The sequence below is a fragment of the Hypanus sabinus genome, chromosome 2, assembly GCF_030144855.1.
Source record: "Hypanus sabinus isolate sHypSab1 chromosome 2, sHypSab1.hap1, whole genome shotgun sequence".
In the NCBI taxonomy this organism is placed as follows: domain Eukaryota; kingdom Metazoa; phylum Chordata; class Chondrichthyes; order Myliobatiformes; family Dasyatidae; genus Hypanus; species Hypanus sabinus.
The window spans coordinates 50,508,774-50,652,952 of NC_082707.1; the positions used below are offsets into that span (position 1 = coordinate 50,508,774).

The window sequence follows — 144,179 nt, forward strand, 5'->3', positions numbered from 1 at the left end:
CCTTGAGGAAAAGATTTGTCAGGCAAGATTTCCCTTTACAGAAACCATGCTGACTGACTTATGTCATCATTGGTCTCCAAGTACCCCAAATACTTGTCCTTAATAATGGACTTAAACACTTTCCCAACCTCTGAGGTTAGGCTAACTGGCCTATATAATTTTTTTCTTTTGCCTTGTTCCCTTCTTAAAGAGTGGAGTGACATTTGCAAACTTCCAGTCCTCCAGGACTATACCAGAATCAAGTGATTCTTGAAAGATCATGACCAATGCATCCACCATCTCTTCAGCAACCTCTCTCAGTACACTAAGATGTAGTTCATCTGGTCCAGGTGACTTATCCACCTTAAGACCTTTGAGTTTTCCTTTGTAATAGCAATGGCCCTCACTCCTGCTCCCTGACACTCACAGACCTCTGACACACTGTTAGTGTCTTCCACAGTAAAGCTGGATGCAAAGAACCCATTAAGTTCATCTGCCATTTCCTTGTCCCCATTACTCCCTCACCAGCATTGTTTTCTAGTGGTCCAATATCAACTCTCACCTCCTTTTCCCTCTGACTGAAAAAACTTTTGGTATCCTGCTTTATATTATTGGCTACTCTGCTGTCATATTTCATCTTTTACCTTCTTACAGCTTTTTTAGTTGCCTTTTGTTGGATTTTAAAAACTTCTCAATCATCCAACTTCCCACTCACTTTTGCTATCTTACATGCCCTTTCCTTGGCTTATCTGCAATCCTTAACTTCCTTTGTCAGCCATGGTTGCCTACCCCTGCCATTTAAGAACTTCTTCTTTTGTGTGATATTCTATTCTGCACTTAGTGAACTATTCCCAGAAACTTCAGCCACCTCTGCTCTAGCATCATCCCCACCAGTGTCCCCCTCCAATCCACCTGGCTAAGCTCCTCTTTCATGCCTCTGTAATTCCTCTTACTCCAGAGGGTAGTGAATCTTGGAATTTGTGACCACAGGTACTGTGCAGGCCAAGTTATCAGGTATATTTAAGGCAGAGGTTGATAGCTTTGTGATTAATCAGGATGTCAAAAGTTACAGAGAGAAGGAAGAAGAATGGAGTTGAGAGGGATAATAAATCAGCCATGATGGAATGGCAGACTCATGGCCAAGTGTCCTAATTCTGTACCTATGGTCTTTTGTAGCCATGGCATTACCCAAAGCAATAATAATGAGTAACTTCACAAAATGGTATATAAGTAGTTCCATTTAAAATGATCACAAACTGCTCTTTGCTAATTTATTCTTAGAAGCTGGACTTCTTAATTACATTAAAGCTATATTAATATGATACTGTTTTCTTTTCAGTGATCTGAATCTCAGAGTCCATGTTTTCTTATTAGTGTGATTTTATTAACAAAAGTGACCCATTGATTGCTTTCTGGCAAGTGAATAAGTAAAGCTGATCAAAACATCAACACTGGAATGCCTAACCACATTTTCCTTGAGCTCTAAGCAATCCTTCAAAAGGCCTGTCAGAGTTGCATGGAGCAACTCCAGATGCTGGTGAGATAACAATGTGCAACAGTAACATCCCAGGGAAACGGCTCATCTGAAAGCTGGCTGGATTCTATGCAAAGGTCACACGTTGAATTGGCACCACTCTTGCTACACTGAATTTGTTCACCCTGGAGAATTAAGCAACCAAACTTAGTAGCAATTACTGTATAAACAGCATGTAACTTGTTAACAAAAATACTTGAGATGATATCATGAATTTGTGTTTCAAAGTTCAAGCAGTTTTCCACATGGGTGATAAAAAAGTGAATAAATATGAGTCGGAGAGCATATTAAGTGGGTGCAGTGCACCAGCAGTAGCTTTGAGTAATTAAGTTTAAGGAATACTTTGGATAACCCACCCAAGATTTATGAGCAGAAACTAGACACAGCTTTAAGCTCTGCAAATTTCTTTCTATGACTGTGACATGGTTAAACTAACCATTTATAGAGAACTTAAAGGGTCTTTTTAGGGACTCTTAGATAGGTACATGAAGCTTAGAAAAATAGAGGGATATGCAGTAGGGAAATTCTAGGCAGATTCTAGAGTAGGTTACATGGTTAGCACAACATTGTGGGCTGAAGGGCCTGTGAAGTGCTGTAAATTTTCTGTTTCTGTTTCTGTGTTTCTAACTGAAGGTAAGACAGATGCATTCAGAATTTATCAAGGAATGGTATTAACAAAGTAATATTAAAATCCACTGTTGAAACAGGCAACATCCAGTGCATGCTTCACAATCTGTGGCAGCTTCATAATAAATAATCATCCTCTGTCAGCAGTTTATCTCCTAGCTCATATACATGCTGATATTTCTGTCAAGAGTTGCTGTTCATTTGATGTAAGAATTTCTTTAAACTACCATTCAAGCCATTAAGAAGCAACCAAGCAGAGGGAAACCACTGTAAATATAGCAACAGAGAAGCCAGAAGTTACAATATCTCTTTGCTATCAACATGGCCTGAAGACAGAGGTTGCTCGACTTTCTCTTGAAGCTCTTGTTTAGTCACCCTGTAAAATGCTGCTGAAGATTACCAACATTCAGTTGATGGTAATTATAAGGGAATAACATGTTGGAATATTTTAACTGTGACTTTGTTACTGTGGCTGCAGTGAAAATAAGAATCCAACTTTATTTTACTTGAATTCTAGAAAAGTTGGGCATCTGAAAGGATACTTTATAAAATACCAGGTAGAGGAAGCAATAGAAACATAAAACAAGTTGCTACTGAACTGTGTCAAATAGACTGGCGGATAGGGCTCTTCGTGAAAATATGCATCCAAAATGGACACTACTGTGAAATCTCTCATGAAGTTAAGGAAGAGTGGAATGAATGAATAAATGATCACTGGTTATTGAGAAATTCTTTTATTAATTGACAGAATATGGAAGACCACCATCTATGGTACATCCCTAATTGTCCCTGACTGAGAAAGCAATTATGAATAGGCCTCATTGATAGAACTGGGTAAGAATGACAGATTTCCTTCCCTGATTCCAAAGGCAATCAAATGGGTTCATAATTATTTACAGAGTTATAGAAAAATGCAGCACTGAAACCATTTAGACGGTCAAACCAAACCATTTAGACGGTCTAGTCCCATTGACCTGCACCAGACCACAGCCCTCCATATCCCTACCATCCATGTACCTTTCCAAACTTCCCTTAAAACATTAAAATTGAGCTCACATTCAACACTTGCTGTGGAAACTTGTTCCACACTCATGACTCTCTAAGTGAAGAAGTTGCTCCTTATGTTCCCCCTTAAACTTTTCACCTTTCACCCTTAACCCATGACCTCCAGCTGTAGTCCCACCCAACTTCAGTGGAAAAAGCCTGCTTGCATTTATCCTATCTATACCCCTCATAATTCTGTATACCTCTATCAAATCTCCCCTCAGACTTCTACGTTCCAGGAATAAAGCCCTAACCTATTCAATCTTTAGTTATAATTGAGGTCCTCCAGTCCTGGCAAAAGCAAATTAGGCAATTCAGACATTGTTTCAATGACATTAAAAATCTACCTAGACTCTTGATAGTCATATATGCCTCTGTTTGAAGGCCAAATTTAAAATGTTGCCAATTTTGAGGCTAGATTTCAATCAATTCTCTTCCTGAGAAAGCTGAGGCATTAACAAAATTGCCAGGAGTGCATCAGCTTGATTTTTGGTGATGCTTTCCTGGCGGCATAATGTAGCTATGAAATGGATGATCCTTCTTAGTGTTGATGTTCATTCATACATCCACTGCAATTCATTGCAACTTGCACTGAATCATAAAGAGGAGCAGAAAATCAGGCCCTTCAGCCCAGCGTGCCTATGCTGACCATCTACACCCATATTTACACTAGTCCTACACTTGTTTTATTTTCTCCACATACACATCAGCTCATTTCCTCAGAGTCAAGGGACATCAATTTAGAACAGAGAGAAAGAAGGAAGTTCTTCAGCCAGAGGATGGTGAATCTGTGGAATTCATTACCACAGATGGCTGTGGAGGCCAAGTCATTGAATATATTTAAAGCAGAGGTTGACAGGTTCTTGATCAGTTAAAGTGTCAAATGTTGTGGGGAGAAGACAGGAGAATGGAGTTGGAAGGGATGATAAATAAGCCATGATGGAATGGCACTGCCGACTTTATGGACTGAGTGGCCGAATTCTGTTCCTAACTCTTCCCACTTTCCGCCAATTATCTACACTCTGGGGGAAATTGACAGTGACCAAGTAACTTACAGGCTATATGTTGTTAGAATATGGGAGGAAATTGAGCACCCAGAGGAAAATCAACTGGTCAGAGGGAGAGCTTGCAAACTCCACACTGAGAGTAGGGAGATTAGGGATTGAACACAAGTTATGGGAGCTGTGAGGCAGCAACTCTACTTGTTGCTTTACTGTGCCACCTGCATCGAAGTCACTTCAATCATGAACATCAGTATTATATTCAGGTGAGGAAATGTTCCTGATGCAAAGTTTGACAGTAGACCTCTCATGAACCAGCATCCTTTACAGGTCCGTAGGAAGATGCAGACACATGAACAGAAAGCAATAGTTGTCCAGCTTCAAGTTAATGCCTCTGAACTAAATTAACCATAGGATATGATGCACATATTAGGTTGGAGGTGCTCTCCAATTGATATCATGCTGGATCAAAGCTCGTATGTCCACTTTCCATTGTGTTCCACATTAAACTCCAAGGCTTCTATGTCCTATACTTCCTTGTCAGTGCAAATGCTGAATCTTAACTAAGCATTTAATGATCTGTTTAAAATTCAACTCTGTAACAAGGATTTAATAAAGATCAATACTGAAGTGAAAAAGAAAACCAGTTTCTATTAAAATGCCCTAAGCAATGACGCTGAAATATGTACCATGGTATTAAACCATAAAAATTTATGGACTACTGCTGCCCCTAAATTTCCATGAGCACAGGAATATTAACTGTCTTCACCTCACCCAATGTTTGCAGAGCCAGAACTTTAAAATTCAACATTGAACATTCCAGAGTATTAAATTCAGTTTCCTGTCAGCAAGAATGAAAAGAAACAAATGAAATTCATTTTCTCATTAAGGCACAGACCAGAGCTTGCCATAACACTTAACTACTTTGGGTAACTTCAGGCAAAACTTAACTGCAAACACCTATTCCAATTGAAAGCATCCTGCATGCTTTAGCTGAATGGGAGGCTGATGTCTGAACTGAGCAGACCTTACTATCACCTCTCAGTAAAAACTACCTTTTGGAAAATTAGCAATGTGCACCTATAGTTGGTGGAAAACTGAAATAATAAGTTTGTGCCCTGAGACAGTCGTATCGAAAAAATATGGTCTAAGAAGTACAATGAACATAGTAACTGACTTCTTGATTGAAAGAGAAATTTAAAGAAACACAGATTTGAATCAAAATGTCAAAATTCTTGGCATAAGCATAATAGCTTCAGTATGCAAGCTTTAATTCAAACTGTTTTCATTAAGTGACGGGAAATCGTTAATAGATAAAGCATTGGAATCCATTGCACTGAGTAACTGACAGAGCAAACCTGCAAGGTACCTGTAGGAAAGGAGTTTAGAGGTCACAAATTTTAGTTCATGTGTTGGGAATATTTCAAGTTGAAGAATTAGTTTTTCTTCCAATTAAAGGCTTAAACAAAAGACCATCTAATTTTATTGGATATTTCCATCTTGTTTGGGGGTGAGGGGGGTGGGTGTTGGTTGTATAACCCACTGTAGGAACACCCCTCGTCCATCTAGAGAACCTGCAGAGGTTTGTAGACTCAGCAGGCTCCATCATGGGCACAATCCTCCCACCAACAAGGACATCTTTCAAAAGGCGATGCCTTGTAAAGCAGGTACCTTTATAAAAACCCTCACCATTCACATACCCTATTCTTATTACTCCCATCAGTGAGGTGGTACAGGAGCCTGAAGACACACACACTCAACTTTTTAGGAGCAGTTTCTTCCCGTCATCAAATTTCTAAATGGTGCACAAACTCGTGAAAACTACTTCATTATTCCTTTTTTGCATGATTTATTGCTATTTTACTGCAACATAGTATTTTTCTAATCTCCTGCATTGTACTGCTGCCACAAAACATTTCATATGTCAATGATAATGAAACTGATTTTGACCAATCATTGATCAGGCAGGAGTTTAAAGGAAAGAATCTACAAAATGGTCTTAGCTGCTCCACAATTCACAATAAAGGCCAATAAAAATAAGATCTCTGAAGCTAAATGTGAATTAAGTTGCTGGAAGAAATCAGCAGGGAGGGTAAAATGGAAAAACGTCTTCTGTATTGCTTGGGTAGTTTATTACGCAGAGGTGTAAATGGTCAATTTTCCAATTTCAGTTAACCCACAAACTCACCTAGTTTTTCTTTGCCCTTGGTTCACCCCCTCTCCCCCCCCCCCAATTCAATTGCTCTCCATATCCTCCCTACATTGTTCCACCTATCACCTACCAGCCTCTTTGTAGCCCCCCCCCCCCCACCTTACCTATTGTCCCTTCCACCACCACCACATACTGGTAATCTTTCCTTATTCTCTTTCAGCCCTACTATGGGATCGAAACCCAATGTAGACTACCTTTTGCCTCCACAGATGCCAGTTGACCTGTTGACTTCTTCCAGTATTCTGTTTTTGTTATATCGGATTTCTGCAGCTAATAAAGCCTAATTAAATCAGTGATTTAGGCATGCTGCAATTACGGCTTATCTGAGGGCAAGTCATCCACGCAGAAGATTTGTTATGAAGTCATCTGTCTTGGATATGTATTCCTGTTATTCTGTTTCTTGCCATAAGGTTAGGATATTGTGAAAGATATCTACTTCTCACAGATATCCTCAATTTAGCATTGTTGTCAATCAGATGCCATTATTAAACTAACAAGTGTGGGTAATTAGTTGTCCTGTATCTACTGAAGCATATGAAATTTAAATTTTCTTAAGAACTTTATTTTTTGCTATGAAAGAAACTTGCTTGTCATTTTACAGTATTAAATTACTCTATTAGGCCAGCATGGCGTGTTTTGTTGTTTGTATTTAAAATGATTGCTATTGCTAAGAAACACTCTTTAAAAACAAACGCTACTCTGAATTGAGGATGTTTTCAACAAATTGCTGTAAATAATCACCCTTATAAAACATTATTGGTTGCCAACTATGAATACTGGCAATGACAGCGATACATTAAACAAAAGAAGCAAGCACAAAGTAATACCATAAACTTCTTAAATAATTTAATTGCAAAAGTGTTTTTTAAAAATATTTCTACAAATGCAAGAATGCATCATTTTTCACCATTAAATACATCTCAATATTTTAAAAAGTTTGCAAAATACTATACAGGTATGTTTCCAAAGTGACTGGAAGACAGCCATTAGATCTTTCTACAAAAGATTAGCCACCGTAAGGCTATTAGATAAACAGTAATGATTACTCAGGAAGAAATGGTGGGCAATGGTTATTAAATCTCGCACCAAATTCACAGCAACGATAACTGAATGTTTTACCTTGATCACAGATGTCCCATAGACACCGTGAACTACTACAAATAACCTATCGCAACAATTTATTTTTACAACATTGTGTTATTTTACAGTACAAATTGGGATTAAGGGTCTACTTTTATGATTTAGAATTGCAGAACATTCAATTTTAACTTGCATTCCGCACATTTTTGCCTCGTCTATATACAATAAAGGCATATCCCATCTAGAGTGGCAAAATATACAGTCTGTATTTACTGTTTGAAGCCCACGCATTAACAAGGAAAATATCTGATAGTATGTACAAATGTACAGTCTCCTCTGCCACATTTTCTAAGTAAGAGAAGTTCTGTAGAAGAACTAAGGATGACTTACTGCAATATTAACTAAATTAAAAATGCTTATTGCCTTTCCATATTTTTGTTTCACTATTACAGACTTCACTCATTCGTTTACAAAGATTTTATCTGATTTTGAAAAAATAAAGTTTCCCGTCTTTTGGCAATGACAACAAAATTTAACAGCACTTGATTAAACAGATGGCCATGAAGTTTTACAGTCACGTGTAGCCTCTCACATTTCCTGACAGCTCTTACGGTTAAAGGTTCTAAATCATTTTGGCTGCTTAGTGTCTGCTTGCACAGTTCGAAAAGATCTGTTCCACTCTTCTCTCACAGGTGACGACTTCATAAATTCAGATGGAAGTCAAGGAAATCCCAATAATACACTCCAGAAGAAAACCTCTATCCTACATTACAGCAGTTCTGAATCAATCACGTTCGCTTCATTGCTGAGGTTCTTGTTATCCATCTTCGCCCAGGCATTTTTGACTGACCTTTGTAAGAACTGTTTCTTGGCACCGTATATCCTTCACTTGTTACTGCACGGGTAGACCCAATACATCCAGCAATCTGTTTACTTAGAGTAACCATAAATTATAAGAACACCTGGGAAAACCAAGTGAAATCTTATATGCATAATAGCTGGGCATGAGTACTTTCATTTCCTCTCAAGGTATAATTATCTTGATGCCAGTATTCAATGTTCAAGTGCCACACAAGTTGTGAAGGAAGGAAATTTTGGACCAAAAGGTGCAAGCACACCTTGAAGGCATTCATAGCTATTCCAATCTGGCTTTATTGCAAATTGAGAATTGGGGATTAGCTCAAGATTCAGCTATAAGGTTGCCACGCTATGTACAGCAATTTCTTTATTATTTTCTCACAGGTGGTACTTTGAAGGATGAGCTGAACATCAAATCTGTGATCCACTTAAATAAGACATCTTCAATATGAAGATTTAATAGGTACTAGCTTCTTGGCAGAACCTGCGTCCCTTGGCAATGTGCAACAGTCTTTGATAATGCCACAAGTTTGATGCAATAGGAGTAAAATTCCATGAAACAAACCAACTGCCCAAAAAAAAACTATTTTCAGACTGCATTCCTTTTTGGAGCCCTTTCAGACATTTTTCAATTCATGCTACAATTATCCTTGAACTGAGGGTTGACTTGAAACAATAGTTTTAGGTGCTCCACACAGGAATAACTGGAAACCAGGCACTGCACGCAATTATTCTATTTGACTTCAAACTTAATCATTTCCAGAGTTCCTTGCTGTCAGACCTGCACTGGAAGCGTCTGGTTCATCTGTAATCTCATGTCCTGAATGCTGCCGAGAATCTTCTTCTGGTGCCCGGCCAATGTGACTCCTATCCTCAGCAAGTCCCTGCAATAGAATGCCCATTAGTTACGTTTTCTTTGGCAAGATATTTTGGCTCCGATTCAGTAAAAGAAACAAAGATAGTTTAATAATTCAATGCTGATGTCCTCAAAATGTTTTACTTTTTGCCTCCAAAGCCATTCGCAAAATTTATGTGGAATGTAATAGCAACATTTCACAAATGTCCTTCATGCATGAAATTACTGACTTCAGTTTACTAAACTACATTTGTTTTGTGCCACGTAGCTCTATTATCCAAAATTACTCTCTTTGAACATAAATTGGTGACTCTTGCATTATTTGTTTAATGAAAAAAATACGGCTAAGATTGCACTATGAAGCCTTTAAATAAATTGGATTCAACTGATTTAACATCTCTTAAGAATTCTGAAAGCTATGTTTATTTTGGAAAAGGCTCTGAGCTACCCTCTCACTATTTCTCAATACCAATTGCCCTTTTATTGACATTGTGTGTTTAATTCCTACTCTACAGAGTTAATTTTGAATTGTGGGTGAGGTGTGTGTATAGAAAAATACTGATCATTATTTAGCACCTTAAAACTCAAGTATAAAGCCAGAGGCTTCATATGCTAGGGTCAGTCTACGTTTTAGGAAAAAGGCATCTCCTGACTGAAATAGCTTCTCCACTTGTACTGATTTTGGCTCAGCCTCAGTTCATAACAAAATTTATGAACTGGCTGGTGAAAGTGAGGAGGGTAATACTTACTCTGCTGTCATCTGAGCAACCAAGTCGAAAGAGGTGAACCCAGCATTAATAAAATTCTCCTTGTACCGACCCATTTTAATTGCATCTAGCCAGTCTCCCACTGTGGTGAATGTGGTGTAGTCAGGAACAGTACGATCCAAAAGAGGCTGAGAAGGGCTGTGGAGAAGATAAGACAAAATCAGTCCACATCTTAAGCCCTGCATACATCAGTATCCAGAGTGAGTCTGGAACAAGTCACTTCCGGTACTGAAGATGATAAGGATCATTTCAACTATGTACTTAAAGCAGTTCAGTTCTGATCCTTGATAGCTGACTGTGCATATCTGTACTGCTTTAAGATGTGATGCTGATGAAAGGGTGACAGCAACTGCCTCTGATGCTTCCTGTCTGCCTTCCGCAATTCAAAGTAACTATGAAGTAAATGTGTTAAATTAGGGTCCTCACTCTGAATCAGTGAACACAATACAGAAAGATTATTTATGTTGCTCATCTGTGTCAACTATCATGCCTGCCTATACTTCTCCCACTTCTAGTCCTACTCACTCAAATAACCGTTCAGATTTCTCTTACAAATTGTTACTGTTCCTGCCTCCACCACCTCCTCTGGCAACTCACTCCAGATACCAATTACTCCAAATATGCCTCTCAGATCTCTCATTCTGACATTCCTATCACAGGAAATCAATACCGTGTATCCCTCTCATAATTGTTATGTCATCCCTCAACATGCTTTGTTCTGGGGAAAATGGACCGAGCCCCTTAGTGTGGAAAAAGGATCTGTGGCTCATCTAATCCATGCTGAACAAGCTGCCTACCTGAGCTAAACCCATCTGTCACAGCTTTCTCAACCTCTCCTATCCATGTACCTTCCTAAATATTTTTCAAACATCTGATAATTCAAGCCCTCTACTCTTCGTGAATCTCTTCTGAACTTCTCCAGCTTAATTACATCCTTCCTAGTGTGGTCAAAATATCCGTACACAATACTCCAAGTCCGGCTTAACTAGCATTTTGTAAAACGGTAAAATGACATCCTAAATCCTCTCCTCAATGTCTCGGCAAATGGCAGTAGGCATGCTATGCAGCTTACGCTACCCTCGTTACATATATTCACATTTTCAGGGATTTATCTACAGTACCTCAAGGCCCCTCAGTGCAACAGTATTCCCCAGAGCCCTGCTTATTTGCTGTGCACTTCTTGCTCCAGTTTAACTTACTAAAATGCATCAATTTGCACTTTACGGAGTTAAATTCCATCAGCCCACTTTCCAAATTGATCTATATCCTATTACAGCTTTATACAACCTTCTGCACTGCCCACATCATCATCAATTTTAGTCTCCTCTTAAAACTTACTAATCATGCTATGTATTCTTACATCCAAATCACTAATAAATATGACAAACAACCTGGGGCACACCAGTGATCACAGACCTTAATCTGAAAAACAACCCTCCACTTACACTCTCTGTCTTCTATCACCAAACCAATTTTGTATCCAATTTGCTAACTCACACTGGTTGTAAATTTCCAGACCAGCTGACCATGAGGGACCTTGTCTAAGCCCTTAAGTCCATGAAGCCAACTCTCAAGATTTTGAAAACAAAGCTGCCACTATTTTATCTGTCAATATCTCACAGGATCATCTGTGTCTGATTGAGAAAACCCCCCACCTCGCATTTCTCCAAATATAGATATGTAGAGTCGGTCCATACTTAAACTCTCCACAATAAATATAGCATCTCCAACTCAGGAAAAAATCTTCCATCATCTCCAAGGCAAAAAAAATTCCTCTCCTAGAAACAGAGAGCAAGACAACATGTCGAACCTCACATGTGGTCTCACCAGTACCCACACCTATAACAAGATCTCCAACTTTTCTCCAAGTCCCCTTTCTCCAAGGCCAACATCCCATTTAATTTCACGTGTTTGCCATACCTACGTGTTTAATCGTGTACCAGGATTCCCAAACCTTCATTAAACTCACATCTATTAGCATCTTCTTATTCTTCTTAGCTATGTGAATGATCTCAAATCTCCTCACATTTCACATTGTCATTATCACATCCAGCACTTAACCTTTCCATGTTCCTTTTGGATTCTTTGCATCCTCCTCACACCTCACTTTTCCAGAAATATTTGTGACTAAATCAATGGAGGAAGAAAATGAGTATTTTATTTTTGTTCAAGACTGAAAGTAACTTCAGTCCTGACCGTTTGGCAAGTGGAATTTTCCAGCTATATATTTATGCTATAACATGTACATAGGGAGCAGAGTTTTTGCCTTAGCTGTGTGTGTACTCTTGTGCATAATTTTGGAACTGAGCCTGGGCTGGATTGACAATGTTACTCAATTCTATATAAATACTGGTTGCTGACATCTTGAACTCCTTAAAAGTATCTTCAAAGAGAATGATTGTTCGGTTTCATAACAGGAGAATTCAGTTTAATATTTTTATATTCTTTGACTGATTATCTTTAGATGGAACCAAAGTGATTTTATTGGGATTACTTTATGTAAACCAATAAAATAATGGATGCTGTCCTGCATTAACACCATTAGGGTATAAATTTCAGTAGCTGAAAAGAAAACATTAAAAATGTAGCTATAGCACTCATGCCTCTGGACATGAAACTGAACTGGACTATAATGCTGATATTTATGATAAATACTGAAAAGCTGTAATTAAATAATTAAAGTTTTCCAGTTGAATCATGTGAGAACAATTGGTGATGAGGACATCAGGAAAGAATTTAATCCATAATTTCTTTGAACGTTATATCGAGATTAGTTTACTTTGGACACATAAAATGTTTTATGAGTGAAAGCTGCCAGAATATTCCAACCAAGGCATCCTTAGGAAAGATTCAAAGATACCATAATGACAAACAGACCACACAAGAAAACGATGAGAACTCTTGATGAAAAAAATCATGTCATGATTAGAAACTTTGCTCAATAAATCAACCTGCCATATAAGACAATATTGAAATTGTTCTGTTAATTAACAATGCTACTCATTATACACATGCACTAAAAGGCAAAAAAAAACCCTTTGGATATTTGGGAATGCAGGCCATATCACTACCAGATGAACACTTAGAGCCAGGAAAAGGATATGGAACAAATCAAAGATGGAGCAGATGTACTGTTACTTAAAAATATATATGGAATTTGCATCTCTGCACCTCCTTGCAGGGACTAAAAGCATTTTCTCATGAGCAATGTCTGTTCTGCCTTTGTCAATGGAGGCCCTGTCTCTTCCAGACCACCAATAACCCTCCTAAATTGCCATTTCATTTCTCCCTGTTAACTTTTTACATTGTGGGACGTATTGCCTCTCCAACATGTTCCAAATCACTACATAGCATAGAAGAAAACTGACATGGTCAGTTAGGGCACATATTTCATTAAGTTCCACCTCCAGCAATATTTGCATCAAGATTAGATTTGTGGGAATCTAGTTTATGTCTTTTCTCCTTATGCATGATGGTAGACAGAAAATAGCAGATACCTTTGATCTTCCAGCAAACAAGTACTAAACAGAAATTTTAAAAAATCATCGGTTCCATCCTATCTACCAACGTTTCCATTATTTCTAACAACACTGCAGTTTCATTGGCTTTTTCCAATTCTGTTCTCCAGCTCTGCTACCCATCCCCCTTCACACCATTCCCCACTCCTGTCCACTGCAGAGGTAGTTAGTTTTCAAGTGTGAACATAATATGATCCAGCAGGCAATTCAAAGATGGAGAATCACACAATTCTCATATATCTGTGAACAGCAGTGCAGACTTTTCAGCATGGTGAAAACATTATGAATGCAAGCCACTCTTTGTACTTCTGTACTTCAAAAACAACTGACTCAGTCCTCATTGAGGACTGATGTTTAGACCTGAGGACCCCTTGGAATTGAGACGCACCAGTTTTGGTTACATAGGAAAAATAGCTTGTACTGACTCATATCCCAATAGCACTAAGCAAATCTTCTCGTGGAGAAGGGTCAGCTTGAAATGTCAGCTGTTTTTTTTTCCTTTCCATAGATGTTCATCTGCTGAGTTCCTCCAGCACTTTGGAAGTATTTCTCTGTGGTCAGACATAGTGCTTGAGAAGCAAGCTGTAGAAAAAGATCTGACAAGTGTTAAGATTGTGGGTGACAGGGACAGGATACTTGGGCTTAGCTGTGATGGTGAACAAGGCTTGAGGGGAATCATACTTTAGTGTCTGAGTTGTCAGTAGTTCCTTCAATGTGGAACTCATGGTTGTCCCACACCAAACCCACAAAGAAACTGGCTAACTATCCTTGCAGACAGGACATTAAAGTGGTGTTAGGTCCTTACTTACTCATGTAAAGGTCTTGATATCAATTATTAGTGTAAAAGGGGGTTTCTTCTTTTTTCTTTGTTACTGTGTATGTAATCAAAAGGGCTTCTTTGTTTTGTTAAAAGCAGGAATGCTTCTTTGTTGCGAGAGAGTGCTGGAAGCTTGTTTGGGTTAAAATTTACTGATAACGAGAATTGTATTCCTTTGTAAACCAAATGGGGATTAATGTTCTTTCTTCTGAGTCTGTAAGCTTTTGTTGACGGGCTTTTGGGCAGATCGGTGCGAGGGGGTTGAGAGAGAGGATGCAATGCTGTAAGCTGGGCGAGGAACGGACCCCAAGCGGGGGTCTGAGGTCGGGAGGTACTCCGAGGAGAGGGGATGAAGCTAGATGTGCTTGGTTGACCACTCGGAGGGTCCTGAGCTGTGAGTTGAAGAGTTCGGAGGGGATCGAATGGTGGCTAGAAGACTTCAGTAATTGAGCTCCAACGGTTGTGCACGAAGTGGTTTGGACTTTGATAAGTTTGGCGCCTTTTCTTTATTTTTTTCTCTTCATATATATTGTATCGTTATTAATCACTTAGTTATAGTAACCTTTATAAATTGTACTCATTTAATCGCTTATGGTGTACTGTCTGTTTTTGGGGAGGCGGGGATATCACACAGCATCCACACCAGCTGATTACCCAGTTTGGCAGGGCCGAAGGCTGCTCCCCCTAGACGAGAACGAGCTGAGCGAGCCTGAGGTGACCCAGGGGGTTACATTAGTTAAGTTACTTAAACCTTGCACACTAATTAAAAGAATTAAAACTCACCAACAGTGAGAGTTGGAACATGCCAAACTCTTATCTACTAGGAAGAGCACAGGAATGGATGTAATGTTCCTATTTTCTGCCCAGATATCACATAGTCAATGTACACTTCTCAGAAAAGACTTATGCACATTTTCTACCCATCCATATTGAGACCTCAGTAATCTCAGGCACACAGAAAGAACATTACATGGCTGCACATGTCACCTCCCAGACAAACACCATTGGCTCCAACTTTGCTTTCACTAGCTGTGTCATCTACTTTCCTCCAATTTCAACTTCTTAAACCTAAATAACTTGTGCATTAACTTTTACCAAGATGTACATTTAAAAAAAACTTGCAATTATAATGAATGAAAGCAATATGTAGACAAAAGTAAAATAATTAATTACGCCAGGAAGAATGGAGAGGTTTTATAAAGTATGGGGTGCAGGAAAACAGAGAATTGTACACTAAATATTTCATGATGATGGAATAAACTGAATAGGCTACTAGAAAAAACATACAAAACCTTTAGTTTCCATAAGTAAAAGAAAAGAAGTATAAAAGCAAAAGACTTTCAAAAATTCCTGTTTAGGCACCCTACTGTGGTAAAAGTCCAGGCTTCAAGAAAATGGTAAAAGAACTTGAGGCCAAAAGAATTTCTCCATCAGTTGTTGTGGTTGGAAAGGGTGATGGGTACGGATGTAATAATAAAGAAATTGGATGACAAGCTGAAGAAAAAGTGCAATGGGTGAAGAAAAAGTGCAATGGGGAAAGAACAGTGAAGGAGACGAACAGGAAAAAAATCTATCCAAAGAGCAGATACTGGAATAATGGGCCAAAATAAACCTTCTGTGCAATTTGGTTGTTCTAATACGAGTAACAATCCTATATGGTGAGAAAGAGCATTCCTCTGTTGCAAAATGGAATACTACACAAACAAACCTCAACTTGTTTGTTTGCTTTTCATGAGAGTGCCAGAAGAGGAGAGGAATATAATGCAGCATATTCAGGAAAATCTTCAGGAAAAGATAATAACAAAAAATAAAAGTTTATTGTGTAAAACTGTTAGAAAATTGGCATAGGAAGGGATGATTGAATAACTGCTAGTTTTACTATTTGACAGATGAAGAATGATCTATAAAGGATGAACCTGAAGTTCACTTCAAGGAAAAAAATGCAGTTCAATAAAGCTTTCTGACAGTAGCAGATGAGCTTAAAGGTCAATTAATCGCAAGGACTGGATGGGATTGATTCTCAGATGCTCTGGTAGGCAAGTGAAGAGATTGCCAGGGTCTATATATATTCATCTCAAGAGGTCTAGAATATAAGAGCACGGGTGTGATGCTAAGGCTTTATAAGGCACTGGTGAGGCCTCACCTTGAATATTGTGAACAGTTTGGGCTCCTCATCTAAGGAAAGATGTGCAGGCATTGGAAAGGATGCAGAGGAGATGCACAAGGATGTTTCTGAGAGTGAAAGGGTATTCATACAAGTAACGTTTGATGGATCTGGGTCTGTACTCACTGGAATTCAGAAGGATGGTGGGGGGGGGAGGATCTCATTGAAACCTTTTGAATTTTGAAAGGCCTAGACAGAGTAGATGTGGAAAGGATGTTTCCCGTAGTGGGGGGAGTCTAGGACAAGAGGGCACATCCTAAGGACAGAGAGGCATCCATTTAAAACAGAGATGCGGAGAAATTTCTTCAGCCAAGAGGGTGGTGAATTTGTGGATTTTTATTACCACTGGCAGCTGTAGAGGCCAGGTCATTGGTTGTATTTAAGGCAGAGACTGATAGGTTCTTGATTGGACACAGCATCAAAGGTTATGGGAGAAGGCTGCGGAGTGGGTCTGTGGAGGGGTAAAAAGGATCAGCCATGATTGAATGGTGGAACAGACTCCATGGGGCAAATGGACTAATTCTGCATCTGTATCTTATTGTTTTAATCACATCTTCTGCCAGTAAATCAAAAACAAGCTGCTGAAGGAACTCAGTGGGTCAGGTAGCATCTCAGGGCCAAGAAATAAACAACGTTTCGAGTTGAGACCCTACATCAGAACAATGCATTTTGTGTCCAAGCTGAAGATTCTATAACAAAGATTGGCCCATTAATACTATTCATAGACAGACCAGACGTCAACTCTGTCTTCAAAGTTCCTCTTGTATAGTTGTTGAACTTACTTCTTCATTCTATGCATGGCAAAGTTATATTTTTTAAAAATCTCATTACTTCAATGATCATGACATTTATTACATCAGATCATTTTGCAGTTATCTGAGTTTTGACATGTAAAATAAGCAGATGGTTTCAGTTGAACGTTTCATCCCTAGTAGTAAAACTTGAAGAAGACTTAATCTAATAATGGTTTCAAATTATTTATTTAAACATTTATTAGTATGTACCAGTCAGACTTCCTGATGGTTCTTTGTTTATTCCCAGTAGCAATTTTTCAGGTGTGTGTTTCCACCAACCTAATCAGTGCACCTTGTTTGCAATCCTCTTTTTTACTTCAGTTGGGTTTCTTATCTGTCTTATCAACTGAGGGTCACTTGACCTTTTAACCTTTTGTTCAAAACAAAAAGGTCACATTATTATTGCTTCCTGTCTTTCACTCATCAGGAAGGAACTGGATGCATGGGCAGAAAGAAAAGCTCCAGTATCTCTCCGTTTACTGAAGAGAACTCATTGTTCCTTGTGGTCCTACAGGTTGGCTTGCATGATGGACATTTATACCAAAGCCCGTAAGATAACCAGGGTCGTGACCTCTACAGACTCCCTGCTTGAACAGCAGGCGCCAAAGATCAAGATACTGAAGTTCGTCACTTAACATGAAAGCACTTCTCTGTATGTTGGTGAATGAAATGCCTTTTGATTAAATTGTGTTCCTTTCAATGCCATCTCCAAAATGATTAAACAATGATTATTTTACCAAATATAGGTGATTAAAAGCTGTGAAATTTGTCAATATCCAAAGTTGCATGATCTCATCTTTGAAACACTATTTCTACCTTGCGATAAGACTTACCCTGGATTTGAAGCGGAGACAATTTTCAGGCTAGCTGCATTCCTGATGAGTTTATCCAGTGTGTTCACAATCTGGGTAAACTTTGGCCTGTTGTTGCGATCTTTCACCCAGCAGTCTAACATCAACTGATGAAGGGCAGTTGGACAGTCCATCGGAGGGGGCAAACGGTAGTCTTGTTCCACAGCGTTGATAACCTGTAAGGGAATGCACAATGTTAGCTGTCAGGGCTAGGCAAGGGAATGCACATGCACAAAATGTCACCCTCCTTGTATCAGTGAACACCAGCAGCTTGCCACTGGGTCAATTCTAATGCTGGGGATGAATTTAGTACAAGTGCCCATCTAGGTTCACCTGGGCACACAGTCACTCATTGAGATACTGTGAGGTAAAATATATACTCAGTGTGTAATTTAGGGCCAGTAAGCTTTACTTATGATTTCAATTGGATTTTGATTTCACTTTAGATTTAGATGCACATGGTAATCTGAATTTCTATTTAGATACCAACATTTATATTCATGCTAATACATAATGCACAAGGGGGGGGGTGGGGGTCGATTGGGACACCAATGTCCTTGAACAGAAAATCCTACAAAAAATTATGGATACGGCCCAGTCCATCATGGGTAAAACCTTCCATTCCAATGATCACATCTGGATGGAGTGCTGCTGCAGGAAAGCATTATGAGGGACCCCCACCACCCAGGTCATGCTCCCTTCTCGCTATCAGGAAGAAGGTACAGGAGACTCAGGACACAATACAAGGTTAAGGAAGAGTTATTACCGATCAACCATCAGGCTCTTGAACCAATGGGATACCTTCATTCAACTTCACTTGCCCCATCACTGAACCATTCCCACAACCTATGGACTCACTTTCAAGGATTCTTCAGCTCATGTTCTCAATATTTATTGCTTATTTATATATTCTTATTTTTATTAATATTTTCTCTTTTGTTTTTGCGTAGTTTGTCGTCTTTTGCACATTGGTTATTTGTCCACTCTGTTTGGGTGCTGTGTTTTATTGATTTTATTTTGGTTCTTGAATTTATTGAGTACGTCTGCATGAAAATGAACCTTGGGGTTGTATATGATGACATGCATGTACTTTGATAATAAACTTACTTTGAACTTTGAATCAAAACACAACAACTGCCCAAACCACTCCAAATCTGAGATAGCAGACTGTACTCAAAATAATTCGGTATCAATGCAGGAAAATGGAAACAATAATGAACTCAGCAAGTCAGGTAGCATCTATTGGAAGTAAAACAGAACAAATGAAGGGTCTCCAACCTGAAACATTATCTGTTTCTCTTAACTTGATGAATGTTTCCAGCATTTTCTGTTATACTTCCAATTTACAGCAACCACAATCTTGAAAAAAAATCCCTATAGTAACATTTGCTTAATATTATGAGTGAATGTGTCACAGAAAAAACGTTTGCCTGCTGTCAGTTCAAATACTTACGTCTTGGTTTGACATATCCCAGTAGGGTCTCTCCCCATATGACATTACTTCCCACATAACAATTCCATAACTCCACACATCACTGGCTGAAGTGAATTTGCGATAGGCTATTGCTTCAGGGGCTGTCCATCTGATAGGGATTTTTCCGCCCTGGTAAGAGTAAAGAGCTCTGTTTAGCCTACTTGCACTTGCAACATTCTCAATTCAAGCTCAAATCAACATTAAATACTGTAAATGGCACTCAAAGTGAGCAGCAAGCAATTTTCAGCAGAATCCTCCAACCAAGTGCCATGTTTCAGAAGATATCATGGTCTAAGTACAATTCCTTTCCCAAAGAAAAATTTTGACAGTTCTAAATCAATAGCTGCAAACAGGAGATTATCAGAGGATGTGTATTTTGGCTATCCCCATGATAAATATTCAATTCTCAGTCAGACTTTTAAACAGATCCCCAGCAAGCACAGCCAGGAAGTTATCTCGATATGTCTGCCATTTTTACCTAACAATGTATGAAATGTACCGTTCACTCCTGCTGTTGCAGCTCCTGAAACAGTTCACAAAAACACAGGGGCATTGCTACTCCTGTGTGTCCTGAAATATATTATCCTCAAAATCTTCCCAGGCTGTCCTCAGGTCTTCCCACCCTCTCTATTTAAATCGGCTCCATTCAGAGCAAGGCTGTATGTCGCCTGGCTGGCAAAAGTTGTGTTTAAAAAATCCATCTCATGCAGGGAAGGAATGGTTGCTATTGCTTCTCACTCCAATCAAAATGCACTTCTAATCGCATGGGCCAGAGAAAGAATGGCCCAAATTTCTCACCCACAGAAATACAAGAATCAACAGCGCACAGCAGCTTTATCAGGAGACTGGAATGCTTCTAACGTGTGCCAGAAATAAAAGAAAATAAAACAGCACTTGGGCTGAAAGTTAAAAGGACAGGATACAATAAATAGTTCTAACATTTGAATTTTCAGATTTTTTTAATGATTCACATCCACCCTAATTTACAACAGAACTATCTAATTTCACTGAAATTTCTCGAATGTTTTCATAAATTGAGAAGGAAATGCATGCAACTTAACCAGTCTGGCCCTCACCAGAGAGCTTGTGTAGGTTGGATCAGCTGTATCATCCTCCAGGAACCTTGACAAGCCAAAATCAGACACTTTACACACTAAGTTACTGTTGACGAGAATGTTCCGGGCTGCCAGATCTCGGTGCACGTAGTTCATTTCTGACAAATACTTCATCCCAGCTGCAATGCCTCTCAACATGCCAACCAGCTGGATTACTGTGAACTGTCCATCATTCATCTGCATGGCAAGCAAAACAACAACCGAGGTCAAACATTCAACAAATAAAACATATTACAGATTCTGTTTCCATGAAAGCAGCAAAAAAAAGAGCTCAAGTTTCTGGGGACATTCCTGAGGTAACCTTATGAAACAAAAAAAAATTGAAATCTTTGAAGCAGGTGACCATGCAGAGTACACCTGCAGAGTCTCACACAAAGAAAAGTGACAAGCATGATATATTAAACCCCAACAGGACATTCCACTTCAGTTTTGCTTATCTAGGAAATTCCATTATTATTATATACTGCTGTGTCATATTTTGTCTAAGCTTAGAAGGAAGTTGGTTAAAAAACACAGTTGGCCAAGCAGCATAAATGGAGAAACAGGGAAAAGGCCTTTCATTGCAGTTATTTTATGGGAGCCAATGTTCATCAGTGAGTTGTGTATTGTCATGTACTTGTGTTGATTAGGTGCCTTGGTCAGTTGTGTTGACCAAGCAGCATCTCTACTTTCTGCGAAGGCTGAGGAAAATCCATCTCCCACCTCCCATCCTCATCACATTCTACAGGGGTTGTATTGAGAGCATCCTGAGCAGCTGCATCACTGTCTGCCTGGTTCGGAAATTGCACCATCTCAGATCGCAAGACCCTGCAGCGGATAGTGAGGTCAGCTGAGAAGATCATCGGGGTCTCTCTTCCCACCATTACAGAGATTTACACTACAAGCTGCATCCGCAAAGGAAACAGCATTATGAAGGACCCCACGCACCCCTCATACAATCTCTTCTCCCTCCTGCCATCTTGGTAAAAGCAACAAAGCATTTGGGCTCTCACGACCAGACTATGTAACAGTTTCTTCCTCCAAGCCATCTGACTCCTCAATACCCAGAGTCTGGACTGACACCAACTTACTACCCTCTATTGTGCCTTTTGTCTTGTTTATTATTTATTGTAATGCCTGCACTGTTTTGTGCACTTTATGCAGTCCTGGGTAAGTCTGTAGTCTAGTGTAGTTTTTTTTCTGTGTTGTTTTTACGTAGTTCAGTGTAGTTTTTGTACTGTTTCATGTAGCACCAGGGTCCTGAAAAACATTGTCTCGTTTTTACTGTGTATGGTCGAAATGACAATAGAAGTGACAACTTGACTTTTGTGTTCAACCACTGCAAGGAAACAGAAAGCATGATCTACTTACCCTGAGGAAGGAGTCCAAGGCACCGTTCTCCATAAACTCAGTAACAATCATGACAGGGCGGCTTTTAGTCACCACTCCCTCCAAGTGGATGATATTTGGATGATCAAATTGTCCCATAATACTGGCTTCACTGAGGAAATCTCTTCTTTGTCTTTCAGTGTACCCAGCTTTAAGCGTCTTTATTGCTACAAAGATTTCTCTACGACCTGGAAGTTTAAGGCGTCCTCTACATACTTCTCCAAATTCACCTGCGTAGAGAAAGAGAAATTAAATTTCAAAATAAGCACTAAGAAAAAAATTGATTAATGTAAATATATTTTAGTATAAGAGAATGTCAATGCCTTTTAGTCTACCTGCTCCAATTACTTCTTCGATTTTAACACAGGATACGTCAATTTCCTTCGCAAATTCTCTAACAGCTTCATTTGGATCTTCATAGGTGAAAGGATCAATATACACCTTCATTCCTGGCGTGACTGTGTGTGTGAAGTGGTAATCATCATTAAAAGGACAGCAAGTTCATATGTTCTAGATTAATGATCAGCTCAGGTATGTTAATGTTCCAGAAAGCAGACTTAATTGTGTGTTGTTTGAAAGATATTAAACCTAAGTAAAGAAAGCTAATTTTGGTGGCACATTTGGCCCTTCGAACATTTGGGAATGATGGCCCCAGCAGTTATTTTCAGACTAGAACAAGTCCATGCTGGTTCAATTATTCTCCACTGCTGCCACCATTGTCTTGAAAAACGACTTGTATAAAATTGTTGTGGAATTTAAACCAATGCTCCTTCTACCAAACTATACCCTATATTCAGCACCTAGAGAGGGCAGAGTCATTAAGGTAAACACCCCAGAATGTAAAACATTGTCTATAGATTTACAACAGATGAGGCAAATTTATTGAAGTTAGTGCTGAATCTAATTTTGACTCATTCTAAAGCCTTTTGATTTAATCTGCACAGCACTGATTTAGACCAATTTCTATTCTAATGTACTTCTCATAGAAAGAAGGGACTTACTATGGCCAGTGCTATATTGCTGGAGCTTCTCTGTGTACTCGGACTCTGAGCCACCTCCACGCTTCCTTAATATGAAACAAGATAAAGGGTAAGCTTTATTGTCAAATATAAGATAAACATAATGAAAATTTATGTGCAAGATTTTTTTCTAAATAAATTAAAATATTAACATTACCTGATACAAACAAAAGCAACAACCAACACAGCTACAATAAAAACCAGGCCTGCGGTAGCAGAACCTACAATCAAGGGGAGTTGTTCCTGTATGCTTTTAACATTCTCACCTAAATGGGAAAAAATGGAAGGTTTTAGTTCAGAATCCAATGAATGGTTTCACAAACACAATAACCATAAAGGAAATGCAGAGCTTTAACGATTTATGTATTATTTTATTTCCACATTCTACAAAGGGATCATCCTTCTTAACACCCACCCATCATTCTGCACAAGAATGTATTATGTTAATAAAATCATTTGACTGATAGTACCACTGAACAATAACTATGTAAAAATTGAAGAGACTTTGATTATGCTTAATTATGTAAAAGCTGTAACACACAGTTAATAATGTTAATAATTCACAGCAAATAATTTCATTTCACATCTGGATATAATTCTGTTGAGTACTGTTGGCCAAGCTCCAAATAAAATGGACATACTTTCCGAGAGCGTCTGGAAATCTACAGTTTCACTGTACTTCCCATATCCAGCCACAGTCCTGGCTCGCACCTGAACTCCATAAAAAGCAGTTGGTTTTAACCCATCAATACGGATGGTATTTTTTTGACTTGTAATGGTTGATGCTGTTGACTCATCATGGTCCTGGAATGAAACAGATGTATTGAGGAATGTAAATGTCAGCTTGGAAACCTTAGAGATTTTCCATCTTGTAATACAATACTGACTTAATAAGGAAAAGCGGGTTTGTGATAAGAGTTCATTATAGTGAAAACAAAATGTTAGCTGCGTTATTGAACAGGAAATGCAAAATGTTTGGGTATTATTCTACACCTAACCTTTGAAAAATTGTTCATTTTCTTTTGGAGAAAAGTACAAAAATACATCACCTTCCAACAAATTTAAACAACTCTACAATCTGTTTTCACTCCACACCAGTTAACTGGACTGCACTCAATTCATTTGGAAGAATTACTGGCAAGACAATGCTTCAGCGGTCTGGGATTAGCAAAGCCAAAATGACATCATGCATCGCATAGCTCTTACAATCATCCATGGAGTAACTATACCTTTTCACGGTATTTCAGCTCGTAGTCCAGAATTATACCATTAGGTTTTTCAGGAGCAAGCCATGAGAGAGTCATACTGTCTGAAGTGGCACTCAACAAATGCACCATAAGAACAGGAGAAGGAGCTGCAAAGAAACATAAACATTGAATATTTGCAACCTTTCGTTTCTGAATCCACATCACCAAGCCTGAGGAAGATTACCGTTCAGAAATAAAAGATTTTTTAACGCCACTGTTTCTGGACTGGCTTTTTAAAATACATCTATCCGAAACAAATTCCACTGTACTGTTCTCTCGCTCTCTCCCCACAACATTCTTTCATCCTCTGTTTCAATTATGAGGCAAATTTTCCATTACGGACACTGGTTCAATCAAAGAAAAACATTCACAACTCTAGTAATTTTAAATTAGAAAAATGTTCCAACTGATCAGTTCAGTCTATTAACTATGGTTTTACATATGAAAATCATTCGACTTCTTTGTCAGAGGAATTAGTCTTTTGCTGTACATGTTTTTCATGAATTTAAAATCTCAAATAGGCCTCGTAAACACTGCGGCTTATCTGTTTCTGGCGCTTAAAAAAAGTGCAAATCTTGTCCATTGTTTAAGACCACAATTCTATGAAAAATTACATTGGTTCAATCAATCATAAGGAGACATTCATTTATGAATCCAGAGTAACTGCATATTTTCATGAGTGAATGATGAAAATAATGTGGTCATGAGGTAAATCCTATGGTTATTCCTCACATCTCATTACACTCAAGGCATATTCTATATATAACACAGGCATTTTGTTCACAACCTAAAATACATTTCTCTAATTATATTGAGTACCATAACAATGAAGGAATTAATCTTCATTTAAAAATTTGCAACAGAAGCACTTAAAATATTGACAAATTACTTTTCATTTCTAAATAGTGAATTGACTTGCTTTTAACTTATTAATCTGATACTGTAATCCACTTCAAGTGATTTAACCTCATGTTTTTATACGGGGTTTCGTGGATCTATGAGCACAGAGTAAACTCCATCATCCTATTTAAAGCCCGGCTATTTTAAAAGTTTTAACTCCAGAAAAAGAGACTTGAGAGATTTCTTCCATCTACAGCTCCTGCTGTCCAATTCCTCTAATCCAGTCACACAACAATAGAAGCTAATACCATCAATTAAACACCAATCAAAGGACAAATTACATACATACTGCCAAGTGCTGAGATTCCCCTAAAGGCCTAACCCAGAACACAGCCATCTCACAGGACATAATTACAGCCATGGCATCTAGTACCTGGATTGCCAGTATGAAATCCTGAATGACAAAACCTGACGGCGTCCCACCAGATGCTTCAGGCAACGACTTAGCAAGTCCCCTAACATCGTTTAATTGTGCCTGACTTATAATATTAAAAAGTGCCAAATGAATGAATATTCAGGCACTAATCACTGGACAATAAGCTACAATACAAAAGAGGGGCTTAACGGGAAAGTCAGAGAAATCCTAACCCTGAGGATGACCACCCTCAAATAAATCCCTTTTCTTAAGGGTGGAGAACTTTCAATAATTGGAGTCAGAGTTTAAGAATCTCTGGCATTGTTGCTCTTGCAATATATATCCTTCGTGTAGTGCCAGAGTCAACAAATATAGCATAACACAATATATATCTGTGTGTGTGTGTGTGTGTGTGTGTGTGTGTGTGTGTGTGTGTGTGTGTGTGTGTGTGTGTGTGTGTGTGTGTGTGTGTGTGTGTGTGTGAAAAACTTCAAACTAAAACTTTTGGATATTATAAACATCAATTTATTCACTATTAGTATGCCAGACAAGTATCAATGCTTTTTTCTCCTGAATCTGAATGTTTGTTTTGGAGAACATTCCAGCATATTTTCTTTTTTGTCATAACAATTTTATTTCTGGTCACATTGCAACAAATGATCCATAGTAATGGCACCCGAATCAAATTTAACTCCCCTTTCCTGTACCAGCTTTAGAGAATATAAGAGTGTGTTTCTAAAGTGGAGTGACAGCAGAATTTTGGATAGAGCAGTGGCAGGGTAGAAATCACTTTCAAATATTTATACTTGTAATTTTTTGATATTAACCAATATTAAAAGTGGTGTAGACAAGATCATTTCAGATATCCCCAGGTGCAAAATCTTGACTTGCAAGAAATCATTCATGTTTTCAGCATGGACTGCTTCTGAGAGAGACAAACACAAACCCACTGTCATATTCTTTTGAAATTAAAAAAAAATGGATAAGACACTTGAATGGGTTAGTAGTGGCTGAGCATTCAACACAGTCTTTCCAGTGCACTGCCCAAAAGATTTATTGAGCTGGATGGCTAGCTGGAAGTGATTTCCAACTCCAGCATATTAAGTTTAACACCAGCTCTTCAGCATATACAAATTGTTTTACAATTTGACTTTAGCCAGCATCAATTTGTGAAAGAAAATCAGATGTATTTTTTGCTACCTGATGACAAAGAAGGATCAAGAAATGATGTTGATTTCTCACAGAACAAAATTTAACTTTTTATGTTTTGTGAGAACTCAACGTCATCAAAATTCCATGATCCTTCTCTCCCACTATTTATTTTGGCAAAATATATCTCTGCTACCTCTCTCTTGATAAACATCTCTTATCTCATGGTTAACTGCGATGAAACTGACTTTAATTAAGTGAGCCAGCATTTCAGGCCATGATTTTAAGTCGCTTTTTTACAATTCCTAATAACATACCCATCCAGCACAATCTCCCCTGGTTAATCTTTCTAATCACTCTATTGTTTCCCCACTGCACTCTTCAGTGGCACATTAAAGTCCAGCCAGCTGTGCGACGCCCTGCCCTAACGATCGTTCCCTCGTGAACAAGGTACTGCAAAACATTAGTACAGGCTACAGTCTGGCTCTTGAATCATGATTCTTTCCTTAAGAAGCTGTTCAATTCGATATATTCTGCCCCTTTCTCATATCCAAACAGTGAATGGTTTTGTGGCAGCATGACAAAATCCTTTCTAAACTTAACCCTAATCTTTGGATCTTTTCCAAGTCCATTCTCTTTCATCACTGTGGACTCTCCTTTCAAACTCTTATCACTCCTACCTTCTCATGCCAGGGTGACATTTCTTATTGGCAGAATTTCCTTTCTAAACTGGAATGTTTTGTTAGCCATTTTCACAACACTTTTTAAATAAAGCACTTCCTTTCCTTCTCTCCCAGTGGCTTCTACATCAACACAAATGTCGTCTGACCCTCTTCTCTTCTGAACTTCTTTCTACATCTGCAGACATGCATTGTGTGTTCACTCGAAAGTGCAGAAATCATGAACTTTACACCTTTCAACTACTGCTGTGTGTCCATCAACAATTAGTTCAGTGTATAATGGACTGTACCTTGAACCTTGCAACAGACCACAAAGGCTGTATTCTATCAATTAATTATTTAATATTAGGAGAGATAAAGTCCAGGAATGTTTGTATATACATATCCTTAAATGTTAAATATGAAATGTCTCTCTACTTACCTGCTTGATTTGTAGTAATGTTAACAGCTGTAAATTGGGGAGGATAAGGACTCTTGCTGGAAACACCATTTACTGCTTGGATTTCAAACGTATAACGTGTGTGAGCCAAAAGATTGCTGATAAACACCCGCCGTTCTGTAAGACCCAGCTGCCGTGGAACAAACTCGACATTGTCGTCACATCTGGAGCAGATTTTGCCCTCGACACTGCATTTCTTGCAGATGATGTTATAGAGCTGGTCATCCCGGCCACCGGTATCCCGCGGCTCACTCCATTCCAAGCTCAGAGAGGTCTCATTCACACTTGAAATTACGTTACGTACAGCTGAAGGCACACCTGAATGAAAACCAAATGGAAGAGAAATTTTAACATACATTGAACACCCAATATGTATATTATTAGCTTGCATATGCTGAATTGAGATATATAAAAATCCTAGTGAAGTCTGCCTAGTTTCCACATTTCTCCTGTGACTGCATGAATATGGTTTCCACCACATCTAAATATACAAGTTTGGTACGTTAACTGGCGGTTGTAAATTTCCCCCAGTCAGTAGATGAGTGGCAGAATTGGGAGGAAATTGATGAAAATATAGAGCCAATAAAATTATATCAGTGTGAATTCGTTTATGCGCAGTATGGACAGTGAGCCGAGGCCAGTTTCCATGTTGTATGTCTCTGTCACTCTATTACTATCTCTTTGAGACACCTAGGCTATTGCACAGAGCATGTAGAAAACCCAAAGCATTTCTTATCTTTTCAAAATAGTCCATGAAGGTCACTGGAAAATGCAATTTTATCTTTAAAAAGGACAAGGTTATAAAATGAAATTAAGGTTTTTTTCAGAACGATGGCACCTGGGTTTGGACTCCGCTTTTACTGATAAGCAGGCATGAAACATCTGAAATTCTAATTTTCTAAAAGAAAAACACAGCAACTTTCAGATGCACTTTTAACAGCCAGTCTGTTGCCTGCTCTGTGCTGATAAAAGAAACAGAAGGCATCGGAGATAGTGATGATCCCTTAAATATCAGGTGGAAGTTGTAAAGTGCTTTTTTCTCTCACCTAATGCATTTGTGGGGAACTATTTGTAGAAAATCCTTTGCTGGGAAAGATAACATGTAGATTGAAGCAGAAAATAAATAAAACAATTGTCCTTCTATTTATTCAGCTCTTAAGGTCACTATCAAACAGTGATGGCACAAGGGGAGGCTACAAAACAGAAAACTAAACTGTAATCCAAACATGTTTTTTTGGGCTTTGTTTTCCCATCACCTTAGTTTATTCACTTTTATTTGATCTCAAGAGTAATGAAAACTTAACACAGATTAATATGAAAAATGTTTATAGCTGTTTAGCACTATTCATCCAAGGATGAATTTCTGGGCATTTGCATTTAAGTTTACCTTAGACATTTTCAAACACCACTCCAACCTTTGATCATAATACACACCCTTGGAGAGAGCAACTAAACTCAGAGCCTTATCTGCACTATTAACACATTCAGATCACATATTTGGTATTTGTTAAAAATTGATTGCAATATTCGAGCAGAGAAATAGCCAATGCACTGGTTAGTTACAATGTTGTTCTTCATTAATTGCATACTTTCACTGTTAAGAATCTTTCAGATACATTTTAATTATTTTAATACCACTCATTATGTGTGTTAACTATTTTTCAATTCTCTACACAATACTTTGATCTCTTGTTAATCCATCAATACACATAATTATCTGACGGAGTTTAATTTCTAAATCACCATTTTCAATTACACAGCTGATCTTTGATGGCATGTACTTCAACTATTTTATTTTAGATTACTGAATCTAGGTCTATATAAATGAGAAACACTAGTGAAAATTCGTCCAACTGATTTGAAGATCTGAACACTCAGAAAAGTTATATTTCATTACCTGATGATAGCAACAAACACTGGCAACCTTGCAATGTCTCCCCTGACCAGAAACTATGTTATCACTCAGTACATTGGACAATCGTCAACAATTTCTTACATTTCTCAAATGAAATTTAAACAGTTTTCTCAGCCATTCATCTGTTGCGATCTGGTCTTTTATTCCATTCTAACACATGAATCTTTTTAATAAATTCTCCAATTTATGTCACAGCAGAAAAAGTGCATATAATTTAACACATCATTCAACTTTGAAAATATTGAACAGACATTAATTCAAAGATTGATGGTAAATTCTTCAAAAATATATCCGGGAGTTAGTCATTCTGATCATCACATCTTCTTCACCATTCAACAGGCTGATCACTGATCTTTTTAACCTCAGTAGCATTTTCCTTCCAAACCCCATATCCCTCACTTCCCTTAATATCCAATTTATTTATCAGGGACTGAGCTTCCACAAACTGCTTTGGTAGAGAATTCCACAGATAATGCTACTCAAATAGATCAAATTTCTTCTCATCTCAGTTCAGCATGGTCAATCCCTTATCTTGAAACCCTAGTCATTTATGTTGCATGTGCCAATGTCAAACCTTGTAACAATTTTGTATGTTTTAATATCACCTTTTATACTTCTACACTCAAGACTGAAGGACTAGTCCGCTTAATCTCTCCTAATAGGACTATACCCCCATCACCAGAATCATTCTGGTGAACTTTCATTACAAACCCTCTCTTGCATGTACACTCAGTGCCTGTACCTAATGAGGTGGCCACTGTGTGTGTGTTCATCGTCTTTTACTCAAACCATCCCATCTAGCACCAACAATCGTTTCACAATAAAGTCACTTCGATGACATTTCTTCCCCATTTTGATGTTTGGTCTGAACAACAACTGAACCTCTTGACAATGTGTACATGCTTTTATGCACTGTGTTGGTGTCACATGATTGGCTGATTAGATATTTGCATTAACGAGTTGGTGTACCTCATAAAGTAACCACTGAGTCTAAATGTTTCTTCAGGTAGGGAGACCGGACTAGTATGTACGATTCTATTTTAAATCTGATTGATACTTGCTGGGTCTTTATTAAAACTCCTGTATTCAAAACCTCTTGTAATAAGGACCAACGTAGTGCTTGCTTTCTGAAATTACTGGTTGCAGCTATCAATAGAAACAAATTCATCTTCAATCACTGACAGTAATAACTTTGAAGTCAATGGGACCATATATTAAATATGGAGTGCATTAGATAATGTGGTGATATGGTTAGGTTACTGATGAAGAGCCAAAGTTGTTTTGGCGTTGAAGTCTCAGCACGTCAGCTGGGAATTTAAATTGAATTATTTATTTAATATACAATTTCAAATTAAAAACTGTTCCATTGGATTGTCATCAAAAAGCATCTGCTTCACTGGTGTCCTCCAGAGGAGGTATCTGCCATTTTTAGTCTGTTCAGCCTATTCAAAATTTTAAAGTTCAAACTCAATTTATTATCAAAGTACAAAAACAGCCCTGAGATACACTTTTTTGTAGGCATTCACAGTAGATACACAGAAACAGCTTAGAATCAATGAAAAACCTCACGCACCAAGACGGCCAACAACCCACATGCAAAAGATGACAAACTGTGCAAATGCAAAACTAATAATAGTAAATAAACAAACGATAAATATTGACAGCACGAGATCGAGAGCCCTTAAAAGTGAGTCCATTGGTTGCAGGAACAGTTTAGTGTTGGGGAGAGTGAAGTTATCCCCTCTGGTTTAAGAGCCTAACACCAAAACTACCAATGTGGTTGACGATCAAATGCCTTCCCAATTTTATAGCAATTGATCCTGATATTGCTAGTGACATCAAAATGCCATCAATGAATAAACAAAAAATAAATTTAGTCAGTATCATGTGGGCAAATTTCAAACAATCAATACCTATAAATTTAGCTCTGGACAAGAATGCTGACTATGGTGAAGATAATGGAATAGAGTTGAATCTGTGTAAGTTACTAATGCTGCTATATTGTGTTATCAGCAGAAATAAATTTATAAGTAAATATTTTGGTTTAACTTTTTAAAATCTCATAAGAGAGTTTGGATTTCCTGAAAGTTTAATTTTTGTGCAGCTTTGCAACAAGATAAATGAATTAACAGCATTAAAAAAATTTAATGGCCATTACAGATGTAGAGTGGTAAAGTAACCAAGATTAACATTAAGAACTGACAGGCAGAATAGAAAAAATGGTTAGCCTTGATAATAAAAGGTAATGGCAGCCAGAAAAATAATTTTAGTTTGGACTTAATGTGCTTGGAGCCTAGAAACAGCAAAGGGCAGAAAATATTCTTGGTAGTTGCCCAAAGGACTCCATAGACTTGTGTAATATAGGGCATGATATAAACAGGAAATTTAGAGGCAAATGTAACAGGAATAATGGAATAATCATTTCCATAAGCCAAATCAACAGTAGTGTGGAAGATGAGTTCATGGAGTATATTCATGAAGACCCTTTCTTCATTCAGGAGGAATTAACAAGGGAACAGTGTGCATGACATCTAATATTAGAGAATGAGAAGGGTTACTTCATTAACTGATAATTGGGGACTTTTAACAAAGAATAATTATTGATAGAATTTTATGGGAAGGGTAAACGTGAGTTAGTCCAATTGAAACCAGATCTTAAATATAAAAAAATAAAATATGAGCCTGTGAAAATACATTAAGATTATAACATTAAAGAGCAAAGATTAACCTTACATAATTTGCAGCAAATCTGTCTCTTTTTATGACAGAAAGCCCATCAAGAATACTGATCTTGCTGTGGCAAACAAGAAAAGTTACAGATAATGCTACATCAAAGGAAAAAGCTTTTAATGTTGCCAATAAGTCCTAAACTTTACGATGCTTTCTGAATTCAATAAATGAAGCCCCAAGACATTCATTAGGGAAAGTAGAATATAACAGGAAACGAAAAAATACTGTAAAAGCTTCTGTAAATATATAGAGGAAAAGAACAAAGTTATGTGATGTCCCTACTGATGAAGGTGGGAGTATCAGAGAAATGAACAAATACTCCGTGCCTGTCTGCACAAGAAATAGAGAAAACCACCCAAAACTAATGAAGAACAAAAGGACCAGAGTAAATAAGAAACTGAAAAATATGATAGTTAATAAATCTAGAAAAATAAAGCTGTAAGTCAATGAATCTCAGGACTGGCAGGGGTATGTATGAAGGTGCCCTTCGATGGGAGAAGGCAGTTTAAATAGTTCAGCACAGACTAGATGGGTCGAAGGGCCTGTTTTGGAACTGTACTTTTCTGTGACTCTATGACTGAATGACCCGTATCCTAGGTTTCGAAAGAGGTGCCTATGATGATGCATTTGTTGTCAGCTTGCAACATTCTGTAGTCGAGTCTAGTTTCTGTAAACGGGGGGGGGAAGCAAATGTATAACTAGTAAGTTTAAAAAAATCTTCCACTCTTGCAGGTTACTCTGAGTGCACTTCAGTATTTACTTCAGTGCAATAGCTCTCGACTAGATAAAGAGTAGGCGCAGAGGGGTACACTTCAGGAAAGGTGACAAGACCCAGCAACATACTAAAATGGTGCTTTTGAAAATAAATCTGTTTTCAGCTGAATGACTGTGTATATGCACAAAAGCTCAAAGCATGGACAAAGTACACTTGTCTGAACTTTGAAAAGTGCTCAGGTTTACAATTAGTGTTGAAGAACTGCGCACATCCACGCCCGCTTAAGATTTACAGACTTGCAGCATGGCCATTAATGTGTCGAAGGTGCTTTTACTATTCTAGATAATTAAACAGCAAATATCCCAATGGCACTATAAAAATATCTGTCTCCAACATGTTCCCTCTACAGCCTTAAAAAACAGCAACTAATGGGTTTGGGATCACAGAGAAAACAGAAGAAAGATTATAAATGCCTTGGAAGTGATTTAAAAATGACTGACTTTGTTCTTCTAAGTTATTGTCTGCCTTAAACACTGTCCCCAGACAAACTGATTTAGGACTGCAAACCATTCAAAGCAAGAACGATTACACACATGTTAAGCAGCTAACACTCTGTAATTAATGTAGTTACTCTACAAAAACTGGACATGTTTAATGCGAAAAAAAAAGGAACTTGGTTGTAAGTAAGTAGCATAATTTTATTCAGTTGTCCCATGTTAACGGGTTCTGTCCATTTAACTTGGTTTTGGACTTGATGCTTAATATTTACTGTATAAAAAATAGTTGTAAAAGATTGTCAAGTCACAGAAAAATAATGGCAGAGAAAAGCTGCCTTTCATCATTGTTACTTTCAGTATTTGGACCAAATTTGGTAAATCTAGACAACTTTTGCCTGCTTTTTAATGACTTGGCAGTTCACTGATTGATGATGGGAAAAATCAAAGGAACTGCTCTCATTTTCATATAACTATAAAGGTAAACAAGGAAGTGATTGAAATTAAGTTAAAAATGATTAATGCATTGAACAACAATAAAACTGACCACTATATCAGTAAAGTCTTTGAAGTGAAATGTTAACTTTTGTTTTACATACTGCAGACGCTGTCTGACATGTTGAGTGATTCTAATGCTTTCTAGCTTTGTTTCAGAATTCATTCTTCTGCAGTTATTAATTTCCATTTTATGATCACAATACGATCTGCGTAATTTATCAATGGAGGGAAATGTACAGTTTCTCATCATTTAACTCTGATCTGACTTCATTATCATAACATTTATCATAGTGGTAATATGGATTCATATGCTACAATCAAATCATAAACAAACTCCATGAGAATTTAAAAAAAGTTACCATTAACTGAACACCTTTTCTAGGCATCATTAATGGTGGCTAAAGTTGGAAATTGATAAGTTGCTATGTCAGATTTTTTATATTATAACTGGAATTCTAACGGTAGAGAAAAAAAGGTCTAAGTTATTTTGGGATATTCGGACACATCGATGGATAGCAAAACAAGGCACTGAAATTAGAGTCAATTCTGGGCGGACAAAATCTTTTGTACGAAAACAATAAAGCTTGATAGACATGGTACGGTGTGCTAAAGAGGTGCTATATTAAATTCTAACAAGTAAGAACCGATGACTAACTTGTGCATCCCATCTCTGGCTGATCAACGTCAGCTCGATAGAATCCAGTTTTGCAGGGACAGATGGTGGCTCCTTCCGAGCTGATCCGGCTGTTCGATGGGCAAAGAGAGCACGGCTCATCCCCCTGCCGGGATTTGAATGTTCCCTGGTGACAAGCTAAAAACCAAGAACAAACAGTAATAAGGAACACAGCATTTTTAACACTTTTAAATACTGCAAGCAAGTCAATTATAACAACGAATAAATGATTTGGAGAAGAGTTTTTCCTTCAGAGACAAAACCTCATTTGGAAAGATCTATACACAGTACAGGTATTGGAAGGAAGTGCCTCCAATAGAGATAGCACCCTACCCCCCAAAAAGTGTCTGATTGCCAAGCAACAGCAATGGTAGATGTGGTTACCCGTCCGATCAAACAATGCAAGGAAGACATGTTCAGAAATTATTTCAGGTATGTGACACTAAAGATGCTATGCACTGTGGTTACCTCTTCTGAAATTTGTTTCCATTGACTTCAACAAGGTGAGGGAAGAAGTATGGAAGCCATTTAAAAGTTTGATATAGTACATAGAATATAGAAAACCTACAGCACAATACAGGCCCTTCAGCCCACGAAGCTGCACCGAACATATACTTACTTTAGAAATTACCTAGGGTTTCCAATAGTCCTCTATTTTTCTAAGCTCCATGTACCTACCCAAGAGTCTCTTAACAGACCCTAATGTATCTGCCTCCACCACCATCACCGGCAGCCAATTCCACGCACTCGCCACTCCCTGTGTAAAAAAACTTACCTCTGACATTTCCTCCATACCCACTTCCAAGCACCTTAAAACTATGCCCTCTCATGTTAGCCATTTCAGCCCTGAGAAAAGACCTCTGATTATCCACATGATCAATGCCTCTCATCATTCTATACACCTCTATCAGGTCAACTCTCATTCTCTGTCGCTCCAAGGAGAAAAGGCTGAGTTCACTCAACCCATTCTCATAAGGCATGCTCCCCAATCCAGGCAACATCCTTGTAAATCTCCTCTGCACCCTTTCTATGGTTTCCACATCCTTCCTGTAGTGAAGCGACCAAAACTGAGCACAGTACTCCAAGTGGGGTCTGACCAGGGTCCTACATAGCTGTAACATTACCTCTCAGCTCCTGAACTCAATCCCACGGTTGATGAAGGCCAATGCACTGTATGCCTTCTTAACCACACAGTCAACAGTCAACCTGTGCAGCAGCTTTGAATGTCCTATGGACTCAGACCACAAGATCCCTCTGGTCCTCTGCACTTACCATTAATACTATATACTGCCATCATATTTGACCTACCAAAATGAACCACTTCACACTTATCTGGGTTGAACTCCATCTGCCACTTCTCTGCCCAGTTTTGCATCCTATCAATGTCCCACTGACAGCCCGCCACACTATCCATAACATCCCCAACTTTTGTGTCATCAGCAAATTTACTAACCCATCCCTCCACTTTCTCATCCAGGTCATTTATGAAAATCACGAAGAGAAGGGGTCCCAGAACAGATCCCTGATATCTGTCCTTTTTTAAAATTGCCAAGAGCATTGAAAACCTGATAGTATGAAATCCACAGATGTAATTATTCCAGAGAGATTGACGGACATAACATTATCATGTTGGTTAGAAGGTACTTGTGTTACTAACTACTAGACCCGTATATCAGCTGTGAGTAGAGTCCTCTCTTTACATGGAAATACAGCAACTTCAATAAAGTCAATTCATAGTGTTTGTTAAACAAGATCATACAATGCTATTCATGTGGAGCCAAATGCAGGACAGCATTCTTCAGACGATATTCATATTTAACTGCACACCTTGCTCTTGTGGTATAATTTATTCACAGACAATGGTGAAAGCCATTCATATCACAGTGATTCTAAGAGCAAATTATGGCTCATGTACTTTGACATTGAATTTTAAATAGACCTGTTCACTTTATTTTTCCAACTTTTATTTGTCATTTTCTGTATAAAACAAAATTCAACTTGAAAGGATTCGGTTCTTCACAATGATTTTAAAACTGCTTAAAGCCATGCAAAGTAATGGAGACAGAACATTTTTCAACCCTCAGAATAAAGAGATGCACAAGGGACAACAAACAGGGACACATACTGCTTGCCTGTGTTTTGTAAGGCTGCTTTTGATCATACTGACTTTCAATGTTTGGACCAACTTTGATTTTTGTACGTTACACTGTAGAAAGAATAAGACTCATGCTAAATTGCACTGTCTTCTTTTAAGGACACACTTACATGTCCCTCCAAGAGCTAGAAAGCTGCTTGCACCTCCTGTAAGGAATGGAAAACACAACTCTGTCAAAGATTCCCTGCTTCTGCCAGTTTGGACAAAGTCATTTTCTGGCAATGTGTTGGGTGACAAAGCTCTTTGCTGCAGCTGGCACACACTGAAATACCACTGCAGCACTGCCATAATTTTTCAATACTCCCTGGCAACAGAAATAGTCTCCTCTTGCCAGTGTTTCCTAAGAAATTATTACTTGTGTTTTATATTTCATAAGGTTAATTTCAGGATACAAGTTGAACAACTTGACCCAGAGGATCCACTGCCGTTTTCAGAGGGGCACTTTATTTTATTGAAACTGAAATATACTGGAAGCCTGTTAAAGTGCTATTCCTGACCCAATTCCAATTAATTTTCCATTACCGACTACAACTCAAGCCCTGTCTCAAATGCCAATATATTCCCCCTGCTTCTAAATCCAAATATGCTTTGACTCTTGTTAAAACAGTTTCACAAATAGTTGAGGTTCCAGAACGATCAGAAATGAATGCAGCCTTACATTAAATCAAAACATAAATCTGAAGCAGAACTATTTTCCATTTAAACCAAGTTGCTTTAAGCAAGAAGCATTATAGCTTCTCAATAATGGAGCCAATTTTCCATCATTTCAATACCACCTCAGAGCCATGCATACAACGAGAGGAAATTGTAAAATTATGCTTGTGTGCCCAGGACACCACAGCTACGTTTATGGAGAAGAAATGTGGGAATGTTCCAGACTGTACTGCTGCCAAACACATGCTACATTACTGGCTGTGAGCTCTACTTGCACAGACCTACTACATTTCCTTGGCTGTTTCCTGCCACCTCCTGCACTCTGCTCACCTTATAAAAAGAGCATATACTGTAACTATTTGCTCCAGCCTACTGAAGTTGGATTAAAGTAACAAAAACAAATAGATTAAAGAAAGCCTCACTGATATTTTATCTTTCTTTTTTCAGGTTCTGCTCTGCAGTGTGCCAATTTTGCAATACTTCCCTCCAGTTTTATTGCTTGCGACTGCAATTCATTGAGCAAGCGTTGAAGACAATTGAATGATTTCTGCTTCTGGCAGCATTGTGTCGTCTCAATGAAGAAAACCAACTCGGCAAATGCAACAGTTAACAAACTGGCCAAGAGAGCAGTTTCTGCTCTTCCCAAAGGAGACCAGCCTTATTACAGTGCCTATAAAAAGTATTCATCCCCATGTTGAAGTTTTCATATTTTGTTGTTTTACGACATTGAATCACAGCAGATTTAATATGGCGTTTCTGACACTGATCAACAAAAAACACTCTTTCATGTGAAACTGAAAAAAAGTCACAAATTGGTCTAAATTTCTTACAATTATTAAACAAAGAATAATTGTTTACATAACAACTTATCCCCTTGAAGTCAGTATTTGGCAGTAATTACAGTCTTGAGTGTGTGAATAGGCCTATATCAGCTTTGCACATCTGGACACTGCAATTTTTCCCCATTCTTTACAAAACTGCTCAAGCTCTGTCAGATTGCATGGGGATCGAGCGTGAACAGCCCTTTTCAAGTCCAGCCACAAATTCTCAATTGGATTGAGGTCTGGACTCTGACTTGGTCACTCCAGGATATTAACCTTGTAGTTTTTAAGCTATTCCTGTGTAGCCTTGGCTTTATGCTCGGGGTCATTGTCTTGCTGGAAAATAAATCTTCTCCCAAGTCTCAGTTCTCTTGCAGACTGTATCAAACTTTCCTCCCGAATTTCCCTGGATTTTGCTGCATTCGTTTTCCCCTCTACCTTCACAAACCTTCCAGAGCCTGCTGCAGTGAAGCATCCGCACAGCATGGTGCAGCCATCACCATGCTTCACAGTAGGGATGCTGTATTTTTGATGATGTGCGGTGTTTGGCTAATGCCAAACGTAGCGTTTAGTCTGATGGCCAAAAAGCTCAATTTTGGTTTCATCAAACCATAGAACCTTCTTCCAGCTGACTTCAGAGTCTCCCGCATGCCTTTAGGCAAACTCTAGCTGAGATGTCATTTGAGTTTTTTTTCAACAGCGGCTTTCTCTTTGCCACTCTCACATAAAGCTGCAACTAGTGACTCACCCGGGCAACGGGTGTTGTATGTGCAGTCTTTCCCATTTCAGCAACTAAGATTTTAATCCTTCAGAGTTGCCTAGGTGTCACGGTGGTCTCCCTCACTGGTTTCCTTCTTGCACGGTCACTGGCTTTTTCCTCTCTTGTACTTTTCAATGACCTTTTCGCAGAGTTACTTAGAGTGTTCTTTTGCCTTCATAGTGTAGTTTTTGCCAGGATACTGACTCACCAGGTGAATTTTTACTACAATCAATTGAAACACCTTGACTGCACACAATATTTTCCATTTAACTAATTTTGTGACTTCTAAAACTAATTGGCTGCACCAGTGATGATTTGGTGTGACATATTAAAGGAGGTGAATACTTAATGCAATCAATTATTTTGTGTTTTATAATTTGTAATTAATTTAGGTCACCTTGCAGAGATCAGTTTTCACTTTGATAAGAATTTTTTTTTTGCTGATCAGTGTCAAAAAAAGCCAAATTTAGTCCACTGTGCTTCAACGTTGTAAAACAATAAAACACAAGAACTTCCCAAGGGGGGAGTGAATACTTTTCATTGGCACTGAACATCTAATTCACTGAGGGTCACCATTGCTGAAGCAACTCAAAGACAACTTATCCAATAACCTTTCCAATGTATGTTAATTTTTATGCCTCCAGTTAGTATAGATGATATACAGATGTGGTCAGTTTTATGGGTGTAGTCTTCTCATGTGAGTACCAAGCCTTCCAGTAATGTCTTCACAATTTTCCACCTGAGGAGGACCCAGCAGCTTGCTCAGGCACAGTGACATTCCCAGAATCTATGGTGCGCAGCAGCCCTAGATAAATAAATAGTACTCAACATCATGTGAGATACCATCTTGTCCTTTACAACATTGGCCTTGAGTGTTTAGCTTGATGCCACTCACAAGTGCACAACTGCTTGCTCTCTGTTTATCATGGGAAAGTTGGACTCTGCATCAATTTGCTTAAAGATTCCTGGCAAGAGATCACTTTCATTGTGAAAATGTGCAGCATGTCTACAATATTTGATTAAGGCTTGAGACCCGGGATCTGCTGGAATTTGGGTCTTCAGCATCAACTATGAGCAAGCAACAAAGTGCAAAAGCAGATCCTTATGCAATAAGTAGTCTGGGAATCTGACTGTGATAGAAATCTACCATAGGTAAGTCCATCCATTCCAGTGTGCTTTTAACATTAAGGTAAAGAAGAAGCCTGTCGTTCATGCGTAGTCTGGCAGTCCCATTGATCAAATTACTGTAATCTCAAAAATCCTAAACAGATGTTGCCAATTGTTGATCATTGTGAAAAATTACTAAAATAGGCAATAGTTTATTCAAAGGTTTTTGTCAAGGCAGGTACTCCTGATGTTTAAAAGATGTTTGGTGCTACTTTCACAACTGATGCACTGAAGGAGATGCACCAGGATTAAATGACTTCAAGTAGATTTAGGCTAGAGATGGAGAGAATTTTGCCCCTTCCATTTTGTGTATTTTTTTTCACTTCATATCTTTTTGGCTCTTCTGTCCTCAATTCTCTCCAGAGTGCTGTGAAAAACATAGCAGTTTAAAATAGTTTTACAGCATCATGAATGTGGTTGTTATTGTGTGGTACAATGTTTTATACATGTAGAGTTTTGTCCTGAATATTGACAATTCCTTTTTCCCTACAGATAACAGTCAACCTGCTCAATTTCCCCGGCATTTTGTTGCTTTAAACTTTAGCTGTGGTCATATCTTCTATATTACACTTTTAGATTAGACTATCTGCTGGTCTAAACTCCGTTGGCAATTGATCAATAGATCTAACCCTACAAAGCAAGGTGGAGGAACAGTGCATTGTAAGGTATCTTTAGCTAGACCATCTTTCCCGAGTCTCTGGAACTCAGTGACAATATTTTTGTCATATATGTTTTACTTAGATAGTGAAAGCTTTATGAGTGCTTAGCTATGTTATGAGACTTTGTCTATCATGACAGTAATAAAAATAGAAAATATCTACAAAGGGTATCTTAGCAACCAGTACCCAACAGGAAACTCATTCCTTTCTAAACTGACCAATGTCAATTAACACTGATCTAGTAGAGCAAGCTGCTTCCAAGAATTCTCAATGGCACAACAGGGAAATTTAGGGAAATCTTTAACGAATACTTAATGAAAATCTTCAGCTGTATATGGCCAAAAGACTGTCTGTCTTCTCTTAACTACAGAAATTACTATATCTATGTTTATACAATAAACTTTTATGAGGCTTTAAAAATAATGAGGCAAAGCAAATTTGAAGAAGGAATATTTCCACCTTCTCTATTTAATCTTGGCCCAGAGGAAGTTGAGATTAATAAAGTGAATTGCTGAGAACTCCCAGATAATGCTTCAAAGGAACAACATTCCTCTGTAGCAAGAAATGATATTTCCACCATTCTGTTTAATGCAAGAACATGACAGCCTTTAGAACATTAGCAAGACAATCAATCTGACATTTTCATAATTGTATGTCATTATTGGTGGGCATTTATAAATGTAAACTACTTCACTGGAGTAAAATTACTTCCTTTAACAAAGGGAGACCATAGATTTTATTGCACAATTCATGGATGAAATAAAAAATAGAAATTGCTGAAAATATTCAGCGGTTTATGCAGCACCTGCTGAAAGTGAAACAGGTAATATTTCAGGTCCTGAATCATTTATCAGCACAGGTGAAATCTCTCCAAAGGAATATCACCCATAATTTTGAAGAGAGACTTCAAATGAAAGACCCATATTTTGTGGGTATACTAATATGTGAGATGATATGTGATAACAGTGTTTAAAATGAGAGAAGAATTTGACAAAATGGATAAAAATCTATTATTTCTTTCAGTTTACAGTCAACAATAAGGATTAAAAATATCACTGACAGTGAGGAAGAAGAACAGAAGAATACAGATGTTACGTAATATAGAAAGTTATGGGAGCAAATAAGGCAGGATAGGAAAGATGCAATAACAGCTTGTACAGCCTGGAATCAGAGATGAAAACAAAACATACACAGCATGATCTGTAGGTTCCTACCTGTCACGTTGAAATCAATTATGAAATCCTAGGTACACATCAATAGGAATGGTGCAGTTGACTGAACGATGACTTGATACCTCAACGTAAGGACGTAATTTAATGACATTCCCAACATGTGGAGAGCAAATAAAAGTTCTGATATCAACAAACAGTCAAAAACATGTTGACTGCCCTTTAAGCATAAGAATGACTTTGCGGGATTGGACAGCAGTGCAGGTGATGTGAGGATGGAATGAGTTCAATACAAAGGTTTGCATGCTCTTCAATGGTTTGCACTTGCTAAATAAACAGAGCTGTTTTATAACCCAGAGCATGTGACTCCTTGTGTTCTGTGCTATTATGAACCTGGTGATCTATCAGGCACAACTTGACTCCTGAGACAGAGTTGTATCATTCAGTAGCCTCAACAAACCTCAGAGAATGGATAATCTGGTAAACAGAGTAGCCAGCCTTTCTGAAAGTTGGGCTAAATATTAACTGGTAGAGTGAAGATATAGACATTTTCATAGGTCAGCATTTGTGTATTTAAACCTGAAGCTAACCTGGGAAGAATTTCAGTACAAATTGACAACTGTTATACTGTATTTTTAATGTTTAATTAGGGCCTCTTCATCCTCCTTGGAATCTGGCAGAAAAGTAGCCACAGCAATATGTCCACTCCGCAGAATGTTATCAACCTTCTCTTGGGGCTTTGCAGTATTTTTATTTCAGGCATCCAGACAGTAATTATTCACACTAGATATTAAAGGCATTAGAAGACAAAGTACCTTTTTCATCTACATTATGCCTCATGCTTACAATTACAGTATTTTGGTCCACTGATTCTCTTCAGTGAATTTGTCATTTGCAGTAAGCAGTGAACTCTCCTTGACAGAAGTTGGCTGGCTCCTGTGACCTGCTATGAACTGTGGTTTCTCCTTACACAGATAGCTAACTCAGGTTAGAAGATGTAATCTCTAAACCCACCCCCCCCCCATGTAAAATGGACAAACAGTAATCAATTAAAAACACTGAGTGTTATGTGCTTGCTTTGTATTCAATGAATAAAAGGTATGTCCAGTTTGAGAGGTTACTCTTCATTATTGACAGATTTAGGACACAAAGCTAATATCTGATACTCTTTAATCAGTCTATCTTGACAGCTCATTCCAAGGGCTAGATAATGGAATCACCGCTGACTCTATCTGCTGCTTTTTTCCAAGTCAAGCCACATTGTTGTCATCTAGAAATATTGGGCCAAATTACCCAAAGAGGATAGGCTTCCTTGCAAGCATTTCATGGCAAAGCACCTTCATTCTGTAGAACAGTAACTTGCAGTGCTTCATAAATTGCACCAAGATTCCTTTTGTGACTATGAAGCTGGTTATCTAAAAGATCATTTCTGTTAAATGATCATGTAACTCCTACAAAGCAGAACTGCAGTGCAGGTATAAGTTATCACAATATACCTGGTACATCAACAAGCCTTCTTCTGTGAAATTGAACATACATCTTTAATCAGGCGAGTAGATTTAGGATGGAGATGAGGAGGAACTGCTTTTCCCAGAGAGTTGTGAATCTGTGGAATTCTCTGCCCAATGAAGCAGTGGAGGCTACCTCAGTAAATATATTGAAGACAAGGTTGGATAGGTTTTTGCATAGTAGGGGAATTAAGGGTTACTGGGAAAAGGCAGGTTGGTGGAAAGGAGTCCATGGCCAGATCAGCCACAATCTTATTGAGTGGTGGAGCAGGCTCAGCGGGTCAGATGGCCTACTCCTGCTCCTATTTCTTATGCTCTTTCTGTTTCAAGCTAGCCAAAATTAAAAGTTATTGTATAACAGCCTGTGTGCAGTTTACCTATGCTTAAATGCATAAATGATTATACCAGGCCCTTCTGTACTTACATATTTTCAAATCTGGAAAAATTCAGACATAGCTTCAGACTTAGGGAGTGATATCCAATTTTTGTCTTTGCATAAGGAATAATAAATCTCTCACCAATGTTCCTGGACGTAACCTGTCTACCCTATAGTTTGATAAGAACATACAGCTGCTTTAATGAATAGCATATGTTTTTGGAACATGCCCAGAAGCAAAGCATTTTGAATACTGCAGTGTAATAAAAAATATCTCAACAGCTCCCATGGTCTTTTAATACAAATAAAGGTAATAAAATGATTTAATGAACATATACGCAGTACATTGAAAATAAATTACCTTAGGCAATGCATCTTGTTGTAATGAGTTTGGCTCTACATTTATAAGTTGAATTAACAAAAAACAGAGGGACTGTAGACATTATCAATTCTTTTAAATCAGCAGGAAATTAATTCATTGGCAAAACTTAAATGAAACAAAAAGCAGTAATGAATACTCCAACTTTTGACATAAATCATGGGCTTATGTGGCTTTGTTTTGAAGCCTGTTTTTACCAGTGCCATGGAGCTAAATATGCAGAGCTGGTACGGGTCATCTCATCGATTTAGGACCCAAATCCCCAATTTATAATCTTAATAACCAAGCCTGTTCCTTAAGTGCTAATTGCCAAATTCTCTGCAAAAATAGTAAATTAGCAGTTCCTTTATCTCACTTTTATGAAAGAAATTAATAATATATTTCATGTAGGATTCTTTACATTTTGACATAATTTTAAAATTGACTTACAATACTTAAAGTATGTTACATTCAAATTTTACAAAGATTCCCTTTCTTTGGTCAGACATATCATAGATGCCGACTAGTAAATATTTAGTTCAGTGGTGTACAAATTAAGTTATTTGGACCTAAAGATGATCATGAATATTTGCCAGATTTCTTTAAAATGTTGTCTTTTTTACACCATGGTACTGATATTTGCAGGGAATTAGGTCCTTTTTTAACATTTTGCTGCTCTATCTCAGACAAAAATGCTTGGAAAATCTGGATAGAGGTAGTCTGATGCTCTTGTTTTCCATTAATCATCTTGTACAACTTGTCCTGATTGAGAAAAATAAAGTGAAAAATCCTTAAATTTACGTAAATGCAAAAGTAATCCCAAGTAAAATGCTAAAATCCTGATTCAACCTATCACACTTAGTGGAAAACTGACCAACTTTACACTACCCAGATTTCCATTTCATTCATTTCAATGGCAGTATATGAGGGGCTGACAATTCAATCCTGTCCTTTCCTTGCCGTGTAGTTTCGGGTCAGAATTAATTCCTACCGTGAATGTACCTGATTTCTGAAACGCAGAAATCTAATCGGTGAATTTGTGCTTTAAGATCTGGTGCAGAAGGAGTTAAGTTTTACAAGATCAGGTAGAGAGAAGCTAAACTTCTCATCTCCAAGCTCTATGCCTCTGTTAAAGTGCACTAAGATTAAAGAATGAGAAATGTAATGGGAAGACACAAGAAAGGATCATGTAACGCTCCATTTAGTTAACATTCTATTCCATTCCTGGATTGCATCCCAGTTTTAATTAGCTTTATTTGAAAAGGATTATGGAATGTTTCTGCTGTTTTTATATCAGTATGTGTTTTTAAGTGCAGTATGAAGGAGTACTTTATCCCACTGATTCACCAGTTCTGCCTACTCTATTCAGCAGGAATTCTTTGACCAATTCCTTTCATTTAACTTATTATTCAGTAAATGAGCACCAGGCTTTGCAGATGTTTAACCTGATCACTGATACTCCTGCACATATACACTCTTACCAGTACAAGGTTTAGTCAAATGCTGTGTTTTTCCTCTATTGGAATAGTAAGTTGTAAGCAACAGCTTAACTACTTCGTACTAATATAAGGATACATTGCAAAGTGCCTCACAAATTCAGTGGTGGAAAGCAATTAGCTGGCAAAATACTTGCACTGAGATATGTTAATAGCAGTAACTGCAAAACAAAAGATTTAGTGCCATTACTAAGTTCCTCCAGAACATGATAAGCCTCCAGCAGGTGAACAGCAGACCATAAGACATAGCAGCAGAATTAGGCAATTTGGCTCAATAAGTTTGCTTCACTATTTAATCATGGCTGTTTTATTTTTCCTCTCAACCCCATTCTCCCCATAACCTTTTTAAGCCCTTACTAATAAAGTACCTTTCATCTTCTGCTTTAAATATACCAAATGACTTGGCCTCCACAGCTATCTGTGGCAATTAATTTGAGAATTTCACCACACCCTGGCTAAAGAAATTCCTTTATCACCTCTGTTCTAAAGGGACATCCTTCTCTTCTGAGGCTGTGTCCTCTGGTCCTACACTCTCCCACTATTTGAAACATCCTCTGCCCGAACACTCTAACTAAGCCTTTCAATATTCAGTAGGTTTCAAAGAGCTCTCCCTGCATTTTTCCAAACTCTACTAAGTATAGACCCAGAGCAATCAAACACTCCTCATATATTAAGTCTTCCATTGCCAGAATCATTCTCGTAAACATCCTCTGCACCTTCTCCAATGCTAGCACATCCTTTCGTAGATATAGTATCACACAATACTACAAATGTGAAGAACTCCAATGTATTTTAAAGCCTCAGCATTACATCCTTGCTATTATATCCTAGTCCTCTTGAACTGAATGCAAACATTGCACTTGCCTTCCTTACTACTGACGCAACATTTAACCTTTAGGACAAGAACAAGAACTCCCAAGTTACACTGCAATTCCAATTACTGAAAGTGTTCATCATTTAGAAAACTGACTATGCCTTTATCCTTTCCACCAAAGTTTGTGACCATACACTTCCCAACATTGTATTCCGTCTGCCACTTCTTTGCAATTCCTCTAATCTAAATCCTTCTGCAGACTCCCTGCTTCCTCAATACCATCTGCCCTTCCACCTTACTTTATATCATCTGCAAACGTGGCCACAAAGCCAACAATTCTGTCACATTGATCTCCTATGTGGTGTCATTAACAATTACATGTTGGATGACTTAGTAATGACATTAAAGTACCTAAAACATTTCTGCGATAGTTATAACACTTTGTTTTCTAAATGAATGTCACAGCCTCCTCTGGGAACCTCAAAGAAAAGCAGAATATAAATTATTTTATTTCCTTGACCCATTCCCCATCGTGAAAATTTGTTGTTGCTGACCTTCTGTGTTGAAATTAACTATGTTTAATGCCAGATCTTCAGAGCTTCAAGACGGGCAAAATCATCTTTAAGGGCCAACAAAGTTTACAAAAAATCATCTGTTTGTGCAAGAAATAGAATATAATATACACTTAATTCATACAATCAATTTTAACAAATGGGGTTATGAATTTTTCTCTTCTGATCTGGTTTTGGTGCAGGATTTGGATCATATTACACTGGTTTTATAGATTTATTATAAATGTATTGGGAACTACTTTCAAGACCAAGGATTCTTGAAAAAAATGTTCAGTCTGAAATATGGCCAGTGACATTACAGTTATCCTTGGTAGCTGCCTAAATACACACGCCAATGTGACAAATTTCATCTTTCAAAATGCAAGGATGATTCCTCATTCTGGTCCATGTCTGGCTCATCTTCATTACGTGCCATGTCATAAGACTAAGTGATCACGGTTATTCTTAGCAAAATTGTTTTACAGAAATGGTTTGGCATTTTCCTCTTCTAGATAGTATCTTTACCAGATGGGTGATCCCAGCCATCATCAATACCTGTTGTCAGTGCTCACATAACCAGGACTTGAGATATGCACCAGCTGCTCATCTGACCATTCACTACCTTCTTCCATGGCGTCACATGACCTTGATCAGTGGGGCTTAAGCAGGTGCCAGACTTTGCCCAAGGGTGACCTGCAGGCTAGTGGAGAGAAGGAGCACCTTACACCCCCTTCGATAGAGACATATCTCCAGCCCGCACCCAAAGGTTAAATGTAAGAAAAAAAGATCAAAGCTAGATTACATCTGAGTTCCCTCACATAAGTAAAAACTGCTGAAAATTAAATGAACTGGAACATAGAAAATAGAACAGTACAGACCATTCAGTGTACAGATTTGCTGATGTTTTAATGTCAATCTTGCACTTTATGATCATTGCGGGCATGTTCTAGATATTTTGTCATCATTACTAAGTCATCCAACTTGTAATTGACAATGACACCACATAGGATATCAATGTGAATCCTATGTCCCTCTTGCTTCAACAGGGATCTTTTCATATATGATCAGCAACAGATGCTGCTGGAAAAGTTGCTTGCCAGTCTTTGTGATCAAGGCATCTATTTCACCAACTATTTTCTTCCCTAATAATACAACCATTCGTAAGATAATAATTGACCTTCGCAGAAATTCTTGATTATTCTGAAGAAGCTTTAAATACGGTATTTCATTCCGGCTAAGAGCTCCCATTCAGTAACCTGTAATTTAGATTAGGCACTGTAAATTTATTACTGAAACATAAAAACTGTTCATAACACGACAAACGATTTCATATGCTAGAACAATGAACATAATCATTTACATGTTTTGGAGTTTAGAAGAATGAGGAGTAATCTCAATAAAAGATAAACCTCTTAAAGGGATTGAAAAGGTAGATACAGGAAATACATTTCACTGGTTTGGGTGTGTAGAAACAGGGGTCACAGTCTTGGAATAATTGGTCAGCCAGTTGGGACTGAGAAGAGTCACAGAGTCACAAATCGCTACAGCACAGAAACAGGCCCTTTGGCCCATCTAATATGTGCAGAACCATTTGCCTAGTCCCACTGACCCCTGCCTGGATTATAACCCTGCATACCCCACCCATTTATGTACCTATCCAAATTTCTCTTAAATGTTGAAATTGACCCTACATCCACTACTTGGTCTGGCAGCTTGTTCCGCTTCATGTTTCCCATAACCTTTCACCCTTAACCCATAAACTCCAGTTGTAGTCTCACCCCACAGAGAATGGTGCAAAAATAAAAGGCATCCAGTGAGCCGTGAGTGTGAGTGAAAACACGTTGTTAATGAGAGAGCGCAGAGAAGAATGGCCGGACCGGTTCTAGTTGACAGAAAGGATACAGAAACTCAAATCATCACGTATTCCAACAGTGGTGTGCAAAAGAGCAGATTGAATCTTGAAGTGGATGGGCCACACCAGCAGAAGATCATGAACAGACACTCTGTGGCCACTTTATTATGTACAGGAGATAACTAAGAAAGTAGCCACTGTATGTGGTTTCTACAATCTTTCGGAGTGAATATTCCATTTTAGTGGTAAGTCTATTCTAGCATATTTCCATATCTGAGCAATTAGTCAACAGCAAGTCACTCAAAGGGCCCTGAATCAAACAAAAGTTAATTTCTTATTCAACCAGAGCTCTTAACTATTTCTTCTTTGGAAGGAACTCAGTCTGAGTATTGATTAAAATGTTACATGGACAGTGTTATTAATCATTTCCTGGCAAGAATGCAGCTATCTGTGATCAATACTGCTGCATTATTATTTGTGGTGATTTATGTTACTCACTTCTGTACCAGGATTTTAAAATATCCTCTTAATAGCCTGGAAAATTTAATTTTGATTGAACAGAATCACCACTGTCTGGCTGAACAAAAAGATGATTAATCTCACCAGATGAAAAATCGGAGCATGACATTAATACATGATTCTGAATGTAGATGGTTGAAGGACAAACATTAAACTAAGACACTGCACACATTTAGACCCTAATCTAATGGCTGAGCTCTCTACGTTCATTTGTAGAGCTGGTGTACGTATTAGTATCATTGAGTGTGCAAATGTGACAATGCATGTCAAGAAAACTGTACTTCAGTAAGAACATGAGGATCCTTTATCACCCTCATTTTGGTAGATTGTGAGTTCAGATTGGTAGATTGGTAAATTTGGTAGATTGAGATTCTAGAGAACTAAGGTAATAGGAGTGGACACTTAAGAGAAAGCCAAACTTTCTTGTTTCAGCTGTTTATTTCAGATGTTTTGTAAAAGATCATATGGCACAACTGACTAAGAAGGGTTCTCCCAATGCTGTTGTCAATTTTAGCTTCCAACTACTAGACCTAATAACTGAGACAGCATTTCAAACAGTATTAACTGTAAATCACAATTAGTATACGGTGCAGTTACTGTATAAATTACAGCCATCAAAATTTTAAAATGTGCGCGCGCGCACACACACACACCACCGCCCCCTGCCCCCCCCCCCCCGAATCAGAATCAAGTTTATTATCACTGGATTGAGTTCCTGAAATTTTCTTAATTCAAAATTTGTTAACATTTGTTAATTTCAAAAGGTAACCTGCTACATTCATTCAATAGGGTGATTTTTTTTCCACGTTGAATTTGATTGACTGCCTTTCTGTTATGAATATCGAAGCTAGCTTAAAAATCATTTTTTAGCTTTGTGTTTTTGTTCATGCCTAGCTAATGTTGACCACACAGCATTAGGAGAGTGCTCCTTCCTCAATAGCACCTTCCAATCTGTGACAGTGCTACTGAAATGATAGGGATACTTACCAAGTGCAACAATGCCATCTCTTTGTGGGAAAGTCCAATCTAATCCATTTCAGTATGCAGTGTGTGCTCCCCACCCCAACATACGTTCTCCTGGAGCAGCTAACTGGTTGTCAAAGTGGGGTCCCAGCTCATGAGGACCTGTAAGACTGTCCTACCAGCTTCACTCCCAGAAATGCTTTCCCAGACTGTTAAGTTATGCACCAAAGCTTAACTAAGGTCAGAAGATTTTGAGAGCCTGTGAATAGTTTTGACCATCTACGCCTTTATTTAATTAAAAGGGTTGGGGATGTTTTACTTTCACCTAGTAGATGTCGAAAGTCTGGATGCACTCCCTGAAAAGATGTTTGAGGCAGAAAACCACAACACATTTACAAAGCACTTAATTGAAGACTTCAGTGTCAGAATGTAGAGCTGCAGAATGAGTTGGGAATTCCTGTTAACCTAAATAACTCCCTTGAGCCAGCATGGATATATTGAGATGAATATTGATCAGCCATGATCACAGTGAATGGCGGTGCTGGCTAGAAGGGCTGAATGGCCTACTCCTGCACCTACTGTCTATTGTCTATAATAGCCTCTTTTTGTTCTTTACAGTTCTATGCATGATAATCTATTAATACCACTCTTTCACAAATTGACAAACATCTTTACCGTATGATTAATGATTCTTTTCACTGAAGCAAAGTGATTGGAAAAAACATTTCCCACTTTTAGGAAATCTTTTTCAGCCACCCACATCCTCATTTCTTCTTGATTAGTTTCTCTACTGCTCCACTACAGGAGATTGGTTCTTCGTCCCAGTCCTGCAGGGCATCTCTTCCAGAATAATTTCCACTTGTTACCACACCCTCTGCTTTAAAAGGCTCCAAACAACCTAACCTTCAACTCTGCTGTCAATAACCGCCTCAATTTCTGCTCAGGGTCCATCTCTCTTCTCCATGAGAATCTCTCTTACATGAACGGTGCTTTAGAAAACTGCTTTACAAATGTAAAATGTTGGGTCAAATTTTGAACACTGACATGCTAAATATTAAAGCTGCACAGAATCACTTGCTACATTTTTCCCAATTAAAAGAAAGAATGAGGAAAGAATGTCAAAACTTCCTCAATTAATAGACGGAAATCTCTTTATTCCTTTCATTCTTCACTTTCCCATTCAAGTCCCTTGCTGTGTTACCGTTGTGCCGTTTGTTAGCTTTAGTTTGTTTCCTAATTTGTCAGGAACAATTCTTCTGTTATCCGTTACAATGCTGACACCTGCACGAATTCCCTGGTAACAGATGACTGCAATTAGTCACAAGTTACTGTTGATGTGGAAAGGATTCTTCTGCCTGAAGTAGTTTGCGTGAGAAACAGCCATCTGCGCCACGTCTTCACCACAGGCTGCAATAGTTATTGAATATGTGCGTTGTCCAAAGTTCAAGGACTTTCAGCTGAATGTTACCTTCGTGGTATGAAATCCCGCCAAGGATACAAAACCAACAGGCTCCTGAAGATTTTAGAAAAGCCAGTTCCCATGCATAAATGACTTGAGCTTTACAAATTATTTACAGCTGATGATGGGGGCTCAGCATGACTCTTGCTGGACCACATCACACAGGCTGTTGCCAAAGACATGAGGCTCAATGGTCAGGTCTAGCACGTGTACAGTATGTAATTCAAACACATTTTGAAAACCACTGAAGCCTTGCACAAATGGTCTTGTTCTTGAGTCAAATGGTAGATAAAATCATATTTTATATCCTTTAATGGGTAGAGCATCAACTTAAAGGAACTGTAACTTTATAAAGGATAGGCCACAATGGGGAGAAATATCCTTTTCAATTCTGATGTCCGGACTTCAACTTGAAAAATGAACTTGCTTGCTCTCCCTACAGAGCTTTTCTAGCATTTTCAAGTTTTTGTTTTAGACTTCCAGCACCTGCTGTGTTAAAAGAAATTGTGATCTTTAAAACATGGCCAGGGAAGAAAACGATAGGCAATAACAGAAAAAAGGTTAAAATTATGCAGCAGAGTGACAATGTAATAATAATCCAACCTGATGACAACAGGGAATAAAGGTGTGCTGCTGCAAAAGTTAGGCACATGGAGGGCTATTTTACAAGGAGATCTGAATGATGGACATCTGGATGTATGGAGAGAGCTGGATGCACAGAAGATTGGAGACATAAGTGACTGAGTCAGTTTCCTGGTGGGCAGTGTATGTGGCCAGCTGGATTTGTTTAAAAATAGTTTAATAACTGAAGTGTGACTTTCTACCATTCCAAATTAAAATCTTATAAATAATAAATATATTTTTATAGTTTAAAATCATCATGTTCCATCGTCTACCTTTATTCCATGCTTATGTTTCAGAATTTAATCTATTTTTATTGTAAAATGAAAAAAAAACTTCAAATTAAAATCAACGCTCTTCCTGTTGTTTGTTGTTAAGATTTCTTCAATCTGATTGGCTGCTCAATTGCTTTAATATTCGTAGAGTATGTTATACTTCCCCTGCGGATGGTGCAGATTCAAATTCATGTCATAATTGGGGAAAAGCAGAGTCACGGAGTCTGTTAAATCTTTGTGGACAGCTTTCTTCAAGGTCAATGGGCCCTGTGCTGCTGACTGCAAAACCTGAGTCATTATATTTTTATTGCTTGGCACTGACAAACTTAGACAGAATCATACAGCTACATTATTGCACCTCATGCATATCAATACCACAGCAAGACACACTTTTCAAGTCACAAATTAGAATGAGGACATTTTCTGCTGTTATTTTACTCCAATAATGCTATTCTGCAGAAACCACAAAATGGAAAGAGCTGGAAAAAATGGGTTCAAAGTCTTCCAGCAGAATGCGGCAAAATCCGAGCAGCAGCCATCCTTACATTTTTTTTGGCTGAAAGGGAAAGGGGCAAAGAAATGAGAAACAAAACTAAAAGTAAACCAAAATGCAGTTATACATCCAGAGAGAAGTGACTACAGCTCAACATATCCCCTTCTGGATGAGTACTGAAGATCGCAATGTGATTATGTAACTTGAAAGGAAATAGGCTGAGTTTAAGTCCTTGGTACCCACTGGCGCTGTCACACTGTGCTACAAGTTCATACAGCTTATCAGACATAAGTCTGATCCATTCCGTCTGTTCAACCAGACCCTGTAAGTACTCTGGTCCTGCTAAGAGATCCAATATGGTTGGTGGTACTTTGGTGTTACTAGTCAATCAGGTTACAGCTGTTGTTTATTCTTACATTCCTTACATCTCCCACTTCATTCATTGTAGCCTGTGATTAGGCTGCTTCTAAAGAGATATCCCGCTCATAGTACTTAGCAAAGATTTCATTTATTTCTGAAAAAAAAATCATAGAGTATTATAGCACAGGCACCGGGCTTTCAGTAAATATCATTCATGTTGACCATGTTGCCTTTGTGTATTTAACCAATTTCCCTCTAAACCAAGATTACCAACCTGGGGTCCACAGGCCTCTTGCTTAATGGAATTTATCTATGGCATAAAAAAGGTTGGCACCTCCTTCTCTAACCACTCCTATCAATGACTTTTAAACATTGTAATTGTACTCACTTCTGGCACTTGTTCCACATTCCCATCATGCTCTGAGTGAAAAAATGTCCTTCAAGTCCCCTTTAAGTTTTTCCCAGGTTAAGGGAGTCTAATATGGGAGAGCACAGATTTCCCTTGAATCTGGGACCTCCAGTTTTATACTCCCTTACCTTGGGAAAAAGACCGCTGTCATGGACCTTATCTATGTCCCTCATGATTTCCTATACCTCAGTGAGGTTAATCTTCAGTCTCCTATGCTCCAGGGGTAAAAAAATCACAGCTAATGCAGTCTCTCCTTATAACTCAAGGCCTCCAGTCTCAGCAACACCCCAGTGAATCTTTTCTGCACCCCTTCTAGCTTAATGGCATCCTTCTACTATCTGACAACCAGAACTGTAGACAATACTCCAGCTATGGTTTCACCAACGTCTTATATGGTTTCAACATGACATCCCGATTCTTACAGTCAGTGGCCTGACCAATGATAATATCACCAGTTTCAAAGAATTATCTAATTCTACCTCAGGCTTTCCTCTTCTACAACACTCTCCAGGGCTCTGACTGTAAGATCTATCCTGATTTAACTTATCAAAATGCAACACTTCACATAGGACCAAATTAAAATGCTTCTGTCTTTCCTTGGCCTATTTTCTCAATTGATATAGATCATGTTGTAATCTTAGATAACCTTTTTCACTGTCCCCTAAACCACCAACTTCAGTGCCATCTACCCACTTATTCGCCCTGCTCACTGCATTCTCATCCAAATCATTAACTCTGAAGACATTAACAGTGGAACCAGCACTGATCCTTATGGTATATTACTGGTCACAAGCACCCAATCTGAAAAACAACCAGACACACAATCCACAATAGGTATGCCCCGTTTTGTCAGCGTGGCAGTAAAAATGAAATGAAAGTACAGTTTATAAATTTGTGCTTTGCATTTGTAATGGGAAGGCGGCTAAAATAATTTCATTCAACTTTCACAGCCATGATACAGACTATAAAAGAACATAAAAACCAATTTAATTCCATCATAAGCCTTAGTATCTGAGATCACAGCTTTTTTAACCAGACTGCATTCTCCCACATTGACCAGTCCCCAGAGGAGTTAATTTCTACTTGGGAGGAAAGGGGCAAAGCTCAACTCTGCCCTAATGCTTGTGGGAGCTGTAATGACATAAAGTCCAAAAATAGCCAGTGGGCCTCAGCCCAGTCCCTGCAACTCCTAAAAAAGCAAAAGCATTTACTTGTTTCTCGTCTTCATATACATGAGATTTGCCAACTTTCAGTTTCTCTGATCTGAGTAGGTGTGGATGTGAGGGTTTGAAGGCACTGAGTACCCCTCTAAACGAGCACCACTTGGCAGTGCTAAACCAAATGAGCTCAGACGCTTTTCCTGCTAAATACGCACAGGAGTCCCATACTCGGACTGACATTAGTGCCTGCATTCAGGCTTCACGTGGGAACCAGTGTTTCCCTACCCAGTTGATCATCCACATTTTGCATGGTGACACTTAGAAGGCATAAGGATAGAAAATTAGAGTGGAATTCTATGATGCAGGCTGCCTTCAAAGTCTGATGAAAGAAAAGATGAAACAAACTGAAATCCTTCTACTTCTGCTCTGCAGCATTGGACCAGGAGGTAAAAAATGATGATTCCCAAGAGTCACCTAAAAGACATGCCCCTTTTTAAAAACCAGTTTAACCTGCATGCACATAACAAGCAATGCAATATTTTTCTCTATCCAATGTTCCACCTTGTCCTACCCTGAATAACAATTTTCCAGCGGTGAAGGACTTCAAGCTGTTAACTTTCTGACACTCCATCTCTCTATTCTCAGAATTAACTGTCTTCTTTTTGCCTTCATAGAATTAACACCAGCTGTAATTTTGTCATATTTAGAAAGTTGTGATAATTAGTAAAAGCTTCCCTACTTTTACTGGGAAAGAATTGAGTCCATTAGCCACTGCATTAGTAAGAGAACCAAGCTTCTAATTCTTTCCCCACACACCCTGACTCTGCCGCTCACTAAACGCAGTGAAAAGAATATCAATGTAGTTTCTAAACCACTCTCCCTGACACACCAAATCCCACAATGATGCGACCAGAAAAGCCTGTGTCAGTAAAACCCCTTCACCCACACGGTTAGAAAATTAATACACTTTCAGTGCACATCCCTGCACCTAGAAGTTATCTATTGCTTCTAACATCCCCTGCTGCAACCTTTCAAGCCATGTCCTATTGCAATTAACTTCCTTCTTTCTTTCACACCTCCCCTTCTGTTTCTAATCTCTATTACCACCCACTTATAAAGGATGGCCATCGTACAGTGCCATCAACATCACTACCCATAATGTCACAAACTTGGTTCCTTTCTTTCACTCTTCTCTTGTTTGACTGTCTCCCTACCCGTCCATTTTGCTTCCTATGTCTGGGTCAAGTATTTCCACTACCTTTTGATGCCGCATGGCCCCAGTTCCATCTACATCAGAGTTACATCTCAGCATATTTCCTGACTCAGTAATTATCTTACTGTAGCATTTTCCCTCCAATGCCTCCAACTTTAGAGTGCAGGCAGCAGTAAATAATTTTTTGCAGTTAGTACACAATTCATCAGACGCTGTGAGTAAGCAAAGTTACGTTCAGTCAAACAAGGACTCATTCAATATTTTATAAATGAGAATTTAGAGAAACTATCTATCAAGGCAAAAGGGGTATAAATCTGCTTTGCTATAGAGCATTCTTTTTTATAAACAGGGTAGTGGGAGGTCCGATGCACCAACAGAACAGTAAAATCAATATTCAGCTACAGTATCCATCTGGGACATGGTTTCTGCTGCAATTAAGCATATTTCACCTCTGGGAGACGATGATATATGACTAAAGCCAGATGCTGATGCCAAAAGGATTTACAGTGACCGCCTAACAAAATATAAAGTGATTTTATCCAACAGCTATATTTATCATAGAGTATTGCTTCAAGATAAAAAGGTCAAATTTACATAAAAAGAAAATTATTGTCTTAAATAGAATAGCAGGGCAGTAACTGGGGCAACATTACACACAGGAAATCATTCACAGGGCAAGCTTAGTGGTGCACATGGAGTGACGTTTTTAACGATATCTCTGGCCTTGTACATAATAGAGAATAATAAAGACCATGAATATTAATACATATCAATGAAAGCTCTGGTTTTGTACTCAGAAGAAAATAAGAAAACTTGGTTCTTGAAAATGAATAATTTTCAAACTCCTAAGTTCAACCATAGAGTAATCATCAATACAAGTTTGAACTGTTTGTTAGTCTTGAATTTAGCAACTGGGGGAAAAAAAACACCAGCAGACATTACAACTGGTTTGCAACATCTGGCAAAGACAGAGTTAAGAAATTAAGGCATTGAGGGCAAAGGCTGAGGACAAACTGGCGTCCAGCTCACTGCTCCAGGAGGCTTTACTCACTTAAGTGCTGAACTGACTCTGCAGATGTGGCCTGCAGCCATCGGTGCTCGCTTTAGCTCTGAACCTGGCTCCTTGGCTGTAGACTTACTTACTTCGTGTTGTGTAGATTTTTTTATTGTTTGCAGGACATGTTCTTTCTTTTACTCCTATACTCTTATCGGATGTCCGACTGTCTTTGTGGTATGGGATATTTCATGGATTCTATTGTGTTTCTTTGTTTGGTGAGTGCCTACAAGAACATTAATCTCAAGGCTGTATATCGTATACACACTTTGAACTTTTGAACTTTGAACATAGTTGATGCTTCTACACACTATAAAAGTGTTGAACTTTTGACCAACGATATAAACATCATCAAACAAAGCTTCTGTTTTTGCTTTCACAATACCCATTTTAAAAGGCATTTCAATGAAGTAAATACAGTTGAGCGTTTATAATGTAGTTTGTATTGTGCGACAGAAATCTGAACCAAGAAAGCATGTGATTCATATTTGGACAACTCATCTGCATGAACAGAGGCCTTGGTTGACATGTATACATTTAAATGAGGATATTAAATTAATTGAGGTCTTTTGTGTGGTAAAAGGAATAAAAGTTTACATATGCTGTTAAACAGACAAACAGAAATACATTGTATAACGCCATACAAATAGCTGGTGTGACAGGTAGGGCTTGTGAAAGATTTCTGGTTATTTTCCTTCATTTTGCTAGTAAGTTTTTCTTTCAAAGCAACATAAAGGAACTGAAGAATAAATGTGCAGATTGACATCTGCAGTGAACAAATCCATTTTTTTTACACAATGCAGCAAATTACTTTAATTTTTTTTTCCTTGCAACATACCAAAGACAGTGTATCTCTGCCTACTATTTCCCCATCAAAGACACAAAAGTTCTAATTGCTTTCGTTTGTTCGTGAAATGCTTCCTGTCCTGGTCCTACGGTTATGGTCTTGTTTAATGCTGCTGTGTGGCGCTGCTGGTCCATTGCTCTCACCGCCCAGGCTGTTCAGTGCTCAGCGATGGATGGTGACAGCAAATGGTACTCTATGATGCTTGTCTGGCAGATCATTGGAATGAAAACTATTTATCTATGAAGTCATTGGGATATTCCTTGAATTCCCAGCATAGTGTCAATTGGATATGTTCTGACCTAAATCAGGATGGTGAAAAGCCAACCTAATGTACTTTAGCACAAACATTCTGTGTCACAATCTATGTAGCTGCTAACATGACAAGGACTTTAAAATGCATGACTAGCCAATACCTCTTGTAACTGTCTGCATTTGCGGAAGCCCTCCAGCGCAGTATGACTGTTTTACATAGTCCATTATTTAATGAGCTGAGCTTGCAAAAATGGTCTACGATAATAATTGTTAGTTTGGCAAATCATTTTCACCAAGACAAACTGTTTCCATCATAAATCGGATTTTATGCAAATCTTTAAAGCACCAAAGAAAAATTCTTTAAAAATTTACACAAATAAACACTTGAATATTAATTGTACTATTCAGATGTGCCAGAATTACACTTGTAAATGTTTGTTGCAGAAAAGAAGCTTCTTTTTGTACTGCTAAAAGATCCTGCATATTCAAAGGTTTTATGCAAAATTACTTAGTTATACACTGTAAGAATATATGACTTAATGCCTGTTCAGTGACTGCTGAAAGTCATTATTTCTTTTTAGCAGATTACCAAAGAAATTATATATTCCTCATTAGAAAAAGTTATAACATTAACATTTTTAGAAGGACAACAGATTTTGAGGGTCAAACTTCCTCACAAACTTATTTGGGAAGTAACTTCATCAAAAATGTATGACAATAACTATCTCAAAGCTCAGATAGTGCTTCTCCTATCTGTGGGGTGAAGTTAGAGATGACCAAATAGGAATAACTATTAGAAAATATCAACCATTAAACTAGTTGATCCTGGAACTTTTATTTGTGTTCTGATTCAAAGTGCTTCATGAAGAGATTTCATGACGGAATGGCTGAAAATTCACTGACAAAATAGGTGAGCCGACAACCCAAATCTATTCTTAAAAACTCAGCCAATGCAATGGATGTGAAAACAAATCTAGTTATAAATATCACGAGTTTAACAGATACATGAACTATCTGAGTTTTTTATGATTCAGTTAAAATAGAACGATCATGTGAAATGTAAAATCCTAAAATGAAATTATGGGCTCAGTTGGAAAGCCCTAGAACATAAGTTGAAACAGATTATTTAACCAAGTGTGACTAAACATTGTGGCCAAATGTTGAACGATTGTAGCCAGTTTAAAACCAAAAATGCTTTAGGACTTTTACTTGGTTATCTTTTAGAATCACAGAACATGCAAAACATTTTGTTTTACACCCACTTTTGCTTAGTTCCACTCCTCAGCAGCCTGAACAGCTGAGGTGAAGTTCAAGAGACAGCGACTCCACAGAACTGTGGAAGCAATGGCCTTGATGGGTTCTGAAGCTTTTATAATTCATATTATGAAAACGGACAGGGAAAAAAGTTCCAACCAAAAACAATAACATGTCTTCATTTCCTAGTAATATATAACTTTGTGTGGAGTGAGGTGTTCTGAAATCAAAACTTGGCATAACCTTTTGTAGGTTATAGAGTCTGCATGCGTACACACTGAACTAGGCTCATTAATCACTTGCAGAGTTTTTATCCAATGTAGGGCAGTCTTAATTCCCAATATAATCTTGGTTTAAAGACAGTTTATACTTTTCCCAATACGGTCTAAATCTATATCTGACAGAATGCCCTCCATCAGTGTATCATTAGCAGTCTCTTTTGAAACTATTTGTGGTCAAAATATAACCAGATTTGATAAAGGCAACATAAAGAAGCCCCGAGTGGGAAAACATTGCCATTAATATATTTTATTAGACCAGTAAGATTTTGACTTCATGATGCTCTTGAATTTTTGCATATTGTTGGTGCATTTGCTTCATTTATTTCCATGGATTGAAATAATTAGGAGACCACAACCCATGTCTCAGCCCTCCACTTACTAATAACATTGAGGTTATACAATATGCTCAAGTAACAATGTATTCGATGCATTTGATCATTCTCCTACAAACTCATCAAATTCCTACACTTAGCCCTGATTAAATTGCTTTATTTAATCAAAGCGCAAAATGTAACTTGTTCCAAAAAGTTAATCTAAGTAAGAAAAAAAGAATGGTTAAAATTAGAAACGCCAGACATACTCAATAGTGCTCCTACCTTGACAAGCAGTCTCCATTTTAGCAGGTTCATATCCAGCAGAACAGGTACAAGCTCCGACAGGTACCATCCATTCCCCATCCCCATTACAGTAAAGCTTCAAGGGGACAGAGACTTCATTTGCATTACTGACGCAGGTTCCAGGAGCAATGACAAGTGATGTAGGTTCTGCTCCGGTAACTGTTTCTGGAAAAACTGCGAATTTTTCTATCACAGATGGGCATTTCTTGTAGAAAACACGTAGAGAAATGATTGACATGCATGATCCCAGATCCTGAAAGGCCAGGTAGAATCCACTCTTGGACAAGGGACCAAAACTTTTGATCTTCGTGTTAACTCTGCCAGATTCCAGTTTGGAAAAACTCTCATCAGGGGCAATGGTGTCCACTTTCACATAAGGGTTCTCCATCCAGGGTGGAGTCGTCGCTGTTGCTGAATCTGTGTCAGACTCATAGTAAAATAAATTAAAAGTCTCCTTACAAGAACCTGGGATATTTGGTATACTGTTGCAGTCCCGCACAGTGAATTTCATCTCCACATATACCCTCTGAACGTCTTTACGCCCTATGTAAGTAGTTCGAAGCCAGTTATTCTGGTTTGCTTCCATCACATTACAGACCTGGTATGTACGAATGGGATTCATTCCATCGTCATATCCACTTACTTCTTCCCACTGAATAAAGCAAACAGAGAACATTTGTTCCAACAGTTAAAGTAAGTTGCTGACATTTTGTTAATAGTGCTAATAAAATTATCCATACATTGACAATTAAATGGTTCTCCATGGATTAACATTTCCATCAATTGGCGTTGCACTAGATTTATGCTGTCAAAGTTTATATTCATGTAAAGAAAAAGTGTTTTGTAGATGCTTTGACATCTGCTCCACTTCCAAAACCATTTAACTGCCTACAATCCTTATGTTTCACTTACATTTTAAGGATATTCTCTTTTAATAACATATTAACAAACATCTACATGACATTTTGTTTACTTTTTTAAATCGGCTTCGGAACTGTTCTACATAAAACCACCTTTCATAAGCTAACTTGTCATTGTATACTGAAAAATCATTATTCCAAATGTATATAAACTTTAAGGGCAAACTCCCAGAACAAAGGTTGACATTGGTATTCACTGCTTTACACGAACAAAAATCAACAATGAAGATTTTGTTCCAAAAATATGCCTATCGGCATAGAGCTGCTAGATTTACTGGGTCGTTATTAACTGCTAAAGGTCACAGGTCCAATGCACGTCTGATCTCATCAACGTAGTGCCCAAGGTTGCTGTTCTACTTGAAGTATCCTGAACTCTCTTAGGAGCCGAGTGAAGAAGCTCGGGAAATGTGCTGTTACTATTAATGGAAAGTCAAATTAATGTCACCTGTGGCCTTTATTTTGGTGCAATTAAATTACTAAACATATGATCATTATTTTATAGCCTATGAAATAATTTTATTTAAATGAACAACAAAAAAATGGAGTCCTCACTGTGTAGTTAGAAATGTCACTGGAAAGAGATAATTGTACTGGAGGAGAGCCACAAGATCTTAATGAGTACGGTCATCTGCTTTGGGTAAGGAATCTGAAAGGGAGATGGTATGGTATGCCATACTATTAAAACAAATAAAACAGAATTCAACAGACTATTTTTCCACCGTGTAGTCTATTTTATCTTTAAAATTTAATTGGTAGATGGAGAGCATCTTCTTTAGTACTTGGCAACCACAATCCAATGCAAAACTGATCATTATGATATGTGTACTAAAGTTGAAAGGTTTTTGTCACTATTTAGGAACATAAATTACACTAAGATAAATAATATTGTGGAAGATTCTTTCCACATTTATCTCATCCATCCACTCTCCACTTAAGACTTTTATATAAATAGTATCCCTTTAAAACAGTAAATATTTATTGAAGATAAAAATCAAGTCAAACACAGATTTTGCTTCTCGTGCTGAAAGGCCCAAATTTGACCAAGTACATTCAAAATAAAAGGGCTTTATGATGAATAAGGAGTAAAATAAACTTAACACACAGAGCTGAATCCTGTCAACATTTTTTGTAATATTAAATCATGAATACAGATTGATATAATTTCTGTTCAATAGCCAACCATTTTCTTCTATTTAGAAGCTTCAGAGTTCAAACATTATTCTGGCAAAGATAAAATGTCCTATTAAACTACTGGGTCTGAAAAATGTAGGTTTTTTTTGGCAATGTAGTATTTTACGTTTAAAATGGACATGGAAAATATTTCAGTGTTTATTATAAACAAATTTAAAAATCATATGAAATTGTGAGTTGCAAAGCTACAGTACTGTGCAAAAGTCTTAGGCACAAATATATAGCTAGGGCGCCTAAGACCATTGCACAGTACTGTAGTAATTTTATGTATTGCACTGTTCTGCTGATATAGAAATAAAGCAAATTTCATGACGTGAATGATGATAGACCTGATTCTGATATGGGTCTCTGTTGTGGACTGAGAGTGGGAAGGGGGCAGGGAGAGGGGAAGAGAGAGGGGAGGGAGCAGGAAGCACCAGAGAGTATAATGATCAATATACTGATTACTTAGAATCAAAATACCTTGCCTGATGCATAGGGCTGGGTATGCCTGCACCCACGCCACCCCCAGACCGACACTCCTTCTCTGCTGCCCATCCCACACCCTTCCCACTACACTCTACCCTTGCCATTCCCAACATCCTTCTGTTTTCGCCAGACTTACATATTTGCTCCCCGCTCCACAGAAACAAATACAGTATCATGCAAAAGTCTTAGGCACTCTGGCTATATATATGTGCCTATGACCTTTGCATAGCATGGTATGAAACGGCAGATTTAGCAGATTTCTATGCTTATTTTATTCTGAGAATAATAGTTCATACAATATCACTATCATACAATGGAAGTTTACTTCTGCAGGTTAAAAGCCACACTTCAGTTCCTGGTTATGACATTTATTGATACATGGTACTAGTTTTCTTATTCTTTTCATCTGTTACTCAAGGGTTTTGATATGTCAATGGTTTCAATGAAGTAAAATCTGGAGATGTGTATAGTGGGCTTCCATTTTGCCACTACTTCTTAAGTGCTACGAGTACCCAAGCCCAATTTTTTGCCCAACTGTCAGTTACAGATTAGAGTGTATTGTAAACTGGATTACGATTGCAAAGAGCAGCAGCTTCTCCCAAATTTGCACAGGAAGTTTGCAGAATCCACTCATACATAGTCAGAATTTCTCCGGCTCACCTCATCAACATACAAAACGAACAAGAAATCCTTCATCGTGAACCGATTTTGAATCAAAAACTTTTGTCTAATTATTGAAATGATACCCGTGGATAATCAAAACATGAATGTCATGTTAAATATTTCTTAGCAATTCTGTCAAACATCATTTATTGGATCATTTAAGATGAGCATTACAAGGAGTCAGAAATGGTATAACTTGCACCTTTGCATTAAACTTTCCCAATTCAGAAAGAAATCAAAGTACTTCACATTGAAAACTCTTATTTCCAATCAGTCTAATCACTGATTACACAGATCTTCAGATCCAAATCCAGTTATGTTACTCACTAACAATCTGTATTCAGTGAGCAAACTTGTCTTATCACCCCCGAGTTCAGTTTGTGATTTTATTTTGAATAGTTGAAACAACTAAAACTACCACATATTTCCCACCTGATGAGTTTATTTAAGGTTTAATGTAATTTTATTTTAGATCAAATCTGTAATTCTTAGGCCTTGGACTCAACACCTCCCTTTGCAACAGGATACCTGATTTCCTGACCAACAAATCACAATCAGGAAGAATAGGCAGCAATGCTTCCACCACGATTAATCTCAAACCTGGTGCTCCACAAGACTCCATCGATCAGCTCTTCGCTCCCAATATACTCATGACAACGAGGCCAGATCTTGCTCTAATTCCATCTACAATTTGGAAAATGACCACACTAAAGTGGACCATATCTCAAATAGCAATGAGTTGGAGTACAGGAAGGAGATAGAAAGCTTAGTGACATGGTGTCATGACAACAAACTTAGTATCAGCAAAACAAAAGAGCTGGTCATTGGGGTGGTGCAGATAAATGAAGAAGCAATATTCATAAACCATGCAGGAAAACTTGGAAAGTCATATTTAATTTCTCATTTTCTTTTACAACACAGAAAGCCATTCAGCCCATCATGTCTATGCTAGCCCTCAGTGAAATTCTTTTCCTCCAGTTATTTGACTACAAGCTCGTCTCTCTTCTATCACCTTATTTCTCCTTACAATTTAAAACCTACTGGGATTTGCTTGCTAAAACCTTTTCACATTGACAGTTTAATTGTGTGACCCTGTGGTACATTGTGTAAATTGTCCTCACCCCTGTTTCCGGATGTGCAGTCCATCCCAGCTCGGCAGTTGCCCATCTTGAATCCATAAGGGTCTCTGTGGATTAAAATAAAGACAAAAGTCACTTTGCGATGCTTAAAAAGAAAAGCAACACAAATGCAAACTAGTGTTCACAAGAGCTCACATATTCACACAGAATCAAAACGGTGAAATGCAGCAAAATGACATTATTGCCTTTGCACTCATTCTTTAGAAATGTAGTGGCTGTGTAGTTTCTGAGATATATTTGGGTATTATTTCCTTTATAATCCCACCATGTTTTTTGTTCACAGACTGTCTAAAAGGTGCACTCACTCCTTTGGAAACAAATGCTTTTGTGTTTCAGCCACAGAATTTTTTGATTTATGCCAAATCAGACCTGGAGGTCTCAGCACATAAATCAGCATTTTAAAAGGCAAAGGTTAAGGAAACCAGAGGCACAAATTGCTTGGGAGGGAGGACAGGGTCAAAAGCATCAAGGGGTTTAAAATGGATCAGGGTAATTCACATTAAACATGCCCTAGAGTGAAGAAGGACTGTTACAAATCAGTGAAACAGGGGACCGTTTCTGTAGCCATATGTGAATAAGGACAGCTGCTCACCAGCCTGACCATTATAAAGGGTTACCACCAGATCAAACTTACCTAGAGCTACACATTCCGCTGTATAACCTTCTCAAACATAACTTGCCGGTATGTGGAATACATGGATTGAATGATGACTAATGAACTTAATGTTAGGAGCAAAGAGCATGTCATAGGATACTGAACAATAGGAAAATCTTGAGTTGCCCTAAAATCACTACCCGTCTCTGGGTCACGTTGTGTGTTCCAGCATGGTTCCATCAAAGTTGACGGCTCCCAGCTCTCCAGGGTAAGGATTGTCTCAGTACAGGTAGCCAGCTGCACTCACAACATGGCTTTGGTGAAACTTTACCCCTAGACTCGGAAGCTGCCAGAACCCTGTTAGCATAAGAGGGGCCATTAAAATGGCTGTGAACATCCTCAATATTCATAAATATACATTTACGGCAACACTGAGAGTTTGTAAAAAGGGCAAGAATTTTTTTGCTGAATACAAAAATCTATATATTAAAATCTACATTAAATAAAAGGTAAGATCACAACTTGACTTTTGCCTGGGAGATGATTGCTCTGTTTATTTGGAAGGGGATTGCTATACTTGGGCATTGTTTAACTCAGCACAGGCTCTGAGAACTGGGGCAACTGTGGACTGCATTAGGATTCAGCTGACCAACCACAGTCAGCAGGAGCTACATAAATATAACTCCACAGAGATCACTGGATATCAGGACTATGCAGTATCAGCAATGGTATCCAGTGCAAGATTTATCCAATATTTCACACAGCCCATTGTTGTTGAATCTGCTGTTATTTACTCTGTAAATTTAACCAAATTTTACAAAGAAATTCCCCATTTCAAAATTTATTGATGGTTAAAAAATTGAAAATCATGATAACGTCAGCTTAGGACCATGGGGCCAGATGGGAACCATCAGAATGAACATATAGCATAGGTAGCAGGTGCATTGTAACTGGAAAAAAATACTTAAGTTATACCTTTGTAAAATGAGACCCGTGGTCAAGAAAGTCTTCCCTTGATTATAAGATATAAAATGATAAGAGCCGGTTTAGATGGTAGACAAGTGGCAAGAACACATAGTTTTCTTAGAAAATCCAAGGCTATCAAAGAATTAACATTCCTATAAATCAGTGAGACTCAACAAGAGCAGCACATTTAACATTAAAAAAATGAGTAAAGTTAGAAATGTCTCACAGAGACCAACCAGAACTTAGGAATTTTGACACAACATTCAAAAGTTCCTAAAAAAGAAATTAGCTTGTTCATTGGAAGAAATAAGCCTTGTGTTTTACATCCACAGGAAGTCTAGTAATTTATATCTAATTGCATTTTGGAAGGTCATTGACCGAAATGGACAAGTGTGGCAGCCAACCTGCCCACAGATCCAGCACACAAATAACTTGTTCAGCTGTACTTGATGTTGTTCATTAAGGGAAAAACATCGGCGGAATACCAAGACATTTTACTGCTACACTTACAAATTTCAACACTGAATATTTTGCATTCTCCCGTGCAGTTGAATGGGGCAACACTTTGAATCCTGAACTAAAGATGGAACCTCTAACTGTCAAGTACTGGTCTAAATGCTGTGCTCAAAACTCCAGTTGGTTTGAATCTTCAATTTTCTGACTCAGAGGTAGGAGCTTTAACAACTGAAAATGAAACACTGAAAGATGTGAAGATTGAGCAGGTGACTATACTACCACAGGTGACTCCTGGGAGAAAAAATACCAGAGTAATCAGTTTAAGTGTTGTTCTTTTTCTGTATTTACATATCGGTGACTCAGTGATGTCCAGCTCTAATATCCAAGCACAATGTTCCTATCTCCAACTATTAATCAATATCAAATTATGGTAAGTTACACACTATTAAGTATTTTCCAATTTCAACTTTTCTCCATACATACATTCATTGGCCACTTTATTAGGTATACTTGTACATCCGTTTGTTAATGCAAGTATCTATTCAGTCAATCAAGTGGCAGCAACTCAATGCGTAAAATCCTGCAGAAATGATCAAGGGGTTCAGTTCATTCTTGGTTGAATAATTGCTTGTTCAGAATTAATTGCATGATACGGGCTTTTATAGGGAGTACACCTGTCATGAAATTGTGCAGCATATATTGTTTGAATATAGTTTCTGTAAGGTGAAAAGGAAACAACAAATTACTAAATTGAGATTTTTGGGACAGCCACAGTTTAACATGATATCACTGCCATCGTAATGTATATGTGAGTATTGGACTTTCTGAAAAGCTTTAGACTCTCGGATATTGTTTGAGTTGGGGGGTGGGATTTTAGTGGATATACTTCATGTCTCTTTGCTCCATACTCCAACTAAGTAGGTGACGATATACACATTATGTTGGTCTGCCAACTGTCATTAAACTTTACAAGAAAAAGAACAGTTTCAATTGTTGATCAGACCAAACACCTGAATGGGGAAGAAATGTGATCTAAGTGACTTTGACAGTGGAAGGATTGTTGGTGCCAGACAGGGTGGTTTGAGTATCTCAGAAACTGTTGATCTCCTGGGATTTTCATGCGCAACAGACTCCAGAGTTTACAGAGAATGGTGCGAGAAACATACAGTGAGTAGCAGTTCTGTGGGCGAAAACACCTTGTTAATGAGAGGGCTGGCTGAACTGACAGGAAGGTGACAGTAACTCAAATCAACTCACATTACAACAGTGCGGTGCAGAAGAGCATCTTTGAATGCATGACGGGTCAGAACTTGAAGTGGATTGTCTACAGCAGCTGAAGTCCACAACAGGTTCCACTCCTCCGCCTAATAAAGTGGCCAGTGAGTGTATATTTGCCCAATGTATTTCCTTCATGTTAATGAGGACATTAGGTATAAATACTTCACAGATAAATTAATTCATACTGCAAAACGAACCATGAAAATAGATCATTTCAATGTACTGTATTCGCCACGTTAGGAGGTTAGGAATGCAGCACACTGCAACAGCCCTCGCCCTAAGAGAAAGCATGCATTCATTCTAGAATTAAATATTTCCTTCTCTAATTTTGCTTTGCTTTGACAAAAAATAACAGTTTCCTATGTGTGAAACAGATTAGGGTGACAATTGTGTCTGTATTTTTAAGTGGAATAACAAGGAACAGGAATGGCAGAGTTCAAATATTAACAAATGCCCTGTATAATTAATTATGGATGGTAACCCATGAAAAGCTCTTGCCAAATTTGTTTGTTGCCTAAACAAATCAATTAGTGGCATAATGAGATGTAAATTGACAGCAGCTCCTGGTCAGTGGGATCAAGTGATATGCTACTGTAAGCAAATTTGAGTAGATTGGACTGGCTGCCTTGTTTGCTCAGCATTGGCTCAAACAATACAGATAACACAAAGCATAGATGTTGAAAGATAAATGATTTTGCTTTGTTCTAGTGAATTTAAAGCAGAAACGGAATTTTCAGGGGAAAAAAATATTGTCTTTAAAGTGAGACTGTATTTGCATTTTTCAAAGCTGTAAACATCAGGCTGTTTCTGTGGGAGTGCATAATGTGTTGTTCAGTACAAAGCATGATGTTCCTAACAAAGGAAGCTCCTGCAGGCTTTTATTTTGATGTTCTGAAATTTTCTTTTGATTTCATTCCCCCTCATGGAAGTGAATGAGGATGAATCAAACCAATTAGCAGCAGTGCTCTTAAAGCATGCAGTGTTAAGCTGTGAGAGATCAAAAGGTCAGCTGTACAATATACTTCTGAATACTTTAAGGAATTATTGAAATAAAATGCAAACAGTTATCATTTCAGACATAACAGTATTAAATAATGTGCCTCTACTGGCCGCTCTCAAGGCAGTAACCAACACATTATTGCTACAATATGTTTCCTAATTTAAAATGTATTCCAATGCAGATCCATTCCACCACCTCAGTCTCTCTGCACATCACACCGTCCCGCAGATCACATGCAAGACATCAAACAGGTGATCAAATCTAATCCATGCAGAATGTTTTAGCCACCATCTTCTTGAGATGCTTATTATCGAATTAATCTCCAGAGTTTAAAGATGCAGGCCTGAAAAATTTGTTGAGTTTAAATCAATAGCCCTCTCTCTCAGGGGATGTGGTTCCTGCACAGTTCACAACTCAATACCATTTACTTCCTGAAAATTTTAACTGGAATGTTAGCTGAATTGAATTTAATATGAATAATTCCTATTTTATTCTGCCAAAGTCCAACCTGTCAACCACAAAGTCATCTAACTATACTGGAGGATCAGATCAGGTAACAATTATTTTAAAAATGAATAAGAATCACAGCTGCAAGAATTCCTTGAGGTCTTCTCTGCATACTAGCTACCAGTGATTCCACCAAAGACAGCATCAAACAAATCCCTGAACTGATGAAAGGATTGACTTCAGTTAATCATGTTTTTTGGATAATCTTTTGTCATTTACTTTGTTACAGCTAGCGTCTGCAGCTTTTGGAATAAATTTAACATAAAAAGTCAGTGACAACCATCTTAGTAACACTCCAATAAAATTAGAGGACACTGAAAATATTCTACTGTCGGTAATCTCCTGGGAGCAAGGCACCGAGTTAATATTTTGAATGGATGATATATCACTAGAACTGGAAATATACTTTATAATACTTTAAGCAACTAGAAATCAAACACAACAGCTAGGGTGCCTAAGGTTGGGGGGGGGGGTGTTGGGGGAAGAAGGCAGAGAGCAAAGGGAATGTTTGGGTGGGCTTGAATGGGAAAAATAGTGGTTGGTGCTGCTCTCTGAGGGAAGTTGGTAATTAAGAGAAGCTCATTAGCCTGTCGAGATGTAAAGACAGACAATTTAAGAACAGAGATAAGAAAATAATAGAGGGAAAAATAATGCTATAACGGTAATGTATTAAACAATGCTATTGCAAAATATCTTAAGCAAAAGAGACCATCAGGAACACATAGCAAGTTTGGCAGCAGCTGTCAAAAGACAAAATTAAGATTATGAACTGACCTTGCATCAGATTTGACCAGTTCAGGCACAAACTGAAAAATGAGTAAACAGCCAACATTTCAGTCCAAGACCCTTCATCAGGACTGGAAAGTAAGGGAGAAGATGCCAGAATAAACAGGTGGGAGAGGGGAAGGAGGATGTCTAGAAGGTGACAGGTGAAGCCAGGAGCATAGGAGAGGAAGGAATTTGGTAAGAGAGGAGAGTGGAGCATAGGAGAAAGAAAAAGAGGAAGGGGGAGGGGATAGGCCAGTGAGAAGAGGTAAGGGGCCAGAGCAAGGAATGGAAGAAGAGGTACATTTTTTTTTACCAGATATTTGTGCCATCAGGTTGGAGGCTACTCAGATGGAATATAAGGTGTTGCAAATTCACCCTAAGGGTGGCCTCATCATGGTAAAAGAGAAGGCCAAACACCGACATGTCAGAACGGGAATGAGAATTGGAATTAAAATGATCGCCCATTGGGAAGTTCCACCTTTGGCGGAAGGAGCGGAGGGGCTCAATAAAGCGGACCCCAATTTACGACAGGACTCACCAATGTAGAGGAAGCCACATTCGGAGCACTGGAAATAGAAGACGCCAGCAGATTCACTGGTGAAGTGTTGCCTCACCTGGAAGGATTGCTTGGGGCCCTGAATGGAGGTGAGGGAGGAGGCGAATGGGCAGGCGTAGCATTTTGGCTGCTTGCAGGGTAAGTGCCAGGAGGGAGATTAGTGGGGAGGGATGAATCTTGGGAGGAAGTGATCCCTTCAGAAAGTGGCGGGGGTTAAAGATATATTTGGTGGTAGAATTCTTTTGAGGATGGCAGAAGATGTTGAGGTTGATGTTTTGGATACGGAGGCTCATTGGGTGGTAGGTCAGCACAAGTGGAACTCTACCAGGAAGATGGGGCGAACACAGATATTTGTCAAATGGAGGATATGAGGGTGAGAGCAGCATCAATGGTGGATGAAGGGAACCTCTGTTCTTTGAAGGAGGAGGACATCTCCAATGTCCTGGGAAGGGAAGTTGCTTCCTTGGAACAGATGCAATAGAGGCAAAGGAACTGAGAAAGGGGAATAGCATTTTCCCAGGAGACAGGGCGGGAAAAGGTATAATCAAGGGAACTGGTAGGTTTATAAAAGATATCAGTTGACAGCCTGTCTCCAGAGATGGAGAGAGAGCGATCAAGAAAGGGGACGGAGGTGTCATAAATAGAGCAAGTGAATTTAAGAGCAGGGTGGAGGTTAGAGGCAAAGTTGATTAAATTGAAAAGCTCAGAATGGGTGCGTGAAGCAGCACCAATCAGAACAGATATGACTCAGCCGGATAAACTAGAAGAAGGTATTGGAATCTGTACAGGAAGCTAGGTGCACTCAAGAAAATGATGAATCTGTGACCTTGATTTGGAGATAATGAGGAAGAGAAAGAGCAGGAACCATAAATAATGTAATGTCTGTCATTTTGAACGCAAGTCCCCAATACTTCTGCAAGGTGTAGTAATACACTTCTAGTTTAGAGTATCACAAATGAATCTCACAATTTGGCTCCTCTACATTTACAAGCCAAATGCAGTAAGTCTCTACTTATTCTGCAAATGTGTTCCTGAGTTCTCAATTACCTGTCACTGGAGTTCTCCACCCCACAGCTACTCTGACCTCTCTTTTTTTTAGCCCCTTTCACCGTTCCAATGAAGGCCTTTAATTTCAAGGAATAAATCTCTTCTTCCTGCATGCTACAGTTTTCCAGACTTAACAGTGAATTCAACATTTTCAGATCAGTGGTCTTCCTATTACATACCAGAAGTGGCCATTTCTAATAATGGCCATCAACTTGTTATATTAACTGTATTTTTCTAACTTCACATTTATTGTCTACCTTTCTATCACTGTGGTGTTTGGTACTCACCCTTCCAGCATTTTATTTCTTCTCTGCTCTCAGTCATCAAATGTTTACATGTCTTGTAGATAGATAAACCAACCATCATCAGCCACATCATTCAATCAACTTGCTCTCTAACCCTCCCTGTCTCTTTAACTTAAAACAGTTCTGGTTTCTAACTTTTCCTGCATTGATAAAAAGACACGAGTGGAAATTATGGCCGTGGCTTCACTGATAGATGTTGTCTGACCTGTTGAGCATTTCCAGAATGTTCTAATTTCTAGCATCTGCAGATCTTTGCTTTGAAAATTGTTTCCATTTTTGAAAGTTTATGTTGGTTGTATGGACTGCATGCTCTCTCCCAGGGTGGGGGGGGTGGTGAAATGTAGGCAGTGGTTAAGGGAGCTATAACGCTGAAAATGTGTGACATTAGGTTGTATTCTACTCTAGATTCTCTGTCATGTCACAAGACAGCTCATCAGATACACTTCATGCTTTTGTGAAGTGTTTTGGCTACACCTTTGACTGTCTCACTTCCTCTTGCTTCTGAAATCTAGATCAAATATTTCCATTGCTTTTTTTATCTATATCTTTTCTTTGGTAGGCATTTGATTTAATTCATTCAGGATTTTTGTAAACAGTTTTCTTTTTCTCTCTAAACCTTCTATGCGATATTTTCCCTCTGAAATCAGCTCTGCATAATTTTCACCTTTATCTTTACCTTTATCACGCTATGCTACATACTTTGCACAGCACACCGAAACACATCTGTTGCAAAGTGCATGGCAGCCTATTCAGGACGCAAACCAGAGAGTATTTATTTTAAAACGGTAAGATTATAGTCAAAACTACTTTATTGACTGCCTTAGGTCAAACGATGCAGACATTTCAACTAAACTAGGCATTTACTGATGTACCAAAATCAGTGAAAGCGATTTAAAACTACGTGTCCTGCAAGAGATTGTCCTGTGGTTTTGATCTTATTCCCTACAGATTTATGGAAAGCCCAAGTGTGCCATTTTGTGCAAATGGTTTGTGACAAGGTTCAGTTCCTGTACTGGAAGTCATTTATCTTCATCAGAGGTGATGAAATGATCCCTGACTCTTGATTATACTTACCATGTGTCTCCGAAGGCATCAGAAGGTTGAAAATACAAGGAAAAATATAATGAGATTCGTGTAAGAGATACCTAACAGCTATGGATTTTAATTTAAGTAGGGTTTGACAAATATCCTCTGCAAAACAGACACTGATAGAATTAAAACAGATTTCTACTCGTATACCACAATAGGTTTGGTGAAATTTTACACCTTGACGGAAATGGTTATAATGTAAAGCTTCTTCAGCCATGCCCAGCTGCTTAAAATACAGATGAATAACATCAATTCTGTTGTTTGGCACTCACTTAATGTGTAAAGCTAGAATCATATTGAAGACATAGAACATATATTTTGTAAACATCAGCAACATCTCTAATGCATTAAAAAAGTAGATTAGATGGTTGCTTAAGAGAATTTTTAGATCCACAGTAAACTAGTGTAAGTTGTAACATACACTCATCAGGCAGCTTTTGCAAATTAATTCTTGTAAAATCGGTAAGAATAATTACTCTAAGTACTGATGCAAAAGTAGCATTCTGAGCAGGGTAATGAAACAACTGGGCTATCTAAGAAGACTGCAATGATAGTGACATGATTACAAACATGAAGCTTGGATTAAATCACAGAAGTTACAAGCAAATCCATAAAGAAACTGAATAGGCAAATTTCAGTAAGATGATTACCAAACAAGGTCAAAATAAGCAGCTTCTTAATAAGGACACTGTAGGTCTTAGGCTCTTATGATATACAGTACATTATCGTGACTAACTAGGCAACGGTATCAACTGCATCTGGTTGAGGAATAACTGACAAGGTCATTCAACATCTGTTCAAAGAACAATCAACATTTCGTTTCTTATTCATAATCTGTGACAGTATTAATCACAAAGGTTGAACATTTACTGACTGTCATATTGTGCATTACTAGCATTTTTCTTTGTTCCGATTTCCAGTCTTTGCTCTCTGCATTTATGGACCGCCTCACTTTTAATTTTACATCTCTTTTTTTGCAGGGCGAGGCAGGAAAGGGGTGGGGCGGAGGAAATGGAACCACATCAATCCAGGTGGTCCAAACAGATTGTAACTACACATCATGCACCATGTTTCAGCTTGAACTTGCATCTAAATTCTGTCCTTCTGATTTCAACCAACAATGGCAACAAACAGATTCAAACCCACACGGGTACATTCTCTCCTGCAGTATGTCTGATAGATAGTCATCTCCTGAGGGTGTATTTTGAGAACTGAGGCACATATTTATCTATCATCATGTTTCAAACTCTTAAATTCTGGAAAAAGCAGTTGCAATATTCAAAAATGCAAATCAGACACCTTTTAAACCTACTTCTAGTGTCATTTTAGCAGACGACTTACACAACATTCAGTTGGTTAAAGCTATCAGTGAAGCCTCTTTCTAAACTAACAAAAATACCACATATTTATTTTCTGACAATGCTAATACTAATGGCTGAGCATATCTGATGGCTCAAATGGCCTATGTCTTAATAGTCTTATGGTTTAACTCAGGTCCTGTTCTTGTCACAACCAGGTCTGAATTGTTCTTGAAAAACCTTAAGGATGGTAAAAGCCTTTGACAGCAGGGAACAGCATGGAGCTTGTTCCTCCAGCTCCTCCATTAACCAGTTAAAATTATCGGGCTCTACATTCCAGGTGACGATGTGTCCTGACACAAGTTGCAACTATTAAGGAGAAACTTCAACAGCTCCCTGTGGAAGTACCAGCAATCCCAGAAAATTGTGGCTTTACAATAATGAAAACATTAAGAGGAGGCATATCAATGAAACCATTAGCTTGAAAATACAAGAGCAAATTGAACCACGTCTCTCCTTCCGGCTGAACCAACACTACTCATTCCATCAGAGTCAGAAGAATGAGGACAGGGTCTTTGGACAACATTTGAAGAACACACCTCTGCTGCCATCTCTACTGTGCCCTATGACAGCCAGTAGAACTTAACCTTTAATAAGATGCTGAATTTCCTCACAGAGGTGCCCACAGTGTCAGTGTATTCACACAATTAAGTATTACTTTTATTTCCATTACATGTGAGAGATCAGGATCTCGGCCATAAACTGGCCCAAATCCCATGGTCAGACTCACTACAGCCATCTGCTGGACTAGTAGGTTCTATTATCACAGATATGCCCAACTTCTCCCACATTATTGACTCTGGTTATGGCTCTTTCCCCACCACCTGTGAGAAATTCACATCAATACAGCCAGCTCACAGCCACTTTATCACAATCTATTCAGAGTCACGCAGCAGTGCATCAATATTCAGGCCTACATTGTTTACAATCTTTCAAACATTGTTGCTGTACACCTCAATGTTCTACAGACAATTTTTTTCAGAGAGTACCTGGAAGGAGAGATGTGATTTAATCTTGGTTTTAGCTAAATATTTTAGCTATGGTTTGCATAATCAATAAAGAATGCTAGTACTTTGGTTGGAACTGCTGGGAGTTTTCCCTCATAGATGCTATTAACTGCAAGATTTTCACATAATCTGGTACAGTGGATTCTGGCTAACTGAACAACCCATTAAGCGGGGTAGCTGCTTACTTGGGACAACCCTTAAAGAACAAAAACTAATCAAGAAAATAGGCAGAATTCTCTTTGATTATTTGGACACTATGCCACTTAACAGCAACAGAAAACTGTTGCTGAACACTTTCTAACTAGTGTCAGTCACATGCACTTGTGTGACCATTAAGACACTATACCTTGCTTTGAGCGAACATCCTATAAGTAGCGTCAGTTGGGTATGATGATGTTACGTTATCCCTTTGGGCTGATGAATACCGATTCAAAAAGTAGTGATTTTTAGACCATTTTGTTTTTATTTTGAATTTTAAAAATTTCAGACCTTTGCTAAGATGCCACAAAAAAATATTGACACCTCCCATAAAAATCAATCTACTGGACCAAATTAGAAGCCATCAGCCTAACACCACTCTTTGTCAGCTGGCAGAGATAAATGGAGTGCTGAAATCGGAAGTTGCACGCAATGAAGGCAGTCCATTATCTGTACGAGGTGTCTGCACTGACTTTGTTCATTTACAGTCAATCAAAGTAACACTGGATGAATTCCTCCGTTGATAACTATTAGGAGCTAATACAGTTTTATAGTACCTTAGTACTGGCAGTGTTCTAATTTGTCCTGTGATTCTTTTAAATACATAATGCGTCACTCAGTTAAATGTTAATTTGTCCATTTTATATCTTTTTAACTATTTCCATGAAGACTTGGCTTATTGCTTCTTAATTGGGCCAAAACTTACAGGTCCCAATATGTCCCAATTAACTGGAATCTGCTGTATGTCCACAACTTGATGGCCTTTTCTGTCCCTGTGACTTATGTACTTTTGTGTTGACCTTTGCTTAGAATCAATCCTACCTATAACTGTAGCAGTTGCTGAGCATAAGTTGTAAAGAGGACCCTTTTCGCCGAAACTCTGCCAAATTAGAATTTACACAGCAAAAACACATCTACTTGTTTTGATGGCAACAGTGACAGATCATTAACATTGCTTTGAATTAATCGCAATTTCTTAAAGTTCAAAGTAAAATTAATGTCAATGTGTATGTATGTCACCATATACAACCATCAGTTTCATTTCCTTGCAGGCATACTCAATAAATTCAATAACCATGATAGAATCAATGAAAGACCGCACCAATAGGGCGGACAACCAGTGTGCAAAAGACTACAAACTTTGCAAATACAAAATCAAATAAATAATAATAATAAATAAGCAATGTATCAAGAACATGAGATGAAATGTCCTTGAAAGGGAGTCCATAGGTTGTGGGAAGAACTCAGTGATGGGGCAAGTGAAGTTATCCCTCTGGTTCAAGAGTCCAATGGTTGAGATGTAACAACTCAGCTGTTCCTGAACATGGTGGTGAGAGTCCTGAGGCTCCTGTACTTTCTTCCTGATGGCAGCAGCAAGAAGACAGCATGAGCTGGCTGAAGGAGATCCCTGATGAGGAATGCTGCTTTCCTGCAACAACACTCTAACGTGAAGAGAGCTTCACCTGTGCTGGACTGGGCCTCATCCACTACCTTTTTTAGGATTTTCTGTTCAAGGGCATTGGCGTTTCTATACCAGGCTGTGATGCAACCAGTCAAGATACTCTCCACCACACATCTGTGACAATGAGTGAGAGGTTGCTGTTATGGCACAGCTCAGCCAGATTTTCAATCTCCCCCCCCCCCACCCCCCATATGCTGATGCATTGCCACCTCGATTCAGCCTGTGATAGTGGTGTTGTCAGCAAACTCAAATAATAGCATTGGAGCTGTGCTTCAGCACAGTCAATAAATGTTTTAAATATCTTTCATTATGTCACATTGTTTAACTTTTTGTTTCTAGAGATTAATTTATTTTGTTTCACTGGTTTTTATTAGTTGTTGAATTATTCTGAACATCAGCGACATTGAAAATATTTGAGGTTTTTTACAGGTATGGCATCCTGCTAATCTATGGGCACAGTTCAGCCAGATGAGAAACTTATTCAGCTATTTCATGGGCAGGACATTTTCAGGCCTATGGAAGGTATCTTGCAGCAGGGCACTGCACGGAGCTATGTCACTGAAGACTGAGCTAGTACTTAGCAAAAAGCTGACAATAGGCTGCAAAGTATATGTTTACTACCAGCAATGACATGACGTTGATCAACATTTTCACATACAGGTGTCCCGCTTTACGAATGTTCACTTTACGCCACTTTGCTTTTACAAAAGACCTACATTGGTAACCTGCTTTCGCGTTACTAAAAGGATTTTCGCTTTTAAGACAATTTTCCCCATATCAATTAATGGCCTTTGCTTTACGCCATTTTGGCTTAAGAAAGGTTTCATAGGAACGCTCTACCTTGTAAAGGGGGGGCACCTGTAATCGATTTATAAAAGATTGCATTAAGAATACCTAATGTTCAGTTAGCTGTTGTAAAAATTGACTATAAGATGTGTTTTGTTGTTCTCTATTTATAATTATAGAAAAATGTATTGGAATGTTTAACTTGGACATAGTTGTATTATATCGTGAAAGTGGGACTTAATTAAAACATCTATATTGAGATATGCATTTAATTCAATCTGAACCTGAAACAAAATACCAACATCATTCATGCAGAATCTCAACAAAAAGTATCTACAGCTTTGCTTTAGTCTATCAACCAGAGAACCAACTCCATCAGTTTTAACTGGTATAGAATCATAAAGAAATAAAACAGAGAAGCAGGTCTATCAGCCCACCAAATCCACACAGAATATCATCCTCCAAGTACTGTAGCTTAGTGTGCTAATGGCTGTTCCATTTCTATTACAACTCATCCTTTCATAAACGCTCCCTTTGTTTCACATACCCCTTCACCGCCTTCCCTCCGACTGAAAACCTGCTTGCATCTCTTTTTCTCAGTTCATAAGAAGGGTTGCACACCCGAAACATTGGTAAGTTCTCCTTACAGAAACTACCTGAATGGCTGAGCTTTTCTGGCATATTTTGTTCTGTGCCAATAAAGAAGTTTTATTTTCAATTCATTTGTGCAGTAGTTCAGTTATTTTTGGTACCTATGCCATTACTAACACACTTCAAAATCTTGATTACAAGGAATTAACACATGTGGCAGCATCTTGTAATATCTAAAATCAGATGAGCAAGTGGCCATGATCTAACTTATTGTTTGTTTTTTGAGAATAGGCCCTTCTGGCCCAACAAGCTATGCCACTCAGCAATCCAATTTAATCCTAGCCCAGACATGGGACAATTTAAATAACCAATTAACCTTCCAACTGGTAGGTCTTTGGATTGTGGGAGAAAGCAGAGCACCCAGAAGAAACACACGTGCTCCACGGGAGAACATACAACCTCCCTACCAGCAGCAGCGTGAATTGAACCTGCGCTGTAATGCACTGTACTAACTACTGTGCTACCCTGGTTGGTAGTCGGTATTGCTCCCACATTCATTACAGCACAGACACATAGATCAGTGAAGGAAGATCAAGCACTTGATTTATTCTCATCAATCCTTATAAATCAAACTTTCTAAATTAGCTTGACAGAAACTGAACACAGCCCTGACTAATTCACATTTCAAACACCAGGTTCCAGGTCTTGTGTATACTAACTTACGTATCTGGAAAACTTAACAGTACTATAATTTTGCTGAGTTATTTTTAGTCATGATTATAAGTTCTGAAAATACATTGTGGTCTTTATTTCTAGAAGACTGCACACAGTACTTTCATTTTTACTGTTTGAAAGTATTAAGTTGGTTATGTTTACTCAGTTAAATGTCTATATTTTTTGTTAAAATAACTGCAAGTAGGAATCAACTTCAAATTCAGTCAAAGTGACATCTGTGCCCTGAGATTCAAACTTCAACGTGTTTCCATAGTGCTTTGAAATATTTCAAAAGTGCATCAAACTATTCAGTTCCAAAGCATCTGACTGTGGGCATGGCGAGTGTGTGTAGCAAGCAATATTCTGTGTGTGGCCTCTGCTACTCTAACGTTTTCCTTGTATCGTAACAGAAAACAATAAGGCATGAACTTCTATGAAGGCCAAAGAGAACTATGGGCCATGGAAAATAATTGTGCATTGACTTCTGAGAATGGACTCAGGCATGCAATGGGCTGGAACAAAAGGATCTGACGGGGTTAACAATGATGGCATCATCCACCCCCTAAAGAAAGTTGATAGTTAATTGCACAAGACAGATTTTTTTTTCACCCACTGCAGCCTCTTGCTTCAGTTGCTGCATGCAGAGTGCAGTCAGTTATACAAAACTATTCTTAGGGAATAATTATACCCGGGGAAAAAAACTGTGAAAATGGTAATTTTGCCAGCTAATGAGCTACAGGCTGCCCTGCTTGTCTCTCACCTACCAATCTGCAGTGAGCCCTGACTCAAAATGAAAGAAAATACCAGAGTTCAAGAGAACTTTAGCAACATCTCAGCAGGCAGTAATTCAGCTGAGATGAATGAAAATCACAGCACAGTCCAGCCATGCAGTGGGTCTTAGCATGTTAAGGGGAGCAAATGAGAGACCTCCACATCCCTGTTGGGTGTATCCAGCAGAGATACAAAACAGAGTACTTTATAAAACAGACTTTAATTCCATTAGAAAGATGCTCATTTCATTAAATATTGCTTGCAATAATCTGCACAGTAAGAGAAATGCAGGTAAGAAGACACCATGTTGGAACACGGTTTTGTAGCACCACTGCAGACGTGAATCCTAAACAAATTGGTTTTGTTTCTGCACACAAAAAGTTTAATTATCTGGCACTAATTTATGCAAACCAGTTTCACTTGGTTTAAAATGTTGAAGTCTTCAGTACCATAAATTTTAAATGCTACAATATATTTAGGGAGTGGGTGGTCCAATATGGTAGAACGCTAGACTTTTCACTGGAACACAGAACGGAATCCAGCTCCGAAATCAGTCACTCTCTGATCAGCATTAAGATCGAAAATGAAAGAAATCTGGACAACCTTAAAAACAAGCTCACAATTCATTCAACGTCTCGCTCAGAAAAACCGAGGTGGCTGGCACCAAAAGTAAGAAATTCAAACTGAAGCAGAAAGGAAGTGGATGTTTGAGAATTATGTTAACATAAATGGCTGTAACTAGCACACAAAAAAGTTTGCTGTCCATCTATTATGTCTACATGTAACATAGGAGCGCAGATGCTAAAATCTAAAAAAGGAATTCCAATCAGCTTTGCTTCATGAATCTAATAAATGTTGACATGAAAAGAATCATCAAACTTCCAATATTGTCTCAATTACTATTAACTTGAAAACACAATATAAATATTTGGCTGAAAATAGCCTGTTATTTCTCCCAAATGAGGTATTATTAGCCATCGCTATCTACAATTGGCCAATACCCTGAATAATATCTGTGCCCTTTCTTAATGAGCTCCACTTCCTGGGCCACATCCTGTCATAGTCATGCATCATGTAAGGCATTCATTCATAAACCTTAAAAACAGTGCAGTCAGTGCGCATATAGTCAACTGTTCTCCAAAAGTCATTGCATAAGTGCAACTAATTTAACATACAATAGGTAATTTACAAACCAAGGGTCTATTCATACCAAAGGATCAAATCTACTGAAGATTTGTTTCACCGATTGTTTTTTTTGCCTCGGCTTTTTCCCCACATAGACATGGCAGTATGTCACCAATGATATAAATGGACTTTTCCTACATGACACAGGCGTGAGTTTATCACCTAGAATTAAGAAAATGCCAATGTTTACCTTTCAATACTGTAACATTAGGCAAGCTGGAACATTGTTAAAATCCTAAAGTATCAACAATCATCTTCCGAGTCTTGCTGATATAAAATTATAACATACAACTGAGTATTTCTTATTCACATTAACAGCTATCAAGGTTTGTTTTGTGAATAAATAAAACAAGTGAATTTGCAGTAAACCAATATAACTAACATATAATTATCCTGTAATTCTGTAAAATGACTTCAGTATTTGAGTATGCACCCTAGAATGTTAAAAATTGTAAAGGGATGAGTTAATCTAATTTGGTTAGGTATGGGTGATGGTGTGCATGGTGTAACAAAGGGACTACTGTGCAAGTTTGGCATTGGCTTTCTGAAATGCACAATCACTAACCAGTTCCTGACCATGGAGGAGCCCGAGGCAAAAACAAAATTGTACTGTGAAACCTTTTCTCACGCTTTGTGCTGTTTTATTAATGCATACATCTTACCTTTTACTTTGCATGACTTCCTTTTATGGGCGGGACTTCAAAGCCCGTGGTATATAAAAACAATAGAAGAATCTTTTGTTTTGAATGGTACCAGTTACATTTTCAATGACTTCTGATTGTATGTTTGATTTCTTTGCAACATTTGTGGAGAGCATCTGCACTTTTTAGCCCAGGGACCAGAGGCCAGCTGTGTTTGCTATTACCTCAACAATTTACAAGAGTTTAGTAATTTTCTTTTATTTTCTTTATTCTGGACTCTTATCTTCAGTTTTCCATAAAAATATAGTCCTGTGGTTTAACAGGAGTCCACTACCACTAATATAGTTGCTTTTACCTCATGGGTTGTTCTCTGTTCTCAGCGAAGTGCACTCAACAGATTAATGGTTAACTTCTCAGTAAATAGGAGATAGGATCAGTTCCTGAAAGACCACATTCTATTCAGTAAGCAAGTCAATTTAGTCAGCTCACTATCACTAATAATCACGAAATTGCAGCATTCGATGCACAATCCTCACTAAAAAAGTGAAGATGTACAGCAATGTGGGTATGGTAATTTGAAAAATAAATAGAAGAGATGCTGTGGGAGTTTCACCATTGGATTTACCTATGGGCCATATGATGATATCATAACAGTTCCCATTGCACAATATTGTTGCACGTGTCCAAATTCTTTACAATGCACTCAAAATACTAGTTTATCACAACCTCATAAACATTTTACCTTATGGGATGTACTACATCAGATATATATTAACCTTATATAATGCACCACATTCTACATGGGCCACATGCAATACACCAAACCAAGTGTAAAAGATGATGAGAGGCATTGATCGTGTGGATAGTCAGAGGCTTTCTCCCAGGGCTGAAATGGCTAGCACAAGAGGGCACAGTTTTAAGGTGGTTGGAAGTAGGTACAGAGGAGATGTCAGGGGTAAGTTTTTTTTTACACAGAGAGTGGTGACTGCATGAAATGGCTGCCGACGGTGGTGGAGGCAGATACAATAGGGTCTTTTAAGAGACTCCTGGATAGGTACATGAAGCTAAGAAAAAGGGCTGTGTGCAACCCTAGGTAATTTCTACAGTAAGCACATCAGCGCAGCATTGTGGGCTGAGGGGTCTGTATTGTGCTATAATTGTTCTATGTTTCTATGTACACATGTATACAAGGCTTTACAAAAAAAATTACCTTTCTGAATACACACTAAATGTACAGAGTAAAGAAGGTACTTCATGTTACACACTCTAATGAATAAAGTTAATAAAGAATTAGAATTTTTATGTAAGCCTAATTGAAGGTTTAGAGTCAATAATATGACATCTATTAATGTTAAATTGGATTTGTAATATATTAGTTTAGTTTTTTTTATTCCAAAAGGAAATAACTTTAAGTAGTAATCAACAGATCCAATGAGTGTTGCACGGTCTTGCCAAATAAAATGGTAATAGACATGTAATTTAGCCAGTAGCTGCCTTATTAGTAACAATCATCAGTAAAGTTGTAAGTTCTGCAAACATTTCCATAAAAACTAATTTTACACCCTGTTTACAAAGTAGTTTAAATGGTCATTGTGTATTCCACTGACAGACTGTATCAGCAAATATAATTTTTTCCCTCAGAGAATATGAACAAAAACAGTACTGAATCCTATTCTAATTTCAACCAAAAACACAGTTTTAACTAAATTAACTTAAGTATTATGAAATAATAATAACTGGATATGTATATGAGATTCATATAATTAGGTATACAGTGGATTCTGGTTAATTGGGCCATCAGTTAATTGGGGCTGTCGCTTATTTGGGACACCATGCCGCTCAACTGGGGCAGACTATTGCTGAATAGTTCCTAGCTAGCAGTCGCGGGCACTTGTGTGGCTATTAGACACTACACCATCCTCAGAGTGATCTGTTTTAAAATAACATCAGTTGTGTGTACTTCTGTTCAAAAAGCCCTGGTTTTTGTCACTGACAGTTAGCAAGAAATAAGCGGTAAGACAATTTGGAACTGTTTCGCTTACTGCAGTTTCAAGCATTCAAGCATTCTGGAGATACCAGAAACAGCCTGGAGTGAAAATAAAGCGATTTCACTACTTCATCAAGTTAGGAACAATGAAGAATTTGAAGGTATTGGCAATCATGAAAATGAAAATCTGTAGGATACAATCGTTGAAAGCATTGTGAGAAAGCAATCCAGGATCTGCACAAGGTGTCCACACTGATTTTGTTCACTTACAGTTTAATTAAAATAACACAGCAGTGTACACTGAATGAATTCCTCCACCGATAACTATTAGGAAGCAATACACAGTTTTATAGGACTGTAGTAGTATTGGTAGTGTTCTAATTTGTTGTGTATTTCAATTAAATACATAACATGTGATTCAGATAAATGGCAGTCTTTTTTAAACATTTTTAACTGGTTCCATGAACTATGGCTAACTGGGGCAGCCACTTAATTGGTCCAAAACATACTAGTCCCAATGTGTACCAATTAACCGGGATCCACCGTATTTTCTAGTTAACAATTTCTTCTTTATTTAAAAAAAAATATCAGGTTTTGATAAATTGAAACTGCAATACCAGTCACATACCTAGTCAACACTGAGATGTGAAAGTTATGTATATTCTTAATACTTCTCAATGCAGGCACCGTGGAAAACATAATGGACAGGTTCACAAAACAAGATTGATGTGATGCTTATTCCCTCAAAGATTTATAAATCATGACCATAAGATGCATAAATAACCCTCTCCCACATAGCTCCTGTACTTCACTTTTTTGATAAACATGCTATTTTTGAAAAAGCTTCAATTCACATCATGAAAGCCCCTTCTCTTTTGCTTGGATTGAAATGAGGTTGCTCAATCAGCCTTGAAGTAGTAGTTTTCTTGTCATTAGGAAACTCTGAGTATTTACTTTTGCAGTAGAGTAGTTTCTCAGCATGCAACATTAGCTAACCAGGCCTGCGCTTGATTGTTACTCTCTAGCGGCTGCAGGGAGATGAAGGTGAGATGTCGAGTCAAGCAACAAAATGTTAAATTTCATTCTAAATTTCTCATTGTGGTGAGGACTTCTAAGGCAGCCAGAGGTAATTCCATTGGTTAAGCTCTTAATAAATAAAAGCATTTAATATTTCCTCAAAATTCAAGAATATTCCTTAGCTTGTTAGGATTTTTTTCTGAAAAAAAATTAAATACAAAAATTAAAATGGGCTTTTGAGGCAGATGTAATTTTGGTTTCAGTTCCTTTTGAAAATTGTGGCTGTACTGCCATTTTGTCAGCTACTATCAAACGGCACTTTAAAGTGAACTACATACACCCATAACTTTATTTTAAATAATTGTAGCTTGCAACCACAGCTGAAGTTCTGAAATAGGGATTGTAATTTACTTAATAACTGTGGTCTCTAGGACTATAGTTGCTGCCACGTTCGAAATACCAAATGAAACTTTCTAGTAGAAACATTGCAAGTAGTCCCTGGATACCACCTATGTATTAAAATCAAACTTATGATTGAAATATTTTCTTTTAATTTATATTCAACATCACATTCATGATGCAAGTAGCATGCTTAATAATTCATTGTATTATTAACTTCTATTACAGAATTAGTGATACGTATGACCTGGTTAACCCCTTTAAATCTCAGAGTACGTTTACTACAGGTCATCCGCCTTCCCAGCAACATTTTGGGATAATATATTCTACAGAATGCACAAAGCACACCAACATATGCACACAAGGAAAATGACAATAGAGTGTCAAGAAACTGAGGGTAAAAGGAATGGCGTTACAGTGTGGGAGTTAAGCCCAAAGTCCTAGCACGACTCACTACCAATGCCATGCCACCATCCCAAAGAATTACAATAAACTGAAATGAAAAGGAAAGAAAAGTGCTGGAAATATGCAGTAGTTCAGGCAGTATCCTATGAAATGAGTAACAAAGTTAACATTTCTGATTCACAGTCCTTCACTGGAATTGGAGAAGTAGAAAGCAAGCTGTTCCACAGTCACCTGTGCTCAGCAAATCAATACACATCGTAATTAGAATTGAACTTCAATCTTAATCTTTAGACCAAATACTAAGCCATTTTTGTCAATAATTTTTTACACACAAATACACGTACAAAAGAAGGCCATGAAAGAATGAAGTATTTCACAACAAAAACTCTTCTCAACATCAACTGAGTCAAACAGTCAAAACTAAAACATTTAGTGATGTTACTATATGATTTGTTTTCGAATGTGATCATTTGTCCTAATTGAGAATTATTAGCAGTTGCAGATTCACAAGTGTTCATTCAATAAATTAAAGTATTCATTGCGGTAATGTTTGAGGTCAGAAAATGGTGACTGTTAGCAGGATTTTAGCAGGTTCCGCTGTACATAATGCCAATCACAGGGCTCAACAAACTGCCAGGATATTATGAAATAGGAGCAGTCGCATGACAAAAAAAGGTTATCTAACAAATAAAACCTTTATTCCCATCTAGAGTTTAGAATGCAAAGTACACAATTAAACTGTAATAAAATAGATTCCATGCTGGGCTGCTGACCACAACAAATTGAAGCTATTTATGCTTGATCCAAACGTACTTTCGGTATATTTGCAAATTTGCTTCTTAGGTTCACTTTCATGATCCATACAAAACTGTTTTGCATCATTAAAAGCAAACTTGTAAACTAAATAATCTTCACTGATACTACTGTTTACAATAATTAGACACCACTCTTATTTTCCTTCCTGTTATGTTCCCTATTATCCTCTCAGTTTGATTCTTTATGCAGTATCATAAAACTGTAACCATCAGCCGTGTATTTGTACTTCCATTGTACTTCTATCAGATGCTATTATCTAAATTCAAACTCTACTGTATCTGTCCCTTTTCCCTTTCAATATATCTCTTCCTAATTGCACAGTGTTTTAAATCAAGCGATCACAATGTTCTGCTCATTTGCACTGTGTAAACTTCAAACTCCTGCTGCTTAAAAATGTTTATCAGAAAGCAAGACAGACGGTAAGACATCTGGCCAGCTGCACACACCATCGATCACTAATTACTGCCCCGCAAAGGAAGGAATCAAAAGCCCCATTAGTTCTGTGGAGTGCCTCCCCTTCCCTACTGAAGCACACTCATGCTCATTGTTGTCTAGAAGGGCCCTTGACAGAGGGAGTCATTGACTTTTTTCACAGGCTTGTCTGCAGAGCGACTGTGTGAAGTGCCATCCAGGCATTGGTTATGCATGTTTAAACATGATCCATTTGCCTACTCAGAAAAATTATTTCACATCTAGGCTAGGACAATCTATTTTCTCACAATCTTTCTTGCCACTTCCAACATATTCCAAGGTCTGTTCTGATGTTTACCATTTTATGACCTACAACATTCTCGTATTCTCTGTGCACCAGTATAGCCTATTTCTCTGCATATTAAACATCAATTTAAACAAACTATTTGGAAAAAAAAGTAAATTGTTCAGGAAATTTTACCTAATGGAGTTCACTTCATATAAATGTATTGACTTACAGAGGAAGCAACTAAAATTATGTTTAATGTCAACACAATATATAATGGATTCTGGCTAATTGCGCTGTCAGTTAATTGGGGCAGCCGCTTAGTTGATACAACTCTTAAAGAAAAAAAACTAATTGAGTAAATAGCTGGGATACCCTTTGTTTATTTGGGAAACTATGCTGCTTAATTGGGACTGGAGTCTGTAACTAGTGTCAGACACATGCACTTGTGACACTACACCACACTTAGTGAACAGTTTTTAAATGGCATCAGTTGTGTGTGCTTGTGTTCAAAAAGCAGTGATTTTTTTTTCACTGCCAGTTGACGAAAAATAAGCAGTAAGACAATTCAGAACTGTTTTGCTCACTGCAGTTTCAGGCTTGGAACTTCCAGAAATGGCCAGGCGTGAAAATGAAACAAGTTAGGGATGTCAACAATCATCTTGAACACTACAATGAAAATGAAGATTTGGAGGATGCAATTGTCAACAGCATGGCAAGCAGGCAGTCCATCATCTCTACACAAAGTGTCTGCACTGATTTTGTTCATTTAGTCAATCAAAATAACATGTACACTGAGTGAATTTGTCCATCAGTAACTATTAGAAACTAATTCAGAGTTCTATAGTATCGTAGTACTATTGATACTGTTCTAATTTGTTATGTATTTTATTTAAATACATAACTTGCTTCTCAGTTAAATAATAGTTTGCTTTTTTATACCTTTTTATCTATTTCCATTAAACCTGAGCTGATTGGGGCAGCCACTTAATTGGGCTAAAATGGCCTGGTCCTGGTATGTCCCAATCCACTGTACTTGAAAATTATGCAGGGATCAGGATGTAATACAAGTCAACGTAGTACCTGATGGTTTAAAAGAGAATTTCTTTCATTATCATGGAACTTCCCTTCTAATCAATATGGAAATTGATTGCCTGGAAGTCCGTCCTTGGTCGATAACACTATATAACTGCATCAGAGCATTATCCTCGGCTTCTGAAATTCATTCTACTGATGCTAACAATATCTGGTCTATTATTCATACAGTGCAAACATTTCTTTAATAGTCACTGAAGTTCAGTTTCAATCAGCTAGTATCTGACTAGTTGGTGTAAAGACATCAACAGGCATATTATTGAATAAAGGAATAGCCAACCGATGTCAGTATTCATCCAGAATTTTAATGCCATTCTTTGTACATTGATACATTTTAAAGTCAAAGTCAATATTGCCATCACTTCATTTTAAAAAATCATCTAAATTATCTTGGTCTCAGTTAACGTCTGTATAGCACGCAACTGCCCAACCTACAGCTCCCCACCTCACTTGATGTATGATACTCACTCTTCAATCCCATACACTTAGATTTAATATGCACTTTTGCATCCAGTTGATTATTCAGACACATTGTTGATTTAATCAAGAATATATGGATTTGTATTCCCTTCAGTACCAAGGTGACCTGAAAGAGGTATATGGGACCTAGGTGGGGTACAGAATCAAGATCTTTTCCCTTTGGCAGGGGTATCAAGAGCAGGACAAGGAAGGAGTTTTAAAAGGAATAAATAAGAGGGTAGTGCCTTACAACAGGAGTGACTAATATCTGCCAGATGAGGTGGTGAAATCATCCAGGTGTGAATATAAACAGGCAAAGCATATTAAGATGTAGACTTGTGGGCAAAAAAAGATTGGTGTGCATGTGATGGGCTTTACAATTTTACGTTCTGTAATGCAAAACTTGCAAATCTTATACAAAATCTGCCATAAGTTACCTTATATATAAAAGGAACCAAAATTTCACAAACTGGTTAAAAACCACTGACACTAAAAATGAGAAAACAATGAAGGAAATTTGAGCCAATGGTCATCCAGAGTTTAAAGCAAATGTTGGAGAAAACAAGCACTGTAGTGCTACATGCCCTGCCAGACCTTGTCATATATTTCAAAAGTAATTCAACTTATCTATCCCTTTCCCAATCAGGCTTTTTAGTATTGAGCCATGGCTATTTCTGATTTTCCATCAGCAAGTTCATGACCTCTCCTTGCCCTCTTGATGACAGTTCATGCCTCAGGATTTAAAAACAGAAAGCACTTGGCACATTAATTCTGCAATTCGTCATTCTCCTCCAAAGGACAGTGTCTGTGCAAGGCTTCCTCTGTGTATATTTCAGAAATGGTTCTCAACACAGCAGCTTCAAATTAACAAATCATCAAATGAAACCTGGCATCCAGGGCAGAATAAAATCAGAGAGCCTAGAATGCACATGAAATGAAATTCATGAAATGACAGCTCCGCAGTTGACACAGTTCTGCCACAGTATTCACCAAAGAATGGGTCCAATTGATGTTCCTGAACTCGGCAGTCCCATCAAGCAACTTAATATTGCTTAATTTCCTTCAGGTTTTTTTTTGCGTGGTAAATCTCTACAGTGGCCCTATTTTTCATTATCTGTCCACACACAGCACCAGCACAATCTAACAACCTGAAAGACTTGTTCCACTTCACTTGTGTAGCAATTTACAATGCCGACTTATCACACAGCTTGCACGCAGGGAAGGATGTATCGTCAAGACACTTTGAACAGATCCAGATATTTTCATTCACATAAAATGTATCAAGTTTCAACCAAAGAACCATTTACTTCGGTATTATCCCAAGGTCTGGATTAAGGATGAGTTGTTTACAAATAACTGGAGACCCGCTTCACACTGTATCTCAAGAACTGCCGAGCTAACCACAGTTCCTTGGTTACAAAGAAGAAGACAGTGAAAGACCGGGCCTTGTTCTTTTTTTATTAATAAATGTGCTGCCATAGCATCTGAGGAATTTGTTTCCTCGCCCACTTAAAGGTGCATAATCTCTGCTGCAAACACCGCAACCATCAAACAGGCAAAGCCTGATGAACGGAATGCAAGGCGCCCCTTGCATTCTTGGTCGCCGTTTCCCTCACTGGGAGGGGGACAGGGTACGCGACAGAGTGAATCTTACTCTGGACACAAGGACGGGACGAAGCACGCTGCAGCCTGAGTTTGACCCGGGTCACAGCGCCGAGCGCTCGGACTGGGCAGGTTTACAGAGCGGGTCTCGCCGCCCCGCAGCGACCGCACTGTTGCGAGTAGCCCCGGTAAAACAGGACACGTTTATTTTCACTACCTCATCTTCATCCAAACGAACAACGTTGCGCCTTCTGGACAGTCGTTTTAGTGCTACGTGAAAGGTACTATTTTAGTAAAGTTACTGTTGCTAGTCTGGCCACCATTTACGAATAATTCACTGCCTCCTCACCTTTGCTACTGGGGGGGGGGGGGGGGGCAGATTCTCAAAAGCCAGCAATCAGTGAGTGGGTGGAATTTTAGCAAGCACCCTATTTACACTGTTGAAGTGCTGAACTGTATCACTGCAGGGAATGCAGATGTGAGAACTAACCTTATAACTTAACTAATTTCATTGGAATGTCTCATACAGAAGTTATGGTTCTAAAATTAATATGAAAAGCCAATTATCATATAATCTTTAGGATTCCAATTTTAGAATTCTTCACAGCAACAGAGCGCCTTTCAGCAAGCCAATACGTTACAAACCCCTAAAAAAGAGCAATGGCAATTTTAAGATTTTACAACCCGATTCAATATAACATAAAAAATCACTATACGAGTTCGCACAATTAATATTTTATCAGCACACATTTCATTATAATTCATTGTTATCGTTGAGTAATAATATTTCACAAGCTTACCATTTTAAGAAATGTTTTAGATTGCATGTTCTGTGCAAGTTCTCAAGGAAGTCAACGTTTTAGGGGCAGACTTTCTCCAAGTTAGGTCGCAATGTAAAAATTGGCAATCCAAAATGGTTGGCCCAATTTTGTAAGAACTAAAGTGTAAATTATATGTTGGGGGTTTAAAACTCAGACTATACATACTTTGTGTGAACCTCCTGGCAATTCTACACTAGGGATATCTAATTACACGATTCCGCCCAGGAAAGTCAGGCTTTTATTTATGAAGTTTTGGAGAAGATCAAACAATAAAAATCAACGCTCCATCAGTTTACCAGACCAATACATAACAGAAATGACGCTTAGTCTGACACACGATGTATAATGGGAATATTTAGCGAGAGCTATGATTGAAAGTAAATCAATTTTCTTTTAAAGTAGGACAACGTCGCTTTGTTAACGCCGCTGCCGAGTCCACTCGCACCCCTCCCCAGCATCCTCGGTAATCGGGCTCTCGTATTCGAAACAGGCTCCGAGGGCAACAGAGACGAATTTAGCGTAAACTGTGGTTTTTGCTCGTGGGGAGAATTTTAATTGCGCCCTGTTAACCAAAGGATCAGTGTGCTTTGAATGTTGTTGCATTGTAATCAAATATGAACTACAGGACTGTTTCTAAGAGCGAGAATTTATAGGAATATGTTCGCCATTCGTTAACGTAAATGAAAATATGACATCGGATCTCCGGTTCTCTATTCGACAACCACATATTATTAAAGCGCTTCAATGCATTGAGTGCAAAGGTAATTCCAATCTGTGCTGTGGCGCACATGAATGATACTGCAAAGAAACTAGAATCGGGACTGCTGCTACCCCAAAACTACAAATCCCTCTGCTGAATAAATTTCTTTGTTAAATTCCATAGACTGACACTATTTCAACTTTTACACGCTGCCGAGTAGATAACTTGAGGCCAGGGAAGGAAACCTGGGCGTCTCGTTGAGTCTGATTTAGGGGGCTACGAATAGTTCAAAGCATATTTTGACCATTTGGTCTGCGCGCACGGACAAATGCAGAATCGACTAATCGGACAGCACAAGTTGCAATGCCTTTGCTTGTCCGCAATGTCCCGTGAAATTTCTTTCCATATCGTTAGTGTTGGGAAAACCGCGGCTCCAACATGTTTGGCAGTCATCTGTATCCAGTGGATACGATTCCAGCCTAGTTTCGTCTTCCACAACCAGGCCGAAGACGACGAAATTTAATTTCCAACGATACTGAACTATGATTGACAATCATGGGTGGTCGGGAGCAAAATTGGTTAACCTACTCTCTCCGCCGTTGGGCGCACTGATATAAACAACTTGGATTTTTAAACATTCTCCTCTAAATCTTCATGGGACAGGGAAGATTGAAGTTTTACAACAAGCCCACAGATAAAAAGGTCAGCAAAGTTTCTTTCCTATCTTCCGTCGCTAGAAGTTGCTAAATTGCTTGGTTTACCGTGGATTCTAACCGGGGCGATATAAAAAGAAATCGCGCACTTCCGAACTACAAGGTTCCAAAAACCAGGGCTTCTCCTTTCAGTCGCTACCTTATCTTGCTTGAAATTGCACCGAATGAACAATGGTGCGGTGTAGGGTACAGCTAGGCGGATCATATAAATGTGGCGGTCTCTATTGCTACAATCAGGCTAGTGGCCTCGACAGGAAAGACAAACTCCGGGGGGGGGGGGGGGGGGGCTTTTATCTGCCAGGTATATGGGCAGGTTTGGCTGACCTGATCCGATCGCAACTTCTCAGATCCGCGCGCGCACACACACAAAGCTATGTTAGGACAAAGTCAAACCTCAATCCTCAAAATGCACATTCCCAGAACGTACACCGATCGCAGCACCCTAGCCTACAACAAAACTGCGCTGCGCACTTGGAATTTCACCCTGATTTGATTCATCCGAGAGTAAAATGCACAGTGCACGGCAATATAAACATTAACTATATGCACCATTCCTTGCATAACTGGTGAAAAAAAAGATACGGGAACACAGCAAATGCGAAGTAATGAACTCGAAGTTTATGGAGCAACTGTTTCCATATGAACTACACGTCCATAACAGGATGCCTTGCTTTGCGTTGATAGGATTACTCGTAAAGCTTAAGGAAAAATATCAGGATCGCTCTGTTTTCCTATTAGATGGGCTCGGAGACTTGCATGTAGCTGCCGCGATCTTGATGCCTTCTCCATCCCCTGCATAAATCCGAATGAAATAGCTGCGTTTCATCAAATGTTAGCTTAACAGGATCGCTGAAAGAGACAGGCTGTCCTACCTTCAACAGCCATCGTTAGCGGGAAGAAGAAGTACAAAAGCACCGAGATATCCATAATGTTAACGTTGGTTACTTTCCCTCTCCTGGACTCGTCTTATTCCAGTGCTGAGCTCACACTGCTCTCCCGATCGCTCTGGCACTCCGTCAGGAGTGAATGAGTGCGGCTGCTGGGAACGTCATTGGCTGTCAGTCAGAAATCCCTCCGCCCACAAATTTAGGGATTCGGAGCAGAGCGGGAGAGGCCGATCCCAGGCCCGGAGAGCGTGCTCTGAGCGCCCCCTGCTGGCCGCCGCCACCACCGGCAGCACCCGAGCTGGTCACGGACAGGAGTTCTTTAACCAAAAAAAAACCTGCAGGGCTTCACCCGGTTTTATTGATTTACTATTCATAATCTCTGAAGGTCATACAGATATTGCTGATTTCTTGATTGCAGCACAGTGCATAAAATGTATTGACAAATAGGTCATTACACGGGGATAGTGGTAATTTGTTTATCGATCTCGTCCGTCATGTTGGCATCTCAGCATGTATGGAATCTCCAAAACCCATTAGCTGCTTCGCCAGTTTGTCACATCGCTTCTCTAAAGCGTTAGACCATTTATTCAAATAATATATATATACAGGTCTCGAGACATCAAAATAAGGCCACGTGAATTTCTGATATTCATATATATATATAAAATATGATTGCATATATTGTTGACAACAGACCTGAAAGCCAAAGCTTGTGATTACTGTAAAATACAAAAGTGCCCCTTAAACAAAGAACGCACATCTGTTCAGGTGCAAAACAGACTTTCGGGTCTTTGACGCTTAGTTTAATTATAAGTCTTTAATAATGGAGTCACCGCAGAAGAAAACTGAGCATGAGTTGAAAAAAATACCTTTTTTAAGCTGTTCAGTACTTTAGCCTGGCTGGAATATTTTGCGTCAGTTACTGTCTTCACAACTAAGTTACAGTATTAAGAATATTATTTTCTCGGTGGAGAACCACTTTGGCAGCTAAACTTCTCCCTTTGCCGGGGAGGAAGTTTATTTTAGTAGAATTTAATGTCCATTAATCGAAGCAATGGTTGCCTGTGATATTCCCAGGAATTATGTAATACAATTGCAATTCATTTAAAAAGGGCAGCAGGAAACGCACACATCTCATTGCTCAGATAACAATGATCCTTTCGGATTTCTGAAGCTACTTGGTTTTGAAACATTCGGGGACCAGCTCCGGACTGCTGTTTACTTCTGCATAGGGGTTCTGCGAAACATGTTGATTCACGACCGAGTTCGGTTCCATTGGACCCTTTACCGAGTTCCAGTTATCCGATTCTGCCATTGCTCCTTGCGTGTTGAGCGTTTGTGTGTTCGCGCGCGTTTGCTGGACCAAGGCAAACCAGCTCCACAGAAATCTTAATCACGATTTGGTAAGTCTCAGTATTTTCCGATGTGCCAAGTACCTTGTAAATTGCCAACAAGCCCTTTGCAAATGGACGAAATGCTATCACTGAAGGCTAATTACATTACTCGACCTTACTGAATGCAATGAATATTCACAAAAATACAAGAACCTTTAATTGCAATCTCTAAATAATATAACCGTCTGAGTAAATAAGGGATTCATGTCCATAAAATTGGGACAGTACTGAACGTAACTCATGGAGTATGACACGGAGTCTTAAGATTGACAGGTAGAAAAATACTTTTAACGCGTTAGAACTTAAAACAAATATCAGAGCTGTCAGTACAATGATGTTGTAGCAGAAAGAAACGTTTTATTCTGTAATTAACAAATGGGAGTTTATAGAAATAATAAAGATGGAAATTTAGGTTTAAAAGTGATTGGTTAATGGCTCCATACTTAAGTACAATCGGCTGAATAAACAACTTAGAGCAACTTCCACTTTATCAATTTATTGAGCATTGATAACACAGCATTGACTCGTCAATCTCTGATAGTTAACAGAATTACTAACAAAAATCACGTCATTCTCATCCCAATATATTCCATCTAAGCTTTGTATGCAATATGCATCCCGCCCATCATTTCGGGAATGCTTCCCCCTTCTTATCAATCCCTGAAAACAAGCCGGGTGTTCTTTTACAAGTCACACAACTGACGCTCAATCTGAATATAACTGTCTTACATTTTGAAGAAACCTCCTCGGTCACCACGCAGAAACTGCTGAAGGAACTCAGGCAGCATATGAGGAGTGGAAATAATAGGTTAGCCACGTTTGGTTTCTTCTGTGGGATATTTTTAAATTCAAACATACATTTGCAGAACAACTACCAGAATTTTACAAAGTCTGACTTCAACACCGAAGCTGCGATGTTAGTGTGAAGTCTTAAAGGTCAAGACTACTGCAGGTTGTACTAAAAAGTCATTTGCTTTTATTTAAACCCCTGTATATAAGGCAATGCAGTGCACAGCTCTCTCAATTGTTTACTGTACTTCTTCGCGCAATTGAGAAAATCTAAAAGTGGGCTCCCTCATTCTTTCATCCCTTTTCTCTACTGTTGCTGAGGAATCAATACGCGGGGAAAGTCCCAAGCTCGAAGCCTGAGAGTGTTTCCAGAGATTTTCAGCATTATAAGGCCTTTTTTAGGTTTTGACTTAATCTGTTGAATTATCACTTTATGTTCTGGTGGAAATTAACTTTTCCTCTAAGTGATTAAAGCAAGAAACAGTTTGCTATTGAAATCACGTTTCAGACATTCAAGCAGCAGAAGACTTTAAAGTAATTTTTTTTAAAAGGCATGAAGCTTGTTGTGCAAACACGAGGAAATCTGCAGATGCTGGAAATTCAAACAACACACACAAAATGCTGGTGGAACACAGCAGGCTAGGCAGCATCGGCAGTGCTTCTCCCTATAGATGCTGCTTGGCCTGCTGTGTTCCACCAGCATTTTGTGTGTGTTGCATGTAGTTTGTTGTCCCTCGTTGCAGAACGATCCTCCTAGGAGGAGTGGGGATGGGGAAGGGGGTGTGGGGGTGGTGACAAAGCTTAAAGAGACGCTGATAAGGGCTAAAAGAAATTGCACGAACAGTAGAAATCTTTCTGAGTACCATTTTCACCACAGATATGACATTATGGACATGCAGGTAGACATATTAGCTCGGTTAAGTATTAACAATATCATTATACAACTTTATATTTCCATTAGGAATTGCTCATATTATCGTTTTTTTTCCTGCGAATACCTTTAATTGTGAACTACTAGATCGATTAACTATAAATATTAGATGCGAAATAATGCAAGTAATATAATGCTTTTTTTGCATTCATCTATAATATACATTATTCTGTACGAAACTAATTCAGAAGATTGAGTATGCCGTGGAATTTCATATAGGGGGAGTTTTTAAATTATATTCCTAATCCAGTGACATCATGTCTTTGGTGATTGTGACTTCTCTGATTCTGGGAATGAACCAGACAGGTGAGCAAAACACTAGAAAATACTCGTCACCTGGAAAGAAGTACGTGAGTCACGAACACCGAGCTCATCAAATCTCAGACCGTAATAAACAATTCGTTTAGCACAATTTCAAAACCTGAAAGGCACCGAAAACAATAATTGGTAATAAACTTTAATAAACTTTCCTGCTGAAAAATGCACTAGCTTACAGGTTGCAAAACTAAACTGCGTATGCCAAACCTCACGTTATGTCGATGAGTAATGTTTGTAATATAGCGATACGATGAGTTCCCCTTTCTTGTCAGTGCACTTCAACGTAACTTTAAATCAGTTGTCGTCCCGTATAAAGTATGAATAACTTTGAACTTCGGCAAAAAGTGTCATAATTATTACAAACTAGGAGGGTGCATCGCTCTGTAGCCCAGCAATCAGCACCCGAACTTCTCTCTCTCTCTCTCTCTCTCTCTGTCCCTCTCCCTCCCCCCCTCCCTCTCCCCTCTCCCTCCCCTCATCCTCTTTCTCTCTCTCTCTCCCTCCCTTCTCTCTCTCTCTCTCTCTCTCTCTCTCTCTCTCTCTCTCTCTCTCTCTCTCTCTCGCTCTCTCTCGCTCTCTCTCTCTCTCACACACACACACACACACACACACTCAAACTCGGCATACATGCCACATGTCGAATTTTTTTACAGGTGTAAACACGGCGTGTTTTTGTATAGGAAGACAGCGAAGCACAACAAAACGATTGTAACAAAGGTTAACATGTAATCACCCAAAACAACCTCGGCGGTTCAACCTGAACGGCGTGTTTATACGTAAATACGCCGACAGATATCAGTTGAGAGCAGAGGAGCCCACTCAGGCTCTGCAGCTAACCCCTAACAAGATCGTAGTCGATATGAATATAAGCCAATTTTGCATTCCATTTACCCACATTAATTTTTTCATTCCCCTGCATTAACCAATATCTATCTATCCAACAACCTTCCCAAAAAAGCCTCATATCTGGATTAAATTTGTAATCTCATATTTTAGAACAATGAACGCTAGTCCTTGATCCTTCCGCAGAAATCTCCACCAACCCCATATCCAGGCCACCAAGCACTCTGCAGATCCAGTATGTTCTAGTTAATGGATTCTCTTTATTTCTAAATTTCGCAAATGCAAGCCTAACCTGCCCAATCATTCCTTATAAAACAAGGTTCCCCTTCCTGGATTAAACAGAGAAAATGATGGAACAACTCAATAGATCTGGCAGCTCCAGCAAAAAGAGAAGCTGTTAATCGTTCTTGTCAAATACCCTACATCAGAACTGAGAACGAAAGGAGGTCAATTAGTCTGAATAGCAGAGAAGATGGGAAAAGGCCTCTTTAACTGTTAACCGTTTCTCTTTCTACAGATACTGCCTGACCTGCTGAGCTTTTCTAACATTTCCTGTTTTTATTTCAAATTTCTTGCTTCAGTTTTATTGTTTGATCCCAAAATCCAGGTATTAGTCTAGTAAATCTTCTCTGAACAATTTCCAATGCATCAAACTTCCTCCTTTAATAAGAAAACTATATTTGTACTTAATACTCCTGTTGTGGCCTCAGAAATGCCATTCAAAACTGCCTGAGTTAGTATTCATTTCCTCCAACACCTAGCAATAACATTTTGTTGATTTTCATAATTAATTTCTGTACCTGCCCTCTAATATTTTGCAAATCATGTTCTAAGATATCCTGATCCTTCTACATGTCAGAGCTCAACAATCTCTCATCATTTAGATAATATACTTTATTATGTTTTCCCTTGCAAAATGAACAATTTCTTATGTTCCCACAGTATAATCTATCTGGCAGATCATTGCCAGCTCACTTTACCCTCCTTACAACCACTAGGTGGTTGCTTGAAATGGGGAAGTCAGATATATATTTTGCTATTTGTGTTTTTTCCTTCTATGTTCCCTAGGCCACATTCAGCAAGTAAGTAAATAGGCCATTCAGTAACCCGGAGTTCTCTTGTCCAAATTTTATAAAGGACATGAATGAAAAACGGATGGCTTGATCTGTCAGAGGTGAACAGGAGGATGTGAATTGAATCAGGGTAATTTGATAAGTGGCTGAATCCCAGGACAAGGTGGTGTCAGCAACAACCTGTATATTTTTAAAACGGAATACTCCATTCAATGGAAAGCGGGGAAAAAAAAAGTTAAAATACTGCCCGCTTCCAGCAAAGTGGGTTGTCCAGAGGCTGCACGTGTTAACGCTCAAACTGACTGTCGTCCAGCCGCTTCTGTTCCTTGTCTTGGGAAAATAAACCTTCTGTTCATGACCACCATGTGCTCATCGGGTATTCCCTGATCGGATGACGGGCAACAGGATTATTGTGGCCAACTATAGATTAGCGAGCTTCGGGCAGATATAAATTTGCAGGAATCGGGGAGAGGTTGGACATCAAAGCAACTTTGCGCTTGTTTTTTTTCCCCCGCTCCTGATACCAGGATCAGAAGGTTTCAGTATTGAGAATTTCCTCACAAGCACCCAAAACTACAAATACCAAACACTACAAAGAGTAAGTTTAAAAGGCAATCGAAATCGAAGAGTCAGGTTGATTTAGTGTGTGGATTAAATGGAAGGGGTTGAATGTGGCTCCTTTTCCCGCAGTCAACCGTTTAATGATGAGTAGCTCTTATTTCTTCTAGTTGTATATAATAAAGTGGACGTAACAAGTTCATCATACACAACTAAAGTATTAACAATTAGATTTCACAGCCATCAGATTGCCCAAACATAGTAACATTCCCTTTCAATACTGAGAGTTAAATCGTTGTTACATGTGTAAGTAAAAATGTGGCATACAGCCCGCCGCGAAATAAGCAAATATCCGGGTGTATTTCTCATGGCGCTATGGGGGAGATGTGTACTAGACCATAGTTCTGATAGATTATTCACTGCTAAGTAGCTCTGAGCCACCATTTAAAATGTTCTCACTTTTGTGTGTACGGGAATCTGACGAACAAATTTGGATGATAACATATGAGTCATCATTAGTAACTCGTTCCCTGTCCGTATAACAAGGACTACAGAATAAAAGATTCAGGGAAGGCTGGTTCTGCAGCATGATGTCAACGCATTTTCTGTCTGTGCCCCGAAGCCGGTCGAGGCTGGGGAAGCAACGCCACTTCAATGCCAAGCCTCTTACGCCACCTAACGTGTTGAATAATAACTGACGATCTTCAAAATTTTAAAACATGAGAGTAATAAGTAAAAATTACTCTAAAATATGACCTATTGTTTTCACACAAGACAATTATTAATAGGCCTGAACTTGGGCGCAATTCTATGGTTTCAGTCTCGTCCCCCAACTTTTTCACGAATGTAACTGCCGCGCTGCGAGGGCGTCTGCAGGAAATCTCCGAATTGGCCATGTGTGGAGCTGGTCTCAGAATGGGTTTAATGTGTGTCTGTGCGGGGGCTGGTGGATGGGGGTTGGGGGGGGGAGGTGGTTACAGCAATGAGTGTTTCCGTTATTTTTATTTACAATGCCAGTCATTCACAACTTTGAAGATTGCTCAGTGAGACCGTCCATTCGCCCTCACCTTGGCCTGTCCACCGCTTGAGGACGTCCAGGCTCGGTTTCGGAAGCTTGGCTTTGTACCCGTTAGGGGAAAGATGACTCCAAATACACTGTGTGCTTAGTGAATGAATGTGAAAAGAGTAAGTGGGCAGCTGAGCACTGCCATCGCTCTGCACATGTCTTCAGCGGGAGCTGCAACATAAACACATTAAACATTTTTTTCGGAATTTCCTTTCTTTCTACTCAAAAGATCATAAGATATAGGAGCAGGATTAGGCCATTCAGCCCATCGAGTCTGCTCCGCCATTTCATCATGACTGATCCCAGATCCCACTCAATCCCATACACCTACTTTCTCGCCATATCATGTGATGCCCTGACCAATCAGTAAACTATCAACCTCCGTCTGAAATATACCCAGGGACTTGGCCTCCACTGCTCTCTGTGGCAGAGCATTTCACAGACTCACTACTCTCTGGGGGAAAAAATCCTCTTTACCTCCATTCTAAAAGGACATCCCTCAATATTGAGGCTGTGCCCTGTAATTCTGGATAGCCCCACCATAGGTAACATCTTCTCCACATCCACCCTATCTAATCCTTTCAACATTCGGTAGGTTTCAATGAGATTCTAGCACATTCTTTTAAATTCCAGTGAGTACAGGCCTAAAGCTGCCAAACAACTCCTCATATGTTAACCCCTTCATTCCTAGAATCATCTTTGTGAACTTCCTGTGGACTCTCCTCAATGACAACACATCCTTTCTGAGATATGGGGCCCAAAACTGTTGACAATACTCCAAGTGCAACCTGAGTGGTGTCTTATAATGGCTCAGCGTTATCTCCTTGCTTTTATATTCTATTTTATTCCCATTGAAATAAATGCCAACATTGCATTTGCCTTCTACACAGTCTACACCTGTAACTTAACCTACTGTGAGTCTTTACAAGGACTTCTAAGTCCCTCTGTGCCTCTGATGTTTGAACCTTCACCCCATTTAGATAATAGCCCGCACTTTTGTTCCTTTTACCAAAATGCATTATCACACATTTCCCAACACGGTATTCCATCCGTCGTGTTTTCTTGCCTATTCTTCCAATTTGTCTAAGTCCTGCTGCAATCGCATTGCTTCTTGCTTCTTCAGCACTACCAACCCCTCCACCTATCTTCGTATCATGCATAAACTTTGCCACTAAACTATCAATTCCATTATCCAAATCATTGACAATGTGAGAAGTAGCAGCCCCAGTACTAACCCCTGAGGAACACCACTGGTCACTGGCAGCCAACCAGAAAAGGTGCCCTTTATTCCCACACTTTGCTTCCTGCCTGTATGCCATTCCTCTGGCCATTCCAGCATCTTTCCTGTAACACCATCGGATTTTATCTTGATATGCAGTCTCGTGTGGCTCCGTATCAAATACCCTTGGAAAATTCAAGAAAATGACATCCACTGCCTCTCCTTTGTCCACCCTGCTTGTTACCTCTTCGATGAACTCTAACAGATTTGTCAGACAAGATTTCTCCGTACAGAAAACATGTTGACTTTGACTTATTTCACCATTAGTCTTCAAACACCCCAAAACCACATTCTTAATGATAGACTCCAACACTTTCCCAACCACTGAGGTTAGGCTAACTGGTCTATAGCTTCCCTTCTTTTGTCTTCCTCCCTTCTTAAAGAGTGGAGTGACAATTGCAATCTTCCAGTTCTTCGGGACCATGTCAGAATCAAGTGATCCTTGAAAGATCACGACCAATGCATTTGTTATCTCTTCAGCAAGCTCCCTCAGTCCACATGGCCCAGATAACTTATTCACCTTAAGATCTCTGAGTTTGCCTAACACTTTTTCCTTTGTGATAGCAATGGCACTCACTCTTGCTCCCTGACACTCACAGACCTCTGAAACACTGCTGGTGTCTTCCACAGTGAAGACAGATGCAAAGTACTCATCAAGTTCATCTACCATTTCTTTGTCCCCCATTACTACCTCACAAGCATCATTTTCCAGTAGTCCAATATCAACTCTCACCTCCCTTTTACCCTTTATATAACTGAAAAAACTTTTAGTATCCCGCTTTATATTATTGGTTAGATTGCCCTCGTATTTCACCTTTTCCCTTCTTATAGCTTTTTTTAGTTGTCTTTTGTTGGATTTTAAAAGCTTCCCAATCATCAAACTTACCTCTCACTTTTGCTACTTTATATGTCCTTTCCTTGGCTTTTATGTACTCAGATCATATCACACATTTTTTTCAACAAACATTTAATAGTTAAGTTTACAGGTTGAGATGAACTATCTTTTACATAGATCTATATAAGACCATAAGATATAGGAGCAGAATTAGGCTATTTGGCCCATTGGGTCTGCTCTACCATAACATCAAAGTGGATTTATTATTCTTCTCAACCCCATTCTCCTGCCTTCTCCCTGTAACCTCTGACATCCTGATTAATCAAGAACCAGTCAACCTTTGCCTTAAATACACCCAATGACTTGGCATGCACAGCCATCTGTGGAATAAATTCCACAGATTCACCACATACTGCTAAAAAGATTTTTCCTAATTTCTGTTCTAAATAGACATTCCTCAATTCTGAGGCTGTGCTCTCTGGTCCTAAACTGTCCCACTATATGAAACATCCTCTCCATACCCACTCTGTCATATTTGATATATTTCAATGAGAGTCCCCTTCGTTCTTCTAAACTATGGTGAGTAAAGGCCCAGAACCATCAAACACTCCTCACACATTAACACTTTAATTCTTTGGATAATTCTTGTGAATCTCCTCCAAACCTTCCCAATGCCAGTGCAGATTTTCTTAAATGAAGGGTCCAAAACTGCTCACAATACTTCAAGTGTGGTCTGACCAATGTCTTATAAAGCCTCAGCTTTGCATCTTTGCTTTTGTATTCTAGTCCTCTTGAAATGAATACTAACATTGCATTTTTATTTCTTATCATTGACTTAACTTGCAAGTTGACCCTTTTGTGAATCCTGCACAAGGACTCTCAAGTTCTTTTGAACCACTGATTGTTAAATATTCTCCCCATGTAGGAAATAGCCTACACCTTTAATCTTGCTACCAAAGTGCATGACCATGCACTTCCCTACACATTATTACAGCTGCCAATTTTATTACCCATTCTCTTAATTTGTCTAAGTCCTTCTGCAGACATCCTGCTTCCTCAACACTACCTGCACTTGTACCTATCTTTGTATTGTCCCCAAACGTGGTACAAAGCCATTAATTGCATCATCCAAATCATTGACATATAATGTAAATAAAAGTGGTCCCAACACCAACCCCTGCAGAACATCACTAGTCACTGGCAGCCAATCAGAAAAGATCTCCTTTATTCCCACTCTTTACCTCCTGCCAGTCAGCCAATCTTGTATGCATGCTAGTATGATTCCTGTTATACCATGGGCTCTTATCTTATAAAGCAGCTTCACGTGCAGCACCTTGTCAAAGATCTTCTGAAAATCCAAACAAACAACATCCACTGACTCTCCTTGTCTATCCTGCCCGTTATTTCCTTAAAGTATTCCAACAGATCTATCTGGCAAGATTTTCCTGTTTAGAAAACCATCCTGACTTGGGGCTATTTTATTATAAGCCTCCAAGTACCCTGAAACCTCATCCTTAATAATCGACTCCAACATCTTTCCAACCACTGAAGTCAGGCTAACTGGCCTATAATTTCCTTTCTTCTGCCACCCTCCCTTCTTAAAGAGTTGATTGACATTTGCAATTTTCTAGTCTCAGGAAACATTCCAGAATCTAGTAATTCTTGAAAGATCATTACCAGTGCCTCCACAGAGGGAGAAGAAATTATTGGGGGAAAAGTATCAAATTGAACATGGAATTCTGATAGGAAAAACAATTGTTAACTACTAAATAGAAGTATTTAAGAGAACTAAGAAACTGTAAGTTATAAAATACAGTTTGAGTGTCCCTTATCTGAAATACTTGGAGCCAGGAGAAGTGTTTTAGATTTTGGATATTTTATGAATTTGGAATATATAATGGATCATCATCATCATTTCTAATCTAAATTTACTAGTAAGCAGTCTTTGTTTTACACTTGTTCATCGCACATATGTATTTAACAGTAAAAATTATTACATAGCATTAATATAATGAAAATATAATGTGTGCGGGGTAACAAAGCAGCCTCAGGAGAATACCTGAATCAGCTGTTGAACATCAACAAACAATGGCAGGCATTCAGTCCCCATCTACAATGCCATGTTTTCATTAAAAGGTTACAGTACACCGGATTTGTATATTACTTTGTTTGTGGTTTTATGTAATGTATAAAAGCAATCAGGATTCTATCCTTGTTCTGGTGTTAGATTTTCATCAGCGATGCTTAAAAATTTGATGACATTAAGTAAGTTATAAAAACAATCAGTATCGTAGACTTCTACTAATACAAGATTTTTGTGATCAGCAGACACTTTAAAAATTTAATGTTGTGCCTTTTCTGAAATTTCTGCAACCAGCTGCTGAATATTCACAATTACCTTAAATTTTCAGTTCGTCATGTTAGATCTTTGCTTGTTTCTCGATCAATGTACCATTAAGCAGCATACGTTCACTTCGACACTCATGATACACGATTGAGATCTTCATTTTTCGCTTTATGCAGTGTTTTTCTATTTTTCATTAACCTGTTCATTACTTTTGTGAGGTCACTTCTCAGAACTGTCTGTGGTGTGGAGAGACCCGTGCATCACCTGGGAACCTTCCCAGTGAATTATGGAATTTTCCTCTTATAAAGTCACGTCAGAGCTAAAAAAAAAACAGATTTTGGAGGTTTTCAGATTTTAGAATTTTGGATAAGGGGTACTCGTATTTTGTATAAAGATATACTTTCATCTCACTGAGAAGTCATTTTCAGATGATAGGGCAGTTGTGTTAACTTAAGCTGATCTATTGCCAGAAATTTGTCTGTGAGCTTCTTTTCCCCCCACCCCTCTCACTATTCCCATCTGAAGTGCATTTCAAATCTTATTCATTGAACATGATCCATTAAGCCCTATTTAACTAGTTGCAAATGCATGGCAGCAAAAATAAAAATGACAAATTCTGGAGGTACTCAACAAATCAGGCAGCATATGTGTAAGAGAAGCAAAGTTAAGGTTTCACTTGTACATGATGTTGATGTTGCTAAAATGAGAAGGTTTAAATTCAAGATGTTCCAGATTTTTTTCAAATCATTGTCAAATACATTTCAGATTCGAGCTTTGGTCATTATGATGTTAAACGAGGTCATATTTTGATGTTTATAAGACTAAATCATAGCTCCAAATACTGTTTACTACTTATTTAACTTTTATGTTAACTAATCTCGTTCTAGGTACAAGACAATGATACTTTTCATATTTTCTTCTTAATTTAAACTTAATATCAAGGAAAGAAGCATGTTTGGGATAAAATAAGTGATTGCTCAATACTGATTGACAAAAAACTCATACATGAAGCTCTCAGTCCTTTAGACTGATGGGAACTCTGAATTCAGACACTTTGGAATGAAGTAACCTGTCAATAGAATGGATCTTGCTCATTCTGAATTCACTAACAGACCAGTTATTGCTAATGTGGAACCAATATGACAAACACTGAACAGTTGCAGAATCTGTGGTGCAACTTCACCCACTTCGGTCTGGATTAAATTCAACAGAAGCAGCCAAAACACTAGTCTGTCACTACAATGGGTTTTTTTTTTGCAAAACTGAAGTAAACATGTTAAAATGTTTCAAGCTAATCTTCCTTGAATAATTATGTTTTTTCTGCGGATGAAATAAATCCAACAGGTGAAATGTTAAAAGTTACTGTTTGGATACTAATAAAGTTTGGAACATTTTTCTTTTTAGTCTGATGAAATCAGCCAAGTATTGATTCTCTCACTGAAGCACAAGAGCGGGTGGAACTTACATTCAACATCTAAAAATCAAAGGTCATCTACCATCCCACTCTACTGCACAACACCGTAGCATAACAGTTTGCATGACGCTATTACAGCTCGGGGTATCGGAGTTTAGAGTTCAATTCCAGCATCCTCTATAAGCAAGTTTGTTCATTCCTTCCCGTATGCATATGGGTTTCCAATTTCCTTACATAGTCCAAAGACACACCAGTTAGTAGGTTAATTAGGTCATTGTAAATTGTCCCGTGATTAGGCTAGGGCTAAGTCAGTGGGTCGCTGAGCAGCGCAGATCGAAAAGCCTGTACCTTGCTGTATCTCTAAGTAAAATAAAATGAACAACTCCTTCTGACAAAAAGGGTTCATGTCTAGATCCTAAAGAATGTGGACTATATTCAATATCTTGGTATCCAATTCTGAGCAAAGACAGATGTCAACAATGTAATATACCACCTCCCTCAGTATACCTGCATAGCCTTTGAATGATTGAAGATAAGAGTGTTAGGTTCCATGAACACCCAGAGTTAAGAAGGTGTGTTCCTGATGGTACTGAGAACCTTGACTCCAGAGTTAATGACAGAAGGAGCATCCCTCCTCCCAAAGCACCCATCCTGCTAAGTACCTCCTGACCCATCAGTGTCAAAATCTTCAAGCACTCAATGGCCTCATCGGTTACTGCTGAATCGATAGAGCTGAGGTCAAACTTGGTTCCAAGAAGAGGTAAGACTGAAGCAAACAAGCAATGGACCTAAATTATGCAATATTTAATAACTATGCATATTGTCCAGTTTTGAACTGAACTCTAGGTATGTTTTATTAGTCATTCCTATTAATGCAATTTTAATATACTGCACGGAAAGTCACCCGTTGACCAAAAGTGAACAATATGGTGCTACAGTGTAAAAACAAGAGCATTTCAATCATTTGGATAATATTTTCTTTTCATCATTGACAACATATTCTGAATTTTAATGAGCTAAAGGCAAACTGTGAAGGCCCTATGATCCATAGTCATATCTTAGTTCTCACTATGATTAATAAACAGGGAAACACATAACCCCCCCCCCCGCAACCAAATTCAACATAATTGAATAAAATTAATTTAAGGCAATATTTAAGGCAAGCAGTTGACACACCTGTATTAAATTATATTATTCATGCTGTTACTTCAATGAAATGTTAAGGAAGAAATAAAGAAAATTTATATGGAAAGATTATTATGCATCGTTTGACCTAATCGTTGGCCACTTTTCAGTTATTTATTTTCCACCTTCACCACTAGTGCCCTAGTGGTCTGATTTCTCCAATGTGTTTTTTGACATGCCTGTTTGGTCCTAAACTCACCAGGTCAATGGCAACAATCAGAGTCCAACATCAGGCCCTCTATTCACAGCCGCGTGGGGGGGGGGCGGTAATGTTGTTGTAGTGTTACTGTTGTTGATTTTTTATTCTGTGAGAACATGTTGGGCATGATATGTTGGTGCCGGAATGTGTAGTGACATTTGAGGGCTGCCCCCAGCACATCCTTCAGTCGCATTGGTTGTTAATGCAAACACCGCATTTCACTGTATGTTTCAATGTATATGTGATAAATAAATGAATCTGAAATCTGAATTGTGCCACTCACCCAAAACAAGGGATTAAAGTTGTCTAGGGGCTGGACAACTGAGCTTATTAAATATTTGTGAATAGTTAAAAACCAATAACACTGAGAAAGCTAAGACCATAAAACCGTATGACCATAAGAGATAGGAGCAGAATTCGGCCATTTGGCCCACTGAGTCAGCTCCACCAGTTCATCGTGGCTAATCCATTTTCCCTCCAAATCCCGTTCACCTGCCTTCTCACTGTAACCTTTCATGCCCTGACTAATCGTGAACCGATCAACCTCCAACTTAAATATACCCAATGACCTGGCCTCCACAGCTGCCCATGGCGATGAATTCCACAGATTCACCACCCTCTGACTAAAGAAAGTCCTCTTCATCTGCATTCTAAATGGATATCCTTCAGTTCTGGGGCTGTGGCCTCTTGTCCTAGATTCCCCACCGCAGGAAACATCCTCTGTCTAGGCCTTTCAACATTCAATATTTTTCAATGAGATCCCCCCATGAATATCATGACATTGCCCTTTTGAGATATGTTTTCTACCTCCGCAGTAGTTTGTAGCCCACATCCTGGCTACTGTTCTGAGGTCCATATATAACTCCAGTCAGGGTCTTTTTACCCTTGCAGTTTCTTAACTCTACCTACCAAGATTCCACATCTTCCCATCCTATGCCACCTCTGTCTAAGGATTTGATTTCTTTTAGCAACAGAGCCACCCTACTCCCTTTTCCTACCAGTCTGTCCTTTCAATACAATGTGTATCCTTGGAAGTTAAGCTCCCAACTAAGATTTTCTTTCAGCTATCACTCAGTGATATCTTCAACATCATTCCTACAACATCATACCTACAAATCTCTAACACTGCTACAAGATCATCTTCCTTATTCCATTTACTGTGTGCACTTATATATAATACCTTCAGTCCAGTATTCATTGCCCTTTTTGAATTTGACCCCATATTATACTACAGCTCATCCCACTGACTGCAATTTTGCCCTATCATCTGCCTGTCCTTCCTGACAGTCTCACTACACACTATATCTGGTTGTATACCAATTACCCCACACTCAGGCCTAATCATTCTAGTTTCCATTCCCCCACCCCCACCAAATTAGCTTTAGCCCTCCCCAGCAGCTCAATCATACCGGCGCACAACTGGTCTCCCTTGGGTCCAGGTATAACCTATTCACCTGTCCAATTTGTATAGTTCATACCTTTTCCAGAAGAGATCCCAGTGATCCAGAAATCTGAAACCTGCCCCTTGCACCAATTCCTCAGCCATTCATTCATCATTCACCTGCCAAATCAAACCTATTCTTACACTCACTGGCACATGGCACTGGCAGCAATCCAGAGATTACTATCCTGAAGGTCCTGCTATTCAGCTTTCTACTTAACTCCCTAAATTCTCCCCTCAGGACCTCCTCCATTTTGCCAAGTTCATTGGTGCCAATGTGTACTAAGGCTTCTGGCTGCTCACCCTCCTTCTTTAGAATGCCATGGACCCAATCTGAGATATCCCTGACCCTGGACCTGGGAGGCAACATACATTCTAGGTGTCCCTTTCACATCCACAGGATCATTGGGGGTTGTGGGAATTCATGATGGTTCCTCCATGTTTTGATGTCAAAGCAAGCATAAAAGGAATTGCGTTCACATGGAATTGAAGCCCTGCTGTTGTCCCTGTCACTTGATTTTACTTTATAAGAGGTGATAGCAATCAAGCACCGTCACAATGGTCAGGCATCCTTCATTGATCCAAGTTTAGTCCGGAATTGCCACTTCACCCGTGAGATGGATTTCCGAAGATCGCACCTGGACCTCTTGTAACTTTCCTGGCACCAGACTTGAATGCCTCTGATCAGGCCCTCAGAAGATAGTGGATCTCATGGTTTATCCAGAGTTTTGGTTGGGGAAAACTCTGAACAATTTTGTGGGGGCACAAGGGCACAACTACAAATGTTTTTCTGAAGTCCATGACAGTTATGGTGTATTAATTCAGATCACCAGTTGAGTCCTTGAACACCCCCAATCCACCACTCGAAGTGATCCCATAGCCAGTCTGCCTCCCACAACCATCAGGTCAGATTGGTACATCAGTAGAGATAGAAAGCTGGGTAAAGAACATGAGTGTAGAGAATGCATTGGGGTTCTCGCCTCTAGTAATGTTAGGGAGCCCACAGGACAGGCAGAAAAGTTCTACTTTAGAGAGGATTCATGTGGTTAAGGCATTGGACTAGCGATCTGAAGGTCGTGAGTTTGAGCCTCAGCCGAGGCAGCATGTTGTGTCCTTGAGCAAGGCACTTAACCACACATTGCTCCAGTCCACCCAGCTGAAAATGGGTACCGGCAAAATGCTGAGGGATAACCTCGCGATAGACTAGTGTCCTATTGGCGGTGGGGTGGGGAGTCTCGTACTCTCAGTCACTTCACGCCACGGAAACCGACATAAGCACCATCCTGATGAGCCTATAAGGCTTGGATCTAGTTGATTCCTAGACTGACCCAAGACACACACATGTACACACCTCCTTTAAGTTACACAGAAGCAGGCTTCATGTGGAATGGCAAAGCCTATCTCCCTAGGCTATGCTTGTGCATTAAAAATTATGGAAGTGGGATCCAGGCAACATTGCTTGTAGCAATTGCAAGCATATGGGACTCTCCATGTATTGGTGTGTCTGATAAACAGAGAACAGAAAACAAAAAATCATAGACTTAGTGCAGCTCGGATGTGATAAATCCCGTCTGTCACTAAAATTGGATTGTAAGTAAATGCGGCACTAGGCAATCTATTTTCTAGGACATGCTCTCAAGCATGAGATTCAAGCAGCACTTTGATTTTTGAAACTCATTTTAAATCCTTCAGAGCTTCAAAATCAGCTGAGTAATGGGCTTTGGTAAGGTGATACTACATAGGAAGAGAGAGGAAATCAGGGGTATGAGAAATTATTTTGTTCAAGTCTCAATATTTTGCAGGGTTAACTAATTTAAGTTTAACAGAAGTAGTCTCATTTGATCTCTCTGTTGGTTATGGCTAGAAGTAACTTCTATCTGAGCAAGGACCTGGACACACTACAATTTGCCTACCACTGCAATAAGACGACTGAAGCTTTCCACTCTGCTTTGGAGCACCCAGACTAGCACAAAACACAAGTTAGGGTAGTGTTTATGGATTACAGCTCAGCATTCAACAACATTGTTTCATCAGTGCTTTGAACCAAGTCAGAGTAATCAGTGGTAACATCTTCTCCTTGCTGACTATCGACTTGTCCTTAAGGACAAGTGCTTAGTCCACTGCTCTACTCTCTCTGCAGTCATAACTGTGAGACTCAGCACAGCTCAAATACCACCAGTGAATTTGCGAATGACACCACCGTTAAAAGGGAGATTAGCTTTATTTGTCACGTGTATGTTGAAGTATCAAAATGCAATGAAATGCATGATTTGCGTCATCGTCTGTGGTGTGCTGAGGGCAGGCACAAGTGTCACCGTGCTTCCAGTGCCGACACAGCAGGCCCACAGCTTACTAACCAAACCTATATCTCCTTTTGGAATGTCAGAGGAAATTGGAGCACCCAGAGGAAGCCCACACATTAACAGGGAGAACATACAAAACCTTTACAGACAACAGTGTGAAATTAGCCCTGGTCTTCTGATTGCAGGTTCTGTAAAGCATAACAGGGAGAACATACAAAACCTTAACAGACAACAGTGTGAAATTAGCCCTGGTCTTCTGATTGCAGGCTTTGTAAAGCATTACATTAGCAGCTGAGCTGTTGTGCTACCCTTGTTGGCAGTTTCTCTATCGACAATGAGGAGACTTAAAGGAGTGAGGTAGATCAGCTGGTTGAGTGCTGTCACAATAGCAAACTCACACTCAATGTCACCAAGACTAAGAAACCAATAATGGACTACAGGAAGGGGAAGTCAGGAAAATACACACCAGTACTCATGGAGGGGTAGGCAGTAGAAAGAGTGAGCAGCTTTAACTTTCTGGGCTTTAACATCTCAAAGGATCTATGATGGGCTAAACACAGGTGGTTCTACATCATTAAGAGTTTGAGGAGATTTGGCTCTTGCAAAATTCTACAGAGGTAAGATGGAGAACATTCTGACTGGTTGCATCACCATCTGGCACGGAGCCTCCAATGCACAGGATAACAAGAGGTTGTAGAGGGTCATAGGTTCAACCAACTCACCCCTCCCCGCCAAATTATTTTAGATGATCAGGATGCAAATTCCCTTATAAAGTTGTTAAAGCAATATTTCTTCAAGAGGTGGTGACTCAAGAAGGAATCTAACCATTTGGAACGTGCCCTTTTGTCATCACTACCATCAGGGAGGAGGTACAAGAGTGTGAGGACCTACACTCATGATTTAGAAAGAGCTTCTTCTACTCTGCCATCAGATTGCTGAATGGTCCATGAACTCATGAACACTATCTCTATATTTGACCTTTTTTTCCCATTTTAATTTATCTTTGTAACTTTTTATGTCTATACACCAAACTACTGCCACAAATCAACAGCTTCCACATCATATATCAGTGATGATAAATCTGATTCTGATAGTAATCTCATCTGATATTTTTCCTGACTTCATTTTATCATCTTTACTTTGGGGAACATTAAGAATCAATCACAGAACCAGAGTCAATGTGGGCAAAATTGGGCACGATGACAAATTGCCTTCTTTCTTTCAACAATATTTGATAGTTATCTTTGTTTTTCTGACTCCAACCCTCAATATCCAGACAAACTCACAAGGCTTCTGTTAGTACAACCACAACCACTAATTTGTCCTTCATACAATTAGTTCTGTCAGACTAGAGAATTGTTGGATTTCCTAATTACTTCAGTTTTCCTTCCTCCTTGTATCTTACAATGGAATGTTCTGCATTTATGTGGCCACTTTCAATGATGTGGAGAATTATTTTCTGGCATGGAACTTCCAATATAATAATGAATACAGACACTGAGCTCCATGGATTTGGTTTTACTTTGCAGAGGCTGATATCTGAAATATTATTCTTAACAACTTAAAAAAGGGATTTTGTATCAAGTGGAATCTAAAATAATACCAGAGAACACAAAATGGCTGGAAAAAGAAAAGGGATTGATTGGAATGCTCTATTAAATTTACTCATATCCAAACTTCTCATACCCTGTTTTCATTTTATTTTACAGTTCTTCAGATTTACAAAATGCAGATGATTGAAGCATGTAGCTTTGATTTGTTCCTCCCCTCACCATGACCAATCCCTTATGTCTCTCTTCTTCAACATTATCCTGCCTGGACAGATAATGGGGATATCAGCTGGAGGAAGTGGAGCAGAAGACACGTTGCCAGTCAGGCAGACACTTTGTAGACCCCAGCTCATTTACTGGCACTTTACTGGCTACAGCAATCAGCTTTGCTGCAGGATCTGTGGACATTTCTGGAGACAAGGCAAGGTGAAGATTAAACTTGGTGGCAACTGCCCTGTTCTGCTTCTGAAGATTCTGGAGGCCTTCTATTCTTGAAGAAATGCCTGTGGTAGAGGTAGGCTTTCCTGGAAGCCTGAACAATCTGTAAAGCAATACAAATGAAGTTTGGCTCTAAAACAGCACTTGGGCTTTATCTGGAGCTAGCGACCATTCAATCATCACTTTCCTGTTAACATCTGTGGAGCCACCCATAATGTAGAATTTGATCATCTGTGATTCAGTTTCAACTGGAAACAGAATTAAAATCCCAACCTGTTTCAGTATTTGTGCAGCAACTTCCATTAGCTACAACCTTTGGGGAGCATTTAATAGAAACAGTAGGAGATGGTGCCAGATAACGGATGGCACTGTGGCACAGCTAGCAGAACTGCTGCCTTACAGTTCCAGAATCCCAGGTTCAATCTCAACCATCGGTGCTGTGAACAATTTGTACATTCTTCACCTGACTCTCCAGGTTTCTTCCAGGTCCTCTAGTTCCCTCACACGTTCCAAAAGGAAACTTGGCCACAGTGATTTCCCCAAGTGTGTAGGTGAGTGACAGAATCTGAGGGGGATCAGATGGGAATGAGAAAGTGGGCACTGTGGTAGTGTGGCAGTTAGCACAATGCTATTACAGCTCGGGGTGTCAGAGTTCGGAGTTCAGTTCTGATGTCACCTGTAAGGAGTCTGTATATCCTCCCCAGAAATGTGTGGATCATCTCCAGGTGCTCCAATTCCACGCCACCCCATCTGTAGACCAAAGCTCTTACTGCTTAGTAGCTTAATTAGACATTGTAAATTGTCCCATGATTAGGATAGGGTTAAAGCATGTCTCAAAGGTTTGAAAGAGCCTATTCCAAGCTGTAACTCTAAATAAATAAGAATGACTTAGAGCAGCACTAAGCAGCACAAAAAAAATGGGTGTTTGTTGGGTGCTATGGATTAAAGATCCTTCATAAGTAGACAGATCCAGATTAAGACGTATGATTTCCTGGTAGATTGGATTAAAAATCAGATTGGCCATAGAAGTCAGAGGATAGTGTTGAACCACTGTTTCTCTGACTGAATATCTGTGACCAAAGATGGCCCTTAAGGATGAGTGTTGGGGTAATATGTATAAATTATACAAATGAAAATGTATATGGACTGATTATTAACTTTGCAGATAATTCAATGAGTTGCTGGCATTGAGCAGAAACTTGTCAAGGGATGCAACTGGATATAGATCAAGTCACACAAAATGCTGGAGGAACCCAGCAGGCCAGGCAGCATCAATGGAAAAAAAGTACTGTACTTTTTTTTCCCATAGATATTGCCTGGCCTGCTGAGTTCCTCCAGCGTTTTGTGTGTGGTGCTCGGATTTCCAGAACCTGCAGACTTTCTCTGATTTGGATATAGATCAATTGGAGATGTAGGTGGAGAAATAGAAGTTGTTTAATCCAGACAAATGTAATGTGTTGCAGTTTGACAGATCAATTGTCAAGGAAAGTATATGAATGACCCTTGGGAGCATTGATATACTGAGGGATCTTTGTGTGCTAGTCCATAGCTTTCTGAAAGTGACAACGCAAGTAGATAGGGTGGTAAAGAAGGCATATAGCCTGCTTACCTTCATTATCATGGCACTGAGTATATAGTCAGGAGGTCATGGTGCAGCTATATAAAACTTTGGTTAGATCACATCTGGAGTATTGTGTGCAGTTCCAGTCATGGCATTACAGGAAGGATGTGGATGAGGACGCAGAAGAGGTTCACCAAGATGTTGCCTGGATTACTGTAAGAGTAGGTTGAATAAACTTGGACTGTTTTCTCTGGAGTGCCGGAGGCTGAGGAGGAACCTAATGTAAATCTGTAAAATTATGAGAGATAGAGGGTAGTTAAAATGAGATTTCTTCAGCAAGTTTTTAAAAAGTAGGTGACTGGGACACTTTCTGATGCTTGGGTGGTGGAAACAGATGTGACAGTGACACCTAAGAGGCATTAGTCAGGTATCTAATCATTCTGGGAATGGAGGGGTATGGATCACGTGGGATTAATTGAACTTGACATTATAGATGGCACAGGTAGAGTGAGTTGAAGGACGTGTTCCTGTTCATTGATGCTCTATGTTCATAACTGATCTCTGGATAGTTAGTCGAGATTATTGCATTACAAGTTTGCTTATTTAACTGCTGTGCTACCATAGTTGAAATGTTTTGTATTCTAAGGGTAGCAGGGGATTTGTGCATGAAAACTTGTAGCTATCTTCATCCACTCAGAGAGCCTAGCTTGTGATGTAAGTGTTCATTTCCATTAACCTTTTATGCTTAACATCATCCAGGATATCTAGTTATGGATTCACCAAGAGACTGATGCACTTACTAATGGCAGTGCTAAACTTGGTTTTCTTCAAAAGTTACCCATTTGTCGCTATTTATATGCCCATTGTTGAAAGAAAATTAAAATTAACATGGTATGAACTGAGCAGAAAGCAAGTGGTGTTAAAACTGCTGAAGACATCCAGAAATAAGAGCTCAGTTTACAAACCTCTTAACATAAAGAGCCTTTTAAACTCCATTCCAATTTTTATTAAAATACAGGATTTTTTTTTAGATCATTTCATGTAATGCTGCACAACACAGTGAGTCCGTATATTGATTCTGGAAAGGCCTGATGTTAAGAGCAGTCAGGGCAAATTAATTATATGTTTTACCAAGGAAAAAGAACAAAGCTGAAAGGCAGTTTTCACAAAACAATGAGAGGAAGATCTAAGGTTGTAAATTGAATGCATTGTATTCAGTCACCCACACATACACTACACAGGGACGGAATACAAAATGAAGATTTGTATTCATGTGTAGGCAGCACCTTATGTTTCAAATTTTTCCTATTCTCTTTCAGCTGGAAGCTGATTTGCTGCCTGTTCTGACTCTGAAGGGGTACATTCTTCACAGCTGTCCACCTACAAATGCTACAGTCACCACACAACCATCTGGCAGCTTAGACATATGCCACTGTAGTCATCAGCTTCCTTTCTAACACCAGTTTTGTTCAGCAGCTGAAGAACACAATAGAAACCACAAGAAATAACTGGAACGTGGCTTGGCAATATCGACGCTGTTCGCATTTTTTGCTATTTTTTTACAAACTTCGCAACTTGAATGAAAAACTTCCCAAATATTCATTGTATCAGTGATCAGAGAGCACTGGCCCTTTCAAATTAAACAGTGGAAGCAGCTCTGCATCATAGTCATTATTAATGAGAAGCAATCCTGTTGAAAAAAGGTTGACCTATTCTTTTAAATAATGTCTCTATATTGCTTAGAAATAATTATTAAGTCTGTTATAAAAAAGGTTAAAAACCGTGATATGTAATATCTATATAAAATAGATGTTATGGTTAATTATTCTACTTCTCTGTTTTAATATTTCTCATTAATTTGTATCTAAGAAGTAACTACTTTAAATACAAAGAATTCCTAGATCAAAGATCTACAATATTGGTACAATTAGCACACTAGAAACTGCTTTCTATATTCTTAGAGCCAAATTTTGAATATTGAATATAACATAACTCAATAGCTTCAAAATAAAAATAAAATCTACTCAAAATTACTTAATTCTATACAATATAAATCTTGACTGAATCTGATCAGACATCGGTGATAGATAATGCATTTCACACAATGCTTCAGACGGATTCCCCTTAACTCATTAAACATGAATTTAGTAAATTTTCTGTTAGCTGCATTTCCTCTCACACTGACAGTGAGAACTCTTTTGTAAATACACAAGGATGTGGAATTTGGTAGTACCAGGTGTGATGATTTGCATGTGTAACTTTGAGGTGTGATGATGGACCTCTCTGTAAGGATCTTTTCAAGATGGATTTGTAGCTGTTGTGTGCTAACAGCTCCTCATTATAGTTTCATTCTTCAACCTCTTTCTGGCAAGTAAAAACACAGGAAACTACTCATTCAGCAATTTACAGCATGCATGCGCTCCATTAACTCCTTGAGAACTACATTTCCTTTGAAGCCTGTTTCCTGCAGAAGGTTACCAGCCATCAATCAAAACATATTTTCAGCAACATCACAGGTTGTGAAAAAACGAAAGTGTTTAATTAATAATCAATCTTTGTAGAGCCAAAGCAATGTAGACAGAAAAGGAGAGAGAATCCTAATCTGACACCAAGTACAATAGCACAATGTAAATGCATTTTAGCACCCGAGTCTCTGCCATCTTTGAGTGATTTAAGACGCAAGACCTTCAAGAGGCAATGATTTTATATAGATAATTGATTAAGTGTGTCCATATCAAAACTGAATAATTTTATAAGCATGATTTGCTTCCTAAATTCATGAAAACCAAAGTAGCGTACCTGTTAGCGCAACGTTATTACAGTTTAGGGTGTTGAAGTTCAGCGTTCAATTCTCTGGCGTCCCCTGTCATGGAATGCATGGGTTTGCTCCAGTTTCCTCGCACAGTGCAAAGACGTACCAGGAAGGTTAATTGGCTATTGTAAATTGTCCCATGATTAGGCTTCGGTTAAATCGGGGCTGTCAGCGGTTGCTGGGTTGGCGCGACTCAAAGAGTTGGAAGTGCTCACTCCACACTGTATCGCTATATAAATAAATAAAACTAAGTTACTGTTCCACTTAATAGACATAGCATAAAACACTTTATCTGCTTTTGCTGAGGATTTAAGATTTCATTTTGACGCAATTTTAGATTTACGCTGAATGGGATGTGTTTTCCCAATTCCCTCAGGTCTTACTTAACTCTTAATAAAGGATCCTTTGTCTCTATGTACCTTTAAAAGCAATCTACATGGCCTCAAGAAAACATTAGACACAATCGAAGAGTATGTGGAAATATCCAATCTTTTACTGAAGGCTAAATACCTGTTATTAATTTTATAGATAGTTAACATCAAAGCAAACTTATAATGGAAAAATACTTTGTTCTACACCAGAATAATCCTATCACTTCTAAATTTAAATCCAGTCTCCCTTGTCCATACTAAATCACCAAACAGCCTAAAAATTTATACCAATTTGTTTTTGTAGTATCAGTCAATCCGGTATAAAGTTCTCTGCAACCCTAACAATAACTTCTTGAACAACACACAGGAAAAACTCGAGGAACATAGCAGCATTTATGGAAACAGCTAAACAGTCAATGCTTTGAGCCAATCAGTACTGGAAATGAAGGGGAAAGATGCCAGAATTAAAAGGTGTGGGGGGGGGAGAGATGAGAACAAGCAAGAAGGTGAAATGGGAGGTGGGATGAACAATGAGGCTGGAAGGCAAATGTCTGGGGAAGTAGGAGATGGGTGAACCATGGGAGAAAGGGAAGGAGGAGAGGCAGCAGGGGGAGGTAATCCCTGCAGAAAGCGGAGAGTGGGTGGAGGTAAAGGTGTGTTTGATGGTTTCCCTCCCTTTACCACCTTCTTCTTCTTCTACTTCTGGCCTCTTACCTATCCTTACCTACCTATCACCTCCCCCTTACCTTTCTCCCATGTTCAACTCTCCTCTCCTATTGTGTTTGTTCTTCTCCAGTCCTTATCTTTTCCACCTATCACCTCCCCACTTCTTAAATCATCCCCCTTCCCCTACCCACCTGGCTTCACCTATCACCTTCTTGTTTGCCCTCCTTCCCCTCCCCCAAACCCAATTTCTATTCTGGCATCTTCCCCCTTCCTTTCCAGCTGTGATGAAAGGTCTCAACCCAAGATGTTGACTATTTATCCATTTCCTTAGAGGCTGCCTGTCTTAATGAGTTCCTCCAGCATTTTGAGTGTTTTGCTCTGAATTCACAGCATCTGCAGAAACTCTCATGTTAACAAGTTTTTGAATTTTTTTTACTAATGAAGGTGTTTGGCTTTTGCTATACAATCCGTTATTAAGCAAATGACATGTATGGATGAGGCTCAGGTACTGCTTTTTAATGTCTAATATTTGTACTTTCATTGAAGTCCAGTCTTCAGTGCTTTTTATTCACCCCTAATTTTCATCTTTAAATATTGTCCACTTACACTTGTAAAGGTTCACAAACCTAATTTCTGCTTAGTGAAACAACGAATCTAAATCATTTTAATTAGAATAGACATGGATATTTATAAATTGTTTCTTGTGTATTTAAAACAGTAGTCTCCTTAATAATGTTTACCCTTTGTGCAATATTGTACAAAATTAATTTAGTATATGTAAGTCATTGAGCAGTATCACAACTATAAACAAAAACATAGACAAAACACAATAAATCAAATCTCCTTGCTTTATTTCAATTCTTTTATTAGTTCCATTCCACAAACATTTAGCTAAAACTTTAGTAATTACGAAAGTTTCTGAGCTCTCTTTTCACTTACAGTCATCCATCCAAGAAGCAATATCTCACAATATAACATTACATTTAAAAGAAAATCAGATTTGGGGGTAGTCCTCTTTGAAAGTGTTCTTTATCTTTCACATCAAGAAAACAAGTTGCTGACAACACCACTGTCATTGGCAGAATTAAAGGTGGTGACGACTCAGTTTATAGGAGGGAGATTGAAAATCTGGCTAAATGGTGCCATAACACCAGTATCTCACTCAATGTCAGCACGACCAAAGAGCTGATTATTGACATCAGGAGGAGGAAACCAGAAGTCCATGAACCTCAGTGTTCCTCAGCGGGGGAGCAGAAGTGGAGAGGGTTACCAACTTTAAATTGCTCAACGTTATCATTTCAGAGGACCTGTCCTGGTCACATAAGTGCAATTATAAAGCACTGCAATGCCTTTACTTCCTTAGAAGTTTGTGAAGATTTGGTATGAAACCTAAATCTTAAGGTGTGTGGTGGAGAATATATTGTCTGGTTATACAGCCAATATACAGCCTGGTATGGAAACACCAATGCCTTTGAATGGAAAATCCTACAAAAAGTATTGGATATGGCCCAGTCCATCATGGGCAAAACCCTCCCCTCCATTGAGTACATCTACATGCAGCAGTATTGCAATAAAGCTGCATCCATCATCAAGGCCCCCCACTACCCAGGCCATGCTCTCTTCTCCCTGCTGCCAACAGGAAGAAGACACAGGAGCGTCAGGATTCAGATCACCAGGTTCAGGAAAAGTTATTACCCCTCAACCATCAGACTCTTGAACCAGATGGGATAACTTCACTCAATTTCACTCGTCCCAGCATTGAACCGCTCCTACGATTTATTGACTCACTTCAAGGATTCTTCATTTCGTTGCTTATTGCTTATTTGTTTTATTATTATTATTATTATTATTTTCTCTTTTGTATTTTGCACAGTTTTTTGTCTTTTGCATATTAGTTTTGCAACTCAGGTTGGAGGAGCAACACCTCATATACCGTCTGGGTAGTCTCCAGCCCTTTGGCATGAACATTGAATTCTCCAAATTCTGGTAATTCCTTCCCTCTCCCTTCCCCCATCCCAGTTTCACTCTGTCTCCTCCTCCAGCTGCCTATCACCTCCCTCTTGGTTCTGCCTCCTTCTACTACCCGTAGTGCTTTCCCCTTAAATTCCTTCCTCACCTTTCCTGCCTATCCCCTCCCTGCTTCCCCTCCCCCACCCTTTGACCTTTCCCCTTACTGGTTTTTCACCTGACACCTACCAGCCTTCTCCTTCCCACCCTCCCCCCACCTTCCTTATAGGGCCCCTGCCCCATCCCTCTTCAGTCCTGATGAAGGGTCTCGGCCCGAAACGTTGACTGCTCGTTTCCACGGATGCCGCCCCACCTGCTGAGCTCCTCCAGTGTGTTGTGCGTTTTGCTTTGACCCCAGCATCAGCAGAGTATTTTGCGTTTAGTTGTTTGTTTGTCCCATTGGGTGAGGTCTTTTATTGATTCTGTTTTATTTATTGGATTTACCGTGTATGCCTGCAAGAAGACAAATCTCAGAGTTGTATATGGTCACATATATGCACATTGATAATAAACTTACCTTGAATTTTGAAATTTTAATAATATTTCAGGTTTAAAATGTTTGCACAAAATTACGAAAAGCAACATTGTAACCATATAAAACGAAAGGCTTCTTTTATGGGAGAAACTATGTTGTGCAGTAATACTCACTATGGTGATACAGCATCCATCAACACAACCCACACACCCCTCACCCAATATATGTTATAGTATTACTAGAAAGGTGCCAAACTGGTTGTTGTGATGCGTTTAGTGTAGTCGCGTAGTGGATAGCACTTGTCGCTCTCACTTTCAGTTCCGCTGCTGGCTAGCAGTCTTGCAAAAAGAAGAGCTGAATGTGTAAATCTCTCCCTGCCAGTACACTGCCTCTCCAACAGCAAGCCTCATGTAGTGCCTCCTCACTGACAACACATGGAAACTGAACTCCTCTCAGACTCAGACTGAACTATTGAGAACGGGGAGGAGGTCTGGCCCCTGCACATATAGCATGCAGGCCCACCGGTGTGTGCACATGCCCTGGTGCTCGTGAACCAGATCCTCAGCAATGGGTAAATAGCCCCACTGCCTTGTGGGCAGCCTTGGGAGAGACAAAGTCTATGGGAGTGAACCCAGACAGCAAATCCGGAGTGGAGCCCCTAAGGCACCTGGATGTCATTGAACATCCTTCTGACAGCTCCAGCCAAGCTGGTGCCAAACAAATTGATTCATAAGCTTTCCTTTGGACTACACTGGTGAGTCTGAGAGGGGGAGCTTGATGACTGGGCATCTCCGGATCTTCATGCCTTCTGCCCTGGCTTGTGATGATGAACATCACCCATTGTCCTTCAAGACACATGGAAGCCAACCATTACTAGAAATTCTATGAGTACAATGATGTAAGATGTAGCTTCACAGACCAAAAGCTAAAGAACCTATTGTTGGAAAATTAAACTCCAAGGTACTATCACACACAAAATGCAGGAGGAACTCAGCTAGTCAGGCAGCATGTATGGAGGGGAATAAGCAGTTGACATTTCATCAGATCCTGCAGAATTTTTTCAGCATTTTGTGTATGTTGCTCAAGATCTCAAGCATCTGCAGAACCTCTTGTGTTTATGTAAGCTATCATCAATGCCCACAAAAAAACATGTATGATAGTAATACAGGGAATGCTCACACACTACAGGACATATTTTGGAATTAGTTTGAATATATTTGGGTTGAAACTTTACCAAAATCCATATCCATTTCTATACCAATGCTAGAGTAAGTAAACTCTAACAGAATTTCCCGAGACTATCTCGGCATGTACCAACATTTTGGATCAGGTTTAAAAAGAGTAAAAATTATATGAAACGTATCAAAGTATGGAATTTAATTTCTTTGTCTATTATAATTTTAATGCTATTATTGAACCATCAAGCAATCAATTATGCAGGCTATATACAGCAGAGTATACTCTAGATGGAATTAATGATCCTGGAAATAACTGGGGCCCAAAAGAGCTCTAGGTTTGAAAATCGTTTTCTTTCTCAAATTTATACTGAAATGCATTTGAAACTGAAATGCTCTGAAATCTATAATCAGCCTAATTGATGTAATCAGGTACTAAACCAAATTATGCCTTAGAGAATATTTGTGGTATATTTAAGATTATGAATGAAAACAATCAATAAACAGCACACAGTATTTTGACCTCTGTAAGGAGACTGCGATGGAGACATTCTGCAGAGCTTGTGTCAGGATGTAACACTACATCCACAACAGTAGTATCAGTTGATATCTAAGAAATATTTTCAGGCAGGTCTTCAATGAAATAGTGACAGGGCAGTATGGTAAAGAGAAAGCAGAAACATTTTTGTATCATATCATCTGAATGTAAGTGCCCAAATGCACAATATTTCAAAACACCTTATCATGATTACTTATGAAGATTTTCAAATTGTTGAACCTACACATCAGAGCATCACAACAGATCTTTGCTCTCTATAATTTTTTCTTTTAACATATTCGGTATCCTAGCGAGGGCACTTGTAAAAATGGTGGAATGGTGGGAGTTGGAGCATCGAGGACACAGCTTACTCCCCATCAATAAACATTGCAAAAGTTAAGGATGCATAATCTGTGTGTTTTAAATTCCTGCTCACAAACTATATTCAGAAAAACATAAGAAAGGAAGCATTCCTACTTTCCACAGATGATAATCCGTAAACTAAAATAGAGATTTGAAAACATGAGGATATTTTTCTAACTACTCATATTTGGTAATTAAGAAATGCTGTATAATTATTGGTCATCTGCTTCTAGTCCTGGGTAGCTTATTAACAACATATGCATTCAATATTTTTAAATTAATTTAATAAACATTTTTAAAATTTCTGTCAGGAGGAGCAGGGTGTGATTATTTGCATTCAATTATGTGCCTTCCTTTTTGAACCATTTCAATGAATATTTACATCCTGAGCACCTTCATTGAAGGGACAAGGCCAACTGATCTTTGAATTATAAGCTTAAACAATAAGGAGCAAAACAGATCAATTTTGTGGTCACTCATGCAGAGTGTTCAGACTAGCTCACACCTCCAGTACTCGTGCACTGATGCTTTGTGCACAAAACTATAGAAACTATAGAAAGGGTGCAGAGGAGATTTACAAGGATGTTGCCTGGATTGGGGAGCATGCCTTATGAGAATAGGTTGAGTGAACTCGGCCTTTTCTCCTCGGAGTGACGGAGGATGAGAGGTGACCTGATAGAGGTGTTAAAGATAATGAGAGGCATTGATATGGATAGTCAGAGGCTTTCCCCCAGGGCTGAAATGGCTAACAGGAGAGGGCACAGTTTTAAGGTGCTTGGAAGTAGGAAAAGAGGAAATGTCAGGGGTAAGTATTTTAAGCAGAGAGTGGTGAGTGTGTGGAATGGACTGTTGGTGACAGTGTTGGAGGTGGATACAATAGGGTCTTTTAGGAACCTCCTGGATAGGTACATGGAGCTTTGAAAAATAGAGGGCCATGGGTAACCTTAGGTAATTTCTAAGTAAGTACATGTTCAGCACAGCATTGTAGGCCGAAGGGTCTATATTGTGCTTTAGGTTTTCTATGTTTCTAAAAGTTCTATGAATATCACCAATGTCCAGTCTCTGAGAAAAGATTGTACATATTGGTGTTTTCCATTCTGGATGGTATTAGCTTTTGTAGAAAAACTTAATCCAGTATATTCTGCATTTAACTGAGGAAATAGATTACATGTTTCAAACAAATGAAATTCTGTAAAATGTTATCAGTAAATTCCCCTGTAACCAACACTTAGAATAGATTTAAGAGAAAAATAGCATAAAATCACTTTAGAAATTAATAGCTACTACAATAAAAGCAATGGATAATCTTTTACAACCTTCTGGAAATATGATTGAGTCCTGAAGGCCCAGTGATGGGCTGCATTCAGAGGCTTTGTCACTTATTTGGAAGAAGTGGCTAAATATGCAATAGAGTGGTACTCTAACTGCAGCAAGTCAGCTCACAAAGTACTGCAACGGGTGACGAGGATGGCTCAGCATATCATTGGAACCTGGAGACAATCTACAGCTCTCATTATCACCTACATCATTAAAGACCCATCCTATCCCAGACACTGTTCAATCTCATGCCATCAGGTAGGAGATACAAAAACATCTTAGCCGAGAGAATAAGACTGAAAAATAGCTTCTTTCCAAGGGCAGTTGTGCAGCTAAGTAATTCAACCACCTGGCTTGCCAATGGCCTTTGAGTGTTATGGACTACTGAAGTTGCTTGTTGCATGTAAATACAGGAATTTTTGAAAAAAATTAAGCTATACCGCATGCATTGTAAATATCTATTTTACACGGTCTGGAATAGCACAACAATCTCATTGTGTGGAGCATGACAATAAAGTTCCACTTTAAGTGGGGGAGATGAGCCAAGGAGACTACTAATCTCTAAAAGCTGTACATTAGCCAGGTCATAAAAATAGCCAATAAGGCACAAGGTTTTCTTCTAAGGAGACACAGGTGAAATGTAGGGAGGTTATGCTAAATGTGTGTCAAACCCGGATTTAGACCACAGGTCCAGTCACTATGATACAAGGCGATACGTAAAATGTGTTGGTATATCCATTAAGGAAGAATAATAGCTGGGTGTAATTCTTGAGGAAAGAAGGATGAAGGGAATCTAATAGAGGTCTTAAACCTATAAAAACTTTTTTAAATGGATGTGGGGAGAATGTATGCAAGGAGGAATTGCTGAAAATTAAAAAAAAACTGTGGAAACTGCAACTCTGAAATAAAAACCAAAGGTGCAAAAGAATCTCTTTGTGAGAGAGCAGATCTCTGTAGAAAGAGAGACAGAATTTATTAGAACTCAAACTTCACCAGCAAAAGTTGTCTAAACCAAAAGATTTGGTAGGAAAGTCAGAAGAGACTCCAATGGTAGGAATGTGAAACTTCCCTCCACACAGAATGGTTGGGACATGCGTTATGCATGCACTTACAGGGAGGCTGGATAAGTATCCAAGGAAGAAGGAAATCAAGTAAGTGAATGGACATTGAAGATGTTCATGATGCTCAAGATTGTTTATTGTTACTTCCTGTACTCAAGTGTAATGGAGAATGAAATAATGATTCCTCTGAATCCAATGTAACACAATAAAACAAAAAAAAATGCTTTAAAAGGCAGAGCTTGGGAGGGTTAACGGTGCCTAATGTCAACTCCTTTGCTTGCAGCTTCGGAAACCACTCTATTTCCATCTTTAATATCTCTATTTTTCCATTTCAGCATTCTTTTAAAGACCCCGACCTGGAGTTACACGCTGACTACGGTTCTCTGCGGGAATGGGACCTGCTCTCGGGGTTTCACAACTGGCCGTTGTGCAGCATGCCAAGGGCTTGGCCTGAGAGCTCAACTCACCTTCGGGGGCGCGGGATTTCATGGCTCTGGAGATGGGGATATCAGAGGTCAGTGCCTCTGCAGGAGATCGGTGTGTCTTGGAGACGGAAGATCTCTGGGTGTGTGACCAGAGACCTGAGATCTTTGGGCACAGAGCTCAGAATAAGCAATGCAATGAACTTTTAACATCATAAACCAACGAGTTGTTTGTCATGTCTCCCCTGTCGCTGTGAAACAGAGACATCTCTTTCTCCCTTATTTGGGAGAGAGAGCCTGTGTTATGTCGAATGCCAGGTGAACGAGTAGTCTTCAGGGAACTGCAAGTCTGTGAACGAGTAGCCTTCAGGGAACTGCAAACCTGTGAACGAGTAGTCTTCGGGGGAACTGCAAACCTGTGAACGAGTAGTCTTCGGGGGAACTGCAAATCTGTGAACGAGTAGTCTTCGGGGGAACTGCAAATCTGTGAACGAGTAGTCTTCGGGGGAACTGCAAGTCTGTGAACGAGTAGTCTTCAGGGAACTGCAAATCTGTGAACGAGTAGTCTTCGGGGAACTGCAAGTCTGTGAACGAGTAGTCTTCAGGGAACTGCAAATCTGTGAACAAGTAGTCTTCGGGGAACTGCAAGTCTGTGAACGAGTGGTCTTCGGGGAACTGCAAGTCTGTGAACGAGTTGTCTTTGGGGAACTGCAAGTCTGTGAACGAGTGGTCTTCGGGGAACTGCAAGTCTGTGAACGAGTGGCCTTCGGGGAACTGCAAGTCTGTGAACGAGTGGTCTTCGGGGAACTGCAAGTCTGTGAACGAGTGGTCTTCAGGGAACTGCAAGTCTGTGAACAAGTGGTCTTCGGGGAACTGCAAGTCTGTGTCTTTGTTGATGCTTTGCTCACTCTTGAGTGCACGGTGGCGGGTGCCGATGCTTTTCTTTTGCCAGTGGGGGGAGGGGATTTTTGCTTGCTCACGCTTACATGCGGGAGAGAGAGGGGAGCTGCGGGGGGGACTTCGGGGTTTTAACATTTAACTGTGATCCATTCTTTGGGGGCACTCCTCTGTTTTTGTGGATGGTTGTGAAGAAAAAGCATTTTAGGATGTATATTGTATACATTTCTCTGACATTAAATGTACCTTTGAAACCTTGAGACCAATAATGAATAAACACAATAAATATAAATGTATGAGAAGGCTTGTACACATAGATTGATTATATGTCCATAAGGTAACTAAGCACAGGAGTGCCTGTACATAGGGTGACTGACAGGAACTGATAAAGTAGTGGACGAGTGGGTAGCTGGGTGGAGGTGTTGATCAGCTTTTCTGCTTGGGGAAACTGACTGTTTTTGAGGCTGGTGGTCCTGGTGTGGATGTTCTGTAGCCGCCTCCTTGATGGGGGTGAGACCAACAATTCATGAGCAGGATGGGTGGGATATTGCCGGCATCCTCTGTACATATGCCCTTGATGGTGAGTAGGCTGGTGCTGTTGATACAATGGGCAGTTTTCACCACCCTTTGTAGGACCTTCAAGTCTGCTCCAATGCAGTTTTTGCACCAAGCAGTGATACAGCTTGTTAGAATGCTCTTTACTGCACATCAGTAGCAGGATGTGAGAGTAGATGTGCATAGCCTAACTCTTTTCACCCTCTTTAGAATGTAGAGGCAATGATGAGCGTTCCTGTTTGTGTAGGATGTGTTTTGGGATCATGAGAGGTTGTGTGAGATGTGCACTCACAGTATCGATCGCTGTGCTGCCGCTGTAAAGTGGGGAGTGAGTGATGTAAGTTCTCCTGAAGTTGATAGCCATCTCCTTTGACTTGTTGACATTGAAGAAGAGGTTATTTGCCCGGTACCAGACCTCGAGCTCTTCCACCTCCTCTTTGTAGGCCATCTCATTGTTGTTGGTGATGAGCCCTTCCACTGTTGTGCCATTAGCAAACTTGACAATGTGATTACTTGGCTGCTTGGCTGTGCAGTCATGTGTGAGCAAAATGTATTATAGCCATATAATGATTACAGCACGGAAACAGGCCATCTCAGCCCTTCTAGTCCATACCGGACACTTACTCTCACCTAATCCCACTGACCCGCACTCAGCCCATAACCCTCCAATCCTTTCCTGTCCATATACCTATTCAATTTTTACTTTAAATGACAATACCGAACCTGCCTCTACCACTTCTACTGGAAGCTCGTTCCATACAGCTACCACTCTGAGTAAAGAAATTCCCCCTCGTGTTACCCTTAAACTTTTGCCCCCTAACTTTCAACTCATGTCCACTTGTTTGAATCTCCCCTACTCTCAATGGAAAAAGCCTATCCACGTCAACTCTATCTATCCCCCTCATAATTTTAAATACCTTCATCAAGTTCCCCCCTCAACCTTCTACGCTCCAAAGAATAAGCCCTAACTTGTTCAGCCTTTCCCTGTAACTTAGGTGCTGAAACCCAGGTAACATTCTAGTAAATCTCCTCTGTACTCTCTCTATTTTATTGACATCTTTCCTATAACTCGGTGACCAGAACTGTACACAATACTCCAAGTTCGGCCTTACTAATGCCTTGTACAATTTTAACATTACATCCCAACTCCTATACTTAATGCTCTGTCTTATAAAGGCCGGCATACCAAGAGCTTTCTTCACCACCCTATCCACATGAATTATTGAATTGACTTTATTTCTTACATCCTTCACATACACAAGGAGTAAAAATCTTCGCAATCATAGTAATTTACAATAATTTATAATAAATAGAACAGTCAATGTAACAGAGAAATACACTCAAATCAGCATGAGTTAATTAGTCTGACGTGCTGGTGGAAGAAGTTGTCCCGGAGCCTGTTGGTCCTGGCTTTTATGCTGCGGTACCGTTTCCCAGATGGTAGCAGCTGGAATCGATTGTAGTTGAGATATAGTAATTGACTCATCACACAGTCCTGTGGGGCACCCATGTTGAGGATGATGGGGAAGGAGGAGAGGTTGTGCCTCCTGACTATCTGAGATCTGTTGGCTGGGAAGTCCAACACCCAGTTACACAGTGGTGTATTTAGACTGAGAAATTATGATATGTACATATATAATAATAACTATATAAAATTATATCATTACACAATTATATATAATGATATTATATATAAAATAATTTTTCAAACTATTGATAGAATGCCTAATGTGAGAGAGCTGAACAGTCAAGAATGAAGGAGGAGATGCCTTTTGTGATGATTACAACAAGTAGTTAGCATAACTAGTAGTTATAACATATACTGTGATTAATGTAGCCCATTAGAACTCAGTAGTAGTAATGAACAGCTGAAAACTTAAGTGAACAACATTCATTTTCTGACTCTAAACCAGGCCCCAGGCTTCCAATATAATGGGCATGAGAAACAAAGTAACTGATAGTGACTATGAACACTTTCACATTGATACAGAGAAGGAAAAGTGCCCAAGATTCTGACAAAGTAACTGATAGTGACTATGAGCACTTTCACATTGATACAGAGAAGGAAAAGTGCCCAAGATTCTGACAAAGTAACTGATAGTGACTATGAGCACTTTCACATTGATACAGAGAAGGAAAAGTGCCCAAGATTCTGAGCCACCAGCACGGGACATTGAACCTTCACATATGCAGATTAACAGTCTAACACCTCATCGAGGCTGCATGTGTTGAAATTGTGTGGCCACTGCTGGATAACTTCCAGCAAGCTAAATCTGAATGCAATCCAACCGACAGTCATTAATGGGAACAAGGGAGTCTGCTACTAAAAATGTAAATAAAATAAATAGAGATAGGATATCACTTGCACGCCTACATTAATTCCCTTTCTCTGAAATCTCTTCTTCAAATAAGACTGATCAACTAAGCAACACACACAAATTGCTGGAGGGACTCAGCAGATCAGGCAGCATCTATGGAAAAAAATACAGAAGGCCCAAAACATTTTTCCATAGATACTGCTTGGTCTGCCGAGTTCCTCTAGCATTTTGTGTGTGTTGCTTGGATTTCCAGCATCTCTTGCTTTTCTCTTGCTTGTATTCTGAGCAACTAAAACTTTTTTCCCTTCACCCTTATGTCTGATTGCCTGAAGATGCTATGGATGTTTGCTAAGAGCAGGGTAGATTTATATAACCAAAGTAAAGCAGAAAATTGCCTGGAAAGAACACTTCCATTCAACTAATAAAAAGAACCTGTTCATTAGGTGTCAGGTACTACTGTTGCTGTTATCTGGAGATAACAGCACAGAAGCCTGATGTATAACTCTTTAGAGGAGAGAAATGTAGCCAATGTGACCTCCCACCCTGTTGGTAACTTTTCAGTACGATTGGATCAAGCTGTGTATTGACTTTATTTATGCAAGCAACACGTGTCAGAAGATGCTGGTGAATGACTCTGTCAGGAGATCTAGAAGAATATCTCACCACCAGAATGTTCAAACAAGCACTAGCACCTTCCTTGACTGGTAATGAGAAGAACCCTTTCTGTCAAAACCTTTGCACGCAGCTAAAACCTCATCGGCGAAGCACACAGCCTTTGAGACTGTGGAGACCTTGATCCACCAATAAGGAAAGATGGGAAAGAAATAAAAAGAAAAGGTGCTGGAAATACACAACTGGTCTGGTAAAATCAGTGAAAAGAGAAACAAAGTCAACTCTTCACGTCAATGAACTTTAGTCAGAACTCTCCCTTATTAACTCTGCTTAGATATTGGACCTGCAAACTGTTGCTTTTACAGTTCTGGACAGAGAGGCCAAGATCATGTTTGAGGTTCCTCTTGGGTTAATGAGTAACACAGAATTCTGTCTTCTATTTTTTGCCCTCAAGGTCTACACAACGAAACAAACAGCAATTGCTGCAAGAAAGTTATCACTTCATTGAAAGACTTCTGTCAAAACCAAAACCAAATGAGCTTCAGTACAATGCCAAACTGTCTATGACACATTCCAAAGTCAAGAATACATGCTGAGGGATGTGCTAAAGCTTCCACAAAGGTTTGGGAAAAAGGTATCTGTTTAATTCCCTGTTCCCAATGAGCACAAGACACTTGTAACATATGTGAAAGCCTCTTATATATTTGTTGAAGGAAAGTTCATGCTGAGGTGATTTGAATGGAATGACAAGGGCATTACTGAGAAAGATAATATGAGTGTACTATAACCATATACAACCATATAACAATTACAGCATGGGAACAGGCCATCTTGGCCCTTCTAGTCCGTGCCAAACGCTTACTCTCACCTAGACCCACCTACCTGCACTCAGCCCAAAACCCTCCATTCCTTTTCTGTCCATATACCTATCCAATTTTTTTTTTAATGATAAAATCGAACCTGCCTCTACCACTTCTACTGGAAGCTCGTTCCACACAGCTATCACTCTCTGAGTAAAGAAGTTCCCCCTCGTGTTACCTCTAAACTTTTGCCCCTTAACTTTCAACTCAGGTCCTCTTGTTTGAATCTCCCCTACTCTCAATGGAAAAAGCCTATCCACGTCAACCCTATCTATCCTCCTCATAATTTTAAATACCTCTATCGAGCCCCACTCAACCTTCTACACTCCAAAGAATAAAGACTTAACTTGTTCATCCTTTCTCTGTAACCTAGGTGCTGAAACACAGGTAACATTCTATTAAATCTCCTTCGTATTCTCTCTATTTTGTTGACATCATTACTATAATTCGGTGACCAGAACTACACACAATGTACTATATCATAACTTTATGAATAAATTAATAATTTTGAAAAAAACATCACTTTTCCCAACCCTAGCATAATAAGCGATAAAGCAATTGTGGTAGAAAAGGCACCAGTTCTGGGAAAGAGGCCTCAAGGCCTTCTTTTCCTCCTGAAGGAAGAATGACCCAGGTCAGTAAATGCTGACTTGTGACTCCTGATCATTCTGGAGTGCCAAAAGAAGCACTCTAGCATGATGCAATCTATAAAAAGTACCTATAGAGGAAGGCTGTTATACATTGCATGCACCCTCTGTTCAAGCACACGAAGGCAGCCTAGGTTTTGTTTTCATAATAAAAATGCATATGATATAATGTACAAGTGTGTGGGCTATAAACATTTAAAGCATTGCAGTGTTTGTGTGAATGTATGTAAATATTCTTCTATGGAAATATTTTGCACAAAATAAAATAAGTTATGAAAATGAAAAATAATCCCTTGTCTTAGTTGCTTTCTATCCTGGTTGACTGCTGCCTCTTCCTCCACCATACCCCTGCCCTAAAATCCCAGTAGCCTGATCAAAACTCTCCTGTTTATCTTTTCACCTAACAATAATGCCCTCCACCCACACCCATCATTGTCCTGTACCGTTGGGCATTTTCCATTGCTTTAGTTCAAAGTAAAAGTTATTCTCAGAGTGCATACACGTCACCACAAAGAACCATGGGATTCTTCTGTAGGTGTGCTGAGCAATTCTATAGAATAATAACTGTAAACAGGGTCAATGGACAACAAATTGTGTAAATGCAGATATAAGTAAATAGCAGTAAATAATGAGCATGAAATAACAGAGTCCTTAAATGAGTGCAGTTATCTCCTTTTGTTCAAGAGCCTGATGGTTGAGGGGTAATGCTTGAACTTGGTGTGTGAGTCCTGAGGGACTTGTATCTTCTACCTGAGAGCAGCAGTGAGAACAGAGCATAGCCTGGGTGGTGAGGATCTTTAGTGATGGAACAAACACGAGGAAATCTGCAGATATTTGAAATTCAAGCAACACACACAAAATGCTGGTGGAACACAGCAGGCCAGGCAGCATCTATGAGGAGAAGCACTGTCGACATTTGGGGCCGAGACCCTTCGTCAGGACTAATTGAAAGGAAAGATAGTAAGAGATTTGAAAGTAGTGGGGGGAGGGGAAATGCGAAATGATAAGAGAAGAACGGAGGGGGTGGGATGAAGCTAAGAGCTGGAAAGGTGATTGGTGAAAGTGATACAGAGCTGGAGAAGGGAAAGGATCATGGGACAGGAGGCCTCGGGAGAAAGAAAGGGGGAGGGTAGCCTCCAACCTGATGGCATGAACATTGACTTCTCTAACTTCTGTTAATGCCCCTCCTCCCCTTCTTACCCCATCCCTGACATATTTAGTTGATTGCCTGTTCTCCATCTCCCTCTGGTGCTTCCCTCCCCATTCTTTCTCCCAAGGCCTCCTGTCCTATGATCCTTTCCCTCCTCCAGCTCTGTATCACTTTCGCCAATCACCTTTCCAGCTCTTAGCTTCATCCCACCCCCTCTGGTCTTCCCCTTCCCCGTACTACTTCCAAATCTCTTACTGTCTTTCCTTTCAGTTAGTCCTGACGAAGGGTCTCGGCCTGAAACGTCGACAGTGCTTCTCCTCATAGATGCTGCCTGGCCTGCTGTGTTCCACCAGCATTTTGTGTGTGTTGTTTAGTGATGGAAGTTGCTTTCTTATGGTAATTTTTCACGTAGATGTGTTCAATGGTTGGGAGGGATTTACCTGTGATGTACTGGGCCGAATTCACTAACTTTTGTGGGATTTTCTGCTCAAAGGCATTGGTGTTCCTGTACCAGGCCACAATGCAGCCAGCCAGCACTCTTTCCACCATACGTCTACAGAAGTTTGCCAAGGTTTTCAATGACATGCTGAATCTCCGCAGACTCCTGAGGAAGTGGAGGTGCTGTTTGTGCATTCTTCGCAATTATATTTATATGATGGGTGTAGGGCCAAGATATGCCAAGATAGGATACACTTTTAGAACCATAGAACACTACAGCACAGTACAGGCCCTTCAGCCCTCCATGTTCTGCCGACCCATATAATCCTTAAAAAAAGTACTAAACCCACACTACCCCATAATCCTCTATTTTAGTTCCCACCTTTTGCCAAATTACCTAAGGGACCAGTGACTGAACTTGGTCATTCATATAATGGTCACTGGACTTCTTGCACCACCATCTCCACCCTCCTGACATTGAACTCAAAGGCTATTTGCTCTCCCTGCCTTGCGAAAGGTCCTGACCATACAGACAGTGGCAAGGTCTCCAATGCAATATCCTATCACTCTGAATCCTGCATTGTCTTGTTCTGTCAACCTCATTTGAAAAAAATCTGCCAGTACCTTGACATGTAAATCAAATTAACAGCTCAATTTCAAGCAGGAAGCCTCCAAAGAGTCAGGTGATATCTCTGAAAAGAGAAGCAAAGTTAATGTTTCACTTCTTAGATGAAGGATTTCTGAGTTAAAGTGTAATTTCTTTCCTTCCACAGATGCTACCTAACCTGCTAAACATATTTACAACTTTCAAGTTTTATAGTACTGTACATTCCCAGCATCTGTTTTTTTCAGTTTCCATTTTGCTTTAGGCAGTGCATACTTTAACTTGTGCACACCACTCACTATATCTCACACTGCTGAATCATCCAGCCACAGCCAGAGGCTGCAATCATTTTGATTAGTCGACAGTAAATGTCTGACAGAGGGGCCATGGGAATGGCATGGATGAGCATGCAAAGCAACCCTTGCTTTGGTGGAAGGAGTGCGTCACCATGTTTACTCCTGACAGTGCTTCCACAAGAAGACACTTGCAGGGATTTGATGATCAAGAAGCACAACTGGATGTTTATTGCTGGGGATTACACTGGCATACTCCAAGCTACTGGGTGTTCATCTCTAGAGATGGTAGAGGTATTTTCATTTATTGGTAACATACATCAGATGATTTTCAGTAAACTTTACTCTTGTCACTTGAAATTGGTACAAATGATACCTGACATCACAAGCTTTGTAAAATCCTGTCATTTCTGCCATACAATACAAACAATCATTTGCTTCATTACAATGCACAATATATAATAAAAACTAATGGCATAGCCACAATAAAAATCCCAGTAAAGGATTGTAGAATGAAAAGCCTTTGATTACAGATACATCCAAATGAAAAGTTGTTCTCAATTAACTGATTCAAATGACCTTAGGCAGCTAAAGTTATATTACATGGCTGACTTTGCAATATTAATCTGTAAACAGTGCAACTTTAAAAGTGATTGCAAAGTGATAGCAAAGTGATTTTACATTTAATGGACATTGCACAATCTAACTATATTAGTTAATTTAATATTTACGCACATTACCACTTCTACTTAATGCACGGAAGCAGCAAAGCACAACATCTGTTGAGTGTGTATTATGTCTAAGGCAAATTACTTTCTATTGTGTTCATTTGGATAAAGCATTTCTATTTCAGAGAATCATTTCACTTTTACACACAATTCCTTCCAGAGATAGTGGAACAATTCTTAGATCAACAAAATGTAAATCTGTTTAACTTCTCATGATTTACAAATTTGGAACCCAGCCAATATAAATGTCAAATCTCCAGAGTCACACGGCAGTTCTGTTACAGTAAAAACAAATCACATGAGCTTTCCTGATGAGGTAGCATTTAGTTATGACAGCCAAATTGGTCCTTCCAAAAAATAATTTTTTCCTGTGCCATGGCAGAACTGATAGACAACAGTAATCACAATTTTCAGTTAATTCAGAGATGTAACAAAAGCAGGAAAGGCTATTAAGTGGCCTTTTTTATTGCCACAAAGGTAACTGTTGCAATAGAAGTATTGTTAATTCAGTCTATCAAATTGCCAATGACAACCAGAGTCCGGAGCTACGGATATTAGCATTGCATACTTGTCCAGACTTCAATAGCTATAAATTAACAAGTAAGTATTGATTTCAAATGTTCAACAAACACATAACATAAATAGGAGCAGGGATAGACCAACTGCCCTGCAAGACTGCATTGCCAATCAATATGTTAATGGTTAAACTGCTCCGGTCCTTATCATTTGTACCAGTTCCCTGTAGCCCTCCAGAAATATCTAATTCTTTTTTGAACACCCAGACTGACCTAACCTCCACAACCTTCAGCAGCTGGGAATTCCAGAGATTCACCATTTACCACTGTCTGTGGGTTCTGACATTGGAGCTCCATATTGCAGGAGGAATGAGTTCTGATGAACCCTTGGGTTCACAATTTGGTGAGACCAGAATCTGAGGCCTAGTATTCGGGTTCCTGTCATTGGGAAGTCTGGAGCTTGAGGCCTAGTTTTTTGGCAAACATCATGTCTTGATTTTGATGTCGAGCATCGAGACCCAAGGGTCGAATTGGAAGTCTGGAAGTCAAAGCCCATTGGCTGGAACGGAGTTTGTGAATCTCTACAAATCCACTGGAAAAGTTGAAACCCAATGTCCACAGGTCCAACTATGAATCCACAGGAGGCTTAAGACCAAAGAGAATGGCCTGACTTCCGGTTGAAGCACTGTGTTTGTGCATGGGTGAGGAAAATGGAACTTATTTTGTTGCTTGTTGGGTTCTGTTTTGTTCTGCCAAGCACTGTGGGCATGCTATATTAACCCAGAATGTATGGCGACAGTTGAGAGTTGATTGCTAATCAAATGACTCATTTACTGTATGTTTCGATGCATAGGTGATAAATAAACCTGAATCTTGATCTTGAATCTTCTCTCCAATAAAATTGGCATTGGCGTTGATATTGGTACTGGTGTTGGTGGTTAGTATTGGTATTGATTTATTATTGTCACATGTACCAAGAGAGAGTGAAAAGCTTGTCTTGCTTATTGTTCACACATATCAAATCATTACACAGTGCATTGAGGTAGAGCCAGGTAAAACAACATCAATACAGAATAAAGTGTAAAACTTATAGAGACAGTTCAATGCAAGTAAACAAGAATGTTAAGTCCATGAAAAGTAAATTCTCATCAGCACTTGCAATGATCCATCAGAATATGTAGTGTTTCTAAAATGAGTGCACGTTGAAAGAAGTGGTTGTATATTTCCTGCCGAAGATTTTCGGCCTGAAACATTGACTATACTTTTTTCTATAGGTGCTGCCTGCTTGCTCAGTTCCTCCAACATTTTGTGTGTGTTGCTTGGATTTCCAGCATCTGCAGATTTTGTCTTATTTTCATATTTACCAAATGTTATTTTTAGAGTGATGGGGCAGGTTGACAAAGTGACTTAGAAAGCACACGTGATCCTTTTGACAAAGATATGGGGTGGAAGATCAAGGAGCTTATGCTGTAACTGTCTAAAATACAGGTAGAATTGTGGGCACTGCACTATGGGAAGAATGTATTAGAGTGCACAAGAGACTTAGTAGAATGGTCCTTGGAATGAGGCACTGCAGGAGGGGATCTGATGATTGTTTTCAACACTTCATTTTGTGTCAACAGCACCAGCACACAACCTCCTCTGCAAATTAAAACTAATTTGTTATCCCTTCATTCTGATGAAGGGTTCTTAGTCTGAAATATTAACTCTTTCTGCACATGCTGACTGATATGCTGAATGCTTTCAGCTTTTTCACCTTTCATTTCTCCCCAGCAGAAAGTGATTTGAATGATATGATCAAAATCATCAAGAATCTAGTTCAAGTGAAAAATGGGAAACATTATCACCAGAAAGGTGAGAACTAGAGGGGATTGATTTGAAATGATTGACCAAAGGACCAGCACTGACAAGAGGTAAAGCATATTCACCTATTAAATAATCATGATTTGGAATTCACAACCTGAAAAAAGTGAAGGAAGCTGGTTCTATCATTGAATTCAGAAGACAGTTGAGACATGGACCTACATTCACTTGATAGGTTGAATGGCCTCAGTCTGTGCTAGAGTGACTCTGTGATCTTATGAATCATTCAACAATTTGGTCATAGTGAAAAGAAATTTCAATTTTAAAGTGTATTTGTGAAAATCAAAACAACTGCAGATGCTGAAAATCCAAAATAAAATAGAAAATTCTGGAAATGCTCTGTAACCTCCTGGGTCGCCTCAGGCTCGCTCAGCTCGTTCCCGTCTAGGGGGAACAGCCTTCGGCCCCGCCAAACTGGGTAATCAGCTGGTGTGGATGCTGTGTGATGTCCCCACCTCGCCCAAAAACAGACAGTACACCATATGCGATTAAATGAGTACAATTTATAACGGTTACTATAACTAAGTGATTAATAACGATACAGTATATATGAAGAAAAAAGATAAAGAAAAGGCGCCAAACTTATCAAAGTCCAAACCACTTCATGCACAACCGTTGGAGCTCAATTACTGAAGTCTTCTGGCCACCATTCGATCCCCTCCGAACTCCTCGACTTGCAGCTTAGGACCATCCGAAGTGGTCAACCAAGCACATCTAGCTTCATCTCCTCTCCTCAGAGTACCTCCTGGCCTTGGACCCCCGCTTGGGGTCCGTTCCTCGCCCAGCTTACAGCATCGCGTCCTCTCTCTCTCACCCCCTCGCGCCGATCTTCCCAAAAGTCCGCCAACAATAGCTTACAGACTCAAAAGAAAGAACAACATTAATCCCAATTGGTTTACAAAGGAATACAATTATTGTTATCAGTAAATTTTAACCCAAACAAGCTTCCAGCACTCTCTCGCAACAAAGAAGCATTCCTGCTTTTAACAAAACAAAGAAGTCATTTTGATTACATACACAGTAACAAAGAAAAAAGAAGAAACCCCGTTTACACTCTCCCCCCACCAAATAAATGTCATGTCCTCATGACTATTAAATAACTCACCACCTTTCCTGCCAACACACCATAACCCAAGCACAAACAGTGACATCTCCTCCCCACACAGTAAACCTCATGCCCTGTTCCTCAGGCGCTACATAGGCCAATTATCTGGGAGTTCCCTAATCCTTCTGAGACCTCTGTACCCCCTCACCTAAACACTTCAGGCTCGGACACACCTGGGGATACCTCGGGCCCACTACCAACTCCTCTCTCAACCTCTCACTCATGCCCCCCACTGCACACAGCTAACCCTCCCCGCTACACCTGACTCAGTGGGGGAAGGGCCAAAGGTCTCTTCCTCAATCGAGGGAAAGTCAGCAAAAGGCAGCATGTACCACACATCCAGCACATTATCCATCGAATCTGTATTCTTCCTCATTTTTGCGATTGGTAGCTGCTGTTTGATCTTCTCCAAACGGAAACACGTGGCCTGCACTGCTCCTGCAGTCTCTTCAGCCTCCTGTTCAGTATTCACTGCACTTCTCTCCAGCTTTTTCTTCCTCATGACTTCTTCCAGATCAACTTTCTCCAGTCTCACCGTCTTCATTTCAAACTTGATTCTGTAGAGACAGTCACTCACGAGCTGCGACCTTCACCAGCCCTGGCACGTGTCCAGAAAACACTTTAACTCTGTAGTTCTCAGCCGCTCCTGCAACGACCTCACTTCATATTCTCCTGAGGCAAATCCAAATACCAAGAGATCATCCACATAAACCAAAACTCCAAACGCCTCCACATCCCCTATGGTCTTCCACATGCCCCGCAGTAAGGTTGCAAGGGCTCCAGATATGCCCTGTGGCATCTTTTCAGACCAGAAGGCTCCTAGGGAATTTATAACGGCCGTCTTCTCCTTGTTGGCCCCACTCATCGGGATCTGGCAACATCCACTCCTCAGATCCAGCACCTTAAACCACTTCGCACCACTCAGATAGGCCATCGCCTCTTCGGTCCTCAGGGCCATATTCTGGTCACTGACAGTGCGCCTTTTCAGCGCAATATAATCCACACATACGCTGCCTACGTTTTCCACGGCTTCAGGGGCCAGTCACCGCAACCTCTCTCTCTCTGAGGTGTCTTCAGCGGTCAACTCCCCTCCCTCGTGGTATTTCGCAGCGTCCACTAAGAGCATCTCACCCTCAGATACTTACCCCAGGCTGTACCACCACCGGCTCTTGTTTGAATTCGGTATCGGCTCAATGCTGCTGCACACGTCCGCACAAGCAGCTCAAAACTCTGGGTGCCTCGACAATGCCTCCAAACAGCGCTCACCTGCCTCCTCCAGGCAGGCCCCCAAGCGCACCAGCAGGATATTGGTTCTCTCTAGAACAGAAACGCTGCCCGTCTCAACAGTATCCAGACACATCAGCATTAACAATTCAGGAACCTCAGTCACCTCCACTTTTGCCTCCAAGAACTCTATTTTCACTGACCAACAACCGTCGTCTGGATAATCACCGGCACTGGTACCCCAAATCTCCAGTGTCAATGTCGTCAAGGGTAAATGCTTCCAATAACAGTTATAAAACAAATTGTACAGCAACTTAACCGGTGCCCCGGTGCCGAGGATGGCTTTAACTTGACTTCCATCCATCCGTAACAACACCTGTGCGCTTTGGTCCCTCTAAGCCTTCAGGAATAGGGTCAGTTCCTTTCGGGAGTTCCTTGGTACATTGCTGGGAACGTGCTCCCCCAGAGACCCCAAGCCGTTCCCCCACTGGGCCTCCTCTAAGTTTCCCAACACCTCTCGGATCAACGGAACAACTGATCCCCTTGACAGATCCCCTTGGCACCGCAAGTAATTTATCTGCCCCCCTTGCCAAAAGGGATACCCTAAAAACTTTCCACCAATCTCCTGCCACGGATATGATAAGCCCCCCAGCTGCGGCATTTGACTTTCAGTCGAACCAAACACATTTTCCCACACTTTCCCAGAACTGGCAGCTGTCACTTTGATGTAATTGCGCCCGACAGTTCTAACAATGTCACCAGCACGCCTACTCAAAATTTCAACCAGTCCCTGTCGCTTTCCCTCAGCCAAGCACTGCCACTCACCCAACAACTGAGAGGTCCGCTCCGCCCACGCTTCCACCTCTTTAGGGCTGGACATTATTCCAACAACTGGGCGAAGCCCACCACTGCTGAAACATCCCAACCTGTCACTCCTCACTCTCCAAACAGTATGGCCAGCCCATGGTCCCACCACCATTTCGTCAGCACTAGTCGGAACTCGAACAACGACCTCCAGGATAACAACAGCAGCCACCCCACCCAACACACATGCAGTGATAACCAGCAATCGCACACCCCCAAAGGCACACCAGCTCTTCGCCGCAGACATAATTTAAAGAGGGTGATCACACAGCTTCCACAGAAATCAATCCCAGACGAGCCCCCACAATGTAACCCCTTGGTTCGCCTCAGGCTCGCTCAGCTCGTTCCCGTCTAGGGGGAGCAGCCTTCGGCTCCGGCAAACTGGGTAATCAGCTGGTGTGGATGCTGTGTGATGTCCCCGCCTCGCCCAAAAACAGACAACAAACAGATTAAATGAGTACAATCTATAAAGGTTACTATAACTAAGAGATTAATAATGATACAGTATATATGAAGAAAAAAAAAATAAAGAAAAGGCGCCAAACTTATCAAAGTCCAAACCACTTCGTGCACAACTGTTGGAGCTCAATTACTGAAGTCTTCTGGCCACCATTCAATCCCCTCCAAACTCCTCGACTCGCAGGTCAGGACCCTCCGAGTGGTCAACCAAGCACATCTAGCTTCATCCCCTCTCCTCGGAGTACCTCCCGGCCTCGGACCCCGCTTGGGGTCCGTTCCTCGCCAAGTTTACAGTATCGCGTCCTCTCTCTCTCACCCCCTCGCGCCGATCTGCCCAAAAGCCCACCAACAATAGCTTTCAGACTCAGAAGAAAGAACAACGTTAATCCCAATTGGTTTACAAAGGAATACAATTCTTATTATCAGTAAATTTTAACCCAAACAAGCTTCCAGCACTCTCTTGCAACAAAGAAGCATTCCTACTTTTAACAAAACAAAGAAGTCATTTTGATTACATACACAGTGACAAAGAAAAAAGAAGAAACCCCCTTTACAGCTCAGCACATCAGGCTGCATCTAAAGAAAAGGAAATCCAGCCAACATATAAAGTATACTCAGAGAATAAAGTACATGAGTATGCACTCAGGAAAGTTTGAGGCTTTTCCATATGGGCTGAAATCTGAACATAACCACAGAACTGAAAAGTAAATTGTGGAAAGTATTGCAAAAGTTAAGGTCAGTGAAGATGTATCTGTAAAGAGTATTTATATTTTGTTTTCCACTGCTTATGCAATTTGTGAGTTTATTGGGCCCAACCTCACAGTCAATAAATGATTCCACAAGCAGACCCTATTCTAGAAAATGGTTCCCATCTTGAACTGTTAATATTAGTATCTAGTCTTTCATCCTGAGGCTGCACAACGGACATATCAGAACCACAGCAGCAACCTATATTAGCACCAGGATGGGATGAATGCAATGAGCCATCGTGGTAAAGTAGCCTGCACTCATGCTGACACCTTTGGATGGGATGTCAATTTGGGAAATGGTAAAGCACCTGCAAAGATGCCGGAAATGGTGGGATTATAGAAGTGACGATACTGAGTATTTTTCATTTGAAGCAGTCAATGGTTGGGATTAATTAGAGGATGGTTTGAGAATATCCTTGAATTGTTTCCTCTGTCATCTTGGTGATTTCTTGAAGAGATGGAATTCCATGTAGAGTGCATGTTTCAGGAGACTGATGTCGGAATAATATGGCCACTCTAATGGAGTGGTTAAGTATAGTTAGATCCATAGCTCTGGGGATATTTGCCGAGGAGGGAATGCTGATGTTCATTCCCCTTTCATGCCGGTATATTTGGAGGATTCTGCAGAGATAGCATTGGTGGTACCTCTCCAGTGACTTGAGGTAATCATTGTAGGTGGTCCAGATCTTAGAGCTGAACAGGAGGTAAACAGGTAAACTGTGAGATTTCTACCAGGGTTGAGCTTTTAATCTGCATACACTCTTTCTTTCAAATAGCAGCAGCCTGTGCCGATGCCTTGGAGATGGCGGTGAGCATTGTCATTGAGGATCTGCTTCTATTGAGAGGGGATTTCCAACATATGAAATGTGATCCACTTATTCAGAGTTATCTTGTAGACTTATATTGCCTTGGCGGAGTGTTAAGTCATGGCACAGATCTGTACAGCACCTTTAGTTTGTGACAATCAACTTTCTTATACTCGTCAATGAATAGGAGTGGGGCCTCCGAATGTGTGGCTATGTAAGCATTTTGATGACTGTGATAGGAATGACCTTGTTTCTGCGGTAGAATGACGTAGGATAAACAGTTTTCAATTGTTCCCGTATATTTGATGCACTTCAAGGAGAAATTTGGAAGGGAGATACAGTATTGCATTGATTATGAAAAGTGTTGTGGCAAATACACAGCCTAGCTTGACACAATCTGCACTGAGTTTAGGTCTGTAGTGAAATTATTGTTTAGGATCATGCTTGGCACCCCCTCATATATACTGATGTAAAATGCAAGTGAATTTCTGATGTTAGCCAGATTTAAGACA

The 144,179-nt window shown here is 39.3% G+C and overlaps 1 protein-coding gene and 1 long non-coding RNA gene across 7 annotated transcripts; one reads left to right on the forward strand and one right to left on the reverse strand.

Annotated features, from left to right (window-relative positions):
• Nucleotides 1–7,221: 7,221 nt before the first annotated feature.
• On the reverse strand, nt 7,222–94,393 carry LOC132378625 (ephrin type-B receptor 3-like). Of its 5 annotated transcripts, none has more exons than XM_059945755.1 (16): nt 94,235–94,393; nt 65,354–65,418; nt 60,970–61,642; nt 34,856–35,011; nt 27,831–28,166; nt 24,308–24,432; nt 23,720–23,882; nt 23,236–23,344; nt 23,061–23,125; nt 22,395–22,517; nt 22,042–22,289; nt 20,653–20,868; nt 19,556–19,705; nt 18,085–18,278; nt 9,941–10,096; nt 7,222–9,219 (listed from the first exon to the last, which is right to left on the reverse strand). In XM_059945755.1, the coding sequence occupies exons 1-16, from the start codon at nt 94,287–94,289 to the stop codon at nt 9,111–9,113; spliced, it is 2,943 nt and encodes a 980-aa protein (XP_059801738.1). In that variant the 5' UTR covers nt 94,290–94,393; the 3' UTR covers nt 7,222–9,110. The 5 variants fall into 5 exon arrangements, with proteins under 5 accessions (XP_059801738.1, XP_059801725.1, XP_059801732.1 ...); XM_059945742.1 differs by having other exon boundaries at nt 20,638–20,868; XM_059945749.1 differs by having other exon boundaries at nt 22,383–22,517.
• LOC132378650 (uncharacterized) lies at nt 89,430–117,552 on the forward strand. Of its 2 annotated transcripts, XR_009507143.1 has the most exons (4): nt 89,430–91,409; nt 92,349–93,351; nt 113,934–114,763; nt 117,093–117,552. It is a non-coding gene; the product is annotated as an uncharacterized LOC132378650 (long non-coding RNA). The 2 variants fall into 2 exon arrangements; XR_009507141.1 differs by lacking the exon at nt 89,430–91,409 and having other exon boundaries at nt 91,935–93,351.
• The last annotated feature ends 26,627 nt before the right edge of the window (nt 117,553–144,179 follow it).

Coding starts and splice junctions, on each gene's coding strand:
- LOC132378625 (XM_059945733.1), bottom strand. CDS start 94,289: ATGGATATCTCGGTGCTTTTGTACTTCTTCTTCCCGCTAACGATGGCT. Junction 61,643..65,353: donor CTGCACATCCGGAAACAGGG/GTGAGGACAATT, acceptor TGCTTTATTCAG/TGGGAAGAAGTAAGTGGATA. Junction 23,126..23,235: donor GTTGCTTTTGTTTGTATCAG/GTAATGTTAATA, acceptor TTTCATATTAAG/GAAGCGTGGAGGTGGCTCAG.